This window comes from Channa argus, chromosome 15, assembly GCF_033026475.1.
Source record: "Channa argus isolate prfri chromosome 15, Channa argus male v1.0, whole genome shotgun sequence".
In the NCBI taxonomy this organism is placed as follows: Eukaryota; Metazoa; Chordata; class Actinopteri; order Anabantiformes; family Channidae; genus Channa; species Channa argus.
The window spans coordinates 23,288,991-23,432,637 of record NC_090211.1 but is presented as its reverse complement, the minus strand read 5'-3'; the positions used below and the strand labels follow the sequence as shown (position 1 = coordinate 23,432,637).

Sequence of the window (143,647 nt, the reverse complement as noted above, 5' to 3'; positions counted from 1 at the left end):
AGAAGGTGGTGGGTTACACATGTATGACTAGCTTTACTAGTCAGACTGATTCTAAACAAACCTGGAAGGTGAAGAGCACCAGACTGCCTATGTCTTCCGTCTTCTTCATGGTGGACTCACCGATTACATGCCCACTGAAGAAGGTGAAATGTGGATGGGTGCTGTTAGGGCACAAATAAACCATTAGGGCCATCAGGTCAAAAGTCAGATGTTAGTGTCAAACCTTTAAGCTATGTATACATTTTAACACTAAAACCATAATTATGAGCAGCTGAGTGGGAAAAACCACTAAGGTCAGCCACCTGTGGTTTAGAATAATTGATTTTTTCAGTTCAATTTAACTTTATTTGTACAGCACTAATTCACAACAAAGTCATCTCAAGGCACTTTACAGAATAAAGTCAAGACTATAAAGATATATAGAGAGAATCCAACAATTTCCCTTTGAGCAAGTCCTAGGCAACAGTGGAGAGAAAAAACTCCCTTTAACGGAAGAAACCTCCGGCAGAACCAGGCTTAGGGTGGGCGGCCGTCTGCCTTGACCGGTTGGGGTGAGTGGAGAGTAGAGAGAAAAAAGAAAAGAGCAAAAACAAAACATTGGGCAGGTTGGTAGGATCAGTAGCTGCACACTATCTGACAGTGACTGTACCCCCCACCTAGTGAGATGATCTGCTACCATCAAACTGTTGCCATATTTCAAATCCCCCTCATAAATCGTTTATGCATTGTTACTGGGAAGAACCTGTTCCTTAGATTGCAACCAGATGTTTCAGGAACTGTAGGATGATGTCATTTTTAAACTAACCATTTTGTTACTTATACCTGTACTTTGACATTAATACAGTCCATTAAAATTATTTTATAGGAACTTTACACAGTTTGTACCTGGTTTGACAAACTGATACAAATGTGTAACAACTGGGCGACTGTGGTGCAGGAAGGTAGAGCGGTTGTCCACCAATCTCACAGTTGTTGGTTCAATCCCTGGCTCCTCCAGTCCCATCTCAAAGTGTCCTTGAGCAAGACACTGAACCCCAACTTAGTTGCTCCCAGTGAGTGCTGGCCGGCTGCATAGCAGCTCCGCCATCGGTGTGTGAATGTGTGTGTGATTGTGATTGTGAGTGTGAATGGGTGAATAAGAAGCAGTTTAAAGTGCTTTGAGTGCCAGTGGGTAGAAAAACGCTATATAAGTGCAGACTATTTACCATTTAACTAATGAAGCTGATTTTGTCGGTTTAGCTATTGTTTGTTGTTTACTCACAGAATGAAGGATGTCTGCACTGTATACTCCACCAACATGGAGACAGAGACAGGAGAAAGATCGGACTGTTCACTGAGCCTGAGGACACACAAAAAAACACATCTAATCTTCTGTCCAATAACACATTTAAAGATGTGTGATTAGTGAATATTGCTGTGGGTCCTACGTAAACAACTGCAGCACAGATTGGATCTCTCTGGTGTCCAGACTGATCTCAGAAAGCTGAAAAATGATTAACACCTGAACCTACAATAATAAAAAAAGGAGACCGGTTGAGGTTAAGTCTCTGTATAAGTACTTCAACATAGAAAGCAGCACAGGTAACAAGTACTTCTAATACTACATTGTCAGCAGTTCTGTTTTGTACCTTCCAGTTGCTTTTGAATGGGTTCCCCAGCTCACACAGAAGAACACTGTCCTTCACAGAACACTCCACATTTGCTGTGACATCACCCTGTAACACAAACACACGTGTAACTGTAGAAGTAACTGGTCAAAGTGAAGTCCCTGATCCTTTAAGACAAGTACAAATCCAGTCTCAACTCAAGACGCAGGTCATTTGAGGCAAGTCTCCAATCCATTGTGGCCTTTTAGAGCAACTTAAACAAAGTCTAAAATCAATTCCTTGGTCTTTTAGGCTCAGTAAGAAGTCAAGTCCTATAGGGTCAAGACCAAGCAAAGTCTCAGATTAACACTTGTAGGACTGCTCCAAATCAATTTTATACTTTACACTTTTTTTACGGGAGGGTTCTGTCTAGCAATTTGCAGATGACACTGGGCTCTACATTAACCTGTTTTGTACCTACTAAAAACTGGAAAGCGAACACAGCTTTACTACCTTTGTTCGAACTGCGGAGTATGTCAGGGACGGTGGAATGGTAGCATTCAACACGGCATTGTGAGCATCCTCTGCTAGTCGACCCAGTGATGGCGTGTTGGTGACATTAACCTCCAGAAACATTCGTTCAATACTGTTGTTGTAGTACAACACCTGAAAGTCCTCATGCCTGTAGATAAAAACATACATGTTAGGACAACATAGTGTACATACAATCTATACATTTTTATTTTTTCAATTCAAGTCAAGTAGCCCAGGCTTTTAAGGTTAATGTGACTATAGAAGTCAAGGGGTCCAAATTAGCATCAGTTTAGGAACAATTTAACCAAAACCACAGGTTTCTGGAAGTATGAAGGAGGAAAGATTTCTCTTACATAATGAAGGGTTTCTGGTTCTCATCTGTGAACTGGGCCATCATCTGCAGGTTACTATGGCAACGGTTGTCAGAACCACAGGCCTTTTGGATATGGATCTGACAGATGAAGTTCAAAATCATTAATAAACATTAAGTTAGTGAGTCTGGTTAAAAACCTGAAAAAGATCTGTTGATCTAGATTCAGACCCAAGATCTGATCACTATTGCAGTATGTCTTTATGCAGCTTTCTTTTGATCCAGATTTTGATCAGGTTAACAATTTTTTCTGTTTGGATATTCATGAACTGGGCCCATTCCTGATGTTAATTCTGACCTTGATTCAGGTTGGGGTTCTTATGGCTTCTTACCTGGGTACTGACTGTTCCTTATTTGGATTCTGATAAGGAACAGGTCTGACTCTGTTACTGATGGATTCTCTATTCTGACCAAAGGTTCTTTAGGTTATCTATAACCTGAGTTATCTGTGTTCAAACTTAACTCCTGGTAGGTTCTGTTTTGATGGGTTCTGGGGTGTTCTGTAGGGTCTTACTTGAGTTCGGATGGGTCGTGGTTTCTGGGCCAGCACAGGGAGATGTTTCAGATCCTGAATCGCATTTCTTTTTCTTGGAAACTTCTCATACAAGGAGACATTCAGGGAGAACACCAGAGGTTCCACTTTGTTTCGGATTGAGCTCTGAAAATCAGAAAAAGGAAGAAAAAAACTTCAGCAACACTTTACAGAGAAAGAATTGTTCTACTTTTAGTTGTGATCCACTGGTGAAAAAGCTCATCAGTGCAAAAGACTTAAAGGTTACCAGCAGGTCACCAGTTTTTAGATCAGCTGCACACAACCAGTGAAAGGTTATCTTTGGGCTCTGGTATCTGAAGGCTTATTTAACTGAACTAAATTACGAGGACTGAGGAAACAGGCTCAAAGCAGATTAATGAGTTGGAGAATGATCAGCAGGAGTGAAGTAAAGAGGATTTATAGCCAATGTATGAAATTTGTGAAAACTGCAGAGTGGGGGTGATGGCTGTTATTCATGTCAGTGCCACAGGATGACTGAGTCATGGAACATCTAACTGAACATAACAGATAGCAGAATTGAAAACAAGCAGAGTGAATGTGGGCTGGAATACAAACAAATTCTGAGAAGGGCTTGTCAGGACACGTTCAGATTCTTGAGAACCCTGTTAACTTTCACACTGAATGTTTACTCCTGCATGTAGATCATCTGAGACCCACTGAGGCTTCTTAAACAGCAGCTTGATGTCTAAACCCTCCCTCTCAGTGTGAGGAAATTGTTGCAGAACCTTCACAGTTTTCTCTCTGAAGTTTGGTGGAGCAGTGGAATGTGAGCTTTGTCAGCAGAAGACTGATTAAAGTCCCACAGGACAAAGCCTTATCACATACAACAGAACTTCATTTAATCAAACAGTTTTCTCTCTGCTGAAAGAACCCAACAGCCTCATTAAATTTGACCTGCAAACATTTCTTCTTCACATTAGCTTTGTTAGCGTTAGCATTTTCCAAGTACTGCTCTTAGAAGGACTTTTCTTTGAGAAAGATTCTCCAAACTGGTCCTCAGTTTTATTTTCTGTTTAAAGTGAAATCCACTCCATTTAAATCTCCTGATCTACAGAGGTCGAACCCTTCCTCAGGACAGATGACTGTAGTGTATTCTGCAGCCTTTAGGAGGCACTAAACCACCTGAATGTGTGTGTCTCACCAGCAGCCCAACTCTCAGGGATTCACATTGTGCCTTTGGCATCGACAGGTACCCAGAGTACACGCTCTGCCTGTTGTTGTGGAAATGGAGACGAGATTTGACAGTGGTGACATCGGCAGTTAGGGTGAAGTGGACGGCTGCAAGATGGAGACACGGATCTTAAGGTTAGTATTAGGACACACATACAAGTACATACAAAATTTAGATCTGTACAATCTTCATTCAGTGAAGATTAACTGAGGGAGCAGTACAACCACACAACCAGCAGCCTTCAGGTCAAAGTCAAGTCAAGTCAAGTCCGTTCTTCCACATGTACAGTACATACATACAGGGAACAGATATTGGTTAGGGCAGGTAGTTCTAACAGTGGAGCCTAAGATCTAGATCACATATAAATATAAAAATATAAAATACACTATACAATACAACTATACAATAACGGCATTGAAGAGAATACTAATAAAAATAAAGTAAAATAAAGTAAAAGCAGCGCAAGGCACATGGCAGATGGAGTGCAAACCAGTAAAGTGTTCATCAGTGCAGGAAACAGAATTAGTGCAAAAAAGCTTATTCAGTCTGGTTAAAGTGGCAGAGTGACAGAGGGCTCAATAGCAGTTCTTTAAATTAAATTGATTAAGCTCACTTCTCCAACCTTTAGGACACAACTACCCCAACACCCAATAAAACACAAATATGGGTCTCAAACATTCACCAGGATCATTCTGCTATAAAACCTTTGTTTTATATTTGTGTAAACCGTTTGTCCTGACTGTTGGATAAAGTCATATAATATAAATGGCTATAGATTCTTGTTTCTCATTTTCTTTCCATGTGCTCAGTGTTAGCAGCTGTCAAACATTTTAAATCTGTACCTGTGTCCATGAAGCTTCCCGAGGAACTTTTACAAGTGCTGACTCCAGCTTCTTGTGATTAATATTTTGCAATTTTATGTTTTGTCATGTCTGTGTGTTCTTGTGTGTGGGGGTGGGGGGGAAGTCATAGCAACAGTGTGACCTTGTTTCTGATTGGTCAAATGAAACAGACAGCAGCAGGACACGAAGACAGTTCTTGAAGAATAAGTGTGCGTCTCAGATGTAATATTAGTTTGTGTAACGTGATTTATCGTTGAGAAAAACGCACAGGATGCAAGGACATGAGGACATGAGGACACACAATGATGTAATCTAACATGTCTGTGTCTGTGTTATGTGTCAGTTGATGAACAGCTGCTGGTAATTGACACCTTTGTCCTGTCAATCAATCACATCTACCAATTAGCTGCAATCTGAGAGCATGCACAGGATGCTGGGGGATGGTAATTAATGAATTGTGGCTATAACCAGACTTATTACCATCAGGGCCTCAGTACCACTGTCTGTCGCGTTTCAGATGAGGACACAAAGCTCCCTTCATGTCCTACAGTGTCTTGAACTCTACCCTGTTCTTATATGTCTCTAACTTAACACATTCCCTCCCTCTGTGTCCAATACTGTCTCATCTCATTTCCTCTGTGTCCTCACTAGCATCTGATGAACAGGTCTCAGGGGAAATTCCCATGTCCAACCACACATCTTATTGTGTGGAAGAACAATATTTACTTCTCTTTATTGTCCCAGAGGGAAACTGATATGCACACAACCATGCCACAGTTTATAGTCAGCAGACAAGAGGAGCTAAACTACTTGTACTTATTATGATGCTATTTACATAAAAGAATTTGTCTCTTTCATAGAATGCTTCTTCTTTTTTACTTTGTAAAAAAATATGTTTAATGCTTTTTGGTTTATTTTGTGTGTCCCTATAGAGACAAAATAACACACTTTACTTACTGATATTGTCTCGGTCACTCTTCTCTCCGGTGCTAAAGACATACGAGAAACACACCTCTACCTGGATACTGACAGAGACACAGACAGCTTGTTAGCTCATAGCCTGTTAGCTGTTAGCTCTATATCGGCTCAGAGGTTTGAACCTCACCAGTAGTCACAGTTGTTTGGGTCAACAACTTCTGGAAAAGCTCTGAGGGTTTTATTGAGATGGACGACCGGACGAGTTCTGCAGAATTAGTCAATCAGTTATTAATTAAATCAAACACAGAATCATCATTTATCAGAAACTCCAACATAGGAGCCACATGTAAACACATGAACAACAGGTTTACTTCCACATCTACTCACTGATATAAAAGAATCCACACATCAGATCATTTTTCTCTGCACAGCAGATGGTTGCTTGAAACTAGTTTTTAAAGGTATTTAAACTTAAGCTGCTCTGATGCTTTAATTTATTTGAAATGCATCAAAGAAAGTGGACTTCTTTTAGTTTGCTGTACCTGAGCAGAGCAACAGTGTCATCTAGGGAACCAACCAGCAGGTCTGGATACTGGTTCCCATCAACATCCTGACCTGCAGACAGAGAATACCCAAAAGTCCTGAACCCTGGAGAGACGCTGCTGCCCCGAATCACCTGCAGAGAAAAAGCAGGGCTCTGAATGTTTATAGGTTCAGACGTGGTTTTAGGCTTCAAACTAAAACTGGGTTTAGAAAAGACCTGGCTTGGTTCTGTAGTGATCCCCTGACTGCTCCCGCTCCAGATCATCACGCTTCCTGTTTCATGGAATGGCGCTCCAACTACAAAATCTGAAACAAAACAAGTCCTTACTCTGCCTGATAATTAACAACAAGATGTCATTCTCAGCATAAGGTTGGGTCCTCACCCTGGAATCCATCTTGGTTTAGGTCTCCAGCAGAAGAAACAGCCATACCAAAACCAGATCCGGCCGGTCCCCTCAGGACCACGCTGGGCTGTGGATCAAACCCTCCTCCTAAGTTCACGTAGACATAAACTGCCCCACCTGTCTCCTGCTGACGATGGAAGTAATACGGAGCACCTACCAGCAGATCATTCCACCTGCAGGAGCATGACTGTTTGATTTGAACTATCACTATACCTAATGAACCCAGGATCTCTCTAGGCAACTAAACACATATAAAATGACCTCAAAATAAACAACTCTCTGTGTCTGTTTGTTGCTTTGGATAGGAAACCCACTCCTATCATGGACAGAACCCAATAAAGATGATTTTATGGTTCCCACTAGACACCCCCAGGCTTTACTAAAAGTTATTTTGTGTTTTGTGTCTTTTGACTTTTTAGTATTTGAATCGAACAGGATGAGACCTGAAAATTCATCTTTACCCGTCATTGTTGAGGTCAGTGGTTGCCACGGCATTACCAAAGTACGAGCCCGTCTGATCACCACGCAGAGTTTGGTTAATTATCAGTTTTCTAGATTGTTTCACCAGTAGGAACACGGATCCCCGAACATCTTCTTTACAGTCTTTAGGAGCTCCTGTTCATCAATAAACGAATGAATACATCTATTCGACTGTTAACTGAAAGGATTACTGATAGAGATGTAGAGCTGCTCACCTGTTACAATGGTTTCATCATCCTCAGAGAGAAGACGGCGAGCCTGAGTTACAGAGTATCCTGAAATTACGCTCAATGTTAGTCAAACTGTCCCATCAACAGTACTTAGTCTGTGTTTACAGCGTACACATGGATGTGAAGGCGATTGTCAATGGACTAATGTGGACTACTACTAAAGGATACTTGGAGTAAATATTTATGGACAATGATGTCCTCAGAAGGTGAAAGTCACACTGAATTTATCAACATGAATCTGACAAGCAAGAGTAAAGAGACAGTTCACCCATATAAATGTGTCTGTTCTTCATGTTGAGTAAAGAGCTCTTCTGGATGTCAAAGTTGTCCCCTGGATTTATCCAGGAGAGGTGGACATTTCCTGCAACAAACACCGAAATTAGTTCAAGTTAAACAGATTCAGGAGGAGGTGTGAGTAGAATAAATGAGGAGGGAACAGACTCTAACCTTGCCATTCAAAGCTCCCAGGTGACCCAACAATGATTTCATTCTGGGTGATGGATGCTGAAATCCCCATGTTACACATGGCCTCACCACGGACATCACTCTGGTAACTAAACGCAGACAAACACAGGTTTATTAAAGGGCTTGTGGGAGCTGATATGGTCCCAGCAAGTATGAGGAGAAGAATCAGCTAAAATAAAGTCTATCAAAATCTCCTCAATATGGAGCCCCTGAGGTCCTGATAGGTGGATTAAAACCCACCTTTGAGGACCTCAGGGGCACTGCTGCTTTCTTTTCTGAATACTAACATGTTTAGTCTCAACTTGCTGTTTTCCATCTCAGACGAACTCTGCAGAGCAGCTTCCTGCTGCAGAGAAGACTGAACATTAGAGACAGACTCTGGTTGGTAAAATACATGCATTCACTTAATAGTAACTGTTTGTCCTGATCAAACATTCATTCCGCAGCTTCTCATGATTATTGCTTCAAACTGTGGATCCAGCTTCACTGATGATTATTAATCCTCTCAGGAACTTCTTGTTTAAAGTCTCTGTAGCTGGTGTCTGTGCTCAGACAAAGATTGTTGGTGAGGGAAGATGTTACACTCTGTGGTTTGTTTCTGTAGTGCTAGAAAATTCAACAGAGTAATACATCTTCACTCCAGAGCAGTGGTTCTCAATCCGGGTCCCCAAAGACCCCTGCCCTGTTTGTTTTCCTGCACTACCCCCAACTGATTCCCTGGACCAGGGGTGTAGACGATTCAAAGCTGGACTATACCAATTCACTTTGTCCTCCCCGACTGCTCTCTTATTTGAGATGGTAGCTTCCAGCTTCTAACTGACTAAAACCTCCAGATGCTGGTAATCAGCAGTGGGTAGTCAGAAAACAAGCACAGCAGGGGTCTTTGGGGACCTAAACTTTACGTTTGAACAAGAACTTCCAGGATTTGGATCATGAGCTGCTGACAGACACAGACAGTCAGATTCAGGAAGAAACAGCTAATGTTTTACTGAGTCACAGCTACTGTAGGACATGATGGATCAGATGCAACTCATTGACTTTATTCTGTAAAGTGCCCTGAGATTACTTTGTTGTGAATTGGCGCTATATAAATAAAGTTGAATTGAATTGAATTGAATTATCAGCAGATACCAAAACCTAAAGGAGTCAGATCAGAGTCTGAGAGTCTGCTCAGAACATCCTTAATGTGAATGTAAAAAAACATCTTCTGATGGAGGCGGAACAAATGTGTGACAAGTCATTTTACTGACTGACCTCAGATTTGATGGAAGAAATGTTGCTGGGCTTTGTGTTCATGTGACCAGTGTAGTCATATAATCATGTGACATACTTGCAGGGCTGGTCTGGATTCTGCCAGTTCATGTCCTCTTCATTGTACAGGAAGTCGTTTCCACGAACATAACATCGCCCAATCATACTCCTCAAATGCTGTGGTCCATAGTGTTTAACAAAGCGATGACCACATGCCTGCAGACAGAGAGGACACAGATTGGTTAGTTAGTTAGTTAGTTAGTCAAACCAATAACCACAAAGGTGAGTTAGTCAGATTAATCAGATCAGTTACTTAGAGAATGTTTAGTTAGATGATTGTGAGTTAGTCAATCATTAATATTACCAGTACTGAAATCAGTTGGTTAGTAGGTAAAGTAAATATTTACTTGAATAATTGAGTCTGATACTTTATTACTCTATTAATATTTATTTATTACTATAAAAAAAACAGCTGCCTGAGCTATTTAGTATTTAGTCAGTTATCTGTTAGTTTGGTTAATCTGTTTAGGGATTCAACTGGTTAACTAGTTAATCAGTCAAGCAGTTAGTTAGAAGGTTACTCATTTAAGGACGTAATGCAAGTTGGTTAGTCCTAATATTAGATGAGTTGGTCAGTCATAAAAGCATAGTAATATAGTTCATTCTAGTAAGGAAAGGAATTTGTTGCTGTAGTAAGACAGAGAAAAAGTAAATCAGTCAACTACTGGATAAACTAGTTATCTGTTCATTTTGACCAACTATTTCTGAACTTGACTGATTAACTAGTCAGTTAATATTTTGGGGAGCTAAATTTGTTATTTTTTACCTTAGTTATGAATTTAACCCAAAACCAAAATAAGTTTTAGACATACTCATTCAGTTAGTTGGTTATTTAACCTAATTGACTCAGGACATAGTACAGTTCACCACAGTCTTCTCTGGTCTTGGACTAATGAAGTGTGTGGTCAAAAACCGTTACTCGGGTATATCTGTATATCAGATTATATGATGCTGCCAGGTCAGAACATTAAAATTTTAAAAAGCTTGATTAGCCTATGAGAACACAGACTCACCAAGACCCTCCCCCCAGGTCGGCCCTGACTGGCTACTGTGACGCCCAGCCACATGTCTTCAACCAGTTCCTCAGACAGCTTCACATCTGAAACAGTGACAGACAGTGTTATTCTGTTTCCTACAGCAGCTGCAGACTTTTACGATTTATCAGTTGTTTTTACAGCCTTGCAATAAAAATTAACCCTTCTGATTGGCTGTTGCTGTGGTTACCATTGATTATAGCCCGCTCAGGATGAGGCTTTATCATGTCTGAGTGTTTTGTTTGGCGGCAGCAGCAGATAAAAGCTCAGAAACAGACAGCTGCTGTCACTCCCCACTGCCCATAATGCACCACGAGACAGATAACATCAGGCAGCAACTGAAGCTGCAGGAGGGGGTTATTTCCTCCTGACCCCTAACTCTCAGGTCTTTCTTATTAAGGTAAAAAAAAAAAAAAACAGAAACTGCAGTTTTTAGGATGTCAATAAAAAACCAAGAAAACTAGTTTAAATTCAGCTTTTTAATTAAAAGATTGTTTTCTGATAAACTGTGAAATTGGCTTAAATAGGCTCTAGTTTCATTGCAGGTTAATAAAATAAAGTTTCACCTGGATCTATGAGCTTTATCCTGCTGCAGCCTGACTGGTCGGGGGTGATCGGGCAGCTGTATACTGCTCCTGTCCAATTGGCTGGAATGTTAGGCTCCGCCTTCTCCCTGGGAGCTCCAACCAATAGCCTGACAGAAGGAGATAGGTGAGAAGGTGTAAAGACAACATCTAGAAGGATCTCTTGTATTTTCTTGTAGCATTCTACTTGTAATTCTGGCGGCTGTAGCTCAGTTGGTAAAGAAATAGGGTCAGTGGTTCAATGCCCGGCCCTGGCTATATGTCGAAGTGTCTCTGGGCAAGACACCGAACCCCTAAAAGCCCATTCCCTTCCCCATCTGTGCAGTGCCGGTCCAAATTGGGGAGGGTTGCGTCAGGAAGGGAATCCGGCGTAGAAACTGTGCCAAATCAACATGCGGACAATGATCCACTGTGGTGACCCTGAACTCCGAAAGGATTCTACTTGTAATTCTACTATCTTTTATGTGAAATGTCTTATTTTGTTTTTTGTTGTGAAGTTCTACTGTCAGCTGTAGCAAGTAAAATAAAATATAATAAAGTAAACCAAAACAAAGGTGCAATAAAACAATATCAGTACTTGTATCAGAGACTGAAAGTCACCAGGTCTCCTCCTTCTGACAGTTTATTCACAGAACAACAGATTAATCAAACTAAATTTGTTATTTGTTACCTTAGTTAGGAATTTAATCCAGGATCCTGTTGCCTGGTAAAATAAGTTTTAGATTCATTCAGTTAGTTGGTTAGTTAACCTAATGGACTCAGGATAAACTGCTCATAGCACAGTTCACCACAGTCTTCTCTGGTCCTGGACTAGCGAAGTATGTTGTCACAAACCGTATGTATGGCCCTAAAGTTGGAGGCTGTGATGTGTGAAACTCAGGCAGTTTAATCAGACAAAATTCATGTCTGAAGCCTGGGTACTGAATGGTTACTCTCAGACAGGAGCAGGACTACCGGATGATGTGTTCAAGTGTCTGCAGGGAGTCTCTGTGAGCTCCATGCATGTGTTGAGTAAACGAAGGACAATTGAGAGGAAATTTTTAACACATCACAACAAACCTTTTCTTTTGTTTTCTTTTTCACTGTTTGTATTTTATTGATAAAGTGAAACAGATGTATGACCAGTTGTGTGGGGCGGGATGAGACATCACAGTGAGTCCACTGCTGGAGAATCAGCTGCTGGTCCAAATGCTTCTGCATGAGGGAAACGGAATACAGCCAGTCCAGGTCTAGTTACTGTAAATCCAGTTAATATTTGAGCCGTGTTTAGCGGGAAACCTGCTTCCTGTTTGTGAGACGTCTCTTCGTCTGATCTAACCCATGAATTGCATTAGAACAGATGAGACACGAGCCTCCTGTCCTCTGTCTCTCATTGTCTGTTTCCTGTCTCCCATCACCCAGACTCTGTCTCTGTGCCACACTGTGGGGATTTAGTGACCTACAGAGGACAGAATGTCCCTATAATCATTAATCATTCAATTTTAGAGCAGAGACAGGATTAACTTAATATGGGTGAAGAAGCACAAAACAAAATTTCCTTTCCTGGAATACAGGATTTGACCTGTGAGAATAGAAATGTGTGGGCCTCAGCTGGATTAAAGGAGGGAGAGACAGCGGTTTTTGTACCTGTAGTGATAATGTACAAGTACTCACTGTATTTCTCATTTCATTGAATAAAAAAATTAATAATAATAATAATAATAATAATAATAATAATAATAATAATAATAATAATAATAATAATAATAATAATAATTATTATTATTATTATTATTATTATTATTATTATTATTATTATTAAAAGTACAACTTGTACTGCTGTTGTACCTTTTTTAGGCTTGTTATTAGAAGTGGTTCTACACTGTCTGTCAATCAGTATTGTGTAAAAAATGGTTAACCAACTTCTTCTTTGTTTACAGTTAGTATATGCATGGTCCCAGGGCTTCTTTTTTCTGCTTCTCCAGAATGTGTAAAGCAAAGTTCACCAAATCATCATGCGATGTGTTTCGGCACCACTTGTCGGCCCAGATGCAGCTGATGTTGCGTGATGCAGTAATTGGACTTTGGTGGTCTTAGTTCTATGACCCTAGCTTGGTTTGTTGCAGCCCTTAAAGACAGTAATGATCCATGTTGTGTTTCAGCTCATCCCGTTGAAGGGTTAGGGTTAGGCCACAGCGGATCATCTGGTCGACATTGATTTGACACAAGTTTTTATGGTAAAGAACCCAGATCCTTTCCAATATGCCAGGTTGGGACTGGTGTTCAGAGAGCACAGGCTTGTGTGACATCATGGATTTAATTTGGATGACTCTTGTCCAGTGACACAAAAGTCTAACCCTGTGGACAGTGGACAATGGTTCTACCACTGTCCTCCTTTGTGATTTTGTCAGTCAAGTTCTACTTCCAGACCTGACCCTCACAAACAGCTCAGATATTGTATAAAGTAAAAAATATTGCCAAACAACATACAAAATAGGTTTCAGGAGACAGAACGTAATATAAAAAAGAAAGAAAAATCAGAGCCAGAACAAATTTAAAAAGCAGATGCGTTTCATTCAGAATTAAAAATGTGCAAAACTCTGACTGGTTTAACATGATGTTAGAAAGTGTGGAATAAGAACAAGAATTCACTCTAACATGACTTTGTGTGTTCAGGAAAATGCTGTCTTCCTGTTTGTTGTTTAGAGAATTTCTTTATTTTTGGACCTGTTTTTTTATATATATCAAATAGAAGACAGTGACGTGTGTGTAGGTGATTGCAAATGAGCAGAGTCATAAATGAGCTTTGGCCTCAGTCTGATCCCTCTGAGACATCAATCATCATCTATTAGAGCACTGACACTAAATTGTACAAGATAAAATGAAGTGTATGATTGATGTTTGTCTAATCGAAAATAAATCCTGAAAGAAAGAATGAATGAAAGACGTCTGTATGTTAGACCAGACATAAACTGCTGTGGACTCAGAGACACACTGGCCACCTTTAGTCAGGCAGAAGTGTCCCTCTGTCAGCTGTGTGGGACAAACTCCCAGGATGCATTTCATTCCAGTAGTGATGGTGGGTGGTTTGATAGATTTCCAGATGAGGCAGTCATGGTTTAGATTTCTAATATGTTCAGTATATAGATTCTCAGTGAAACCAGACGCTCCTGGTTCTGATCCAATAAGAAGAAAAGCTCATTCATTTAAAATCCCCCAAAGATTTTTACCATGGAGCGAAGGTAAAAATCATTCACTGCCATTACAACTAATGTTGGGAATTTGCTTCCAGAGCAGCAGGACAGACAACACAAGACAACCACATTAAAAAAAACTACCACATTTTAAATGGAGGAGCTGAAACACTAAAACACAAACACCTTACAAATATTCATACTAAACACAAAATGCATTAAAGACACAGACTTTTCTTTCTGCCTACAACCTAAACCACATTTCCCATCAACCCTGGCCATCGCAGCTCGACTGCAGCATGTTTACCTGTTTACTTATACAGCATGACATGTCTCAAGGTAACTCACCAAACATCCTGAAATATATCTGAAACCTCCTCAAGGACTCTGGGAAGCTATAAAAGTCCACAGAGCATTCCCATTGACTTGTAAAACCAGCTCTATCTTAGTTATTGATGTTCAACTCATGTTAGAGGCTGACCAATCGCAGGATGCTGAGTCAATCATAGTAGACACTGACCTCAAGACCCCGCAATTCCCTCAAGGAAACTGTACGAGTTTGTGTGTGTCCATTAGTACCCAATCTAATTAGAGAACATGAAGAGACAGCTAGGTGACCTTTGAGTGACCTCAGGATCTCAGTCTGATCTGGTTCTGGTTCTACACCCTGTGTTTATCAGTCTGCGCCAACACCAATGATACTACTTGTCTACATCACACGTCTGGAAGGAAATCTACTGTGTCCCACTTTGTGGAAGATGACCCCTTCGCATCTCAATGAACGGGAATCATTGCTTTAGTGTCCCTTTGAGAACATCGTTTACATCTTTAAGTTTCTAAAAGTACACAGTGAGCTCCAGGAAATTCCTCAAAGATGCCTACACCAACTCAAGAACTTCAAAACCACTTCTCAATGACCCAAAACCTTTCTTCAGGACTCCTGAAGACTCTAAAGCCTCTTTGGACGTCCACCACATCTTTCATTAAAGCCTGGAGCCTCTTCTAGCCCTCTTCTCCCCGTGGACCTGCTGCAGAGATGTTTTCTCAGACTCTGGGAGAGTCTGACGTGTTATTAAGGCTGCAGGCTTCACCTGACCTGCAGACATTCCTCGGTGTATGACAGCTCAACTATTTTTCATATACAGAACATGTGCAACACATTATTACGCCACAGCACACAGGTCAGTCTCTCTAATCCAAGACTGGTTCCAATTTAAGCCCTAAACCTGGTCCAAACCCACCAATGCACAGTGATAGTCCTTAAAGTGGATTCCAAGATAGGTTGGACATTTCCAGACATCCAGTGTTTGCCTTTTTATCAGTAACTATGTTCATTTTCTGATTTTAATTTCTGCTGATTTAAATCATTTAACCTAAACTCAGACGTTTCTCTGCTGTGAGTTGTCAAAAAGTGAAAGTTAAACATTGAAACTGACCCTGTGGTAACTACTGACCTTATTTCATACTTAACATTTTTTTTAAATAAATTGAGGAAACAGGAACACTTTCTGAACTGACTGAACTCTGTCTTTTAGGCCTCAGTCTTACAACACTCTTTGTCAAATCTATTTTACTAATGTTTACTTCAGATTTTATAACATGTACAGTATGAAATGTTTTGCATGCTTTTCTCTTTAGATGTTATGGATAATTTACCCTTATGTTAATTTTCCCTATAAATGTTTTACTAATAATTTCTCAGATTTTAATAGTTAGGTTTTTTTAAAGAATGATTGAACATTTAATTTTCAGCTTATATTTGCATGTTATTGACACAGATGTGAACAATTATGTCTTCAGCAATGATTAATTTTAACAAATGTCCAATATAAGTTGAGACAGTCAGATAACAGCAGTTTGTGTCTGTGGTTGATGCTGCAGGAAATCGTGGTTTGACACGTCCCTGTGAACAGTTCCCGAGCTTCGTAAAACAGTTTCGTTTGAAAAGCTTCCTCTGCTCTAAGCAAAGGTGGAGCCATTCAGGTGTGACAGCTGTGAAGCTGTTCACACATTCAGATTGAAATGAGTCATGTTGGAAACAGGATGGTAAGCAGTGCTGGGACAGGGCTGTTTTAGTCCAGTTTTGATTTGAAATAGACTGTGACCCTGTGTTACTGAGTTGTTCCCTTCAGAACCACCATGAGGCAGATAACTGTTAACTGACAGAAACAGTATACAACACGCAGTCAATCATTTACCTAGACACACCTAAGAATTCAGACAGACAAACCTAAAAACCAAGACCTGAACCCAGAACAGTATACCTGAGGTAGGGGGTACAATTCTCCTGGAGATTACCGATTTCTCCACTGAGTAGATGTGTAACCAGATGTGCAAACAGCTTTTCACAACATGTAAGACATAAGTCTGCAGACAGCACTGAGGGTCTGGATCATGGTTTCAGCTTTGAAACGAGTTCACGTCTCTCTTTCTACTCTGATACTAGACATTTAGAATGTTTCAGTTGTAAGTAATCTGATTACTGATGCACACATACAGTACATGGATTCACCACCACCAAGTACATGGCACATATCACATGATAGATAACCAGCAGGTCATCTGGACAGGTTTAGTGCTGCAGCAGCTTCCGCTGAAAACCGTCAGGCTGTTTGACTTTGAAAATAAGACCCTGCTTTCTTTACCACTCTGCGGTGGAGCTTGAAAGCAAACAATGGGTTCTCCAGATAAACCAACAAATCACCTGCTCCTCTGTGATCTGTTAAGTAAGATCTGTGCACATGTTTATGTAAATCAGTTGGTGACGCTTTAACTGTGAACATCCTGGTATTTTCCTGGTTCAGGACTTTTACAAGTGTGTATTTATTGGCACTCATCAATTTACAGTGGAAAACATACAAACCAGTCCAAACCTTTATGTAATAATGACAGGCAGGCAGATGTACAGAGACAGGTGTGTACTCACAGGTAAGCGTCAGTCTTGAGGTCCTGGTGCAGAGCGACGGATAGTCCAAACAGACTCCCCCGTCCGCCTGTCTTCACCAGGGGGAATTTGGTGTCGAGGTTAAGTGCCATGCACACACTGAGAAACACACTCAGCAGCAAAGACGCACCTGTCGCCATGGGGACACACACCTAGGAGGAACCATCAGTGAACAGATAAATGTCAGACAGGAAGTGGCCAGTGCCTGTTTGAGACCAGGTGAGTATCAGTGTGTGAAGGAGCAGCACAGGGCTCGTGACAGGGTCCTCTGATTAACGTCAGTGATCACAGCGAGCCGCTCTGTCCTCTGCAAAGTATGGCCAGATTAGAAACTACCAGTGGAGCCAGAAGTTTGCAGAGTTAAATGTCAGGTTTGGTAAAGTAGCAGAGATTAGTGACACTAAGACTGATCCCAACACAACGTAAAACAGTCTCATTATCTGCTCCAAACTGAAAAATGTCCTGATACTATGTCTGTAAAATGTTTTGTGAATGATGGGTGACTCCATTTTATTTCACCTTTTTGTTTTAGACTCAGCTCATTACAGAAAGATTTTATACAGACAAAGACGTTATAGATGGACATTCTCAGGAGTTTTATTAAAGGTTTTATCCAGGCGAATAATGTGGTCACTCCAAAACAGCACCTAGTGCAGTATTACAATGTCAGAACTGTAAACACTGATACTTGTGAATGTTGTCCAGTCCATGGTTACAGTACATTGTTATCATCACTTAGTTTAGTAACTGAGTTTGAAGGTGTTTAAATCAAACTGGATCCATCGTTAACACCGTGACCTTACTGTGGAGTACAAAACTAAGTTTGAACCCAAACTAGGTCTTTTTTAATCCTGTTTCTTTATTAATAAACACACATTATATCATTACTATCTCTTGAATATTTTCATGTTAGCTGATTAAAACAGAAACAGTTTGCGATGTAAGTACTAATAAACTATACTTTTCTTTAAACAGTTTCATACTTTGAAAACATGTTCATGGCAGTAAACACAGTCTATGTATTTTTGATACTGATTGCAAGAGTTTAGCATTTAAATTATTTTTACACAGCAGTATTGCTACTTCTGCTTCAGTAAGAGGCATGATTCTACCTTCACACTTGTTCTAGTGAAAAGTCTTACTGACACGAGATGAATGGATTGATGTTGTGGTGGAACGATGGTAAATAATGAGCAGAAAGACATTTACTACACAGTTTGTACTGCTGTCTGAGTCTGTTTGACACTTCATATTAGTAGTTGTACTGGATGTGAACTTTGTTCAGAAGCAGAGAAATCAAATGAAAATCTGCAGGTTGAACAGGAAGAAAAGACAAAGTTCAAACCTTCTTTCTGCAGAACAGAAGCAGCATCTGCTCGTCCTCAGCAGATCGTCAGTTCAATTCCCACTGAGCTCCGTCCGACTCCTGCTGCGTCTGCAGACGACTGAAATGCAAGCACTCAGATGCCTCCTCCTCCCTCGCTCTCTCTGCTCCAGCCCTATGTCTCTTACCCTCCCTCTCTCTCATTTTCATTCTCCAGTCGTGCTTTGCCCTGAAATGAAATCATGTCTGTGGGTGGGTGTGTTTTAACCGGCCCACACATACACACATACACAGGCCATAAATGGGTTTGGGCTTGCGAGGGCACCTTGATTCTCTCTCTTTCTGCACAAAATCATTGTCCTTGGAACGTGTGTTAAACTAAATGCTTTTCTAAAATTATGAGGTCTCCTCCAAAACCTAAATCTAACCCTAAAACCAAGACTTAATGAAAAAAAGGGCGTGAGAAAATCTGAGCAATGTTCTCACTTCAGTGGAGGAAAATTCAAATCAGTCCTCACACTGCTGTTCATACAAATTCTCTCTCTCTCACACACACACACACACACACACACACACACACACACACACACACACACAGTCTCGCACTTCTTCTTTGGCTCATTCTGCTTCCTGTCTTTGTTGTCACTTCCTCTCTTTTTAATCATTTTCTGATTTTCACAACAACAGTTAATCAGTTACACACATTCAAACTTCTAAACCTAAGATGTGATCAGGATTTGTTAAAAACATTAAGCAACATTTTTGAAGCTTGCTGAATAGTAGATTTGAATAACATTTGTAGACATTGACAACAAGTGTTTGTTCTCCATAAGAGAACTGAACAAAGTGGGGAAAAGGAAAGTTGGAGGTTTAATAGTGTTAGTTGGCAGATTTGCAAATAAAATTCACTGTGAGGTTTTTCAAACCGTTTCTCAAATGAATCCCAAACCTAAAGAAAGGACCAGAATGTCCTCCCAGAGACACACACTGCAGCAGCATGAGCCTGAACTTGTCTTTGTGAAACAGTTTATCTGTTGTGATCTCGTCTACAAGAACCAACCTTATCAAATGTGTTGTGTGTCCTGGTAACAGCTGCACTCGAACGCACCACAGAGACCTGACCTGCAGATAAGCTCTACACCTGAGCAGGAAACAAAGTTCAAACCAGAACAACAAAAAAGGGCCTTTTCACTGCTTTTCAGCTGAATCACAAACACTTCACTTCCTGAAACTTACACAGGCTCTGTGTGTTTAAATGTTACTGTTCAGTCTGTGGAGTCTTTGTTAATGTGGATGATTTAACAATTAAAAATGTATCAATTGTTGATGCAATAGTTAGTCTGTAAAATCAGCTTCATGTCCAACAGTTAGAAAATATGTGTCAAATGTTACACACCACTTTGCAAATTATGTAGGAGGGAGCCCCCCCCAGAAACTGAACATTTCTGGGTTGTCAAATTTAAATATCCTCTATACTGTCATAATCTTAACATCATACAAGCTCACCCCCATGTGGCCTGAAGTGTCAAATACAAAATCAATACAGTGGACTGTAATATTTTCCCTGTGTAACCTAAGCCACCACAGTCTGTAGTGACTGAGAGGATCATAGACAGAGTGGACAGCACAGCAATCTGACTGATCTGCTGTTAGTATTGTAACAGGAATGATCAGCACCTGCAGCGTTGTTTTGTTCACATCAAGACTCATGAACTATCATATTTTCATGTGTTATTTGGGCCAATTATTGTGCACCGGTCAGACACTGAACACAAAGATCAGTTGCGCTTCTCTCATATCACCACATTAACCTATAGATTTTTTTTTATAAAACCAAATATGAAGCTAGATATTGAGAGTAACAGGTCTTATGTAGCGTTTATTACTCTGCAACATTACTCTTTTATTAATCTCAGCGGTGATACGTTCTCTTTGGATCCATCCACCCATTATCTTATGATCCTGTTCAAAAGTCAAGTACATTTTAAACTTAGTTGAACTAAGTTGGAACACTGAAATTTCCCCCATCAGGGGATCAAAAAAATCTTATCTTATCTTCAGGGTTAGATCTGCAAAAATCCTTGTTAATATTCAGTTGTTGTCATTGTCTGCAGTTAGTCAGTGGAGTCTTTACACTGTGAGACAAGTAAATGGTTAATTGTTAGTGTCCAGACCTGGTTTGCTATTAATGTCAATGTGTGGATGTGAGTCAGAAAGAGTTTGTGTCACTTCCTATTATGCATCAGTCAGGAAGTCACTTGTGCAGATAGCTGATGATGAGCTGAACAGGAAGACGCTGATTGTTGTCTGTCATGTCATACATGAGATTACGAAACAAAGGGAGCAGGATATGAGATAAAAAAAAACACATTTAATAAGTTTTTACATATGTCTAAAAAAACCAAACATCTAAAAAGGTTGTGTACCACTTCAACTCTGGTATATGTTCAACTATTAAACAGCAGTGAAACAAAGTTTATGATAAAGCCAGTGTTACTGTGGTAGTTTGTGGGAGCTTTGGATCACTGGAGCTTATATTATGTCTGCTTCTCAGTGTCAAGTTTGAGTGAATTACAAAATCACAGATTTAAATTTTATATTGCATTTACCAAAAAATTCCAACTTGAGAAATGAGGTTTGTAGAAAAAGATCAATTTACTTTGTGGTTCTAATGTTTGACCTGAGGTGGCCGGGGCCTTGAGGCTTTAAACGTACTTTACAAGAGAAGACTGTGACGCTGATGTCCTTTGGTTTGTAGATGCTGTGGAGCAGAACAGGCTTAAAGGTTCACTCCCAGATGACAAGAACCAACCAGGACGTCCCCGTCACTACTATGACTACTGTTAAAGACATAGTAATCTCATCAACAACAAAATCTCATCAACAGCAACACTGAAGTTAATATGACTACATCAACATATGATGTAGTGTCCTTTTGGCTTATCCCGTGAGTTCAGGGTCGCCACAGCAGATCATTGTCCGCATGTTGATTTGGCACAGTTTTTACGCCGGATGCCCTTCCTGACACAGCCCTCCCTGATTTCTACTGGGCTTGGACCAGCACTGCACAGGGGACTAGGGAGGGGACTGGGCTCTTAGAGGTTCAGTGTCTTGCCCAGGGACACTTCGACATATAGCCAGGGTCGGGGATCAAACCACTCACCCTGTGGTCCGTGGACAACTGCCTTTACCAACTGAGCTACAGCTGCCCCCCTCACTCACCAACATATGATGCTGGACTGTATGGACAGCAGTCTGAAAGACAGACAGCGGCCTCTACAGGCTGCAGAGGTTTTAGCTTTGACATTAACCAACATCATTATGAAGACTTTTCTGTTCTCAAGTGGCACCAGAGGACAGATTATTAATGTCCAAAGGCTGATTTTCATCCACAGCAGCATTATGTTCATAGACAATATGAAACAAACAAAATTAGTCATTTAGCTTTTATCCAGAGCAGCTTACAAGTACAGTAGGTAGAAGACACTAGGGACAACTTTGCCCAGGGACTGGGAATCGAACCACTGACCCAGTGGTTAGTGGTAACTGCTCTACTGACTGAGCTACAGCTGCCCAAATACATTTACATCCAATTACCCCAGAAAAAGACACTTCGAGAGCCATTAAAGGATTCAGCTGGGCTAAGTTTTATTATAGGAAAGGAAAATCAGTGTTTTACATCTTAATATACATGAACTAGAAACATTATTTCCTAATATTGTACACAGGGCTGCAGATAGCAATTGTTTTTGGTTTTTTGATGTATAAGATGTTACAAAAAGCTGTTGGTACTTTGCTTTTCATCATTCAGGAGCCACCAATTCTGACAATATCACCACTGTCAGGAATGGAACCCCCAAAATCATGACAGACCCTCCACAATGTTTCACTGAAGTCTGGAAGCCCTAATTCATCCACCTCTGTCCAACCGATCTCACATATTGCCGATGATAGGACCTGAAAATGATTCATTACTCCATAATACTACTTCTCTACTGATTTTCACTCCAGTATGTGGGAGCTTAAAAAAAAAAGCCTCAGCCTTTTCTCCCCATTTCCCTTGGTCTGAAGACTTTGCCTCAAGATGAAGCTGCCAGATATTGGGCCAGATCCTTTTTGGACTTCTCCTGGTCTAACAAACACAAAACTTAAAGAAACTTCCCTTGACAGTTTTCTTGGTCTTCGACTCCTGTTTTTGGCCCAAGAGAGTTCAAGGCATTCTAGGATTCAGGAATAGTCACATTAAATACTTGTCACTTTCAGCCTGTAAAAACACATTTTTGTGTTTTTTAATACCGTGTAGATATTTCTTATATTTTCTACTCGTATTCTAATAAAGACACTGTAAAATATCATCCTTGCATTTTTAAAATACCTAATCTAATGGTGTTTAGGAGTTTTGCACATGATCGCAGGATGATTACAACAGTAAAGGCACAGGAAACATCTCAAAATTAATTTAAAGAGAGTGATTTTAAAAAAAATTACATTGAATTAAAAATTAAGTTGTACATGCATATGGCTTTCAGATGCCCCCCAACTTGTGACTCTAGGTTCAGTCTTAGCAGTGTATGGATCATGTCCTGGGGTGTGAACCATTTCTAAAGGTGTGTGGAGGTGCAGCTGTGATTTGTTAAACCCTTTTAAACCATAACTGTTGCGGTTTCAGGTCTCACAACTCAGTCTGGACTCTCAGACAGTGGGTCGGATCTCAGCGTAGTTCTTGACGACTCCAGAGAATCTGATGATGTGAACTTCAGGGTTTCTGGATTTTGAGTCCTGCCACAGGTACTCAGGTGAGAGCACCTTACTGGGTTTGTTGATCCACATGTACCTGAACACACAGAACAGGGTTTACAGTCATCAGAAAACACAGCCAGGGATCAACACCTAGGAATCCCCCTACCTGTTTAAGTGACTCTCCTCCTGCCATGCAGCCTCAATGCCTTTCTTGGCATCCTCCTCAAAGTTAGTTCGGCAGGTTTTGGTGAGCTGGTAAACTTCCTGCAGGAGGCCTCCAAATGCTCCTCCACAGTAGTAAAAGTCCCCCTCTCCAGGAGCCATGTACGCTCTGGATTCTGGTCTCTGCTCATAGGGGAACCTGCTACGATCATCTCTGTAGTAACCTGCAGACACACGTGGAAACGAGACAGTTATCTTAACAGAACTGTATGACTGTATTAGTGGTGAAGCAGCCTCTCTGTCTTTCAGTGATCAAACTGATCCAGTTTCCACAAAGCAGAAGAGTTGTTTTTCCCCCTTACCTTTAATCTGCCTATGATGTGCCTCTCTGGTCAGAACAGCAATTTGAATTCTGGAATCAGTTCTGATATCTCCCATCTTCACATTGTTTCACAGGAAACTTCAGGCAAAGCCAAATTTATAAACAGGTGAACAATGGCTGCAGGTTGATTAACAAACCTCTCCTGATTGATCAAATCCACTTTAATGTCACCTGAATGTGACAAGAACCAACCTGAGTTGGTGAGTTTCTACTAACCAGGATGTACGACAGCAACGAGTCCACCTAGTGACTCTGTCCCCCAACGGCTGTGGAACTTTGAGTCGACGTCCAGACAGAAGATGTAGTCAACATGCTTCTGAAGATTCTCCTTTATCAGAGTCTGGATGAACTCCATCCTTCGGGCTGAGATCTCCTGCCAACGCTTGGAGCTGGGCACTGAATGCACCACCAGCTGCAGGAAACATTTTTTTAAAAGGCAATAAGAAAAAAAATGTTGCTAAAGATGGCAGATTACAGATAGTTTTATCGGTACTAACACGGAAACTATTTACCTTTCTGCCAGGAGCCATTTTGACTTTGGGTACCTCTTTGGGACGGTCAGTGAACACGTAAATGTGCACATTAAAACAAACAAAGAAGTGCTGCTCTGCTGTCTCCAGGAAGTCTTTCAAGAACCTGATGTACCTGTAGAGAAGGTCACAGGGGTCAACTATAGGTCACATTACAGTGGTGCATTCAGGGTTATATGAAAACCAGAGTGTTGAGATTTCAGACGTACTTCCCAACTGCAAACACAGTCGCTGCGATGGTGATATTCTTTGGTTTGTAGATGCTGTCGAGTAGATCAGGGTTAAAGGTTCCCTCCCAGACAACAGGAGCCAACCAGGGCGTCACTGTCATCACATCAGTACGACTAAAAGGCACATAGGAGTCTTTATAGAACAACATTGTCTGGACATTCATAAACAACTACAGTGAATGTTACTCACCTACAAATGATGCAAGGCTGTTTGTAAAAGCCACTGAAAAACAGACAGTTAGCATATCAGAAACAACGTATCATCTACAGAATGTTCATGCTCATATGTAAAACTACACAACTACACAGTTTTCCTGTTTGTGCTACACAGAAACGTTTGCATGAATGAAGCCATTTTTATGTATTAACAGCAGTATATATGAAGTGGTCTAATCAGAGGATTTTCATTTTTTTTTCTTTAGTTACTGGGACATCTAGTTACTGGGACATCCCAATAGTAGGAAATTCCATTAGTCCAGTCTAGATGTTACAAATGCATGGACTAGTTTTCAGCATCAGTTTGAAACAGGATGCTGCTCATTTTGGCAATGTTCCGTAGGTGGAAGAAAATAAAGGTAGAAACATGTATAGTATACAAACTGTATAAGATGCATTACCTGTAAGACTGGAAGATGTAGTGGTACAACTGTCTGTGGGTTTAAATAGAAACACAACAAGTAGTCATTCAACCTCTGACTATAACAGGCAAAGACTGCAGAGGCGCATACATCATGTAAATGTATTTAGTAATTTCATGACCAAATCAATTTAAAGTATGTTTAATATTCATGTTTGTCTTTCCTTTATTAAGAAAACTGTTAATTAAAAAAGGCAAACTAAAGAACAAACCATAATATTTCCTGTGCACAAGTCTGTATTCTTTAAGTAACTAACTTCCTTCTTCAGAGTCCAGTTCACATTTCATTTGAAATGTTACATATAGTCAAACAGTTATACAAACAAAAATATTAGCACAAGGCTAGTAAAACAAACCCCAAAACAGGCCATTTTTAACCACAACACAGACCTTGTCTTTGTACTATTTTAGATCAAATACAGGTTTTTGGTGATCATTGTATCCTGTTTACTGAGTGTCCCAACGTTTTTGGAAACAGGGCTGGATTTCAGTTAGCAGTAGTAGCTGGTGGTGATTTATAGTAGTAACAGTAGTAGACTTAGTACTTAAGCAGACGTGGCAGAGTTATTGAATACCCAGTTATATATAAAAGTACTTGCTTAAATAGTACAATTACAATTAGCATCATAGTAGAACCATTTGCAGTGTCTTTGGGTGAGGCACTAAACCCCAACTGTTTCCTGGTGGCTCATGGGTGTGTGAGTGTTGAGAACTGGTAAAGCAAGTTTTTAATTTGCTTTGGACAAACATTACAATCACCACTTAAACTTCCTTACTCAAGTACTAAGTATATGTTCTAAAATTTACTAAAAGTACTCCACCAAGTAAAAGTACAGTAAACACTATTGAACTTGATGCTGTTGAAAAGTTCCATCGGTTTGACACTATGCCAACATTTTGAGACCAAAAACAAAAATTAGAACAAAGGTGAGACTCACTCTGGAGACTTTCTGTGAAAAACAAACAATTGAAGGTGGAGCAGATTCTAACGCCTTATGTACCTTCTTTGTACACCTTTTTACAAACTTTTAATAATCTGTAAAGCACTTTGAAGTGCATTCATATGTATGAAAACAGCTACATAAATAGAGTTTCTTAGTATTTATTTAACAGTCTGACTTTGTGAAGTTATTAAAGCCTCAGATACATGGAGTGGAGGGAAAGGTACAATTAAGATGTAACAGAAATACTCAGGTACAAGTACCTCCTAGATAGTACTTTATTACAGTATACCCATATACTTCATTAACAGCACTAGAATTAGTATTAGTTATTAGTATTATAGTGTACACACCTTAGCAGCAGCAGCAGCAGCAGCAGCAAGACCCCCCCAGTGGTTTTAATGTTCAGATGCATCTCTGCCACTCAGTCAGACCAGGACAGTCCTGACCCCAACATTGAGTGCCCTTAATTCAAACCAGATCCACATCATACGTCAGCTTGAGGTCCAGCCAGAGAAAGTTCGTCTCTAATAGTCCAGGTCAGTTTAGGTTCACACACATTGGAAATCACAAGACACTGTGAACAAGTGTGTCAGGAAGAGGGAGAGGAGGAGGGAGAGAGGTAATGATGTTATGTAATGATCTTTCTCTTCCCGCTGGAGATTCTTTTAAGCAGGGAATGAACTGAAGCACTGAACTGTGGCAGGCAGAAAAAGTCTCAGTCTTGCTGCCACAGTTTTACAGTAAAATTTACACTGTCATAAAAACTGACATGGAACACTGTGTTGCACTGTTGCTTCAACATGCACATGCCACTCACAGTCAGTGTTACTGCCCGTAGAGGGCGAGGCTCAGACGGAAAAAACAGCTGTGCATGACCTGAAAAAACAATTAATGCAATGCAATGAATTTTTAAATCATATACATTTGGCACCCTCATTCATTTTAAATACGGGGGCAAAATCATTAGAACCACCTCTTCTCATAACACACTCCATTACGACTCCACCACCTACTGTGATCTGAATAATAAACAGAGGAGAAATATCACCTTTCTGACGGTTTCAGCTTAAAACCTGAGGCATTCTAAAAGTAAAATTCACTGTAGTGGATTATAGGTATCCATGTTACGCCTGATCGGTGTATAGTATAGTGCCATGAAAGCCACATCCAAGGCTGTTAAATGTGCACTTGCCTGTTTATCTGAGTATTTAACACTTAGTTTAACAGTTTAATACCACCGTACCAGGTTCAGAGTGGAATAAAAACACAGTATAACATTGTATTAAACATGCATGCGATTAATTAATGTTTATTATTTGAGTTTATATTTTTTAATACCACCCAGGTAGAGAGTCATAGAAGATTAGCAGTGTAGAATAGGGGTGGGCGGATCGATCCTTAATATCGATACTTTCGTCATAGGGCTGGTATCGAAAATGATCAACCAAAAACTCAAAATATTGATATTAAGGGCTTTTTAAAACCAGTGATTTTATTTATTTTGCATGAAATCTAATATTTAAAATGAGCTTGTATATAACGCTCTCTTATGCAGCTCCTTTTGCACGTCACGCACATTGCTCACCCCTCCCTGCTCTGTTGCCCTACCATCACGTGACTCAGCAGCGCCAACAGCAAGCAGCTGCAAAGAGAGTGAGAGCTAGGTGGTGTGTGCCTTCCTTGGTATCATGGAGCTGGCAGATACAAAACGGAGCGCCGTGTGGAAGTATTTTACTGCTGTGAATGAAAAAACAGCGAATTGCGACGTCTGTAAAAAGGTCATTCGCTACTGTGGTATAACCACAAACACATATAAAACGACTTGACAAAGAGAGCTCGGAACTACGAAAAGAAAGAGGAGGGAAATCTTTTAGACAGAGCCCCGCCGGCAGCGAGACAGAAGTCACTGGCAGAGTCTTTTCAGCTTCAGAAACATTATCCTGGTAATATTTGAAAATGTCCTCTTTTTTGTTAACCTCACTCATGACTAATACAGGCACACTAAGAGCAAATCACATCACAAATCACAGATGTATTCAGATTTAGCATAATTATGCAATCACTTCATAAATTGTGATACAGGGACAGCCCCTATGCAAGAAAGTAATTGTAATTTATATTGCTACAAATAAAAAAATATCGGTATCTGCGATATTTTCCCTGTATTTACTTGGTATCGGATCGATACAAAATTTTGCAGTATCGCCCACCTCTGGTGTAGAGGCGATCTTATTCGAATCAATTACTTCAATCCGGAGATCGTTGTGTGACGAACACTGAACGTTTATTGTGCTTTCTTCTGAACTTACCCGATGACGGGTAAATGATCTGCAGTTATATAGCACTTTTGTACCTATGGGCACTGATAGCGCTTTAAACTGATTCTTATTCACCCATTCACACACATACACAGACAGATGGGGGAGCTGCTATGCAGCTGGCCAACGCTCACCGGGAGCAACTAAGTTGGGGTTCAGTGTCTTGCTCAATTGACCAGAGGCACTTGGGGGATTGAACCGAGATTGATGGACAACTGCTCTACCTTCCTGCACTGGGTCAGAGTCAATTGTACATACAGGTTTAAGAACAGTAACCTCACAAGCACGTTCGCAAACAGCTTCATCAAACAAGTTTCTCAAAGTATGGCCGAACCCACAGAAATCTAAAACTGTGTGCCTCCACAGTTACACAATGACCTATTTCTTGTACCTTGTTTGTGGTCCACACCACCTTGTACTCAGTTCCTCTGCTCCAGCTACTGTGTGATGTCTTCACCCTTCAGTAGCTGAGCTGAACTGCACTCTTGTGACAAACTCATTGCTATCCTTCATTTCCTTGACAACAAACTTAAAAAGGTAAACTACAAAGACAACCATCAACTCAGCTTTTTTTATATAGCGCCAATTAACAACAAAGTCATCTCAGGGCACTTTACAGATTAAAGTCAAGATTATAAAGATGTATAGAGAGAATCCAACAATTCCCCCTGGAGGAAGCCATAGGCAACAGTGGAGAGGAAAAACTCCCCTTAACGGAAGAAACCTCCAGCAGAACCAGGCTCCGAGTGGGCGGCCATCTGCCTTGACCGGTTGGAGTGAGTGGAAAGTTAAGACAGAAATGAACAGGGCAACAAAAAGCAAAAACAAAACATCGGGCAAATTGGTAGGACCAGTAGCTGCACACTGGAAGACACACAGCTTCAAAGCCGGGGACACCTGCAGAAAGGGACAGAGAGAGGGGGACAGAAAAGGACAAAGACAACTATGGGAGAACACACACAGTGAATGACATACAGTGGTGACGATTGCGGGGTGAGAGGAGAGATGGTCAAGAGGAGGAAAGGTGCTCACTGCATCGGGGGGTGGGTCCCCCAGCAGTCTAAGCCTATAGCAGCATAACTATAACTAACTATATGCTTTATTAAAGAGGAAGGTTTAAATACGGGGAGTAGAGAGGGTCAAAGCCATGATGTCACCAATGACATCAGTACACAGAAACATAACACCACAATACATACTACCTTCTTGGTTCGCTCATACAAACAGAATTACCAAAAAGGGTTTAAAATTTTTGTATAACTTTGTAAATATACTGATATAGTCAAATATTTTAATACCCAGCATTACAATACTCTGGTAGGACCTACTTAATATTCAAAACTCCCAAGAAAATATTCAAATATGACAAGTTAAAGCACATGACACTGGTAAAGGACAGATTGCAAATAAGCTGGAAAATTATTTTTTGCATTTTTCCTTTCAGGTTGTGAAATAAAATGATTTTTCTATAACTTTTATAGAAAAGTTATGCATATCGATTATAATGCGTAGAATGATGGTAAAAGGTAATTCTCAAATTAAATTAATTCAAGAGGTCTGAATACACATTACACTAGTTATTGTATATTATACTACAGTTAACAGATGGTTTTATAACCTCTTATTCATAACAATTCAGTCATCTGTTTGTTTCCTATCAGATGTTTGGGTTGAAAATTATGAATTTTAAATAAAGAATTGAATTTCAGCCTGTACACACAGTTTTCTACGTTTGCAAACTCACATTTCAATATCAACCACAACTAAATGTTTAATGGAATACACACATTTCATGCAGATGAAGTTTGAAAGCACAAAAGCAGGAGAACTCATATTATGCAACAATTTATTATTTAACCTAGAGACAGCTGAGAGGAATAAAGGATAAAGACAGTCACCAGTCAATTAGTGGACGCTTCAAGTGGACAGTGACAGTTTATCAGAACCTGAACCAACATCTTGTCTGTTTCGCCTGAGATTCTGCAAAGAAAATAAATCAAGAGAAAAAAAAATAGAATACACAACAACCAGCCATAACATCGTGAGCACTAACAGGTGGAGGGATTAACATTGATCATCATTGTCCTAATGTTATGACTGATTGGTGTATACTGTACAAGTGGCCAGTAAAGACAATGAGCAACAAAACATTAGTACCTGGTGGCCTAACACATCTGTTATCAACTTCTAATATGAACAATTTAATGAAACATTTTTTTCTAGCAGATCTAGTAGATTCAACAGGTTTATAGAATCCATTGTCCTGGTCAGTGTGAAGGATACACTGAAAAACTGGAGATCAACTGTAACTGTGTTAAGCTAGTTAGTACGAGATGAACATCAAGCTGGATTTAGCCAAAGTTAATTGCTATGGAGTAAACTGAATTAGTTTCTGTTGATTCAAAATAATTTTTTTTCATTAGTTGAACCAGGGGGAAAAAAAAGTACAGCTGTAACGCTGTAAGCAGCAGCAGCAGAGATGAAGATAGTTTGAGGGATGAGGTAAACTTGCCGCAGCTGATGTAACATAAGTTAAAAGTCCTGAGTCCTTAAAGGTGGGGGGGTTGTGAAACAGTGTCTTTAAATGTGTCTAATTTTAGCTTTGAAGCGGGAGACAGACAGGCTTACCAACAGTCTATGTCTGTACTTCACTTCAGCTAAAACAGGTGTGATCCAATCCCAAACACGTACAGAGATGCAACTGGGTTTTTAAAACCCTCATAACTGAGGGTCCCACCTCTTCCCATTCAGTGTAGTCTGGACATCAGGCATTGGGTCGGATATCAGCGTAGTTCTTGACAACTCCAGAGAATCTGATGATGCCAACTTCAGGGTTTCTGGGTTTAAAGTCCTGCCACAGGTACTCAGGTGACAGCACCTTACTGGGTTTGTTGATCCACATGTACCTGAACACAAAGAACAGGATTTACAGTCATTGAAAACACAGTCGGGGATCAACACCTGATACTCCCCCTACCTATTCAGGTGACTCTCCTCCTGCCACGCAGCCTCGATGCCATTCTTTGCATCCTCCTCAAAGTTGGTCCGGCAGGTTTTCGCAAGTTGGTACACTTCCTGCAGGAGGCCTCCAAATGCCCCTCCACAGTAGTAGAAGTCCCCATGGCCAAGAGCCACGTAAGCCTTGGATTGTGGTCTCCGCTCATAGGGGAACCTGCGACGGTCATCTCTGTAGTAACCTGCAGACACACAGGTGGGAATAGTGTTACCCAACCAGCACCTAAACAGGTGTGTTTCTGCTGGACTTAACTGAATGTTTCAGAAACTAGACTTACACCCCCCCCCCCCCCCCCCCCCAGTGATTATTATGCCATAGGACAAAGTCCCAGCAAAGACAATTGGCTCAAACATCCATTTTACCCTCAGATCTCCCTGGTGAATCTACCACGACTCTGATAGATGACACATGCCAATTCACAACCAATTCACCTCATTTTTAAAGTTTATGTGGTGTTGAGAGTACTCTAAAATCTGAAACCAAGTACTTCTAAGACAACTACTACAAAGCAGAACATTTAGTGATCAGAGTCTCTAAACCTCAGTGATGAATCAGTAAACATTTAAATGTCTTCTTCTTTTCCTTTCGTCTTTTCCCTTTCAGGGATTGCCACAGTGAATCATGTGCTTCCGTTTAACCCTGTCCTCTGCATCCTCTTCTCTCACACCAACTAACTAACAACTCACTAAATCCATAAATCTCCTTTTTGGTCTTCTTCGAGACCTCGTTCCCGGCAGTTCCAACCTCAGCATCCGTCTACCGATATAGTGACAGTTTCTCCTCATAACATGTCCAAACCAACTCAATCTGGCCTCTCTGACTTCATCTCAGAAATATCTAACATGAGCTGTCCCTCTAATGTCCTCAATCCTGATCCTGTCCATCCTCATCACTCCCAAAGAGAACCTCAACATCTTAAGCTCTGCTATCTCCAGCTCTGCCTAATGTCTTTTCTTCAGTGCCACTGTCTCTAAGCTGAGCAACATTGCTGGTCTCACCACCATCTTGAACACCTTTTCTTTCATTCTCGCTGATACTCTTATCACACAAAACACCTGACACTTTTGTCCACCCATTCCAACCTGCTTTCACTCGCCTCTTCACCTCTTTTCCACACTCTCCATTGCTCTGAACCGTTGACCCTAAGTACTTAAATTCCTGCACCTTCTTAACCTCTGCTCCATGTAACTTCACTGTTCAACTTGGGTCCTTCTCATTGACACACATGTATTCTGTCTTACTGCGGCTAAGCTTCATCCTCTGTTTTCCAGAGCAGACCTCCGCCTCTCTAGATTTTCCTCTTCCTGCTCCCTGCTCTCACTACAAATCACAATGTCATCCGCAAACATCATCGTCCGTGGAGATTCCTGTCTAACCTCATCTGCTAGCCTGTCCACAGCTCCTCTCTCTGCACCCTGTCATACGCTTTCTCTAAATCTATGAAGACACAATGCAACTCCCTATGACCTTCTCTGTACTTCTCCATCAGCATCCTCCAAGCAAATACTGCATCTGTTGTACTCTTTATAGGCATGAAACCCTATTGCTGCTCACAAATGCTCACCTCTGCCCTTAGCCTAGCTTCCACTACTCTTTCCCACAACTTCATTGTTTGGCTCATCAGCTTTATTCCTCTGTAGTTGCCACAGCTCTGCACATCTTCCTTGTTCTTAAAAATTGGCACCAGTACACTTTTCCTCCATTCCTTGGGAATCCTCTCACTCGCCAAGATCTTGCTAAACAAATTTGTCAGAAACTCTACTGGCTCCTCTCCTAGACTCTTCCATACCTCCACAGGTATGTCATCAGGACCAACTGCCTTTCCACTCTTCATCCTCTTCAACGTCCTCCTCACTTCACTCTTACTAATCTTTGCTACTTCCTGCTGCACAACAGTCACCTCTTCTACTCTTTGTTCCCCTTTCATTTTCTTCATTCATCAACTCTTCAAAGTTCTCCTTCAATCTTCCCATCACACTCCTGGCACCTGTCAAAACATTTCCATCCTTATCTTTAATCAGCCTAACCTGCTGCACATCCTTCCCATCTCTATCTCTTTGTCTGGCCAAACTGTACAAATCCACCTCTCCCTTTTTAGTGTCCAACCTACACTCTTCAGTCCTCTCAGTATCCCACTTCTTCTTAGCTAACCTCTTTCTCTGTATACACTTCTGGACTTCCTCGTTCCACCACCAAGTCTCCTTGTCCACTTTCCTCTTTCCAGATGACACACCGAGTACCCTCCTACCTGTCTCCCTGATCACATTAGCTGTAGTGGTCCAGTCATCTGGGAGCACTGTCTCAGTGACTCTGTCTCAGCTCCTCCCTGAAAACTACATGACATTCTTCCTTTTTCAACTTCCACCACTTCGTCCTCGTCATCTTCCTCTACACCACAGTCATTTTACAAACCACCATCCTGTGTTGTCTGGCTAGACTCTCCTTTACCAATACTTTACAATCACTGGTCTCTTTCAGATTACGTCTACACAAGATGTAGTCTACCTGAGTGCTTCTACCTCCGCTCTTATATGTCACCCTATGTTCCTGCCTCTTCTCGAAGAAAGTGTTCACTACAGTCATTTCCATCCTCTTTGCAAAGTCTACCCCCATCTGTCCTTCTGCATTCCTGTCCTGAAGACCAAACCTGCCCATCACATTCTCATCATCTCTGTTTCCTTCACCTGCATACCGATTGAAATCTGCACCAATCACCACTCTCTTACCTCTGGGGATGCTCTGCATCAATTCATCTAACTCATTCCAGAATTTCTCCTTCTCTTCTAACCTACATCCTGTGGGGCATAACCACTCCCTTCACCCCTTCAATTTTCAGCTTCAGATTCATCAACCTGTCTGATACTCTTTTCACCTCTAGAACATTGCTCACAAACTCCTCTTTCAGGATAACTCCTACTCCATTTCTCTTCCTATCTGACCCATGGTAGAACAACCTGAACCCTGCTCCTAAGCTTCTAGTCTTGCTACCTTTCCACCTGGTCTCCTGGACACACAGTATATCCTCCTTCCTTCTCTGCATTATGTCAATCCACTCTATAGCCTTCCCTGTCATAGTCCCAACATTCAGAGTCCCTACTGTCAGTCCTACATTCTTAGCTTTCCTCTTCTCTCTCTGCCTACGAACACACCTTCCTCCTCTCCTTCTTCGACTTCGAATGACAGTAGTCCAAAGTGTCTTATTGCCCTAATTTAATGTGTTTTGTCAATTTCTCTCATTTTTTAAAAATAATTTATTGTGTGCATTATTATTACCTTTTTGTAAGTTTCTCTCTTATCATGATTACTTGACTTGTCTTTTCATCCACTTTTTACAGAAGGTACAATGTTAATAAAGTTTGATTGAAATTAATGAAGAATGAAAAGGGGCAGCATGGTGGTTAATCTGTGACCTAGAAATTGAACGGAATTTAAACAATTTCCACTAAATTTTACATTGTACAACTTCTTGTCTCTCTTTAAATCTTAAAACTAACTTTGACATCAAGCTTCTACTTTAATAAGAAATTGTGGAAGAAAATTGACATTAAGAAGCACATGACTGTTGGTTCTCCAGTATCATTATGGAGAGTTTTTACTAACCAGGATGTACGACAGCAACTAGTCCGCCCAGTGACTCCGTCCCCCAGCGGCCGTGGAACTTTGAGTCGACGTCCAGACAGAAGATGTAGTCAACGTGGTCCTGAAGTTTCTCCTTTATCAGAGTCTGGATGAGCTCCATCCTGCGGGCTGAGATCTCCTGCCAACGTTTCGAGCTGGGCACTGAACGCACCTCGAGCTGTTCAGACACATACTCATAATTATAATAGTAATCAATCATCGGTGGTGAGTGGCATAATAATGGTAAGCTAATGCTGCTTTGCTTACAGTTTTTATATTACTCCCATGATGCACTGAGCTCCTCTCCTCACATCCTCATTTTTATGTCATATTGTCTAAATATAGTTGTCTTTCTCCCTCTCTCTGTTCCCTTCTGCAGGTGTCCCTGGCTTTGGAGCTGTGTTTTTTGCTTCTTGTTGCCCTTTTCTTTTCCGTCTCCACTTTCCACTCCCCCAACCGTTAAACAGTTGTGAGAAAAAGTAACAGCATTGCTTGCAATTTCCTTATTTTCTTTATAAATTGTCATAATGTTACCTGATCAAAAGTCACAAATAAATATCGACAAACACAACATCTCCAAGTTGATAAAACATAAACAGTCGTACAAAGGTTTTGTATGTATGTAAATTGTTTACCTTTCTGCCAGGAGCCATTTTGACTTTGGGCACCTCTTTGGGACGGTCAGTGAACACGTAAATGTGCACGGTAAAATCAACGAAGAAGTGCTGCTCCGCTGTCTCTAGGAAGTCTTTCAGGAACCTGATGTACCTAGACAGAAGGTCACAGGGGTCACACCTGCAGGTCAAAGGTCAGACTATAAATGGTTATGCGGTAACCAGATTTCAGACGTACTTCCCAACTGCAAACACAGTTGCTGCGATGGTGATATTCTTTGGTTTGTAGATGCTGTCGAGTAGATCAGGGTTAAAGGTTCCCTCCCAGACAACAGGAGCCAACCAGGGCGTGATAGTCATCACATCGGTACGACTAAATGTAAAGGCACACGGGAGTTATTGTCATCGTCACATCACAGTCATCATCAGTAGTTAATGTTACTCACCCATAAACGATGCTGGGCTGCGTATACTCCAAACTAAAACACAAACAGTTTTCATGTGAGAAAACAAGTGTAAAATAGCTTCGATAAGAACAAACTTGCTCATGACTTCTGTTCCTACCACAGGAAAGAACATGGCATCATTACAAGATGTGGAAGTAGGTGAATGAAAGGCACTTTGGTGAAATAGAAAAGTGCTAAATGACTGCAATCCATTTATCATTCTAACTAACTTACTGCTACTGTTTTTCCAAGTATGATCACAAGATCCATGTTCTTTGTACATCACTGAGAGATCCTGTATGTTGCTTTTGTGTTGTCTATGAGTTGTCTTTGAGTTGTCTTTTTTCCTCAGTCGATATATCTAATAACTTACTCGTTGCACCAACCCAAGAAAAATTTGCCTGCGTCAAACATTGTCTCTATCTTTATGTGTAGGTCATTTTAATGAAAGAGGCCAAACTAAACTGCAGCAAATGCAGAAAAATGGACTCGTGCAGGAGAGGCGCTGACACTGGACAGTGGATGTGCTACTATCCACCATGTTTTATTCTTGAAATGTCTCAAATTGCTGTGTCACATGTGGTAATGAGATGTTAAAACATGAGTTCCAATATATAATCTATGATTAGAGACTCCCTCCCTAATGATGTAAATGCAAGTTCATGTCCGTCTTCAAGGACTTTGTTACCTGATCATTCTTTGGTTGCACAACTCTTTGCACAAACCAAGCAATGGGGCCAAATCTTTATTTGAAGCCGTGATAAGACTTGAAATGTTGGGAAGCACTGACTTATATGATGCTTATAAATGGTTGTCATGTTTAGTTTTCAGGTGAAAATCTTAACAGGTGACACCCATAATTGTCTTCACAGATTACCTGTTTGAATGACGGGTGAAGGACTTTATCTACGTTCAACTGGAACGAGCATCACCCAGAGGAGGTGGTCTACGAAGTATCAGACGAGTATCAGACACTTACAGCCTGGACATAGGCAGTTCACTGCTCGTTCAAACTTTGACTCATAATCCTAGAGACATATGATGGTTGGGTGAGACAATGACCCACAAGGTGGGAGAAATAAACCCTTTAGGGTATCAGCAAGTCCAGCATTAAATGCCTGGAACTCCAGCCAAAACTGATGAAGCCTGTGAGATGAGGTGAAATATCTTCAAGAGTAGCCACTGAACTGAACCTTTGGGACTGTGAAGTCTGAGACATGTCACATGTCTTTGAGCCATTTTTACATCACTTTTCACACCCACAAAGTCTGAAAACCTGTTGCTAGATAAAGTATTTATTGTTTCTGATGAGTATTGATGGCCATCATCACTTTAGCCAGTGTTAGCATTAGCCCAGAATGACAACATAACCATGGTTAGAGAAGACAGACAAGTTAACTAAACTGCATACACTTAAGTTGGGGGGGGGGGCTCCACCCATCAAGAAAGAGACTGACAGGTGTGTTACAAAAAAGGACCATGGTAATGATGATACTTACTTTTCAGAAGCCACAAGGTGAAACTCATTAGGTATAACTTTTGATTCAGGTCTACAGAACAAAACAAACAAAATAACGAGTTAAACATTAACAATTTTACAGCACAACTCAAGGGCATTATATTAGGGTTGATTACCAGGGCAACGAAACCATTAGGACCATGGTTCTATTCATGGTTCATGAAGTACTTGTGAATGAGAGTAAAGTTTGGTTCACATTGACATTACCAGCTGCTCTGTGTGAAGGTTGGGGATCAGGGTGGAGCTGATAAGCTTATCAGACTACACCCAGGGAAAAACCAGTGAGGTGATGGTTTGTGTTCCTCACCTGCCTGGTGTCTGCACTGGGCACTGAAACCTGCAACACAGACACACATAGAGCTGATGACGGTGTAAGGACTGAAAAAAATACTTCATTCCCTTATTCATCATCAGCAAATCACATTATTCTGAAACATTTACAAGCAAACTGGTCCCTCGGACAAATTGTGAATTCCTAAATCAACAAGCTGCATTCAGAATTATCACACAGCTCTGTGAAACATTTTTAATTTCTCCAGGCTGAGTTACATGTGGGCCAGCTTAAAACATAAAAACAAGATCCAGTCTGTAGAGCAAGGTCCAAGGATCAGTTCTTGATTGTAAGTTTAGTTATTTTTAACTATTACAATTTTGATAGAAGAGACCTTGACAAATATAAAAAAGTGAGGTACTTTTGTGAAATACTACTGGACCTCATCCTGTATGCCCATCATAAACAAAACATAAGCAGCTTCTGTGCAGTTGACTAAACTGCTTTGTTTTGTTCCTTTTTATATTCAAAAGTAAAGAATAACTAACTGAATAAATATGTGTTTGTTACAGCTATTGTGAGCTGCTGCTTTCAGAAGTTAAATGGCTGGTGATACCAGGCTTGTGATCAGCCACTGGTGAAAGTGTCTCCTAATAGATGAATCATTTACAATTTCATCCATCATCCAACCACTAAGAGCTGATGTATTATTTTAAAAAACATGCTGTGTGACTGTGTGCTCGTGTGTTACCAGGGGGGCTGGCCGAGGTACAGGTAGTAGTACACGAGTCTGTGGGTACAAACAGAAACACAATGGTTATTTTTTACCGAACAGGAGAAAATCGCAAAACGGAAACCGTTTCATTCAAATGTCAAAACGTTCATAAACTGTTTACTTTAAACAGAAGAGCTCTAACCAAATAAAGTTAAACCCTGTATAATGAAGAAGCCATAATCTCCCCTATGAATGGTGACCGATCTGTTTGAGCCGCTGGACTGAATAGTTTCCACTGACAATCAGACAAAGCCACAAACAGCTGAGACAAAGTACAAAAACAAAGAAATAAAAAAAGTTAAGACAATTCTCATGAAAACAGATTGTTTTGTGCAGTTGGATGAAGCGATTTGATGTGTGCTGCAGGATAAATGGAAGGTTTCAGGGTTGAAAGAGACTCAGTAGTTTATCTCCTAACATGTTAATATCATGAAGTGTAAAAGTACAGCAATACAGATGTCCAGTTTTACACTTTAAAAACAGTTTATGCTGTACAAATACTGTGGTATCATCTACTGATTCCTGCTCCTTAAGGTCAGTTTTTCTGTTGAAGCTGCACCTGATTTGTTCATTGAGCAGCTATTGTCCCAGAGATGAGGATCAGGTAGACAGAGGCTCAGCCTGTGAACTCTTTAAAACCCAGCCAGAAACAATAGGTCCACTTTCACCAAGACAGGAAACATCCATCCACCTGCAGTTACACACGCAGGTCAGAGCTGGTTCAGGTTTAATCTGTCTACAGTCAGAGGGCTGACAACGACAATACAGACAAAGCTTCAAACCTGACTGGACTAAAGGAGGACAACAGGAGGACAACAAACAGGGACCGACTACAACACAGTGCTACACGTTTATTAGTATAACTTCATGTTGATCGATGTGTTTAATGTTTAGAGTGTGTATTTTAATAAAGATGTATGCAGACTAAATGCTAATGAGCTGGGGGCTCTCTGGTAATTAGCCATGTGGAGCTCCTCTGAGGCAGTTGTGCAGCAAAGCTGTTAAGCTCAACTCTGCACACTAGGCAGCCTCACTGCCAATATTCAAAAAACTGCTAGAGACAGAACTGGTCTACAACTTCCTCTGCAAAATTAAAAAAAAAAAAAAAAATGTTGTGTTGATGTTTCATCCCTTAATGTTTAAACCCGACTTTATTGTACTTTGAAACAGTGCCACAGTTCAGCAGGGTGTCCTGGACAAACCTCTTGAGACACGTAGTGGTCTGTGATTTAGAAATGTGTCGTTTGGTAATTCTTCCCTCATGTTGTAACAGTACGGTTTGATCAGAGGTGATCAGCTTGTTCTTGCGCGAAGTGTCTTCCTGTCTGTGTTAGTGTGCAGAACCCCCGTGATCAACAGAAGCAGAAAACAGAAACTTCACAGGTTTGAATAAAAACATCAGAGTAACAGCATCTCAGCTGTAATCAGAACCTGAAATAGAAACTCACAAGAGCATCCTGACCTACACAGCCTTCAGGTGCTTTATTCCCACCTGAAAACAGCAACACAAGCAGAAAAACTACAGTTTCACGCATGCTAAAATCTAACCATGTTTCAGTTCTGAAAAACTGCAGCTGGTTTGTTTTTATCTAGCAATGTTAAAAACTCTTCCAAATATTCCTGTGCACTTATCTAAGCAAGTTTTTATTCCCTTGACATGAAAATAAACTAGGAACCTATTAGAAATTAATCAACTAAAAAATTTAGATCTGTAGATATTCAGACAGTCAATTAATCCCAAGTCATTATTGTACTGTTTGATTTGCAGCAAGAGTGCTGACTGGAAGTAGCAAGAGAGATCATATTTCACCTTCACTAGCTTCTCTCCATTGGCTTCATACTAAATTTAGAATAGAATTTAAAACCCTGCTTCTTACATATAAAGCTCTGAATGGTCAGGCTCCATCATATATAGAAGACCTCATAGCACCATATCATCCCAGTAGACCACTTAGCTCTCAGAATGCAGGCCTACTTGTGGTTCCCAGAATTTCCAAAGGTAGAATGGAAGGTACAGCCTTTAGCTATCAAGCTCCTCTCTTGTGGAACCAGCTCCCAGTTCAAATTTGGGAAGCAGACACCCTCTCTACTTTTAAGTCTGGGCTTAAAACCTTCCTCTTTAATAAAGCATATAGTTAGTTACAGTTATGCTGCTATAGGCTTAGACTGCTGGGGGACCCACCCCCCGATGCACTTAGCTCCTTTCCTCCTCTTGACCATCTCTCCTCTCCTCTCACCCCGCAATTGTCACCACTGTATGTCATTAACTCTGCATGTTCACTCCCGTAGTTGTCTTTGTCCTTCTCTGTCCCCCTCTCTCTGTCCCTTTCTGCAGGTGTCCCCCGGCTTTGAAGCTGTGTGTCTTCCAGCGTGCAGCTACTGGTCCTACCAATCTGCCCGATGTTTTGTTGTTGCTTTTTGTTGCTCTGTTCTTTTCTCTCTCCCCTGTCCACTCACCCCAACCGGTCGAGGCAGATGGCCGTCCACCCTGAGCCTGGTTCTGCTGGAGGTGTCTTCCGTTAAAGGGAGTTTTTCCTCTCCACTGTTGCCTATGGCTTGCTCCAGGGGGAATTGCTGGGTTCTCTTTATAATCTTGACTTTATTCTGTAAAGTTCCCTGAGATGACTTTGTTGTGAATTGGCGCTATATAAATAAAGTTGAATTGAATTGAATTTTATTTCTGTTTTAACAGACGTTTCAGCCTCAAAGGTGAAACCGCGTTGTAATGATGAAGAAGTACTGAGGAAATTTAACTCTTTACAACTTTACAACAGTGATCTACTGTTACTACTACTACTACTATACATTCTGGAAGATAAATAACATTGGACAAAAGTTTTTATGGTGGTTAAGGTAACCATTAGAACACAGTGTTGAGGTGGAGGCAGCCTGTATGCTTTAACACTCCTCATGGACCAACAAGTGTGGTTCAGTGTGTGTAATCTAAGAATAAACCTCTAGGTCAGCATTGATTCAGCTTGCATTTGTTTGCCCACTTCTTTCAAGTGAAATGTGCTGATGCCAAAAACAATACTGCAGCTTCTTGTCCAAGTCCCACTGGCACACTCACACTTGTGTGTGATAAAGTAGCCATTGTGTTCACGTCATCCTGAATATCTCCAAACTTTTGTTTTCAAGTGTGTGTTCTTACAGCTCTAATTTTAAAAAAAAAAAGAATGTTTGTTCAGTAATTAAAGACCTTATATCTTAAAGTGGTCAGTCACAAATATTGTTTTTACAGGTAGGATGTGTAACCACAGCACAGAAACGGCTCTTAGTGAAATAAAATTATTTCTGGACCAGTAGAGATTAAAAAAAGAAAAAGAAAAATACTTATGGAGACTTTTCGGGAGCCATAAACCACACAGAAAGTCCACGGAGTTGCTGCTAATTAAATTCTAAGACAACTTAGAAATTATGGGGGGTTTTCCATATAACTTTTCTTTGTCTAGTTGTACTCTAAAGAGAAAAGTCCATCACAGAACATTATGGTTCCCAAGAGAATGGGTGAGAGTTTAAGAGTTTAAGCAGAAAGACAAAACAGTAGAGGAAATGCAGCAATAAATATCAAGCAAGACTGAAATGAGACTGCTCTTTGTTAGGATATGCACAACTTTACCTAAAGTTACACCAGAGCCTTAGTGTGAGTGTTTGTCAGAAACTGGTGCAGATAGTTAACAAAGAAAAACTCCAAAACAGTTTAGTCCAGTATCAGAGAGGAGACGTTTAGAAAGAGACAATAATAGTAACGTCCTATAAAGTTAAAAACAAGTTGTGCGAACAGAGCTTTTACTTTTCAGATGACTGTTGGTTTTAGACAAACTGAAGAGGATGTCAGCACTGTGCAAACACTTATCAATTCAAATAAGGCACAAAAACGGGCGATTAAAAAAAATTTTCACTTGTAAATATTTGGGAGGTGCTACTCTGTGACGGAGATGACATATCGTCTCTCAGAAGACGGATGTCATTTTTGTCTTACCATTGTCAGTAACAGAGAGTTTGGCATCTGTTCATGGAACAGCTGACTCAGAAACCAGTGGGCCAGGTGTCGGAGTTGGGTTTCAAACAGAACATATTAGAAAGATGTTGGCTTTGGCACCAAATATCAGAACACTCCCTTCTTGTATTCAATGTGAGGAAAACCAGCTGCTCTCCCCCATATAAGTTGTCACACATTAAAGCCTCCTTCACTCCTCAGTCTGTCCAACTGCTGGGGACAAGTTTTGGTTCTCAGCGGACCTCAATGGTTACACATTTATCAGCTCACTTTTTCTGATTGAACATTTAACTTGTAATACTAAAAAGGTATGTAGTGAAATGTGCCCACTTAGACTTCAGGAGGAGTTTCGCCTAAACTTGGTTCCTGTTTCCACAGAAAATAAATAATTAATTTTCACCCTTTTCATTCATCAGATTTGACTGTGATGCAGTGTGTTGATTGAACAGACAGATTTCCCTGTTTTCATGTTGTCCAGGTGTTAACCTATTTTCATTTGAAATGAAAACACATAATGGAAGGTTGGACACATCCACAGACATCTTTGCAGTGCAAACACCGGTCATATGGGACAATGTGACAGGCGACACCCCCCTACATTACCTAACCTGTTCAGGCGTTAAACCTGATCTACTTTGTCACAATAAAGAAAATACAGAAGTCACTGAGGCGTAAGACTCAAACACAAACCAGTTTCACAGGAACCACAATGTCCACAAAGAACTTCTGAGTTCTTTTTCAGCACTAAGAATGCCACTACATAGAAAGCATAAGCACACCTGGCTCTTCACCTGTAAGGCCTTCCTGTCCAAGCCGCATGTCCAATCTTTACTCCACTTATGGACTTTAAACACTAACAACACATCACAGAAGAGACCGGCCTTCTTCATGCCAACTCTGGGACAGATTGGTTTCCATAAACACACTGCAGCATATTTTGACGATAGAGACACTCCATACTCAGTCCTGGCAGTGCCAAAACCTGACAAGTGGTGCTGGACAAGAGCTGGGCAGCATATGTAGCGCTCCATGTTCTGGGTTAACAACAAAGAGAAAGAGAAAGATGTGCAACCATAGACCTGCAAGCCATAAAGAAATTTGCCAAACCACAGATGGTTCAGAACCAGCTCTACTTGATAATGTCTCCCATAAGTTACACACTGTCCTGATGTCATCTCTTCTCACACACTCCTTTACTAAACGTTGGCACAAACAGTTGTTTGAGTTTAATAAAATGTGTGTTGGCTTAATGAGTTGTACCAGATCCTAAAAAAACAAAAAAACATTATCCTGTTTCAGGTCTCTTTATAACAAGGATCCACCTATGGCTGTGTGCTGCTGGACAGTGAATCACATTTGGACTTTGCAACAGACCAATAAAATTGCTACACATTCAAATACTTGTCTAACATTTTCACAGCTGAAACATTATTTTAGTCAGTTTGAGATTATTGAGCTAATGTTCTATGAGGCTCATCACGTCAATGATGTCTCCCAGTTATTTCTTTTAAAACATGCTGCTGTGAAACCATCTGCAGCAGCCAACTGTTACCGAGTTAAAGAGACAAAGACTGGAATTACTGACAAACACCAGATGCTTTTAGCCTGAACATGACCGATCGTTGCAGGTGAACTGATTAAACCACCAGGTGTGCACCAGGTTTCTCTGGAGCCTCTATCAGGACCACATCTGAAAGTTTTTATAACCTTTGTATAAATGTTAAGCTTTTTGACCTGTGGAAGATAATTCATCTACTAACCTGTCAACAGTCAAAATCTCAGGGAAATGCACCTTAGCGGAGCTGATCCTGGTCAGAACCATAAGTGGGCCTAAATAATCCTGCAGTGTGTTCATGTTGCCATTAAGTTTCACTTGAGTGGGTTAAAACAATCGCTAGAGTTAGTCAACATTCATCCACATCAGACTGAAACGTTTGACTGACATGCAGGACTACATTCGCCGAGCATAGTAACATCTGCATGTAAACATTCGTTAAGTCTGTTTGATTTCTGTTTGAAGTCGGTTTGATGGAAATAAAAAGCGGATCGGTACATGGCGAGATGACGGACAACAGACAGGATTAGAACCACGTCCCTGACTGATCTGAATACAGACCACAAACCTCCCGACAAGCTGTTTCGGGCTCTTGAGATATCTCAAACCCTGTGTGGGCCGTACGTTTGTTTAGTTCTAGTATTAGTACTACAGTAACAGTAGTAGTATGTGTACAGACTTACCCAATCACCAGCACCACCAGCAGAACCACTGTTAAGGTTTTATTGTTCTGAGACATCTCACAGGACAATCCTGGTCCACACCGTTAAAGTCCTTTATCTAAATGAGTCAGCTGAAAAACCAGATCCAATTAAGCTCCGCTTTATATCCAGCAGGAAGGTGGCAGTTTTTGGTTGCAGTGGTTTAGAACTTGCGCACATGAACACACACCAACCCAGGGGGAGTGTTCCAGGAAATAACACAACCCAGTTAGTGAGCAGCAATGCCTACAGAGAGAAAGAGGGGAGTGGGGGTGGGGGTTAATGATAAAGTGGAGTTCTGCTGGTCAAACTGTTTTCACAGACAAACTACATTTAACCAAACCCAAAGGAAACAGCGAAAATAAAAAGGTTTAATTTCCTGCTTACTGTGTGAGTCCGATGAGAGACAAAACATTCTCCAGATAATGGAGGTGAAAAATCAGAGTTTCTGCAGATGTCAAACATACATCACCATCTACACAACTGACTGAGGGATGACGTGAAAAAACAAACAAACAAACAAAACAAAAAACACGGTTTCTAAAAGCTTCTGCACATTTAAAAGCAATCAACCTGTCAATAACAATAAGTATTTGACGGTTTTGCTGCCTTGTACCTCACTTGTAAGTCGCTTTAGATAAAAGCGTCTGCTAAATGACTAAATGTAAATGTGGCTTCAGATTGTCCACCTGCAGCAAAATGGTCACACTATTCTCATTTAGACCAAAAGTCCATGGAACTCTGTAGACCTAAAGCGTCCTGAATTTTCCGCAATTGACGTTTAAGATTTTAAAGAAATATTTTCACTTTTTACTGAGTTAATGTCTAAATTACTAAGGAAATTTTTATTTAATTAAAATCTTCATACACATAATTTTATGAAACTTGTAATTTACCTCCTTGTCCTAAAGGTGCTGGTCAGTGGCAGTGAAAACCTGTTCCTTATCTACATTTATGTGACTGATGCTGCTGCCACTCAAATTACATATGGAGTGTTCACAATAGGAACAAACATACTGATCTTATGGTTTACTGCTGTTAAAGGAATTCTTACAGTTGCGTACTAAGATATCAGGTAACCTGTCGATTCCAGTGCTCAGTTTACCTTCTCAAATCTTAATCTTAGTCCAACTGGCTGAAACAAAAAGCTATTTGGGTGACTGATGCATACGTAGTGGCCACCTCCCTCTTCACAGAGGTGTGCCCTGTCTGGATACTTTCTCTGGAATCTAACACCTGTCAAAATACAGTGTAATAATATCTCAGTGTACCTAAATAACGCAGCACAAACCCACACACCTTTGTGAACACTATGCTAGAAGATAAAAGCAGCAGACCCTGAGTGGCAGCATTCTTGGGAGTGGAGGACTGTGCCCCTCCCTTCAGGCTCATTCTGAGACAGTCAAACTACAAGATCAAGACACATTTTTTAACCAAATGCTCATGTAAAGGTGTTTGGGTTGGACGTCAGATAAACACTGAGTGCAGATGGAGCTGCTGAATTCTGACTTGTGGATAGCAGCTCAGAATCACTGCAGGTCTCATCTCAGGTCCCAAAGAAACTGTTTTACACAGGGCTGGATAGTTTTATCTGCAGGGTTACAGTTACGCATTACTTCACTGTGTGATTCTAATCTGCAAAGTAACAGATTAGAATCATATTCCCCCCGTCCGTCATCTGTACCCACTTATCCTGTGGGGGGGCTGCAGCCTATACCAGCTGTCACAGCGTGAGAGACAGGGTCCACCCTGGGGGGAGAAACTCCCTTAAAGTGATTAACAAATGGTCTAAGTATTTACTGCAGTAGGAGCTTCTATCGTCCTCTAGTCACTGTGACTAGAAGCTGCTGTGAAACTTCAGGACAGAGCAGCTGTGTTTTCTTATCAGCTACAGTCCAAACAGCGTGTCGTTGATTTCTGACCTGTGTCAGAAACTCGTCAAATGACTCTCCTGACATGTGAGCTCCAGCCTGCTTCAGTGGAGTATTTGGCTCTGATGAAACATCTGAATGAATCCAGAGCAGAGAAGTAGATGGAGCAAAAGTAAAGGACTGTCTTTATCCGCTACACAGACTCCTGGGGGGGTTAAAGTCGTTTCCGGGTTTGAGACGAGCTCTGAGCTGGCCCGAGCAGTCCACCAACAAACCGACCACCGGGAAGAACACAGTCCGGAACCCGGTACCGAAGGAGAGAAACGGACAAAAACAAGTTCGATCAGAAACTCACCGTATTCGCGTGCCACGCCCTACGCGTACTGTACTCTCTAAAACAGGAAGTGTCTCCGTGCTCTTTAAATATACAAACAGAACTGTGCTCGCTTCCTGTGCTTATTTCCCGCCCCCACCCTTACCCCTACCCTACCCTACCCTACCCCACCCCACCCCACCCCTACCCCTGTCCGTCAGACAGGTAACAGGAGATACGTCACAGAAGAGACTCTGTCACAGTTAAATAAATACAGGATGAAGTAACAGTGACTGATTAGTTCACTAAAGGTACGAAATTACAGTAGTGATTTGTTTACTCTAAATATACAAAGTACTACTACTCAAGTACTGTACAGGTTAGAGGTAGGCTGTTATCAACAGAATCAGGTTCTATAGTGTTTAAATACTCTGTTTCTATCAGTTTTGGTTTAATGCAGTGCCACCTGAGGGCCTTAAGATTACATGCATCCAGTTTTGACCTTCGGCCCTGTCCCTTGCATTTTCCTCCTTATTCTCCAAATCTTTTGGTAATATTATATACTGTAGATGGTGGGATCTTCAAAGTCTTCACAATTTAACGTTGAGGAAAGTTTCTCTGAAACTTCTTTGTACCACAATTTTTTGGAACAGATTAGTGGACCTCTGGCTATCTTCATATGTGAGAGGCTCTGCCTCTCTGAAATGCTCCTTTCATAATACCAGAAATGCTCCCAGTCATGTTACTGACCTGCTGCCAATTACCCTAATTAGTTGTCAAATGCTCCTCCATTTGTTTTTGATTTGCAGCAATTACTTTTCCAGCCTTTTCTTGCTCCTTTTACACCTTTTTTGAACTGTGTTGCTGCCATCAAATTCAAAATGAGCTAATATTTTCCATGAAATGGTAAAATATCTTAGTTTTAATATCTGATATTTTGTTTATGTTCTAATGTAAATTAATAATAGGTTTTACACATCCTCCCAACTTTTTTTTTGTATTACTGTATATATTATTATTGTGTTTTTAAATCTTTGAAGAAAGAAACTTTCTAGAGTTTTATTGTATCCTTTCTATAATTGCAAAAAAAATAATTCATTCATTCATTCAATCTTGAGCAGACATCTGAGAGAATTAATGTTCCTGGATAAAATGAAAACTGTGAGGTTTCATTCCAGAGCTATTTGAAAGTTGTATGATGAATGAGGGGAAATCCTGGAGACAGAGACCAGTAAGTCCTGGACAAGTTTTGTCAGCAGTCACTCATCAATTGCTTCCACAGGATTGGACCAGCTGGGCCTACAAGCTTCTTGTGCCCCAGATGGCAGCAGCCTCTCTCCAACCAGACCAGCATTGTGTTACTGAATGTGTGAGACTGTGAGTAGCTTAGAGAGTGTGTGTAAAGATAGTCATTCTGCTAAGTGTCTAAACATTCCACTAAAATTATTCACATGATGTTTACAAAGTAGGAAGGACAAGCCCACTTACTTTCTGTGTTTTTTCCTCTTTTGGTTGAGGAGGTGACAACCTTTCATTTGTTTTGCAGTTTGGTTGCACTTCCCACTTCCTGCTGCATACTCTTCTGTATATAGCTTTTTTCAATTTTTTTGTGATATTATATTTCATTCTCTGTTTTCTGTTATTTACAGATTTCATTTTAGATTTTAGATTCTGTGCACCTGTCACCAAGACAATAGTACTGATAAGTGTTCTTAACTGTACCTGGCAATAAACAGTTTTCTAATTCTAATTTAGTTTTTTTTTTTCTAGGTAAAGGTGGGTTTGTTAGAGCTTTTTGTTTCTAGTTTTGCTCATTGCTGAAGTTAATAAACATCTACCCTTTGTTTTTTTATGCTGAATACTCTTTCTTGTTGGTTTGCTTGGGATAGGAAGAGTGGGGGACACATCATGACCAGGGGCACAACCTGCAGGTTAAGTTATGTCTTTGTATTAGTACATAATGTCACAGCATGTCATCATCACACAAAGGTTCCATAGCAACTGGAAAGTGAATATGAGACCTGAAAGAGAAAACTGTCAATGAAGAGGTATAACCTTCAAAATAAAAGTTAAAAAGTTTTACCTTTAACTATAGAATGTAGTTTATGATGAAGAATCATTTTGTTCTTGAGACAGAATGTATTTCTGTTAATAATAAGCTCATATTTGTATTTAAATTGTTTATCAACAAGTCAGAGACAAAGTCTCTGCTTTTATTGTGAAGAGTCCTGTGTGACTTCCTGTGATGTGTGCGTTTGGAAAATGAAAGTGAAGGGACTTCCAGACAGAGGTCATACGTCACACCAATACTAACACAGTTTGTTCATGTTTTTTTGTGAAACCACTCACAGATTTAAAGATAATTAAAGACAAAAGATTAAAGTTGATCTGATTTATTTTTATAATTTTTTCAAACAGATTCAAATTAAAATCACTGAATTAAATCTAAATACCTCCTGACAAAGTCACGAAATCTTTAAACCACCAAAGGACATTATTTAGTACTGCAGTCTTGTGCAGTTTAGGGGTACTTTTACTGTATGTAATAATAAAGGCAATTAGGATTTTACAAACAAAATCATGACATTAAATAAATTAGTTAAAAGTTAAAGTCTGCTGCTCCAACAGTAAAACACTCGTAATGATTCACAGTAATTTCGTAATGCCACACTACAGTGAGTTACTTCTGACGCCTCAAATACATTTTTCATTTCGAATCAATTCTTAATTTAAATGGCGCACTTTTATTTGTAATAAAGTGTTTTGATGCCTCTCTGTAGTAAATTTATCAGGATGTGTGGAAAGTGAAAACACAGGGACTTTTGGTATCTGTGTTTTCTCTTTCCTGTCTTGGAATAAAAGTGTGCAGTCAGAGCAGCAGCATGTTGAACACAGTGGCGCACAGCACTGCTCACATCTTCATCTTCATGTTCATCATGACCACCTGGACCGGCCTGCTCTTCTTCCTCTGCAGCATCCTCAGTCCTGCTCTCTGCTGTGATTGGTTCTCACGATACAGTCACCAGAGCAACATCTCTCTGACCCTCATCCGCCTCATGGTGAGTACATCACTGACTGCAGGAATTTCAACTGGAGAGGAATTTAAGTCTACAGGATCACAAACTGTGGAATATATGTAAACTTTACTTTCAGAAATAACTGCCTGGCAAGTCTCTGGCACTCTACTGATCAGTTTTTACATAAATATAAGTCTGGATGGTCTTTGATCATTTATGTCTATCCCAGGTATTATCACATCTTTAAATAAGTTTATGTCCAGTAAAAGAATAATATGAGTTTTTATTTTGGCCTTTTCTATATCTATAGTGGCCTGTCATTTTCAGTGTAGCTTGGTGGAAGGTTCTTTTCTACGACATATACCCAGAAAGTGTAGGTGTAGTCTCTGCTCTGTAGTCTCCAGAGGTTTGCAGCAATTGGATCCAATCAAACCAGAAGACACAGTGGAATATGCCCAAGAAGACAAGTACTACCTAAAAAACTAACTACTAGGATTAGCAAATCACAAGAAAAAGATCCAGTGGATGAACAAACGGTGGATTTTATGACTGGAACAAGGTCTTGTGGACTGATGAGTCAAAATCTGAGGTGATTGGATCCAAGTGAAGAACATGTGTCAGACACATAGCTCATAAAAAGATGATGATGAAGAGTGTTTAACACCACATGTGATTTTCTGGGGATGTTTGTGCAGTGGGAGAGTGGCTGATCTACATCATGTCCAAAGCCACCTAAATGAGCATGAATACCACTCCACAATGAAGAGAAAGGCCATTCCCTCTAGGCAATGTCTGAGCGGGGAGAACTTTTTCAGCAATACAATAGCCCCAAGCCTTTGTCCTGGTTGTGTAAGAATTATATAGAGAAGAAATTATCTGCTTGAAAACTCTTAGTGATGGTAGTTCAGTCACCAGATCTGAACCATATCGAGCTGGTGTGGGAGAAACTGGACGTCTAAGTTCAGTAACACTTTCCAACCAAAAGAGCAGAGCTTTGGGAAGTTCTGCAGAAGACCTGGGTGGAAATGACAACTGAGTATCTGCAAAAATCAGTAGAATAATTGCTGCATAGGGCAGATTTTTTGATGAAAGAATTTAACGTGCACATTTTATTTGACCATTATTCTGTGCTCAAATATGCTTAAAAGTTATTTTTTGACTTTTCTGAAGGAACCAGTGAAGGAAAATAAACTTTTATTGACATCTGGTGGAATTTAAAGAAACTACATCACTTAACATTTGTAGTCTTGGTGGTATCTTACGTGTGTTGTTCAAAGGAGAGGGTGGCGTCACACATTCAATTCAACCTATATTCATATAGCGCCAATTCACAACAAAGTCATCTCAGGGCACTTTAGGAATAAAGTTAAGATTATACAGATGTATAGAGAGAACCCAACAATTCCCCCTGGAGCAAGCCATAGTCAACAGTGGAGAGGAAAAACTCCCTTTAACGGAAGAAACCTCCAGCAGAACCAGGCTCAGGGTGGACTGCCCTCTGCCTTGACCGGTTGGGGTGAGTGGAAAGGGAGAGAGAAAAGAACAGAGCAACAAAAAACAACAACAAAACATCAGGCAGATTGTTAGGATCAGTAGCTTCACGCTGGAAGACACACAGCTTCAAAGCCGGGGGACACCTGCAGAAAGGGACAGAGAGAGGAGGACAGAGAAGGACAAAGACAACTACGGGAGAACACACACAGTGAATGACATACAGTGGTGACAATTGTGAGGAGAGGAGAGGAGAGAGGGTCAAGTGGAGGAAAGGAGATCAAAGTGGGCTACTGGAATGATATGGTGCTATGAGATCTTCTATATATGATGGAGCCTGACCATTCAGAGCTTTATATGTAAGAAGCAGGGTTTTAAATTCTATTCTAGATTTAATGGGAAGCCAATGGAGAGAAGCTAGTGAAGGTGAAATATGATCTCTCTTGCTAATTCCAGTCAGCACTCTTGCTGCAGCATTTTAGATTAATTGCAGGCTCTTTAGGGAGTTACTGGGGCATCCTGAAAATAGCGAATTACAGTAGTCCAACCTAGAGGTAACAAATGCATGGACCAGATTTTCGGCCTCACTTTGAGACAGGATGCTCCTAATTTTGGTAATATTCCGTAAGTGGAAGAAGGCTGTTCTAGAGATTTGTTTTATATGTGAGGTAAAGGACAAATCCTGATCAAAAATAACTCCAAGGTTCCTTCCAGTAGTGCTGGAGTCCAGACTTATGCCATCTAGAGTAACAATATGGTTGGACATCATATTTCTGAGATTTTTGGGCTCAAATACTATGACTTCAGTTTTGTCTGAGTTCAGAAGTAAAAAATTGTGGGACATCCAGGCCTTTATTTCTTGTAGACATGCTTGGAGCTTTATTAACTGATTATTTTCATCTGGTTCCATAGATAAATATAGCTGGGTATCATCAGCATAGCAGTGGAAATTTATGGAGGGGTTTCTAATAATGTTGCCTAAAGGAGACATACATAAAGTAAAAAGTATTGGTCCTAACACAGAGCCTTGTGGAACTCCAAACCTTTCCAAACTCCTGCATGGTGGATTCATCATTAACAGGAACAAATTGAAGTCTATTAGATAGATAAGATTTAAACCAACCTAGTGCGGTTCCTTTAATCCCAATTTCATGTTCTAGTTTCTGTAATAAAATAAGTATAGAGATGAGCCCAGAGTTAAGGGAATAGTAGGCTCAACAGAACTATGGCTCTTAGTGAACCAAAATCCTCATATGTCAAGCTCTGAGAAATCACAGTTATTGAGAGTTATGATTAATTGTTCAAACTGGTGTCGGATTCGAGCTGGGGCAATAACCATCAATTTAGGAGCTGGAAGTTGTTTGAAATTCAGCTTTTCAAGATACAAGTTTAAAAGTTTTATTTTTAATTGTATAATCTAGTTTATGAAATAAATATGATTCATAATAATTTTGTTTTCTGAAACTGAATATTTGTCTGTTAAAATTAACTTTGTATTTGCATTTAAATCGTTTATTTACAAACAATTCACAATGTCACTACTTTTCTTACGAAAGAGTAAGGGTAATAATTAAAAATCATTATGATAAAATAAGACATACATTGCAAATATTTTTTATTGTGTGTCTACATATTTAAGGCTAAATGCTTTTACATATTTCAGTACAAACTAATATAGAGTATATTTAAATATATAGATGATATAAATTCATAAAACGGTTTAAATACACATACAAAGGTAATTTTAACAGAAATACTTTCAGTTTCAGGAACAAAATGATTATAAAGAATGTTTATTTCACAAAGTATAGTTTATATTTAAAAATGAAACTTTTCAACTTTTATTTTTAAGGTTTAACTATGGAAGTAAGTTTTGTGTACGTTATGTAACTTTTTGTGCTCTTGTGAAATATTCTTATTAATGTGTGGTGCAATAATTAAATTTAATGGGAGGTTCAATATCTGGTGCTTGTTTCTTCGCTGCTGGAACAGTGGAATTTCCCTATTGTTGGCTCAATAAAGTCTTATCTTATCTTATATAACTTTAAGTACTTAAATCAGTATTAATAATTTTTTAGGTTTTTAATCATTGTTTATTTGAATCACTGATACACACATACTATTTAGTTCTGTAGAGTATACACCAATCATCCATAACAGTAACATTTTAAAATTTAATGGAGGACAAATATAAACACAAAAGTTTTTACAATACTGATTATGGGAATTATGGTCAAACATATACAGTAATTAGTAAAAGCTAAATGTCAAAGATCACTGTATTTAAAGGTAGAGCTGATTGTAACCAGGTCCTGTGCTGACAGGTGGTTAACCCATAATAATACATGAGCAGTTATTAATTCATCATACTTTTATAAAAATTACATAATTTTTTCTAAAAAATCCACCATCTGGTATTATTGTTGTGGCTGATCAGTGTGTACAAATGTACATACACTGTATAATGTTTACCTTCCAGTGGTCTGTAACATGTGATGTGGAATAATGAAGTGTGGCATCTTGATGTTTCAGGGTGGTCCAATGACAGATGAGGAGAGTCCAGTTTCCTTTCCATACAAACTCTACAGGCGCATACGGCGTGCTGAGGTAACCAATCAATTAATCAGATAATTTTTGCTTTTTCAGTCAATGTTATTGTTATCCTGTTATTTGTATGTTATTATTTACAAACTTTATGACATGTTTACGTAAGAAGATAAACCGACATCAATTCTCAAACCTTTCTCTCTCTCCAGGTGGAAACTCAGCTGGTTTTTATCAGAGAGAGTCTGAAGCAGATCTTTGAACTCTATCACTATGGCAACCTCTCCTCTGTTAACTGGGACACCAGCAAGACTCATCATTTCCTGCAGAGCATCCACAGACAGAAAGATGACGTTAGCACATGTGTGAGTAAAAGCAGGTGTAGGTGCTTTTACTATTAAAACACTGCCAATGAACTTCTTAGAGTGTTTACTCTTTCACCACTTCTTTAACTTGTTTTTGCTGGAACACTATAAAAACACAACTACACACTACTCTTAACCATCTTCCGACTTACACTCAGTGCATACTTGAAGTATTATTAACTTACACAGAAAATCAATTTTAAGTCTGTTTTTGTATCCAGATGTTAAGTACCAAGACTGCAAATTGCAGACTGAAAAATTACTACAGGAGGCTGGCCAAAAAAACTCTGTACCGCACTGTAAGTACAAGTCCTGCCGTAACACTAAATGCATTATTGTGTGTACAGAGTGGTAGTACTAACTGCAGTACTTTTTGTACAGGGTTTCAGCACTGCATCCTGGGAGCTGATCAGGAAGGTGACAGAGCAGCACCTGGACCAGTTGGATCTGCTGGCGAACTCCATCAGAGCTTTAGCTGCTGCCAGCAGGAGGCGCTCTGGACCACGTCCACAGAAGGACTGAATTAGCATCTCAGCATAAGCACTTTCCACTATTACTCTGATTATATCACATTTCTATTTATAAACAAACTGTTTTATTTATTACACCTATATTTTGTATATTATATTTTTGTATATATATTTATTTACTCAATTGTTTAGCCAATTTTGTCTTTACTGGTTTTACTTGAAAACATGAAGCTGGAAACACTTGCTGCACTAAAAAATAAACTTAAAGTAAACTACTTGCACTTTGAGTGAATGTTTACATCTGATGTTTAATACTATGTTTAAAATTACCTAAACTTTGTTATTTTAGTTCTAAAAGTACTGAGCAGAAAACAAGTTCTGTAAACTTCTGATATTATAAATGTCATGTCCAGAAAATTTGGGAAACTGTTTGTTATGTAAATAAAAAGAGAAAACAATGATTTGCATATCACTTGAAACCTATTTTTGATTGTAAACAGCATAAAATTTAAAACTATTTCTTAATTAATGATTTACAATAATGAGAAAGGTTGAGCTGATTCCACTAGATTTTCTTAGCTTTTTTCTTCTTGATAAAATGTGAATATTGTATTTGTGATACTGCAGTTAAAAAGTAGAGAGTACTTCTACTCCACTACTTCTTAGAGAAATATGTTATGTTTTTCTCCATTTATCTGTGAGCTGATAAATGCAGGTTTATGGTTTCAAAACATCATGTAATTATTTTATAAAATCAAACACATTAAAGTTGAAACCAGTTCCAGCATAGCGTAATTTCAATAGTTTAAACCAGATTTTTTTCCTCTCCCACTGATCATGTGACAACATTTACCTGATGATCAGCTGTTGGGAGCCATCGAACAAAACTGAATCCTGAATTTATCACATTACTCAAAAGGTCTTTAAAGGTTAGGGTTAGTATGTTTTTATGAGGCAGACTCCAAGACTCCATATATGTACAGACATGTATCATTTATTGTGACTACAGGGTTCAGTGGTGGAGCATTGGGTTGGGATGCAGAAGGCCGTGGGTTTGAATTCCACCTCACCAGGTGTGGCCCCGCCTGAGCTTAGATAAAATGGGAGGTTTGTGGCACGATGGTCATCTGAAGTAAAAACTCATGCCAAATCAACGTGTTGAACACATTCTGCTGTGGCGACCCCTGAAGGGACAAGCCAAAAGCCGTTGATCTTTTGTATCTTTCATTGTGTCCAAGAATGATATCTAATCATGAAGCTTCATGATGAAAATACTTCTATGTAGCTGAATGTTGGCTAGATAAAAGCTCTCTACAATCATTTATGCTTTAAAGTACTAAAAATTTAAATAAAGTTCTGATAATTGTGTGTTATTGTGCAAAATTGTGTTAATCCACAGCATTTGGGGTGGTTGATTGAGTAAAAAAAGATTAATCACAGTACTGGCAGGATTCAAATCTGGAATTTTGTGACTTGTATTTTTTGACTTATTAAGCTTTGGTGTAGTCTTTGGGTTCACAAATGTGTACACTGCCAACGATTGTGTTGGTGGATGCGAATTGTTCACCAAAATAAATTTTTAGTTAACGTAACTGATTTGTGTGCCGTTTGTAGGTAGTTCCTTCATGGGAAAGCTGATGCAGAAACTTGCTCACCCTGACATCATCATCATAGAGGATATATTGCTGATGCTGTGCACAACTGCACCTTATAAACTGTTGATAACCAACCAGGATAAAACTGGAAACAGGTTAGAAGACAGATCGTACATTACAGCCTATACCTGGTCCAGTCACACATTTTTATTGTTTGCCTGTGTGGCTTATCGTATTTAACATGAAAGGAGATTGAAGCACTGGCTTTAGGCTCTTTTCTTCAATTTCACATCCACGCTGGTTCATACACACAGCTAAGGCTGCCAGGGAGTTTGTTAGGGCCCACCAGTGCGACAACCTTCGCTTCGCTTGTCACCTGACCTCAGTCCAGCTGTATAGGTGTATACCCTCCGATGGCTAAAGTTGCTAAATAACTTCTAATCTATATGGCTCAGACAGTCCATCAATGAAGGTCTATGGCCCCAAAGTTTAAATATCAAGACCAAATTGTATCATAACAGGTGAAAGGATCTTTGCTCTACTAAAGCTAGAAGTATCATCACTAGTCAAATCTATAGCTACAGTCCACTGTTCATATTTGAATACAAACCTTCAGTCTAGACAGGTAAGATTAACCTCAGAGCTTTGGTTGTGGACCACTTTTATTTATTAGTCTGGCCTTATTAAAGCTTTACTCATGAAAAGTTATTATTTCTTGTTTAGTAGAGCCTTTATTACAATGCTACTGCTGGAGGAGATGATGTTGGAATTCTTTAGGGAACGTCGCCTTTGTGTTTCACAGGTGTTTTTGCTATTTGCACTTTAATTGAGTCCGACCTTGTTCACCTGTTCACGCTTGCAACACGTACGAAAATCTGAGATAAATTTACTAGACACTTTGTGCAACAGGTCCACACTGAACTCTTGATCACCATCTATTTAAAATATTTTATCTCACTGCAGAGTTTCAGAAGAACAGAGCAGAGTTTGGAGAACTCAAGGATCAAGGATCAGTGCTTTGGGTGTAGTGCCATTTACCTCTTTTTGTTGATGGTGCCAAAGAAAATACCAAATGTCCAGAACGTAAACAAACATAATGTGCTAAATCTTGATAGAATGGAAATATTTTATTTCTGCTTCAGTCACTTGGTTTCCTCCTTAGTTTGTCTGTGTTTCTGGCATGTTTCTGTTTATTACAAGTCACCTATGAACACAATTAAAATAAAGACCTGCTCACAAACGCATTTAGATACACATCTCTAAGCAGACATTAATATCCAATTTAAAATCTCAAACTTTCCAGTGAAGTTTAATACTGCTCTTTGATTGCACTGTTGTATTTTTGTGGTCATTTATGCTTCTATGAAACATTGAAATAAATAGATTTAATTTAATATGTACACTAGGTTTTAGAGAATGCCATCATTCATGTAGTGAATTGGGATTGCAGCAGCTAACAGCCTCTTCCTATCACTTATTCTAATACATTTAAAGGTGACCGAGTTGCATTGATTATTGATTTGTCCTTTACCTCACATATAAAACAAATCTCTATAACAGCCTTCTTCCACCTATGGAACATTGCCAAAATTAAGCGCATCCTGTCTCAAAGTGATGCTGAAAAACTAGTTCATGCATTTGTTATCTTTGATAAAGTTTATAGTTATTTATAGTCATCCTGCTATAGGCTTAGACTGCTGGGGGACCCACGCCCCGATGCATTGAGCTCCTTTCCTCCTTTTGATCTCTCTCTTCTCCTCTCACCCCACAATTGTCATCACTGTATGTCATTAACTCTGTGTGTTTTCTCCAGTAGTTGTCTTTGTCCTTCTCTGTCTCCCTCTCTCTGTCCCTTTCTGCAGGTGTCCCTGGCTTTGGAGCTGTGTGTTTTCCAGTGTGCACCTACTGTTCCTACCAACCTGCCCAGTGTTTTGTTGTTGCTTTTTGTTGCTCTGTTCTTTTCTCTCTCCACTTTCCACTCAGGCAGGCAGATGGCTGCCCACCCTGAGCCTGGTTCTGCTGGAGGTTTCTTCCGTTAAAGGGAGTTTTTCCTCTCCACTGGGGCTTGCTGAGGGCAAAGAAAACCATCCAACACAGACAAATCGCTGTACACACAGACAGCAGGACGGTAGCAAAAACCACGTGTAAAAAGTGGTGAGGCTTTCCAGCACTCCAGAGTTTTCTTAAATAATTAAAGACATTTACATTAAGTGAATACATTTCCATATTATTTTACATGTTTAAAAATATTATTTACAATTAGAGATTTGTGTACAGACACATAAGTCTGAGTACACACGCACAAATACCTGTACATATTATCAAATTGAGACAATTCAATACAATTCAACTCAACTTTATATAGTGCCAATTCAAGACAAAGTCATCTCAAGGCACTTTACAGAATAAAGTATAGACTTTAAAGATGTATAGAGAAAACCCAACAAATCCCCCTTGAGTTACACAACTTTCCACATCTGTATACAAATAATTAGGGTACTATTGTACTCCCATACATTTCTCCTTGAGGATACAATATTATGTGAGGCAAATGAGCATATCCTCAAAACTTTCCAAGATGGCGCCACTGTATACGGCTTGCTGTCTGTCTCTGATAATTTTCTTTGTGTTTGTGCTTTTGACAACTGTCACTCAAAATATCAATGCTCTACTGGTCGCCATATGCTCCTGGATCTTCAAGAAATTTTGTTGAGTTTAAACATGATGGTCAAAAAACTTTGCTCTCCTTCCTGTCGGAGATACCTTCTCACCTTTGTCGTACCTCGGTGCTACCTCCACGGTGGAAATGCCACTGTCGCAGGGGTTAATGCACCGGCAGGCTGGTGAAGCTGAAGACATGTCTAGCGCGCTTTCTGGTGGACTCATTGGATGAGTTTGGAGTGGTTCATCCCCTTTTCCTCTCCATGCACTCATTGGAGCCTGTCAATTCCTGGCTGGTACCTGTTGTTGGCCCGGAGGACCTGGTTCAACACACAGGGTAAATCTGGGGAACCTGCGGCCTCTCTGCCAGGCCCGCCGCACCATCAGCACTCTGGTGCTGAGGTGAATAATGTGGGGGCGCTCATATTACCACCTGCGTCTGACCCTTCAGTGTCTGTGTTGTGCATCTTTTCACCAGTTTGAGCCTGTGACTTTGTCTATTTTATATGAGACTGTTGGACATCTGAAGCCCTCAGGTTCCCCCCATGATGTGGTTCCACCACACTTTTTTAAAGAGGTTATCACTACTCTGGGGCTTTCTGTTCGTGGTGTTATTAAAAGCAGTCTTGCCTCTGGTGTCTTCCCAAGACACCATAAACATGCTACATTGCAGCCACTGATTAAAAAGCCAGGCCTGGATTTCTCTGTGTTGTCCAATTTTAGGCCCATTTCTAAACTTCCCTTTCTGTCAAAAATTCTAGAGAAAATTTTATGTCCAAAGAGAAATAAATTTCCAATTGAAGGATTTTTTAGAGGAAAACAGCATTCTTGAGGTTTTCGAGTCTGGCTTTAAATCGCTTCACAGCGCTGAATCAGCACCGTTGAGGCTTTTTTTTACATCCTCTTAGCTACAGATGCTGGGGACTCTGTGGTCTTGGTGCTACTGGATCTTACTGCTGCCTTTGACACAGTAGATCATAACATTTTGATTTCTCATTTAGACCAACAGATAGGCATCCAGAGAAAAGTTTTTGCATACAAATTGATAATGTCCAGTCCTCTTGTGTTCCTTTCTTATATGGGGTTCTGCAGGGTTCAGTTCTTGGGCTTCTGCTTTTTTCCCTCTAACTGCTCACCGACTGCTTGGTTCCATTCTTAGAAAGCATAATTGTCCTTTCCACTGTTAATCAGATGACACCCAGATATATGTATCACTGAGACAGAAGGATGGCTATTCCATAAGTTCACTGAAAAAGAAAAAAAGGTTATTGTCTTTGGTCCAAGCATCAGCAGTGGGCCCCCTCATGTAGACCTAGGCCCTTTGACACAATTTGTTAAACCTAGTGTCATAAATTTGGGTGTTAAGGTCGACAGTGGTTTAAGCTTGGACGGGCAGGTTAGTGCAGTGAAATTTAAATCTTTCATTTAAGACAATTGGTTAAGTTAATTCATATTTGTCAAAAAGCACTTTGAGACAGTAATCCATGCTTTTGTCACAACTCGGCTGGATTACTGTAATTCTCTGTATTTCTCAATTGTCCCTGTTCCGTCTTCAGATGGTACAAAATGCAGCTGCATGTTTGTTAACTGGAACACAAAAGAGAGAGCACATCACTCTGGTTTTACCATCGCTGCACTGGCTGCGTGTCCATCTTAGAGTTAATTTTAAAATTATTTTATTTGTTTTTAAGTCCTTAAATGGTCTTGCTCCACCCTCCCTCTCTGAGTTGCTATATGTGCACTGCCCCTCCAGGTTGCTAAGGTCAGCTGAGTAGCTGCTCCTGGACGTGCCAAGGACATGGCAAAAGCTCAGGGGAAACAGATCATTTGCTGTTGCAGCCCCCAATTTGTGGAATACATTGCCTTTGCAAGTTAGACAGGTCTCCAAACTGTCTATTTTTAAATCAAAGCTTTTTCTCCCTGGCTTTTAAACCAATATGAGTAGGTGACTGTACTATTTTATTTTATTTTTAAAATAGTACTTCGTTGATTTTTTTTGTCCTTAATTACTTTATATGTATTTACTTTGGCTTCAGCATTTTAAATTGTTAAGCACTTTGGTCAGTTTTTGCTGTTTCTGCTTTATAAATAACGTTGGCTTGGCTATCAAAACCGTTCTGAAGCTGGACACTTCAAAGGGAAGTATCAGAAATAAATAACTAATCTGTACGACCAACACAGATGTTCAGCTGAACAAAAAGTAAATTCTTCAACAGACACAACAATAATTAAAACTGAATAATTTAATGAGATTTAGAGGACCCAATGAATTGATCAATTAATTCAAAATAAATACATTTTTGCATTTTAAAGTTGACAATCATAATGGTTTGCATGTTTCTAACTTTTCCTGGAGTAAAAATCTTTTTAAATTCAAATAATCATGTTCATGAACTGTAGAGTCAACATGAATGTTGTATTCACAGAATGACACCTCACAGTGAACCTCTCTGCATTGCTGAAGGAGTGAAAAGGGATAAATGAAGTCTGACAAGCACATTATGGTGAAAAAACTCAATGACCCTTCCTGCAGCTTGAACTTTTCCCTTTTTATTTCTGTCTCAGCTGCTCCAATTATTATGTATATAATTGACTGAGATGGACTGGAGACCTGCCCCCCTCATGACCCTGACCAGGATAAGCATGTTCAGGTGATGGATGGATGGAGGATTTTATGATCAAATTGTGCAGAAAAGCAACTCATTATCAGAGTGATGACTTCAGTTGTGAACTGAACAATGATGAATCAGCTGCTGCAGCATTTCATTATTTTTTCCCTTTAAAATGGAAACTGAGTGAGCAAAGATTGAGGAGGACTTTCCTTTTTCTGTGTTTGCCTTATCATTCAAAAAACAACCAGAGTAGTAGAGAAAACCCTAAGGTGACGTTACATGGTTTCCTTCCTGTTTCAAGTCTTCATTTCTCCTTTGTTTCTCTTTTCTGTCTAAACGTAAACTAAGCATGAACTTCCTGTTGTCACTCATCTTTGAGCGTCTTTCATTGTAAATGCAAACTAAACATTTCAGAGGCAAACCGCATCCTGAGCTTCTCTGATGACAGAGACGGATCGATTCATGAAGTAAAATAAACATGCAATGTGGAATCTAATGCATTGTGGTCGATAGTAAACGGACATCTCTGTCCACATACTTATTGGGGGAAATGTTTACGCTGCAGCATAGAATGACATTTAGTTTCCAACCGGCTTAGCTGTTAACCCTTTATTATTCATGAGGTACATTCAGCCTCACAGTTCTCCAATTCTTGTCTCATTACCTCAAACATTTCATTAATAAACAAGAAAAAAGACAATCAATCATACATTTGTGTTTTTTATGTTCCACTAATTTCCAATTTCATCACAAAAGTCTTCAACAGACACAACAAAAACTATAATTCACTAACTTAAAGAGATTTAGAGGACCCAATAAATTGATCAATTATTCCACAATAAATATATTTTGGTATTTAAAAGTTGATTATTATCATGGTTTAATTTTTTTTATGAAATTAAACTCTTTTTACATAGATTCAAACATTAATGGGTTTTCATAATTATCTATTATTTAATTTCCCTCATAATCTATAAATTTCTCCAACTTTGGTGGATTAATCAATGAAGGAACCTGTGATGTTCTTATACAAGAGTTTTAGGACTTTATATGTCGATCTCCGAAGAAAAAAGGTCAACAAACCAAGTCTGAATATATAGAGTATGTGGCTCCATGCAATAGAATGAAGTTGAAGCATTTCTCTATCAATATACTTTTGGACACAGGTAAGTTTTCCTTACTCCTGAACTATGAAATATGTATATTTTTTGTACTTACATTTTATTTATGAATCATCACATTCACAGCAGCCTGGCTTTCTACTAATGTGAGATGGTGAGGGGGGGTAAAAGGGAAATTTTCTTTTTATATTCTTAGGAAACATAAGAGCTTTAGTTTCACAATTTCCAGGATGAAGCCTTATTTAAACACAACATGACAGGGGCTCATCAGAACCACGACAATCACAAGCCAGGGAGACAACCAAACCAACACATACCAGCATCTCCAGGACCTCCACCAGCTGCAGATCCTCCAACCAGTGAGTTGATTTTGTCTTTTCATAGTTCACAGTGGTAATGAAGAATGTGGGACGAAAAACTAAAGTTCTTGATGTTAGCAACTGGACCTGCTTGTTGTTCTTCAAGACTTTTCACCTCTCATCTGAGAGATTTCATGTGGGGGTTTCATGTGTGTTGTTGGAGTTGCATCAGTTAAAGTGTGAATGAAACTTGTAGCATCTGATAATTGCTGCTGTAGATATAAACATGTAAAACGTAATTTCTGTGTTTTTACAGTTTCAATTTGAAAAAATCTGCAACGACTACAAGTATGATCTGCTTCATCTAGTACTAGTAAAACTTGCACTTTTAATCCTGAGTCATCAAGGCCTCAGCAGCATTTTACAACAACAAAATATATTAATGATAATAGTAAGATTACTAATAATAAGCCTAATAATGCTGTTGTTATTTTTACAATAGTTCTTTATAGACTTAAACAGTGCAGAGTAGTGTCATAAATTCACTACTCAAATAGTACTCTACTACAATCAGAAGTGCCACTATAAATTGTTACACAAGTTGAAGAACTGAGTTCTCTATGACTCTATGATGTACTCTATGATTCTAGGATGAAAGTACAAAAGTACAAGTACTTCACAAAGAAAACAAAGTAATTAAGTGCTATTGAACTGCTGCTGCTGATAACATGAACAAACATGAACATGAACATGAAGTCCCGTCCACATTTGCTCCACATGTGCCTCACAAATAAAGTTTCTGCAGAAATTTTAAATATCCAGGATAAATTAACATACAGCTTCAAGGAGAGAAGCACTTCAAAAACCAGACTTATGAAAAATCAACATTCACTATCTGAGGCTTTTGCATTGTTATAAAACAAGTGATACATGTTTAAGTCTTCACTAATCCACAGTAAAACAGGATCTTCAGTCAAAAAGCAATTAAACCTGAAGCTCGCTCATGACAAAACTATTTCCACGTAGCCACTTTTTCAGATCGGTGCAACTCAGAAGCGTCTAAAATTGCAGCAAAGGTGGAAATGTGAAAATAGTGAGTCTGCTGGCAGAAAAACTAATAGTTAGGTTTCATTTCAGGGTCGGCTGACAGCTCAGAGCAGGAGCTTCTGAAAACACAGTCCTGGTCTCAAACAGTCTGGGAATCGCTGATCAATGTGACTCAACAGCTTTTTCACTTTCAGTGCACTTACTTCAAACTTCAAATGTTCAAGCTGAAGTTTCCAGTGTTTAATAAGTTTTCAGCCAAAGTCATGGTTTACGTGGAGATGGTTGGTGCTGAAACTTCCATCTCTGAGTTCATGGTGACAAATCGCCATTTTTCCATGTGACGTTTAGCGTTTGTGAGCACTGCGAACAGGGGAAACCTGCCGAAGGAACATCTGCTACGTTATTATGACGAACGGCAACTGTCACGTCACCGCCACTCCGATAAATATTAACGCATTTGCAATTCAGCTGCGAACGAAGCCCGAAGTTTCAGTCTGATCTGCAGCCACTGCTACAGACTCAGGTCAGAGTTCGTCTTTAATTTCACTGCAGAAAATCTCCGTGCTGCTCATTAGAGCGACTTTACACTGTGTTTAGCCTCAATTTTGCTTGTGTGTAAAAGCTTTAAGTGAATGTTAGTTTGCAGTCGGATATTGCTGAAACTTCACTCGTACATTGAAGACGCTGGAAACCAACTTTAATTAGTTTGTGGTCTTGATCATTAGTAAGGATGGAGGCTACAAATCCTTCGACTGCTGAAGCTGTTTGCATATATTTCACATGTTGCCCGTCACTCAGAGTTTGTGTTTCACTACAGAAACTCGCTTTGTTTTAGGACGTTGGACACACTGTAGCAGTGGTGCAAAGTACATTTACTTAAGAGATACTTCTACTTTACTTGAGTTATTTTATTTTCTGCTACTTCAACTTCACTGCATTTCACTTTGTGGAGTTCAACATTTAATTCGGTCCTTGTTCAAACACAGGGCCGTAAGCGAAGAAAGACGTGGAAACTGAATCCTGATGAATATTAATCTGTTGCTGAAGCAGTTGTTTTCATGTTGATCTTCATTGACTTTTCTTGATATTTACCTGTCAAAGTTCAGACAAAGAGCCTGGTATTAATTCACCTTTTATAGGATTTGGAACTGCAGTGAATCATTTGGTCCATGTCCAGGTCTCAGTTTGGATCAGACTCTGTGTGGTTGGATGATTCACACAGCATCTGATTGGCTGATTGATCCTCCTGCTTCTCTCTATTCGACATTACCTGAACTCACCTGAGACTGTCTCCTCACACGGTGTGTTCCGTGTGAGGAGAAGGTTACTGAAGCTCAGAATGTCTGTTTATCTGTGTGTAAAACTTCAACTGAATCTGAGATCTCTGAATATTAGGACCCAAAGAACCAGGACCAGAACCTGCCAAAGACCACCTGAATCCAAAACCATCAGACCCAGAACCACGATGTTTTCTTCAGTGCTCCTCGTTGTCCTGCAGCTCTGCAGCCTTCAGCTGATGGTGCTGACTAAACCGACATGTCCAGTGAAGGGATCTGTGGTCCAGAGTGCCCACCATCTCCTCAGAGACGTGGTACACCCCTGAACTTTAGTCTCTTTCACATTGTGCTTCTGCTTTAAAATTAACTTTCACTAGTTTCAAGATCTGTTGCAAAGTTCTCCTTTCAATGTTACTGAGCTAACCCACAGTTTGCCGCTGTTACCAGGTCAGATGGTGATTGTTGTACTCTTTCCTGTCTGTCCTGTAGGGGGTGCCATTTCCAGTTCACTGTGTGCAGTACAACGTCAACATCTCCTTCCCAGACTCAGCCTTCCCTGCTTCTGCAGCCAAACATTCTGAGGTGATCACTTGACCTCACTGAGCCTCTTCCTCTTCCTGAGCCAATCATGGCGCTAGGTTTTATGTTTCTGAACAAACCTTTTGAATCATTGTTTCAAATTAATGATGGCTGATTGGTTCCTGCAGTGCCGCCAGGCTCTATGTGTGGTGTATAAGTTCCTGAATGGGACAGGCAAAGTGTTTGCGGAGCATGACCTACCTGTCGGAGAGGGTGGACTCAACTGGGACGAAAAGAAGTTGGATGATTTCCAGAACCTGCAGGACCGCCTGCTGACGGAGGGGGAATGTGTGAGTGTCACATCATCATTCATTCATTCATTCATTTATTCATTCACTCATTCGTTGATTTAACAGTTAATCCATTCGCCTGTCTCCAGTTGTCCAATGTTGACAGTTCAGAGGTTTTCTCTTCGTACTTCAGTAACGTGACAGCCATTCTGCAGCAGCAGGTAAGCTCACATTAACACACATTAATTCATCAAACATAAACATCTGAGGCTTTAAGCCAGTTAAACATGCCCGATGTGATTGGAGTACAAGTGTGTCACTCAGAGTGTGGACAGAACTGACGATGTGGGTCTCTTGTGTCATTTAGGACAGCGCAACATGTGGTTGGATGGTTGTGAGGAGGGATATGCTCTGGGTCCTAAAGTCTGCCCTACAGAAATACCACAGATGTTTCATATGGTAAAAAGCCCACTGATCCCCCAAAGAGATAATCAATCATCATTATTTTATTTGAATTATTTATTGACTAATTTATTTATTTAATAAAACTGTATTTATTTTTGACACTGTATTTTTCTATTTATATTTTCTATTTTTGTATTATTTATTAAGATATTTTACATTTTTGTGTTTCTCTTGTTTATTTCCTATTAAAGCATTGTTAAAAACTATAAATGACTCAATTTTACTATAACACACACACAGTTTGCTGGCCTCTGATTTTTTTTATTAGTAATTCATATAACACTTCAAATTTGAAAAAAACTTTGTTTCACATTTAACATGTAGACTAGTCACTGTTAGCAGCTGTTATTAACCTGAACATGTTTGTCAGACTTCAAGCATCCCCCCAGACACAGGATCAGTGTGAGTGTCAGGATTCCACCTGAGCAGTGTCGACAAACTAACAGCAGCTCTGTAGTTGTGCCTTCACTGAAACCGATGCAGAACAAACCAGAAAAAGCTAATTTTTGAATCACTGACACCATTTCCTAAGCAGCAGTTCCCATTCAGCTGGTGGAGCCCCAGGCGATCACTAAGGCTACAGACATGCATAAAATGTTGAGTTGGCACACGCAGCATGATGATAGTGGAAACTGAGATTCAGTTCTGCAGTTACTCACTGGGATCATGACTTGGTTCTATTTTTAGTCAAATCATCTGCAGCTGCATCAGAAACATCTGATAAAGAAAATCACACTGACAGCTTCCTCGTTAAAAACACTGATATGATGTTCATTCATCTAAAAACTGAAATATGAGCTGGACTGAAACCTGTGGATTGAGGTTTTTGGTTTTGTCCTGACTCGCTCAGCACAACAGCAGTTAATGTGACTAAAGTGTGGATCCATTCAGTCACTGCATCTTTCAAAAGCCAGTATCAGTTTCCTGACTCAATCAAACCTCTGCAGTTAAAATTACTTTCAAACAAAAGTGTTTTACTGGCTGTAAACCGCAGTGCCGGTCAGACTCACAGCCTGAGTCTAATTCTTCAACCAGCCAACCCTGCAATGGAAACTTCCTCGAACATAAGCCCCTGCACCTACAGAATCTGAAAACCAGGCCACCAACAAAACTAACCACAAGCATATAAAGATGTGCAGCTCATCGCTGTGCATTTCCCCAAAGAATGTACTGTTCACCAAGTCCGGCCCCCAGAGGCTTTATTTACATGAGTTTTTTATCCAAGACGTGCCTGTAAAGTTTATTCAACCTGCTAGGAAATTATCAGAAAATGTAAACGTAAAAAAAGTAAACGCTCCTGGGGCTTCATTTCTTCATGTTCATTCAGGCTGAATTCATTTGCAAATGATCTGTTGATGTAGAGTTTTACACTACTTTCTGGGTTCAATGCCTTGCCCCCTTTACCATGTAGCATGAAAAAACTGGGAGTCAACCCACTGACCAGGTGGTTCATGGACAACTGTTCTACTAAAATGGCATAGCTTCCTCAGATTTAATTAATTAGTCCATACCAGAGAAGATCTTAGCATCATCTGAGTGGATTTTTGTCCTGTAAAGCTTTGGAGGAACAAAACATCCTCTACAAACAGTGAAGACGCTTTTCAGACTTCTGACAGGTGCAGCTCCCAAGAAAAAGCACAATAACCTGCATTGACCCTATATCCAGATAAAGTCACTCAGCTGAATCAGATGCTCAACCCTATCCCAGCTGTCACTAGGTGAGAGCTTGTTTGTTCTTTTCCTTTCGGCTGTTCCCTTTCAGGGGTCGCCATAGCGAATCATGTGCCTCCATCTAACCCTGTCCTCTGCATCCTCTTCAGTCACACCAACTAACTTCATGTCCTCCCTCATTACATCCATAAATCTCCTCTTTGGCCTTCCTCTAGACCTCCTGCCTGGCAGCTCCAACCTCAGCATCTTTCTACCGATATATTCACAATTTCTTCTCTGAACATGTCCAAACCACCTCAATCTGGCTGTCTGACTTTATCTCCGAAACATCTAACATGAGCTGTCTCTCTGATGTACTCATTCCTGATCCTGTCCATCCTCGTCACTCCCAAAGAGAACCTCAACATCTTAAGCTCTGCTACCTCCAGCTCTGCCTCCTGTCTTTTCTTCAGTGCCACTGTCTCTAAGCCGAACAACATTACTGGTCTCACCACCATCTTGAAAACCTTTTTCTTTCATTCTTGCCGATACTCTTTTGTCACACAACACACCTGACACTTTTCTCCACCCGTTCACACCTGCCTGCACTCGCCTCTTCCCCTCTTTTCCACACTCTCGGTTGCTCTGATACCATTGACCCTAAGTACTCAAAGTCCTGCACCTTCTACATCTCTGCTCCCTGTAACCTCACCGTTCCACTTGAGTCCCTCTCATTGACACACATGTATTCTGTCTTGCTGCGGCTAAGCTTCATTCCTCTGTTTTCCAGAGCAGACCTCGACTTCTCTAGATTTTCCTCCACCTGCTCCCTGCTCTCACTACAAATCACAATGTCATCTGCAAACATCATAGTCCATGGAGATTCCTGTCTAACCTCATCTGTCAGCCTGTCCATCACCAGGGCAAACAAGAAGGGGCTGAGAGCCGATCCTGGATGGAGACCCACCTCCACCTTGAACTCCTCTGTCACACCTACAGCACACCTCACCACGGTCTTACAGCTCTCATACATGTCCTGCACCACTCTAACATACTTCTCTGCCACTCCAGACTTCCTCATACAATAGGCGAGAGCTTGTTTAACAAGTAAATAACAACCAGATTTAACCACTTTAGCCACTTGTTAGCGACCTCAACCTGAGTGCGGACATTTACTGATCAATGATCAATTGTATGTTGAACTTGTCTTAATAACACACTTTATTGCAAACATTTAACCAAAACTCTGTCAAAACACCCACAGACTTCAGGATGAGGGAGCAGAAGTAAAAAATGCTGACTGATTTCTGAGTTTCAGGAGTCCCGTTAAAGGGCCTAAAGCAGACCCCTGAGGTTTTCCAAAAGGTGTATGTGGTGATATTATATAAAACACACTGTCTTCTTTCACTATCCACCAAAGGCACTGAGTTTCTTTTCCAGACAATCTAAAAGTAACAAATAAGGTAAGAGAAACATCAAGGTGGATCAGATTCCACGTTACAGAAATAATAATCTACCCCCTTAATACGAACCTGAAAACTGAATGGAAGGCCTGAAGAATGTAATTATTAGATAAATAAAAAACAAAATAAGAACACATTGTTATTGAAGAGAACCTCATACAATTTAAAAAAAAATCGTCAAACTCAATTTGAATAAGCTGCTTGTTGGGATGAAAATAAACTGGATTAACTGAGATAGTGTGGATTAGCACAAACAAAAGGAGCCAGTTTCTGTGAGTGTAGGTGAAAGGCGATATCTGAATGATGGCTATATCACATACAGTCAGCAGTGATTATTTAATTGTCAGTGTGTTACTTTCACTTTCACAAAGTGAGTCAGCTGAATCACAGGACAAATCCAAACACTCGCTGTGAAGCTTTCAGGGTTTGAAACAGTCAGACAAACACATGCAGTGAGTCACTATGAACATGGATCCAGAAATACATCATAGTTCAGATATTTACTGATTCATCCTTTCTTTAATGAATCCAGGTGAGCATTTGAAAAGAAAAGATGAGTAAACAGACAGATCTGTCACTCTGTCTGAAACACTCATCTTCATTATTTTCTTGACTTTACTGACTGGTAGTGAAATTATTTGCTGATTATACTCAAGTGTCCTGTTTAATGTGTTGCTCACTTTATCTGCTGCTGTTGACTCCACCAACCACTTTGACCACAATAATATAATATAGTTTCTAACAGTTTTAACTAAAGAAAGAAAATATAGTGTAAATACAGTATGCAAATACAACTCCCACATACCTATAAAGACTGTGTCTGTTCACCGACCAACTAAATTACATAAACCAAAGACGACCATAAGGAGTTAATCATAATAACCTAATAAAAGTTAAGACTACCACTCTTACAGAACAAACCCCCAAAACTATTAAATGTGGATTATTAAATATCAGATCTCTCTCTTCTAAATCTCTGTTAGTAAATGACTTGATAAGCGATCATCAATTCAATTTTTATTGTCAAAAACCACTATTTGTTATCGTGTACCTTCCTCCAGTCCCTTATTCAGAGTTTTTGATTGAATTGTAAGATTTTCTATCTAATTTACTGCTTAGTACAGATAAAGTCATTAAAGTGGGTGACTTTAATATTCATGTAGATGCTAACAGCCTCAACACTGCATTTAATTCATTATTAGATTCAATTGTTTTTTCCCAAAATGTAAATAAACCCACTCACTGTTTTAGTCACACCCTAGACCTTGTCCTTACGTATGGCATTGTAACTGATAATTTAACAGTATTTCTTCACAAGTCTCTTCTGTCTGACCATTTTCTAATAACATTTGAATTAACAATAACGGACTATATAGCAGTTAGGGAAAAATTCCACTATAGCAGCACTTAAGTGAAAAAGCTGTAAACAAATTTAAGGAAATGATTGTTTCATCATTTGCTTCACCATATGTCAAGACAATGGAAAGTAGCCACTTTAATGTTACTCCTGCACAAGTTTAGATTATCTTGTTGATAATTCTGCAGCCCACTACCTACCATACTCGATAGTGCTGCCCCTGTAGAAAAAGAAGGCAGTAAACTAGAAGACGCGATCTCCATGGTACAGTTCACAAACACGCAACTTCAAACAGGCAACATTTAGAGGAATTTAGAGGAATCTCATTTAGCTTGGAAAAACAGTTTAAAAATGTACAAAAAAGTGATGCCAGAACAGCATATTATTCATCTTTAATAGAAGAAAACAAGAACAACCCCCCGTTTCTGTTCAGCACTGTAGCCAGGCTGACTAAGAGCCATAGTTCTGTTGAACCTAGTTTTCCCTTAACTCTGAGCAGCAATGACTTCATGATTTCCTTTATGAATAAAATTGTAGCTATTAGAGAAAGAATTCACCAGATCCTCCCCTCAAATATTGCAGATAGATCTTCATGTACAACAGTGCTAGAATCATCAATAAGGTCCCAAACTGTCTTAGACTGCTTTTTACCCATAGATCTCACTGAGCTAACTTCAATTATTACCTCATCTAAACCAACAACATGTCTGCTAGACCCTATTCCAACTAGAATACTCAAGGAAGCTTTACCCTTAATACATACGCTAATATTAGATATCGTCAATCTATCTTTATAAACAAGCTATGTAGGCCTATAAGGAAGCTATAATTAACCACTACTTAAAAAGCCCTTTCTTGACCCAGCCAATTACACACCAATATCTAATCTCTCCTTTATTTCTAAAGGCCTACAGAATTTCCAAAGTTAGAATGGGAGGCAGAGCCTTTAGCTATCAAGCTCCTCTCCTGTGGAACCAGCTCCCCGTTCAGATTCAGGAAATAGATATCTTCTCTACTTTTAAGTCTAGGCTTAAAACCTTCCTCTTTGATAAAGGTTATAGTTAGTTATAGTCATGCTGCTATAGTTTAGACTGCTGGGAGCCCACCCCCCGAAACACTGAGCTCCTATCCTCTTGTTGTCCCTCTCTCCTCTCCTCTCACACCACAATTGTCACCACTGTATGACATTAGCGATGTATTTTCTCCCATAGTTGTCTTCGTCCTTCTATGTGTCCCTCTCTTTGTCCCTTTCTGCAGGTGTCTCTAGCTTTGGAGCTGTGTGTTTTCCAGTGTGCAGATACTGGTCCTACCAACCTGCCCGATCTTTTGTTGTTGCTTTTTGTTGCTTTTTTCTTTTCTCTCTGCACTTTCCACTCACCCCAACCGGTCAAGGCAGATGGCCGTCCACCCTGAGCCTGGTTCTGCTGGAGGTTTCTTCCGTTAAAGGGAGTTTTTCCTCTCCACTGTTGCCTAGGGCTTGTTCAAGGGGGAATTGTTGGATTCTCTCTGTACATCTTTATAGTCTTGACCTTATTCTGTAAAGTGCCTTGATATGACTTTGTTGTTGTTGAACTGGCTCTATATAAATAAAGTTGAATTGAATTGAATTGAATTGAAATATTGTGGTTCCTAAAGTCAGTTTGGTTTATTAAAAATAGGAGATAAGTTCATTTTTTTTTCCAACTGTAACTTGGGGCAACCTGCTGAGAATTAAGATAACTCAGCTGATGGGTCAACATTCCAGGAAAGCCCTTTTTCAAATCACCTTTGGTGCTCAAAGGACGAATTTGAAACCAGTTAAACCAGCTCTGAACAGCTCTCGAAGTTGGTGCTTGGTCACCAAGATGTCATAATATTGCTATTATGTCATTGTTGTATGTTGTTTTAATATTATGCTATTATTTTTACCCTTACACACCGAGTGCACAAATGGCAGGTACATCCTTAATTTCTTTCTACTCTGATTTGCTCTTTGTTTAAATTATGTTTATTATGGAACATTTAGCCTGATGGTATAAGAAATCCCAGGATGAATAAAGTTTTTATTTTTCCTTGTCAGATGCAGAGTTGGTAACAATCATACGACAGTCCCGGTTTGTCCTCGTGTGAAGACACATCCTGTAACCCTGTCATCTCTCCAGTCCCTCTTGTCCACAGTTTAAGCTACAGGAACAGTTTTCTCTTTTTATTTTTCAAACTTTGTTTTTCCTTCAGTTCAGCTAATACATTTACATTTACATTTTGTTATTTAGCATTGTAATAGTGCAATGTTACAACATAAAACTACAGCAAATGTCCCAAATCACCATTTTCTCTACATTTGAACCATTTCCACAATGTGTAATGGTTAAAAAAAATATTGCGGAAAGGAGACTGTTTACTTTGTTACCAGACAAAACACTGTACCAACCTGACTTTATTTTCAGCACCATTTAATCAAAGGATTGTAGAATAACTTGGTCAGTCCTTCACCTTTGGTCTTTTATCACACTGTGACTGAAACTTCATACCTGCAAATTTCTGATGTGAAAAAATTAATTAATAAATCAACAGTGCAGCCTATCACAAGCTGATTTTTAGCAAGAGTCATAACATCGAAGCTCTTAGCATTAATATTAACCATTAACATAAGGTGTTACCATTAGCTGCAGCTAATGCTACTTTTTTATTGATTGTAGTTTGTCAAGTTTTTAAAAAAGTCAAACAACTTCATTAACATTTGATTGGGAAGATGAGGAAAGTGGTAAAAAGAGGTTTCCATTTCATGTCCAGTTGAACCTTTATACGGTAGCAGTCTAACTACCAGCTCAATAAATCTTGTTAAAATCTTAGTGAGAATGATCATAAGCCATTTGTCTAACTTATGCTAACCTAATTTGACCAAAGCTGTTTATGAAACTGACATCTTAAAAGCTAATGTTAGCCATCTATCTTTTAAATCCATGTATTTAAAAAGCTAATTCTGTTTCAGCTCACTAGTGAATCTCACTTTCTATCAACTTAACATACTTGGGATAAAGTGGTGCTTGGCCACTTCTGGACCGTGACTGCAGCTGCTGGCAGATAATAATTTTAAAATGTCCCTGAATGCACCTTGATGATTACGTTTCCTTTTTATAACACAAACATAAAGTACCCACAGTGCACCTGTGGTTTAAGTCCCACCTCTGCATATTAAGGTTGGGCAGAGCTTCTACTCATGTGTAGGCAGGTCCTCGGGAGATTCCTGTTGGTTGGGTTCGACATATTCCTGGTTGAAAGTGACAGAGTCAGCGCCCAGTTTGAACCTGTGGACTCCCAGTAAACACTGGACCATCTGTAGACAGACAGACACACAACGATTACACTTCATCTAGAGCCTCTGAACATGTTGTTTACAGAAAGAAAGGGGAAAACCTGCAGAGATCCACCAAGAACTGCAGGAGACAATGGTATAAATACTTTAGTGATATAATTAAATATTTATTGTGGTGAAATGTATACAGTAGTCTAACATCTTATAGTGACAGAAAGCTCTACCTCTGGCAGATAGTGTGGTGAAGGCACAAGAGGCACTGATGGCTCCTCTCAAAAGATCCTGTGCTTACAAAGATACTGTTGTTTAATAATATTTTTCTTTTTGCAGCCTTGAATCTCACCTTCACAAGTGGACAGCAGCTTCTACTGTAGCCTTAGAGGCAAAACCCGGGGCAAATACAAGCTTCGGGTTACTCCCTGCTGGTTGGAAAGTTAATTACTTTAAGCACAAACACATTAGCAGGTTCAGACACATTTTAAACAAAGAGGAATGATGTGAAACCCTCAGCAGGGATTTTACCACCAGTTAGCTTTAATCTCATGTCTCACTGTTGGACTTGTAGCCTGCAAACACCTTCTACAGAGGGGAAGAAGAAAGTCTGACACATGGACTTGGGTGTAAACGTGAACTGATAACATGATTGATTCAACGAACTTTCTCTGACGTTATTTTCAGATGTTTGAAATGCGATAAATGTTGGTACAGTGGTTTTTCACAGTGGTTCAAACTGTGACTGTGTCACTGTGAGATTTAGTCAAACTCCTCAGCCTGGACACTTTCAGTCCTAGTTTTACTTCTTTGTTCGCTTATCATCAAACACTGGATTCTTTTGTCTTCGGCCTGTTTTTCACTACATATTATTTTCCTCACTGGCTTCTCTGTATTATGTATGAAAACAATATGTACCATGTGTTTATAGACAGTTTTAGTTATAAACATGATGGAACTGGGACCTCTGCTGGTTGTAAATGGTAAATGGTCTGCATTTATATAATGCTTTTCTACCTATTGGCACTCAAAGCGCTTTACACTGCTTTGCATTCACCCATTCACACTCACAATCTCACACACACACACACACACACACACACTCATTGCTCAAGTCTTGCTCAAGGACACTTTGACATGTAACTGGAAGAGCTGGGGATTGAACCAACAACTGCTAGATTGGTGGACAACCGCTTTACCTTTCTGTGCCACAGTTGCCCACACTCCTTGTAGTTGTTAAAGCCTGTTTAATTTGGTGCCTGTGATGAAGGACTGTACTTGAAGTGGCAGATCGTCATTTTTTATCCATTTCTGACAAACCTCTGAACCTTTGCATTGTCACAGTCCTTTCTTTCCCTCTGAACTCACTGCATACACCTCCTTCAATCACGTTTGACATGTCCAGCTCCAAACATACCGTTGAAGAAAAACCTCTTATAAACTATGGTGCTGGTGAAATCAGCATGACAGTGGTGAACTCAGTTAATTCAAAGATTTTTAGTAACCTGCACTAAGAGACAGACCTGCTCTTATTTTGAACAGATTTACAATCTTATTGTCATGGTGATGGTGTGTTGTTTTTTTGACATCATCCCTTTATTGTTAGACATTATGAAGGTTAGAGGAGTGAGTCTGTGATTAAAGATAAGCAGGATTAAATCTGGGTCACCACTGTGGATCCCTTTAGCAGAACATTAATCCAGAACCAATCGCGCTGCTCAGACACCAGCAGGTCAGACTGCAGTGGTAGCTTCCAGGTGTGAATGTGATTGTTCCCCCCCAAAAAAGAAAACACATGGCCCATCTCAGAAACTGTTCTGAATTAAAATCACTGTGTGCTCTATAAATCTATAAATTCTCTCTGTGGGTTTAAGGAAGGCTTTCTGGGACCAATACACTGGTTTATGTCAGGTTAGGTCACCATGGTAACAGATGCTGCAGGTTAAACATGCTCAGATGAACTTCTGACCATCATCATTCCTACAGGATCTGACAAAGAGTTTACAATAAAGTAATTAATAATATTTTTCATGTGGCTTTAGTAAAAGCTTGACACTGTCAGATCCTGGACTTTAGTTACAGATCACTCAGCACCATTTTATGTTCTTACTGTTTCATTTTAGAAGGAACTGCAGTAAGTACTTCAACAGCATATCCAGGTTATAAGACACATTATGGTACCATACTGAACCATTTCTGTGATTCAGTATGATAGACTTAGTGAAACCAGAGAGAACCAGGCTCCAGATAAACCAAATAAAGTCACTGTGTAGCTTATTTGAACTCTTGTACACTATTTATCAATAAAGATTTTGTTCTGCTCGGATGATATCTTGTTGACATCACAATGACATCAGTGACATCAGAGAGTCAGTGCCACAGTTTTTTTTACTTCTTTAATGTTGATCACAGGCCATCATCATCAGAACAACACTAAAACAGTTTAATGGATGTGAAGAGGAAAGCAGCATCACCATGGTAACAGGAAGGCACTTAGGATGACAGGCACTTAGAATGATCAAGTCCAGCTACAGAATAAGCTGAAGGAGAGAGGTGAGGTTAGGTGTGGCAGTGTTTCAGGCCAGTGGGGGGGTGAACAGTTTGTTGTATTCTTCTTCAAACGAGACTCTCTTCAGACGCTCCAATGACAGCAAAGTGAGACCTCCCTGCACACAACATATCACACACAAACATGTTACACTCGTCATAAAAAAAACCCTGATGTTAGAAAGACATTCAGAGACACCAAAGATTAACCCATTCGCCCCCTTCAAATTTACTACCCTCCGGTCATGTTCTTGGCAAAATTGTAAATTCACAAAAAAAACAAATATGTGGGTTCCTAGAGACACAATGAAAGCTCTCCTGAATCCTCCTCAGTAACAACCTGGCCTCCACTGAGGATTATTTTAATTCCTTACCAGCAGTTAAAGAACATTTTACTTCTTTTTGAAAATTGTAACAATTAAACATTATTTTAACATTTTTGATTTAAAAGTTCAAGAACATTTTCACAGTTTGCGAAGCTTTTTTGCAGTTTAACATTTAGCAGCTGTGGAACCTTTTCTGGAGCAAAGGAACCTCGTCAGTAAGTCAGCACACTGTGTCCTAGGCTGTCACTATTTTAATGGTGGAAACCAATTGGAAAATTGTACCAGTTCTTGCTACTGTCAAATAGATGTGAACAATAATAATGATAATAATATATAAAAGTGGCTACATCCTGTCAACCTTCAAACAAAAACACAAACTTAGAACCAACTGTACACCACACTTCATCCCCCTTGAGAAACTATCCTCTCCCATGTCCGGGCCCTAGTTCAGGTACGTACCCAGGTGAAGACTGAGAAGAAGGAGAAGATGATGGCAGATCGAGCGGCATCGGCTCCTTCATTCAGAGGATTGTCTTCCTCTTTAGAAACCTGCCACTGATTGGCCAGAAAACAGAAACCGATGAACCAGACCATAGACCAGAGAGCTGTAGAGAATATGGAGTATTCATGTTAGTACAGTGTTTCTGTAACTTTAGGCACGCTCACACAATGGGAATGAGGTTTGCACAAAAGCAAAAAAGTTTTGGTTATTTCTCTCTTCTGCAGCCCATTTGGCTGTTAATTTCCCTGTAAATGTCCAGTAAACAAGGTGATTATTAATAAGATGTAATTAGTGCACACAAATCTTTCTTGGCTGTTTATGCTGACCAAATCAACATTTTTTCAATTATCAAAGACAACGCATAATGGTGCTATTTTCACAAATGTTGCCAATAAAGTATGAATCTCTGAGGTCTGCAAATTGGAGCTCACCATAGGTAGTCTAGTTGATTCTAACCTCAAAATACCATCAACATCAGTTAATTTTGCATATACGTGGACTACATGTTTAACAGCACAAAATTATATTGTGAGACCTAATGTCACTGCTCTGCATTGTTAAAATTAACCTGCATCCATGTTTTACGTCTGTGCATGTGTCACAGTCACAGTCAAAATGTAATATAACTTTTAAATTAATATTACTACTTTAATTGTTACTCCCCATCAAAAATAACTCTTTGTATTACTTACATTACTTTTCCAAAAGGTTTGGGTCTGAAAGACAGAGTCAATAGTGTAAATGGGCAACACAAGCTTCATTATGTCTTTGTTACGTGTCGTAGTTGATGATTGAAATTCAGTTTTAGCTGTTTAACCACTGAAGGGCTGGTGTCATCCTTCACAGCTGCAGAGCAACCTCTTTGTTGGGGTGTATCTCCATGAGATTTACATTTTTGTTCTGACTTAATAGGTGTTTTATTTTTGACAATTTATGTGTTACATGAATGCTGTTATAACCTTTAGTGACTACAAAATAAAAGTAATTAAAATATTTTCTGGGCACTGAATGTAGGTGCCTCCATCTTACACTCCAGTTTACTGCTTATGGTACTGCTGGTGGTGACGTGCAATTTCCAAAACAACAAATGATAAATGCTGGATTCAATGCAGTCTTTATCCTGATGACAACAACAATAAAGTTGTAACGAGATGTTTTCAGAGGGAGTAACTAATATTGTTACTGAAATTTTATTTTTTACTTTTACACATTAGTAGTAATGCATTGTGGCCCAACACTGTTAGTGAGTGCCTGATTTTCATACTTCATGTATAAAGGGAAGTGGAGTTGATGCAGGGAAAGTCAGGCACAACACGAACAACTCTTAAGTAGGACTTGGATCCCTTTGTTCCTACCCACAAAATGTTAAAATTAACCATTATTTATAAGCCTAACGCCACTAGACAGTATTAGGTTTAAAAAATATATAAAAAATTGGCCAGTCGTGTAGGCGTGGAGGGGTGTCTCGTTGGCATGGTGGCCCGCCATGCCTTTACTAACACAGGGGACACACTGGAGTAAACACAGAGAATGTGGCTACATGAGGATTTTTAAACCAGTAAAGATAACCACAGGGTCTCACCTGACACTCCAATGTCCGCCACAACAGCCTTCTTCCTGTCCTTTACACCGCTGATCTGAGGAAAGTAAATGTCCAGCGCCAGGAATGCAGTGCTGCACAGGAAACACAGCGTTCCCGTGGTGACAGCATAGGTGCAAGCACTCTGATTGCGGTTGAAGATGCAGTACTCCTCCAACTCATCAGACCGGTTAATGTAGCCCTCGTTAGCAACACAGCCCAGGATCACAATGGAGAAGAGCTAAGAACACAAAGGTTGAGGTAGCTAAAGGCTAGCAGGCGCAATGATTCTCAATAGAACACGCTAATTTTCCCATTTTGTGTGCCCACATGTAAGAGTAGAGTTATATACTGATTCTGCTACATGACCCTCTAAACTGAGAGCAGACATCTTTATAATTACTGGAAGATTGAGAAGAAACCCTAAGCTAAGTATTTTCATCATAAACCCATGTAAACACAACTAAAAATTAAAGTAGTGCAATCAGAAGCATGAAATTTAGAGATACACAGTTGATTTATCATTTCATCTTGAATGAAACAAGATGAAATGGGAATAATGAGCTGCAGACTTCAACAGGTGTCAGAGTATTTTCACAAACTATAATCTCAAAACGATCTATCTGGTTAATGTTTAAATAAAAGCAAATTTTAGTGAGCTGTTATAGAAATGGGGCATGGCCAAGTCAGCAGCATTACATGATTACACAAAACAACGCAAACAGTACAACAAGCTAAGTTATTAACAAAAGTTTGTAAAAGCCTGGATGTGCTAAAAGGGGAGGTAATAAAAAAGCAGAAATTAGTGTGAACAAGATTGAGAGACACAGGGACACAGGGTCTGATGGATGATGGACCCACACTTTCTACTGAGGCTGGGAGCAGGTCAAGAGGAGTCATGGAAACATTTCTGCATTTTGTATTAATAAATACTTCATTACTGTTGCACATATCCTCTTTGAATGAAATTGTGTCCACTAAAGTACCATCAGTTGATTATTTGCTGCTTCCTCCCACGTAGCCAAAAGGCTAGTGGGTAAAGTCAGTTACAAAGTCAGAAAAAACAAACTATTTCTGTGGAATCTGGTGACAAAATATGAAAAAGAACAACAGCATTTTTGTGTCATTAAGTTGGAATGCATGTGATGCACCACACCATCTAATAAGAACAGCAGCAGAGCTCCACACTGAGTCTTGTGTTAAAGCTCAGGAATGTGACCAGTCTCATGACTGAAACACAGACCACAATACACCAACCTGCACTAGGCTAGGATCAGAGAAAGGCAAAGCACCAGAACATTAACTAATCTAAACCAACATCAACTAAAAGCAGAACTAACACACATTAATAACTATCAACCAACCTAACACCACCAAAAAAAGGAAAGAAAAAAAATCCTGAATAAATTAAACTAAACTACAACCACAACTAACAAAGAATTAATGTACTAGTTGGCAGAACAAATCCCTGCACCACAGCATGGCCCAAACCTGGCTCTTATCGTTTTCAGAAACCGGTCTAAGCACTACCCACAGTGACAATCATCTCACCGTTGTTCAATCTGAGGTGGCTGCTGCTCAGTTGGTAAGGCTGTCCCCCAGAGCAAGATACAGAATTTGCTCCAGGTGAGCAGTTTGTATGGCTTATTTTAGAAATATTACATTGTTTTCCACTCTTCAATTTGATTTTCACTGCACTTGACTTTCACTTAAAGGCCATTGAAAGATTCTAAGTTTGCTTGTCTGCTGACACATTTGAAGTTCCTATAATATTGAAACTGAGTTTTTTCTTTTAGACGCATTAAAGTAATGTGCTCTTAGTGTAACGGTGTCTCATGTTTGTCTTGTCAGAAAAAAAAGATTACTATTCTCGACGGGATATTACCTGGTTAAGTAAATTCATGTGTACATTATAAATTTGTAAAACAAAGTCGTTCTGAAATGCACCCTGGGAGTTGTAGTCGACTTTACTGGCTCTCATTTGATCAACATTTCTACAGCCTCATGTTTTTCTGACTCTTACAGAAACTGTATTTTGTACCAGAGTCTTCAACATTGCATCAGAACAAATCACTGTGATGTCATCATTACATCACCAATCCATCATCTGACTCACCCAGCAGAGGATCCTGACCACAGTCTGAGGTTGTCTGATGAAGGTCAGAGGGTCAAATGCTCCCCCCGCCTTCCCCGCCCCATATGCCTGGAACCCATCCATCATAGCACTTTCAGTTTCCAAGACCAGATCCCACCAGAAAGGACCAGATTACACCAGTGAGGACCACTACCGGCCCGCAAAAATCAGAAAGGACCAGTTTAGCCGAAGTCGGTCCCCTTTAATCCCACTTGATTCTGTTAAAGGAAGTCAAACTTGGTCCCAGTTCACTGCTTGCTCCAGTCCAGTTTGGTTAAGTTAGACCAGTGAGTCCAGTAAGTCTCTGCAGTGGTGTATGTCCTCTTCTTCTCTGTAAGAAACTGTAATCTGCTGTAATCCTCCTCATCCATCTACTGGGCTCTTTTTCACCCTGAACTCAGTCTTACAGGCTGTGAACCAACCTCCAAGCTGCTCCACCAGTCACAGCCAATTATTTGGGTTCAGAATTTGTTATGTCATCAATTAGGGAGTACTGTCATCCAATCACAGTGGAGGATGCGGGAATATGATGTCTGAGAGGCTACACGAGTATGCCATGTCTTTCTTTAAATCTGTAAGAAAAAAAGATTCAAAGATTCAAAGAAGTGTTTATTGTCATATGCACAGATAGAACGCATGTTTCACTGTACAATGAAATTGTTACTTTGCCCTCCACTCTAAATGTCATACAGTAAGTAAAATGAGAATTAACAAAAAATAGAAATAAAATAAAATAAAAATAAAATAAAAATAAGAGCACACAAAATAAGAGCAATAGGGCAATAAAGGTGAAGTAGTGCAGTTCTTAAAAAGGCAATAAAGGGAGGTAGTGCAGTTCTGAGTAAGGAAGAAAAGTGAGGTAATGCCGTTCTCAGTGCGATAGTGCAGTTCTGAAAAAAATTAGTGTGCAAATACAGAATGTGATTCTAAGCAGTTGTGTCCATGTAAACAGTTGTGTCGGTGTAACAGTTATGTTATGTTAACAGGGCAGCTGTAGCTCAGTTGGTAAGGCAGTTGACCATGGACCACAGGGTCAGTGGTTCAATCCCTGCTCCTGGCTACAAGTCAAAGTGTCCTTGGGCAAGACACTGAACCCCAAGTTGCTCCCGGTGGGTCAGGTGTGGGTCAGCTCATCTGAGATGATGACGAGTTTGTCCTTTGGAGCAGCCACTAAACAGGACAATAACAGACTACAGTGGAAAGTGAGAACTGCAAAAAGAATCACTGGTGGTCCACAGCCTGCTCTCCAGAACCTGTACATATTGAGAGCCAGAAAGCAGGCAAAGAAAATTACCACTGACACCTGTCATCCTGGACAAATTTTCTTTCCTCAGACCACTACACTTATTAACAGCTCACCTGTACGGATACAGCATGTGTGTTAGAGATTTCTCAATAAACACAAAGTGCTTTATAAATAAAATGAATTATTATTATTATTATTATTATTATTATTATTATTATTATTATTTTTATTATTATTATTGTTATTATTATTATTATTATTATTATTATTATTATTATTATCATAATTATTATAGCATGTTATTCATGCTGTACTGTACACACTAATACAACATAGTAATACCCAACCACTACATCCTCACACAATGACTCCATGGATGCACACACACACACGCAATGAATGCACAGAATTTCCACCCATAGCTTATATTTAAAAATAACAAAATTAAATTTTAACTAACTTAATTTATGCATTGTTTATATAGCCCAAAATATGCATTTTGAAATTGTAATTTTTATTTGTGTAAGTCCACGGGTGTTTTTAATATCCAATCCAATGTGTACATTTTCCCCTCATACAAACTGCAGCACCATAAATTAACTTTAAGACGCTTTTATCTAACAAAAAAACCCCAAAACCTTTATTGAAATGCTATGAACAACAAAACTACCACACAGCTTACGGAGAGAATTTTCCACCATCAGCACAAGGGACCTTAAAACTGTATATGGTTGTCTTAGGGAGATGCTCCAGAGATTACATGTATTTTATCCTGCAAGCCTCCTAGCACAAAGTGTGGACTATGTCTGTGGATAGAGCTCAGTGCTCTGTCCCAAATTGTTTGGCCACTGCCACACAGTTTACACAGTAAACAAAACACTGCTTCCCTCAGCATATTTTTCTACCATGGACTACTCTGGACTCAGGAGGTAAAGCAGTTGAACAAACCCATGTACTGTTGGCTCAATTCCCAGCTCCTCCTGTCACATGTCAAAGTGTCCTTGAGTAAGACACTAAACTTCTACTTAGTTAGTTAGAAGGGACTGTAGGCCAGTCTGTGTGTGTGTGAATGGCTGAATGAGAGCAGTGTGAATTGAAAAGGCGGAAAAGTGCTATGTAAGTGCAGACTTACATCTGAGATAGTGGAAGAGAGGACATTGAATCTGCAGTTATTCATCTTTCCCATATGAGGAAGGTTGTTGTAAGGAGTACTAATAAGGTCATGGACAGATCATTAGTCAATGGACCCTGGAAACGACCGGGAGAAGGCTGCTTTGTGTACTACAGACCCAGATGGTGTTTGTACTTGTTTTGCATTGTGTTGTGGTCTTTTGAATGTCTTTGTGATTTTGCATCTTTTACGTGACATATTAGCTAGTAAACTTTGCAAATTGAATCTAAGTAGCTTTACTGCCAAGATTTCAGGTTTCTGATTGGAACAGGAACCAATTGGTCTCCTCAAACATTTCATATGATTTGTGATGTAGGTAGGGCTATCCATTTAATGATTCCCTCACAGCTTTGATCTAACCCACCCTGGAGTAACACCCCAAAAGAATCACTACATAGTGATTCTGACGGATGTGTGTGTGTTGTGGCTGGAGAAGATGGTGTGGTGTGGTAACTAAACTACATCCATCCCCATTATAATTTCAGAGAGATTTACTTCTTAGTAAATTGAATTTATTTATATGTGAGGGAGCAAGCTCTCCACTGAATTTGAAGGAGAAAGTTTCAAAGCCTCAAAAGACTAGAAGAAGAATGTAGTATAGACTTAAATGCTGACAGTTAAAGTACCCGCGATGGTGATTGACGATCGTAATTTTTGAATGTAGTAGACACCTGAATTGCCCTGAGATGACTTTGTTGTAAATTGGCGCTATATAAATAAAGTTGAATTGAATAAAGTTGAATTGAATTGATGGCGTAAAATATTAAGACAAAAAATGTGATGAAAGGTAGATGGCACAACAAGACACACGACTTTTCCACGGTAGACTGGGGTTCAACTCTTACTATAGTAAGGAAGTACGTGTGCCCTTGTCAGTATTTGTAGGATTTCATTTTTATGTATTTTTTCTTCCAACTTAACCTTACCCTTCAGTTTTTGTGCCTAACCTTTCTTAACATATTAAGCTTGAAGTTGTTTTTCCTAACCCTTTTTTGTGTATGTAAAGTCGTTCCAGTGGCATCAAAAGGTAATGCTCCTGGAGCGTCCATTACTGATGCCAAAGGGTACCCGTGCCATCAATATGATATGCCAAAGGACATACAAAGAACTGTGAGCCATTGTCCATTGATTCTGGATGTCTGAAGATTCTCATTCATGCCATGGTTCTCAGAAGTGCTGTTCAGGGGCAGGCTGGAGAAAACTGTCCTAGAGAAAAAAGGATCAAACCAGCTACTACAAGTGGTTGACTATGACGCAACTAAACACTTACAATGCAGTTCTTTCTCACCAGTCTTAAAGAGGTTCCACAGTTGTTCAGAGCCTCACAGCCTTCAACAACACACATAAAAGTAGGGCAGGACAACAACCCAAGCCTGGAACTACAGACAGGAGAAGGTCAGTGTGTGTGTGGCAGGCCTTAAAAGCTGAGTGGAAACAGTGGAGTATGACTGGGAGGTAAAATGAGCTGGGGAGAGAGTGGGTGTATTAAAAGTGTGTGTGAGCAGACTTATTTCTGTGAACCAGATTGGGGGGCAAAGGAGCACAAGTAACAAAACCCAAATAAAGTCCAGAAAAGGACCATGACGTCTTTTTGGCGCAGGACTGTATGTGGCAAGTGTCAACAATAACTGATTAAACAGACATGTTCACTGGCCTCCCAATTGTAGCATGTATGTAGGTCCCCCACACGTCTATGTGGTTTTTCCATCAGCATCTCAGTGAATTGAGCAATGATCCAACTTAGAACAAATCTTTTTTTTCTACTCAGACATCCATCTCATCCTAACATTAAGAATAGAGTCTCTTAGTCTTTAAAAGTCTTTTACACTGTTTTGCAAACACCAGTGTAAAACCAAGTGGTGCAGAAATGGGAAGAGTACAGGCTGTAAATGATGGATATGATATGCAGTAACACTCAAATGTCAGTAGAATAGAAACCTACCTTTGGTAAATCAATATTACCAATATACACAACTTGCTTTGATGTTTTCTACTTGACTTAGATTGTTTGCTGCCTCACTTTTAAGTTGTTTTGGAAAACAGCATCTGCCAAATGACTAAATCTAAATGACAGTAGCGCTTGTTAACAGTAGAAAGGCAGCTGGATTTTTTAGCCATTATCTGTTACTTTTTTATGCTGTGTCTAAAACAAGTATTGTAGTTAGTAACAAGTAGCTTGCTAATTAGGTGACGTGGATAATCACAAGCTACAAATGTAAAATAAAAACTTACATGTACTCTGGTCAGAGATCATCAACTCAGAGCAAATCGAGAGCTTCGCCAGGGTGCTTGAGCTAGTAGTCATATCCATGCTCTCTACTAAAGACATGGGGTCCACAGCGTGACCCATATGTTTGTGTTCTTCAGATTCTGCACCATTATAATAGACACAAATTAATTCACCCATTCACCTAAAGTAAGTTATCTGTTGTCTTATATGATTGACTCTATTGTAAATCCTGGTCCTTCTTCACTAACGGAGGCCACCACCGCGACTTGAGAGCTCTTCCTGCATTACTTTACTGACAAAGTTGCATCCTTAAGACCAATATTATCTGGTTCTTCCATTCACCAGCCTATGCAGCCTCTGGGCTCTGTTGCACTCATTGAGTTTATCCTGGTCTCTATCATGTTTACAGGACTTGAAACTGACTTGTTGCCCTCTGGATGTGCTCCGTACCACACTCTTCATGTGCTTTTAGTGCTATGGACCTTTGGCTAAAGATAACAATTACTCTTGCCTCAGCTGGGGATAGGTCCGGCTTCTCAAGAAACCTAATCTCAACCCCAAGAAAATGTAAAATTTTAGACTTGTGTCTAATTTGTAATTTCTGTCCAAGGTTGTACTCAATCAGGCACAATGTTAAAAAACTGATGTTAGTGATCATTCACTTTTATATTAACACATGTAAAAGCAACAAAAATCAGGTGGTGTTTGTAGTCAGATAGAAAGGACTCTAGTGCAGTAATAACAGCAGAAAGTAATAAAAAATTTAATTAAAGTTTTAAATCAGCCAATAATGTAATAGAAATGTTTAATGGATCACATAACTAGTTACTCATGATGTACTAAGTTAATATTTTCTGTTTAGTGGCAAGCTGCCACTAAACAGAAAGTTTAAAGTTATTACAGCTTTTAACAAGTTGTTAAAAGCTGTAATAACTTTAAACAGTAATAACATGTGACAACACGTACAAATGTAAAGTTTAAGGTCCTGTATGCAGCACTGATTCCATCCGCACATAGCTCACTTTAGAAAAAGGCCAAAAGCACTAATATAACCAGGATATTAACATAAGGTCCGGTTACAACCTAGAAATTGATGCCCACATCAAGTCCAAGAAGACTGAACAGTACCTGATGTTTGATTTAATATAAACTAACATTCATTATCAAATCATTTACAGTGAAGAGAGAAAATAAAGTCTGTCTGATTTGTTTTATACTTTACTCTTAAGGGCAAATTGTTAAAAGGTTGTAGGTTCCAGATGTAGCTGTACAGTCCAGTCATTGTGTTTTGGGGCTCAAGTGTTTTTGGTAACAACATCCAAAAAACTATTTCAAAAGCAGAAATCAGCTGATGTTGGACCCCTCATCCTTCCCGGTGGAATTCCATTACTGATTATCAGGAGGCCAAACATGTTATAGAGGCGATCTTACTCAAATCTGACATTCCAGCAAATGCCTCCACAGCTACACACTGAACCTCCCTTTTACCTTGTTGCGGTCCACACCACCTTGTAGTAAGTTCCTCTGCTCCAGCTACCGTGTCAAGTCTGAACCCCTTAGTAGCTGAGCTGAAATGCACTCTCATGACAAACTTATTGCTAGCTGTTATTTCCTTGACAACAAATTTAAAAAGGTAAACTACAAAGGCATGCAAGGTATTAGGATTGGACCCAATAAAGTGCTTGACACAACTGCTCAGTTTAAATAAGGTTTATTATAAAATATAATAGTTGTGTGCAAAAGCAGGATAGAGATGTGGCAAGTCCTCTGACTCGCTAGATGGTGCTGAACTCCAGTCTATGAAAGAGGACACGAAGACGACAATCTTGACAGTGACTTGACTTGACAGTGAGGGATTGGTGTCTGAACATGAAAACAAAAAACTTACTAGAGTCTAGAGGAGAAGCAAAGTTCTTATAGGGAAGAGTGGAGTATGGTCCTGGTAGAATTGACAAATCTTTAGATGTGGAGGGGTTGAGTAACTTGCAATTGAACTCCAAATTCAAAATTAGTGATAAAAGGAAAACTCCAAAATCCCTTTTGTGACTCAGTGCCCTAGTGCAACAGTCTCATAGCTCTGGATATACAGATAAATTGAACACATGGTGGCTACCTATATGAGTGATAGTAAATAATCGCATAGCTTGGTAAAAACGTAACATAGCATGATTTAAAAAAAACAAAACAAAAAAACAAAATGTAAACTTGACGTGGTAAATCTTCACCTTATAATTACATTGTTACAAGTGCTTGTGAAAAACTTGATCCCTCATGGGCAGATAACAGTACTCATAATCCTGGTAATTCATTAGGTCGGCAACAGAGAGACAATAGGGAGCAGGTACTCACATAACCAAAGTAGCAGGAAGAGTCAGGTCAAAAATGTAGCGTGGTCCGAAACGTAGATGGCAAAGATGATATAGATGAAAGCAGATGATCTGGCAGCTTGGTGAGGGAACTGAGGAGGCATTTAAAGAGATTGGTGAGAGTAGGTGAAACTAATTGCCGGCGATAAGTAAAGCGGAGACAAATGTGACGAGAACAGGAAGTGGCTGCAAAATAAAAGTCTTGAAGGGGTAAGTGATGTTGGTGATCCTGACAAGCAACGATCAAAGCTATATGATGTCACTTATGACATCATCAGTACACAGTAAACATCACACAACACAGTACAGTTCACAATACACAATACATACCATATAAAACTAAAACTGAGGAAACCCTTGGTTGGCTCATACAGTGTGTTTGGAACTCCTCAGGTTTTCAGTGGTGCTGTGGTAAGCTCGATGGAGCAGTCATCTATTAAAGTTTAGTTTGACATGTAGAATATCTCACCTACGGGAAGGTGAGTGCTGGTGTAGACCTTAAGCGAGATACTTGCTACAGCTTGCACCCAGGAGAAGCCACCACATGCAGATGGGAAGGTGAGCTCACTTTAGATAGCACTTAATTGTATGTTCCCAAAAGTACTTGAATACTAGTTATAGTCTCTAATGATGGAGATAGAAAACAGCATTAGTAGCCTCATTCATTAGGTGAAACACAGCTGCAAAGGTGGTCAGGACTAGCTGGAGCCATATTATCTAATACAGAAGGCTGCCTGTTTTAATGCCACCACAGGGGGCTGCAATCAAGGGTTTTGTTATACCAGTCCCAAGTCTAGATAAATGCAGAGGGGGTTGTGTCAGGAAGGGCATCCGACATAAAACACATGCCAAATTCATCCCAGTAGACCACTTCGCTCTCAGAATGCAGGCCTACTTGTGGTTCCCAGAATTTCCAAAAGTAGAATGGGAGGTAGAGCCTTTAGCTATCAAGCTCCTCTCTTGTGGAACCAGCTCCCAGATCAGATTCGGGAAGCAGACACCCTCTCTACTTTTAAGTCTAGGCTTAAAACCTTCCTTTTTAATAAAGCATATAGTTAGTTATAGTTATGCTGCCATAGGCTTAGACTGCTGGGGGACCCACCCCCCAATGCACTGAGCTCCTTTCCTCCTCTTGACCATCTCTCCTCTCCTCTCATCCAGCAATTGTCACCACTGTATGTCATTAACTCTGTGTGTTCTCTCCCGTAGTTGTCTTTGTCCTCCTCTGTCCCCCTCTCTCTGTCCCTTTCTGCAGGTGTCCCCCAGCTTTGAAGCTGTGTGTCTTCCAGCGTGAACCAACCTCCAAGCTGCTCCACCAGTCACAGCCAATTATTTGGGTTCAGAATTTGTTATGTCATCAATTAGGGAGTACTGTCATCCAATCACAGTGGAGGAGGCGGGAATATGATGTCTGAGAGGCTACACGAGTATGCCATGTCTTTCTTTAAATCTGTAAGAAAAAAAGATTCAAAGATTCAAAGAAGTGTTTATTGTCATATGCACAGATAGAACGCATGTTTCACTGTACAATGAAATTGTTACTTTGCCCTCCACTCTAAATGTCATACAGTAAGTAAAATGAGAATTAACAAAAAATAGAAATAAAATAAAATAAAAATAAAATAAAAATAAGAGCACACAAAATAAGAGCAATAGGGCAATAAAGGTGAAGTAGTGCAGTTCTTAAAAAGGCAATAAAGGGAGGTAGTGCAGTTCTGAGTAAGGAAGAAAAGTGAGGTAATGCCGTTCTCAGTGCGATAGTGCAGTTCTGAAAAAAATTAGTGTGCAAATACAGAATGTGATTCTAAGCAGTTGTGTCCATGTAAACAGTTGTGTCGGTGTAACAGTTATGTTATGTTAACAGGGCAGCTGTAGCTCAGTTGGTAAGGCAGTTGACCATGGACCACAGGGTCAGTGGTTCAATCCCTGCTCCTGGCTACAAGTCAAAGTGTCCTTGGGCAAGACACTGAACCCCAAGTTGCTCCCGGTGGGTCAGGTGTGGGTCAGCTCATCTGAGATGATGACGAGTTTGTCCTTTGGAGCAGCCACTAAACAGGACAATAACAGACTACAGTGGAAAGTGAGAACTGCAAAAAGAATCACTGGTGGTCCACAGCCTGCTCTCCAGAACCCGTACATATTACCATTATATGGCATCATATGACCATCTCTCCTCTCCTCTCATCCAGCAATTGTCACCACTGTATGTCATTAACTCTGTGTGTTCTCTCCCGTAGTTGTCATTGTCCTCCTCTGTCCCCCTCTCTCTGTCCCTTTCTGCAGGTGTCCCCCAGCTTTGAAGCTGTGTGTCTTCCAGCGTGAAGCTACTGATCCAACCAATCTGCCAGATGTTTTGTTGTTGCTTTTGTTGCTCTGTTCTTTTCTCTCTCCCCTTTCCACTCACCCCAACCGGTCGAGGCAGATGGCCGTCCACCCTGAGCCTGGTTCTGCTGGAGGTTTCTTCCGTTAAAGGGAGTTTTTCCTCTCCACTGTTGCCTATGGCTTGCTCCAGGGGGAATTGTTGGGTTCTCTTTATATATCTTTATAATCTTGACTTTATTCTGTAAAGTGCCCTGAGATGACTTTGTTGTGAATTGGCGCTATATAAATAAAGTTGAATTGAATTGAATGCTCAGGTTAACAACGACCACCAGTGCAGTTGACCTACAGGGAGTCGCTGGAAATTGGGCTACTGTTGGTCAAAGAAGGACATGAGGAAAGCATGTTAACAGGCAGAGAGAAAGGATTAAAGACAATGGAGGACATGAGATTTGATAGTGGAACAAAGAAGTTCAGAAGTGTATACAGGGAAAGAGGTTAGATAAGAGGAAGTGGGCCACTGAGAGGACTGAAGAGAGTAGACAGGAATACAGGGAGATGCAGCGTAGGACTTGTATGCTAGGTTGTACGCTAAGACGGGAGAGGTGGATTTGTACAGGAGTGTGATGGGAAAATGGAAGGAGAACTTTAAAGAGTTGATGAATGAGGAAAATTAAACAGAACAGAAGAGTAGAAGAGGTGACTGGTGTGGAACAGGAAGTAGCAGAGATTAGTAAGAGTGAGGTGAGGAGGGCGATGAAGAGTGGAAAGGCAGTTGGTCCTGATGACACACCTGTTGTGGTATGGAAGTGTCTAGGCAGCGAATTGCACTACGGCTCTAAAGATTACTTAATGAAAATCAATATTTTCTACAACAGAAAGGAGCTGGTTACAGACATCACACCATAAGTTCCATGAATCTTTTTGTCATGATTTTGGTTTAAGAGTGGACCCAAGTGAAGAAACGGCAAGGGGGAGGGAACTGATTAACAGGTTTTATTGAAAAAGGCTAAAGGGTGAACATAAACTCGCTCCTGAGAGGAGAGCACAAAAGAAAACAAGCCAAGTATCAAACATGAAACACGAGGATAACTAAACTGAATCACGAACTGAGCGAACCAAAACCTCGGACAGGGATCTGAAGCCTATAATAAATCTGAATGGATAGACAGGGAAAACTTAAACTAACAAACCGGTAAATGCCAAACAAATTACACAGATGAGAAACATAAACCACTAAAATAGAATGAAAACATGGATATGACAAAGAAAACTTATAAACGGGAGCACAGAAACTGATACAGGAACTCAGGGGAGGCAGACATGAACAAATTGAACACAAAGCACTGGCAAATAGAAAAACACAGAAGCATACGTAATACCTGAAATAACCAAGGCCAAACAAGTGGAAATTAACAAGAGGCTAGATCAAATCACTGAATGAAACAGAAGGCAAACCTCAAACACAAAACCCGGGAGCAACAGGCAGAGAAAATGTCCAAGCAACAAGAGTCCCGCAAGCAAGAGTCCATGAAACATACATACAGATGTGGGGTTGGTGAGGGTAATAACGACGAAGACGACGACAGTAACCACGATGGCAGAGACCACATTAACAGCGACGAGGAACTGGCAGGGGAGTGAAGGGAAGACTGAACTTAAATAGAGGGGGGAAACAGGTGCAAACAATAAGGGAATCCGGTATTTCCTCTGTTCTTGGATTGATTGGTGATTGGTGTTCTGTTCTTGATTCTAGGATTTCATGGCCCAAACAGAGCAAAAGGCAAAGTTTCAGAAGAGCTTAGAGTTATTATCTGCTCAAATGCAGGACAGTCAAACTAAATACAGACCTGAAATTTATTTGGCCAATACCAATCCATTAAAAATTATCTGTGATCTGTACTTAATACAGGGTAGGAACACCTATACATTTTAATGTTTTGATAGTGGAAATGAAAACTGTACTTGATGTTGTTCCTTTTGTGTGACAGTAACACACCACACATTGGCATATTCAGGTTTTCTGCTTACTACATGCTAAAAATGCTTCCCGTGTGTTACCAACAAACCAACAATTCAAATACAGTTTCCCACACCATTTACATGAATGTTTCGGGTGTCTGCACTTCAGAAACTGAGGTACCTGCTTCCTTTGAATATTGTAGCTTTGTGAGTAAAGAGTGACGGAGTGATGAGGGTGTTACGCACTGATCCACCTTCTTTACTAGACCCTACAGAGTCAGAGCTGTTCCTCATTAGGTGAAGAGAAGAAGAGGTAAGGACACATGACTTGTGGTTTTTAATAGCTTAATACACATGTATTAAAATGTAATGCAGTTGTCAGCCATTCTGGTGGTAAATCATCATCTATTAACAATCTCAGCTCAATTGCATTTTCTCAATCTGAAACCATTTCCAAATCTGCTTCCTGAATCCTAATTATTTCAAATGCAATCAGTTCTTTTAACGGTCCCTTGTAAATTAGAAGAGTTTACTGTTGTCATTATACTGCGTGACCAACCAACCAAACTCAGTTTTGTGCATCATCAGTGAGAATTAAGCTTTGTCAAAAAGGTTGGTTTTGGTTACACAATTGGTCATATTATTTATGAATAATTGAAATACAGGCCTGACAGTGATTGATAGAAATTATCACAACTTGCTTTGCCAGTGTCAGAGAGGAAATGCAATCAACTGAAACGTAATAAGTAATTAGTTTACTGTGGAGCTCAGAATAACTTAACTAAGCGACTGGAACCACCACTAACCATGCCTGGGTTTTCACCTCAACATGTGTTCAAATGGCATTGTATTATTAAAATAACACTAATTCTTCTACTGAAGGTGCAAGTGGTCTGTGCAACAGTGCATCATGAATGGGACTATGGTTTTAATGATGATCTTATCAGGTCAGTACAAGTATGTCTGAAGTTATTATTATTATTATTATTATTATTATTGTTGTTGTTGTTATTAAAATATTATTATTCTGCCATGACTTCTGCCATGGATAAACACATGATCAAACTGACAGCACAAGTCATTCCTCGTATTGAAAGTAAACCTCTTTCTCATTACTACAGGACTGTGCTGTCTCCCTTCCTGTTTTCCACATTCCTACTTCTACATTAAAAGTGGAGTACCCTGGGCCGATGCTCAAAAGTACTGCAGGTCCAAGCATACTGACCTGGCCACCATACAAAATAAGAAAGAAGTGGACAAACTCAATCCAACGTTAAACAGTCAACAGTATGTGTGGATTGGGCTGCATGCTGACACTGAAGCTTGGAGGTGGTCACTGGAAAACCAGGACTACTATGGTAAAGGAGGAGGTGGCTTCAGGAACTGGGCTACTGGTGAACCCAATGATGGAGGAAATTATCAAGTTTGTGTGCTGATGACTACTATTGGTGAATGGGCAGATGAACTGTGTACTTCTAAATTAGCCTTTATTTGCTACAATGGTAAGAAAAGTTTGACACTTTGAGATAAAATTCTGCTTTGAGCATCAAATCCAGGACGCTGATAAAAATCTGTGCATTTAAAAAGCTAGTGCTGCACAGTGCATCAATACATAAATCAAAATATTTTAACATGTTCCTCTGTCACCGACTGCAGACTGATTACGGTCATCACAAAAAAAAATCAATTAACAGGCATCAACATATTTCCTGCTTGTGCCTTAGTGATTCACACATAGGAGAGTGTCATGATCAAGGTCTCTTGAATACAATGACTAGATTATACAAATGATTCAGCGTCTGTGGACATGCTATCATTGTGCCAGTAAGGATTCATGTTTCATTTGACACTTTTTGCCTTCTTCTTCTGACATTTTTGCTGCATCTTAAATTCTTCATAGTTTCTCATCCAGGGGGGTGAAAATGAGCTCTCCCCCTGTCACTCTATTTTGTTTTTTTTCAAAGAAAAGTTGGAACTCATGAATGTACACAGAGGTTTATAAATACAGCTTCAAAAGTTTAAAGATAGTGACACAGAATAAAGAGCCACACGTCACTCTTTTCTGGTCGCTTTAGCAGAGCCAGAATGTGACAACATCCTGTGTAGAGTGGCATTTAGCTTAGCATGCTAACAGGCACAAAATAGTGCTGAATAGAAATTACCAATGATTCTGATGGGAATGCCAGTAGCAACATCTTGAATTTAAAGTATGTTGCTCTGAGATTGTTAAGCAACTGTTGGACAGATATCAGGGAAATTTACTGCAGAAGTTTATGGTCCCCAGAGGATACGTTTTTAATAACTCTCTTTATATAGTCAGCAGAGTCAGTTGGCTACAAAGCAGTGTTGGATCAGTTTGCCGTTGTGTGCTTTCATTGAAAGGTCAGTTTAGTGTGTCAGCCCTGAGGCTAAGGCCCTTTGTTTGAGTCTTGGCTCAGATAGCACCACTTTGACAAGTGTAAACACGCTCCCTATATCTGGCTCTTTGCATCTCTCTGTGTAATACAGTTTACCCCAATATCAGCACATGCACATATAGAGTGCACCCCCCAACTCAATACAACTTTTGATTTCAAGCTTCATGTTTTTCAAGCTTAGCATGCTAACAGGCACTAAATATTGCTGAATGGAAATTACAAATGATTCTGATGGGAATGCCAGTAGTTTTGCTAAAACCACCTCATCATAAACCAAAAATACTATAATGATGAGCTGAGGCAGGCATTTTGAGGAAAGTTAAAATCTAAAATCAATATTTCCGACTATACCACTGAGCCATGCTATTAGCATGAATAATAAGTCATTTATGAATATAGGCAGTAATTGTAGTGATATCTGTATGTGGTTGGTACTGGGTGGGTGATCTGATAATTCATCTCTGAAAAAGGAAATGAACTACATTATCAGTTCAGCAACAACTAGGATTGTTCAGACACTGTTTCATTCAGGTTTACTGATTATAATGTGATATTTTCAGGCATGGCAGGATCACAGATCACTTCATCAGACTTCGTACTTGTAAAAGACTTAAAGACCTGGACAGAGGCCCAGCTCTACTGCAGGGACAACTACACTGACCTGGCCAGTGTGAGGAACCAGGTGGAGAATGATGAGATGAAGATGTTGTTAACCCAAAAAGCCTGGATTGGCCTCTACAGAAACTCTTGGAAGTGGTCTGATGGGAGCATAAACTCATTCAGTTACTGGTATCCTGGAGCACCAGTTTCTACAACCGCAGCCAGTTGTATATGCGCATTCTACGGCAAATGGTACAACATCAACTGTAATAGCCATTTCTACTTCTTATGTTTTGAGGGTGAGTGTACATTACACATCTTTACATTTTAGAAAATGCTGTTTAACGCTAACAGGACTTCCTTTGTTCACAAATTCATATGTCAAAGTTATAACACCGCAGCAGTTAAACATAAAAAAAACTCTGATCCCTGGTGGATGTTTTACAGTTTAGTTTGTAAAAGTATAACAATTCACTCTGTTTAAAATAAAACAGCTCAGATCATGAGACAGGTGGTGCAGGTGAAACTGAAGAAAACTGACATCTCTGTGGACATGGAGGATCTGAAAGAAGACATCTTACAGAAGGTAAGAGATGGTAAAAATCTTTTAACTTATTAAATGTTAAACTGAACAGTACCACAAAGGAAGATTTACTGGATGATTAGACTGAGTTTTAGCTCAGAGTTCCTAATAAACTGAAGACTGAGTGAAAACTCAGTAATTCGTTTCTACATAGACTGAATATCTCCCCTAAGCTAAATGTCACATGAACATAAAAAAAACAACATTAATCCCTGGGTGAAGTTAACTCTGTCACTATCACACTCATGCACTGTACTTCTCTACTGCTGATAAAGACTCACTGAAGGGGGGAGGTAAGGGGCTGTGGTCTCAGGCAGAAACTCCACCAGAACATGCTAAGATACTAACTAAGATACCATGAGGTAAACTACACTGAACAGTTAGAATTTTTTGCTTTAGCATATTCACAAAAATTAGCAATTAGCAAAAAGCTCAGTATTGTTGATATTCCGGCTACAGACAGCAGATGGGATAGGGCACAGACACCAATGAGTGTCTTTACATTGAGTAATAAGGTTACAGTTGGTCCTCCCTGGAAAGCTGATTTTTTTCATATAAACAGGAAAGCTGGTTTCTGAAATCGGGATAGGGGATTAGGGAAGCCTGGTTTGGTGGAGAACACAGATTTCTCTGCAATGTGTGTAACCATAGGCTGCAGACAGGAACACACAGTTAAGTAAAAGATAATTGAAGTTAGAGATCATTAACAGAGAGATGTCAGCTCATTTTTAAAACAAAGTTCTACAGAAAATGTAACTATCACAAAGTGTGTCATACACGTCTAAATAAGTCACTTTCGTCTGCTGATTTTTAGAATTTCAAATGTTGTGGATCAGCAACATTTCCCTTTCTCTCCCCCTGTGCTGTCACTCTGCCAAACACACACACACAAAGAAGAATCAGAAAGCAGGGTTTTCTGTCACTGTACAGTTAAAATCTGTGAGCCAGCCTTTAAAATAAGTCAGAGGTGGAGGAGAAATCAGGTTACCTTGCTGCATGTGCACGTGGATTTCCAGCAACCATGTTTCTAAAGTGCATGTAAACACCATTTCTTAACTTTCAGTGAAAGTTGATTTCCTTGAGGACCCTGGTTATTTAAGTGCATGAAAATGACAACAGAGACTTTGCATCATAAACATTACAGCCATAATTTTAGATTCTTTGACTGTTCCCACACATTTGAACTGAAATATGAATTCTTTTTGATGAAGGAATAAAAAGGGGGCTCAGTGTTTAGATTCGTTCGAAACTAACTCACTGCTCCCTTCAAATTTTAACAAAAAAGCCTTATAAATGCTGAGAATGAAAAAGCATGGGTATGAGCCACAAAATAGTTTTTTTATATTAGCATGCTTTTTTTAAAATTTGCATTTTTAGGTATAATGCTTGCGATGCTGGGCCCTGCTTGATAATGGACAGCTGTTTCTCTGTATTTTATGGGTTTGCGCCGGAATCAATCACAAGAAAGTCCTCTCATCATGGTTTTAAATTCACTTAAATTTATTTGTACAAAATAGTTATTTTCGATAATACTCACATACAAAAACAATTATCAGCAATTATGCTTTCACCAGTGTTGTTGTCAAGACCAACTTAACAGGGACCAAGTCATGCCCAAGACGAGATGTGTGTATCGAGACCAAGACAAGACCCCAGGACTAGAAAAATCATATCTATAGATATGACCAATTATATAGCGCTTTTATCCAAAGCACTTTATAATGTTGCTTTTCACCCAGCCATTCACACAAGGATACTTTGACACATAGCCAGGACAGGGATTGAACCGCTGAGCCTGTGGTCTGCCTTATCAACTGAGCTACAACAACTTTTTCTTTGTTTTCTCAGAGGAAACAGGCAAACACTAATGCATTACAATTTTGTAATGCACTTTTGTAGACAGTGAAAAGCTTGTAGATTTTCTGTCACACTTGTGCTGCTTTGAATGTTTCACACATTCAATACTTTCAATACTTAGGTATTCACTTTTTTCAGCTTTTTGTTTTTGAAGCAACAAGCCCTGAGTACATGTGTTCAATTTGCTAACCACATAGCTAAATGTAGAATATAGTACAAAGTGTGCCACATTTTCAACATTTAAAGGGCAGCTGCAAACACTCAACATACATTATATTAAAGCTTGTGAATTTTTTCAAAATTTACAAAACTATTTCAGAAGTATTACAGTAATTATGTGTAAAACATTGATGCTCAGGAAAATCTTCAGGAACTACAGACTATCTTAAACCAATTTAAATGTCAGCTTCAAAACATGTCCAACCATCCTCACTTATGTTTTAAACTAACATAAGTTTCCAAAGGAGTCAAACATTAAACAGTCATTTCATTACAAAACCTTTCATAGGGAGCAGTTTAAAAAGTTTATCTTATTATGCTCTGAACTATACTGCACACAGTATGTAGTTCATGTCGGAGCTCACATTAGCACGTGCTAATGTAGTGTACATTTATATTGTCTCTACATAGTTGTTTGTGGCCTTTCTTGTCATTGTTTTACTTATAATAAATTTGTCACCTCATGTCTTGTCCCCCCAAACTCATGAAAATGAACACTGCATTAGTTTCATCCCTCCTCACTAATAACTAATGCTACATCAAAGGTCACTCGTACGTCAACATAGGTAACACATAGCTGACAAACAACAGAAACCTAAAAAGAATGCGATATAAACACAGTTGGCTAAGATGTATAGTTAATATTGGCAATATATCTTTGGGTAGGGAATTTTTAAGAGTAATTGTTTAGATAGTCTAATGGTATTAAATTTTATTTAACATCTTTTCCTTGAACTATTTGTAAAGGGGGGTGGGGAGGAGTGACAGCTAATAATTTCCAATCAGAAATAAGTGAAGTAACTGGCTGCATTGAAGCAAGATATTTTACATCAAATAGCAATAAAATTGCACAGGCAATTTAGTGACCGTGCCACAGAAGTGGTCTTGACCGCTCTTGTAAAACTTCTGAGGCTGCACTGTCTAACACCTACACAAGACAGGGTGAAAATGTATCAGAGAATGAGACAAGACCTTAAGAAAGTTATCTCAAGAGCAAGACCAATCTCGAATACTACAACACTGCTTCTCACAAGAGGAGGGATTTAGAGGAAATACTAGTTAAATAAGATCATGACACATTGGCCCCTAAACAGATTGACAAAACATTGTCAAAATCTTTTCAATGTGTTTGTGGCTCAGACCCATGCTTTCTCATTCTCAGCATTAATAAGACTTTTTTGTTAAAATTTGAAGAGAGCAGTGAGGTAGTTTAGAAACCGGATTAGTGGATCTAAAATTATGGCTGTAGTGTTTATTATGCAGATTCTCTCTTGTCATTTTCATACACTTAAATAACCAGGGTCCTCAAGGAAATCAACTTTCATTGAAAATTAAGAAATGGAGAGACTAGTTAATAAGCTTCACTGAGTGACTGATCTGGATTTAGCAGTTGTTTTGCATTTCTTTGTGATCTTTTGCATGTCCTTTTGTTTTGCATCTCTTTGGGAGGATTTAGCAAATCATCTGCTTCTAAACATGCTTATTGGAATGTAGTGCGACTAGTTAATAAGCTTCTTTCCATCTTTAATCCATAGTAAAGTCAGCACAAGTCTATTCATATGTTTATCATTGGAGAAGGATTCACCACATAAATCTCTAACAGCAGATAACTAATGCCCCATAGACTAGAATATGGGATAATTTATTATTATTTTTTGATATTCGTATTCTCAAGTCAGTTTTGCAATGTTATTAAAAGCTTGTCAGAACCAATCCCACAGGAAACCCTGGCACAAGGGGGCATGTGATATCATTCAACTTATGATATCATTAAGTTTATATTTTCATCCATCCATTATTCAAACTGATGATCCTGTTTAGGGTCTTAGGGGTGTTGGAGCCCATTGCAATTGCCATTGGTCAAAAGGTGTAGTAGTAGAGCCTGGACAGGTCACAGCGCCACATATAACACACATAAACTCTGGACAATATAAAGAAAAACCAGGGCGATTGTCTGGAGTTACTATTCACACATGTCTGAGTCAAAAGCGTTCTCGTAGGAGAAACTCTGCTTTCATTGCAGGGTCAGCGCACAGGATGCCACAGCATGACAGAAAACCCAGGCTATGGGAAAAAGTGTTCTTTCAGCACATCTGAGCTGTGCATCAAAAAAACCTTTGTCAACACGCCCATCTGCTGGCTTTAAATTCTCTCAAAAATTCAGAACAGAGCAGCATGCTCCACCTAGTCACATGACAGTACACCATGAAAACACAAGGGGGGGAAGAGAAACAAAGTGTTTCCTGCTCTGCATTGTGACAGGAGCCTGACACTTACGCAGACACAGACAACCGCCTCTTTGATCAAAACGCAGCAGTGGATGTATTTATCATCAGAATACTGTAAAACAAAACCAGCCAAAGGCATTAAATACATTTTAACCAGTAAAACCACTAAATTCACCAAAGATTATTGTTAATGTGCATATTTTTCAACTGGAAGATTTTGGAAACCTATAATCTATGCAAATAAGGTGATGGACAATGAGAAATTGGCCGCAGGGTAAAATATGTGAGATGTCCTCACCCACCTCAGGAAGACACCCAGACTCAACACAGGTTGTTGCTAGTTTTGCATTGCTTAGTGTTTTGCATCCTTTATGTTTTGAATGCATTTGCCACCAATTTGTTTTTGTGGATCTATTTGCTCCTCATTATGGTTGATTGTGTATCTTATTGAGTGTAGCTGTTTTGTTTGTTAATACTTTTTTGACTTTTCACAAAGCATTTGAAAGAATTCCTAACAGGGCCTTCAGAAGAACCAAGAGTTCATGGATCACATGTACTGTTCCCAGTAGTCTCCTTCACTTGTCATTTTATTGAGGCTGATGTTTGTACTTCAACAAAAACATCTGTGATCAATTTAAATGAGAAGCTATGAGAGGTTTATTGTTCAGCATTTTAATGTCATAATGAGATTTTTATACAACTGACCACTATTTTCCTGTCATATTTCCCTCTAAATAGGGAAGTATGAATTGAATGCTAATGTTGCCTTCACAGAAATTCAGTGAAACTTTAAACAGCATCTGATACTGGGCTAACTGTTCAGCCTCAGGGGTAGCGTCTATAGCTAACTGCGTAGGAAAATATATATGAGGCAATCTGTTGGCTAAACTCATAACGCTGTCATATCATTCCACCTTTCAGGATGTCCATGTTTGTGAGATCCACTCCAAACAAATAGGAATTTCCATCTATTATCCTTATTTGAATTATAGTAAAAGTTGGTGCCACATGCTGTACACTGTAAACAAACTATTCCAAATATTCACTTTGCTTTCAGAACTATTACAAAGTCTTCACCTGTGTTTTTTGTTTCCCAGTTTGATCAGACACTAAAGGACCGAAGACTGGATGATTATGTCAGACTGACCTGGGTGAAACAGCTTGATGGAAAGATCTTCCACAAGAAAAACAACAAAAAGCTGAATGAGACCTGCCCCTTCACATAAGACTCATTTTGTAATAGGACTGACCATAGGAAAGGGCTGCTAGTCAAATGTGTTAAGATTCAATTTTGGAAGTTGTTCATTATTATTAAGATAATTATTCAGATAACAACAACAACAACAAAACAAAAACGCCCACCTTCTGACGCCCTGGTTTTCCCGGTTGTCCATCTTTGGTAGGTACTGATCCAGTCATCACAGTTTGGTGGAAGTCACTCAGAGCCACACATTGTCCATGTCTCCTCCCTCCAACAAATCAACTTACCGTAGTAGTGTAAACCTACATAAATTAAAGAATGAAAGAAAAGAGACTTTACAAAGTTGAATTTCATATTTAATGTGGTGAATCTCTGAGTTTGAAAAATAAAAATGTGGAATAGTTCTTAAGCTTATGGTCTAGGCTCTATATGTACATATATATACTGTGTGTATTTATAGTATAATGGAACATGAAGTAATTTCTTCACACAAGAATTAATACTTAGTCGTAACATACGCTTGTATTACACAAGCACCTGCTTTTGCAAAACATAACCAGCTAAAGTTTACAAATTCCAGATTTCACTTATATTCTTCATTAGCTTAGCAGTTATCCATTAGCAATGGCTTCTCTGTCTCCCTCTGTTTTTCCTTCTCTCACTTGCTCAGTGTGTCTCATGTTCAGTTTTTCCTCTGCCTCCTTCAGTGATAATGGTATATGTAATAAGTGTAAGGTTTTTGCAGCGTTGGAGACGAGGCTCACGGAATTGGAAGCGCAGCTCCGCACCATGGAAAACAACTCAGCTAGTCAGGCCCCGGTAGCTGGTGCGGGCCGACCTAGCGTAGCCCCTGCTAGCTGTCCCCCGGCAGTTCACGAGCAGCCGGGAAGCCAGTCCGGCTGGGTGATGGGTCGTAAGAGATCTAATGCTAAACAGACGCCCGAGGTTCACCCCCAGTCGGTTCACGTTTCTAATCGATTTTCCCCACTCAGCGACACACCCGCTGAGAAACCAACTTTGGTAATTGGCAGCTCTATAGTCAGAAACGTGAAGTTAGAGACCGTAGTCAAATGTCTTCCTGGGGCCAGAGCGGGCGACGTTGAATCATATTTGAAACTCCTGGCTAAAGATAAACGTACATACAGTAAGATTATTATTCACGTGGGAGTTAATGGCGCCCGATTACCCAAATCGGAGGTCACTTAAATGAATGTTGAATCGGTGTGTAACTTTGCAAAAACAATGTCGGACTCCGTAATTTTCTCTGTTCCCCTGCCAAATCTGACCAGTGACGACATGTACAACCGCATGTCGTCATTCAACCGCTGGCTGTCTAGGTGGTGTCCAGCAAACGATGTGGGCTACATAGACAATTGGAAACGTTTTTGGGAGAAACCTAGGCTGATTAGGAGAGATGGCATCCATCCTACTTTAGATGGTGCAGCTTTCTTATCCAGAAATATGGCTGGTTTTATTAGACAACCAAAAGAATGACAATCCAGAGTTGAGCCTAGGATGCAGAGATCCAGTCCTACACGCCTCTCTGCAGTGTCCTTACAACCGTCACCCCCCCACAACTCCCACATACCTATAGAGACTGTGTCTGTTCCCCGACCTAAATTACATAAACTAAATATGACAACAAGAGGAGATGATCATGATAATCTAATAAAAGTTAAGACTACTCCTCTTACAGAACAAAACCCCAAAACTATTAAATGTGGACTATTAAATATCAGAGCTCTCTCTTCTAAATCTCTGTTAGTAAATGACTTAATAAGCGATCATCAATTCGATTTATTTTGTCTTACTAAAACTTGGTTGCAGCAGGAAGAATATGTCAGTTTAAATGAGTCAACCCCCCTAAGTCATATTAATTATCATGTTCCTAGAAGCACAGGCCGAGGTGGAGGAGTTGCAGCAATCTTCCATTCTAGCTTATCAATAATTCCTAGACCTAAACATAGTTATAACTCATTTGAGAGCCTTACTCTTAGCCTTTCACACCCAAACTGTAAAACTCAAAAACCACTATTATTTGTTATCGTGTACCGTCCTCCAGTCCCTTATTCAGAGTTTTTGATTGAATTTTCTGATTTTCTATCTGATTTAGTGCTTAGTACAGATAAAGTCTTTATAATGGGTGACTTTAACATTCACGTAGATGCTGACAGTAACTGCCTGAGCACTGCGTATAATTCATTATTAGATTCAATTGCTTTTTCCCAAAATGTAAATAAACCCACTCAATGTTTTTGTCACACGTTAGACCTTGTCCTTAGGTATGGAATTGAAGCGGATAATTTAAACATATTTCGTCACAACTCTCTTCTGTCTGACCATTTTTTAATAACATTTGAATTTACAATAACAGACTATATAGCAGTTAGGGAAAAATTCCACTATAGCAGATGCTTAAGTGAAAAAGCTGTCAACAAATTTAAAGAAATTATTTCTTCATCATTTGCTTCACCATATGTTAATACAATGGAAAGTAGTCTCCTTAATGTTACTTCTGCACAAGTAGATTATCTTGTTGACAATTCTGCAGCCTCACTACATACAATACTCGATAGTGTTGCCCCTCTGAAAAAGAAGGCAGTAAACCAGAAGAGGCAATCTCCATGGTATAGTTCACAAACACGCACCTTAAAACAGGCAACACAAAAGTTAGAAAGGAACTGGCGTTCCAGAAATTTAGAAGAATCTCATTTAGCCTGGAAAAAAAGTTTCAAAATGTACAAAAAAGCTCTCCGTGATGCCAGAACAGCATATTATTCATCATTAATAGAAGAAAAAACAAGAACAACCCCCGGTTTCTGTTCAGCACAGTAGCCAGGCTGACTAAGAGCCATAGTTCTGTTGAGCCTACTATTCCCTTAACTTTGAGCAGCAATGACTTCATGACCTTCTTTATGAATAAAATTGTAGCTATTAGAGAAAGAATTCACCAGATCCTCCCCCCAAAAATTACAGATAGATCTTCATGTACAGCAGTGCTACAGTCATCGATAAAGCCCCACTCCCTGTTAGACTGCTTTTTACCCATAGATCTCTCTGAGCTAACTTCAATTATTACCTCATCTAAACCAACAACCTGTCTGCTAGACCCTATTCCAACTAAGCTGCTCAAGGAAGCTTTACCCTTAATAGATACGTTCATATTAGATATCATCAGTCTATCTTTAGAAACAGGCTATGTACCACAGGCCTATAAGGTAGGTGTAATAATAATATCTAATTTCCCCTTTATTTCTAAAATAATTGAAAAAGTAGTTGCAAAACAATTATGTAATCACCTTCATAGGAATAATTTGCATGAAGACTTTCAGTCAGGATTTAGAGTTCATCATAGTACAGAAACAGCACTGGTAAAAGTCACCAACGATCTTCTCATGGCCTCAGATAATGGGCTAATCTCTATACTTGTTCTGTTAGATCTTAGTGCAGCATTTGATACCATTGATCATAAAATTTTATTACAGAGACTGGAACATGAAATTGGGATTAAAGGAACTGCACTACGTTGGTTTAAATCTTATCTGTCTGATAGATTTCAATTTGTTCATGTGAATGATGAATCCTCCATGCACACAAAGGTTAGCTATGGAGTTCCACAAGGCTCTGTGTTAGGACCAATACTTTTTACTTTATATATGTCTCCTTTAGGCAACATAATTAGAAAACACTTCATAAATTTCCACTGTTATGCTGATGATACCCAGCTATATTTATCTATGGAACCAGATGAAAATAATCAGTTAATAAAGCTTCAAGCATGCCTACAAGACATAAAGGCCTGGATGTTTTTACTTTTAAACTCAGACAAAACTGATATGATGTCCAACCATATTGTTACTCTAGATGGCATAAGTCTGGCCTCCAGTACTACTGCAAGGAACCTTGGAGTTATTTTTGATCAGGATCTGTCTTTTAACTCACATATAAAACAAATCTCTAGAACAGCCTTCTTCCACCTACGGAACATTGCCAAAATTAGGAGCATCCTGTCTCAAAGTGATGCTGAAAAACTGGTCCATGCATTTGTTACTTCTAGATTGGACTACTGTTGGACTACTGTAATTGCCCCAGTAACTCCCTAAAGAGCCTGCAATTAATCCAAAATTCTGCAGCAAGAGTGCTGACTGGAACTAGCAAGAGAGATCATATTTCACCTTCACTAGCTTCTCTCCATTGACTTCCCATTACATTTAGAATAGAATTTAAAACCCTGCTTCTTACATATAAAGCTGTGAATGGTCAGACTCCATCATATATAGAAGATCTCATAGCACCATATCATCCCAGTAGACCACTTCGCTCTCAGAATGCAGGCCTACTTGTGGTTCCCAGAATTTCCAAAGGTAGAATGGGAGGTAGAGCCTTTAGCTATCAAGCTCCTCCCTTGTGGAACCAGCTTCCAGTTCAGATTCGGGAAGCAGACACCCTCTCTACTTTTAAGTCTAGGCTTAAAACCTTCCTTTTTAATAAAGCATTCTTCTTTTCCTTTCGGCTGCTCCCTTTCAGGGGTCGCCACAGCGAATCATGTGCCTCCATCTAACTCTATCCTCTGCATCCTCTTCAGTCACACCAACTAACTTCATGTCCTCCCTCATTACATCCATAAATCTCCTCTTTGGCCTTCCTCTAGACCTCCTGCCCGGCAGCTCCAACCTCAGCATCCTTCTACCGATATATTCACAGTTTCTCCTCTGAACATGTCCAAACCACCTCAATCTGGCCTCTCTGACTTTATCTCCAAAACATCTAACATGAGCTGTCCCTCTGATGTACTCATTCCTGATCCTGTCCATCCTCGTCACTCCCAAAGAGAACCTCAACATCTTAAGCTCTGCTACCTCCAGCTCTGCCTCCTGTCTTTTCTTCAGTGCCACTGTCTCTAAGCCGAACAACATTGCTGGTCTCACCACCGTCTTGAACACCTTTCCTTTCATTCTCGCTGATACTCTTTTATCACACAACACACCTGACACTTTTCTCCACCCGTTCCAACCTGCCTGCACTCGCCTCTTCACCTCTTTTCCACACTCACCGTTGCTCTGAACCGTTGACCCTAAATACTTAAAGTCCTGCACCTTCTTCACCTCTGCTCCCTGTAACCTCACCATTCCACCTGGGTCCCTCTCATTGACACACATGTATTCTGTCTTGCTGCGGCTAAGCTTCATTCCTCTGTTTTCCAGAGCAGACCTCCACCTCTCTAGATTTTCCTCCACCTGCTCCCTGCTCTCACTACAAATAACAATGTCATCTGCAAACATCACAGTCCAGGGAGATTCTTGTCTAACCTCATCTGTCAGTCTGTCCATCACCAGAGCAAACAAGAAGGGGCTCAAAGCCGATCCTTGATGCAGACCCACCTCCACCTTGAACTCCTCTGTCACACCTACAGCACACCTCACCACTGTCTTACAGCTCTCATACATGTCCTGCACCACTCTAACATACTTCTCTGCCACTCCAGACGTCCTCATACAATACCACAGCTCCTCTCTCGGCACCCTGTCATACGCTTTTTCTAAATCTACGAAGACACAATGCAACTCCCTATGACCCTCTCTGTACTTTTCCATCAGCGTCCTCAAAGCAAATACTGCATCTGTTGTACTCTTTCTAGGCATGAAACCTTATTGCTGCTCACAAATACTCACCTCTGCCCTTAGCCGAGCTTCCACTACTCTTTCCCACAACTTCATTGTGTGACTCATCAGCTTTATTCCTCTGTAGTTGCCACAGCTCTGCACATCTCCCTTGTTCTTAAAAATTGGTACCAGTACACTTTTCCTCCAGTCCTCTGGCATTCTCTCACTCTCCAAGATCTTGTTAAACAAACTAGTCAAAAACCCTACTGCCACCTCTCCTAGACACTTCCATACCTCCACAGGTATGTCATCAGGACCAACTGCCTTTCCGCTCTTCATCCTCTTCAATGTCCTCCTCACTTCACTCTTACTAATCTTTGCTACTTCCTGCTCCATAACAGTCACCTCTTCTACTCTTCGTTCCCTTTCATTTTCCTCGTTCATCAACTCTTCAAAGTACTCCTTCCATCTTCCCATCACACTCCTGGCACCTGTCAATACATTTCCATCCTTATCTTTAATCACCCTAACCTGCTGCACATCCTTTCCATCTCTATCTCTTTGTCTGGCCAACCTGTACAAATCCACCTCTCCCTCTTTAGTGTCCAACCTAGCATACAAGTCCTCATATGCTCTTTGTTTGGCCTTTGCCACCTCTATCTTCACCTTACGCTGTATCTCCCTGTACTCCTGTCTACTCTCTTCAGTCCTCTCAGTGTCCCACTTCTTCTTAGCTAACCTCTTTCTCTGTATACACTCCTGAACTTCCTCGTTCCACCACCAAGTCTCCTTGTCCGCTTTCCTCTTTCCAGATGACACACCGAGTACCCTCCTACCTGTCTCCCTGATCAAATTAGCTGTAGTAGTCCAGTCATCTGGAAGCACCTCCAAACCACCCAGAGTCTGTCTCAGCTCCTCCCTGAAAACTAAACGACATTCTTCCTTTTTCAACTTCCACCACTTCGTCCTCTGCTCTGCCTTAGTCCTCCTTATCTTCCTCACCACCAGCCTCATTTTACACACCACCATCCTGTGTTGTCTGGCTACACTCTCCCCTACCAATGCTTTACAGTGACTGACCTCTTTCAGATTACAACGTCTACACAAGATGTAGTCTACCTGAGTGCTTCACCCTTCGCTCTTGTACGTCACCCTATGTTCCTGCCTCTTCTGAAAGAAAGTGTTTACTACAGCCATTTCCATCCTCTTTGCAAAGTCAACCACCATCTGACCTTCTGCGTTCCTGTCCTGAACACCAAACCTGCCCATAACAGTCTCATCACCTCTGTTCCCTTCACCTACATGCCCATTGAAATCTGCACCAATGACAACTCTCTCACCTCTGGGGATGCTCTGCATCACTTCATCTAACTCACTCCAGAATTTCTCCTTCTCTTCTAACTCACATCCTACCTGTGGGGCATAACCACTCACAACATTGAACATCACCCCTTCAACTTCCAGCTTCAGACTCATCAACCTGTCTGATACTCTTTTCACCTCTAAAACATTCCTCACAAAATCCTCTTTCAATATAAATCCTACTCCATTTCTCTTCCTATCTGACCCATGGTAAAACAACTTAAACCCTGCTCCTAAGCTTTTAGCCTTGCTGCCTTTCCACCTGGTCTCCTGGACACACAGTATGTCCACCTTCCTTCTCTGCATCATGTCGATCAACTCCCTAGCCTTCCCTGTCATAGTACCAACATTCAAAGTCCCTACTGTCAGTCCTACATTCTTAGCTTTCCTCTTCTCTCTCTGCCTACGAACACACCTTCCTCCTCTTCTTCTTCGTCTTCGACCAACAGTAGTCCAATTTCCACCGGTACCCTGTAGGTCAACAGCACCGGTGGCGGTCGTTGTTAACCCGGGCCCCGACCAATCCGGTATGGAAGTCTTTTTCACGATTCGCATGTTTGATTTGGCATGTGTTTTACATCGGATGCCCTTCCTGCCACAACCCTCTGCATTTATCCAGACTTGGGACTGGCACAAGAAGACACTGGCTTGTGCCCCCTTGCGGTTGCATTCCTTTTTAATAAAGCATATAGTTCGTTATAGTTATGCTGCCATAGGCTTAGACTGCTGGGGGACCCACCCCCGATGCACTGAGCTCCTTTCCTCCTCTTGACCATCTCTCCTCTCCTCTCACCCCACAATTGTCACCACTGTATGTCATTAACTCTGTGTGTTCTCTCCCGTAGTTGTCTCTGTCCTCCTCTGTCCCCCTCTCTCTGTCCCTTTCTGCAGGTGTCCCCCGGCTTTGAAGCTGTGTGTCTTCCAGCGTGCAGCTACTGGTCCTACCAATCTGCCCGATGTTTTGTTGTTGCTTTTTGTTGCTCTGTTCTTTTCTCTCCCCCCTTTCCACTCACCCCAACTGGTCGAGGCAGATGGCCGTCCACCCTGAGCCTGGTTCTGCTGGAGGTTTCTTCCGTTAAAGGGAGTTTTTCCTCTCCACTGTTGCCTATGGCTTGCTCCAGGGGGAATTGCTGGGTTCTCTTTATACATCTTTATAATCTTGACTTTATTCTGTAAAGTGCCCTAAGATGACTTTGTTGTGATTTGGCGCTATATGAATAAAGTTGAATTGAATTGAATTGAAGTGAGAAAAAAAACTGATTATGTTCAGGTGTCTGTGTTAGTGATGAACCAATAAAGTTTTCATTTCAGTCCACAGCAGGAAGCTGCTGTTTTCCATGGCAAACTCTAATAACCACTGTACATTATCTGCTTGCAGAGTGAAAATATTCTGTTTTTAAGATTTCATCTTTGTCAGTTTTTTCTTCTTTCCTGTTATTGAATTGTTATTTAACTTGTATTGTCATAGTTTTCCTCAGATTATCTTTAAACCTTGAAGCTGGTCTTCAATTCAGGTTTGCTTTGCTTTGGTTTGTTTTGCTTTGAATTAATTTCAAACACTTTTCTGAAGGATGTGTCATATATATTAAAAAAAAATCTAAAAGTAGAAATAAATTATTCTGTTTATATATGTGTTTCAAAATTATTCATTAAAAGTCCATAACTTTATTTTTTATCTTTGGCCTTTTTGTCCTATGGTTTAGTAATGTGAGGAAGGAGTGACCTGGGATCAGTGTTTCCTAAAGGTTCAGCAGCTTATCCCTGTCCCTCTGTGTCAGTCTTTGTTGTACACCATGTTTTTTACTATGTACTGGGTTAGAGAGATGCAGTGATTTTAATCTGCAGGACAACATTGACTGACACATATATTATAAATACTGAATTCAACTTTATTTATATAGCACCAATTCACAATAAAGTCATCTCAAGGCACTTTACAGAATGAGGTCTATAAATATATATAACAGTGGAGAAGAAAAACTCCCTTTAACTGTCAGAGATCTGGAAGTGACCAATAGATGGCAGCAGATCATCATGCAGACTAAGACACACAAGCTCATTTATATTTTTACGTTTCCTTTTATTTTTCTGATCTTCAATAAAAGACTTTTTTTTTCAAATAAAAATACCAGTCCTGCTTTAGAAATATTACATAGATCATCTGGACACAAGTTATCCAGTTCATTAGAAGACCACAATTTAAATGTGTATTTAAAAGCACAAAACTTAATAACAAATATAAAGTACACGAATTGTAAAAGTAAGTATTAGGTAAGTATCTCCCTGTGCTGGTTTGCCTCATATAAACTGTCTAGGTGAGAATGTGACTGTGAAGCAGTTTTTCCACTGTATTTCAATAATCAAATAGGAACAGCAGGAAAAATGCTGAAGAGCTGGAAAGCACACACAGAATGTTTTTTTATTATAGAGATACATAAAATCCAATGTCTCCTAAAAGAGCCTACCATGACTATCTTGACCTAGATTGCTGTGTCCTGCCAAGCAATGTCCATTATGTACAGTTTGTCACTTTCTTTTATACCTTTAATAATGCAGAATTGTAAACATGTTGCATCCCAACCCTTGTCCTGAAGGATCCTGTGGCGGAATAAGAAAAGTAAACCATTTGTAAATCAATCAAAGGTACCACTGTCCTTCGTGTCTTCCTTCATGTTTATCTTATGGAAGACTTTTCCATCAGGCTGCTCCACCCATCTCAGCTTGACTTCTCCAACCAGGCCTTGGCTCTTAAAGTTCTCCATAAGCTGAGAAACACACAGAAGATGGGACATCACTGGCAACTACTTCTGAAGACCAACTTCAAAGTTTTTTGACAGCAGTGTAGTAAACAGCTAATTGAGTTTATTCCAGAGGTTCACTGATTCAAAGCTCCTATTTATTGCATTAAACACCAGTGATCCCAGTAAATTATATCTAAATACTTTAGTTGCTGGATATTTTATCTTTTTACAACAGTAAATCTACAGGTTAATTAAAATACTTTTATATCAATAATTGATTTCTGTAAAGCTAAAGATATATACAGGTGATGTATCCCTGAACAGAATATAATGTCAGTGCATTAACAGTAGGTTTGGGATTGTTACTATGCTGGAATCAGTATTCAGGTTCCCATCAGTTTTGACAATATCACATCTGCCAAAAGTGCAGCCCCAAACCCTGACAGACCCTCCAGCATGTTTTACTGGGAGCTGCAAACAGTTATCCTCTCACCTCTGTACAACTGTTCTTCTCACATATTGCCAAATATTGTGTTGCCTCATCATACCTAGGTCTGTCTTCTTTATGCTATTCCTATATTGTGTGTCTCTTTTTAACTGGTCCTTGACAGCTACTAATTCCCAAGACATTTCCTAGTATGTGTTAGCGTACATGGCCAATAAAGGTGACTCTACCTTACTGTGTTATGTTCATGGACTGTTGAAAGATCTGGCCTCTTGTCAGTTTGATATGTACCGCCTGCTCTTCTGGGCTAAAGATGCTCCTGTATCTCCCTGCATTTTGTTTAAGCCTGGTTGTACCCAGTAAGTACAATATTAGTGGCCCTAGATTTTCCTAAATGACCACAAACATGCTGGTGTGCAAAACAAAATAGAAACAAAATGTAACAAGTAGTTGATTTGCTTATTGCTCTTACCAGCTTAGTTAAATATCATATCAGCAGAGTCACATAATTTTCTGTGCCGTCCAAGTCACTTTAGCAAAAAGTCCATTTGTCAGTTGCACCACAACTGGGAGGACCCTCTTGTCTTACTGGGCCAACTGTAGGTTCATGACCTGTGTATCTGTATCAGTTAACAAGTGTTTTGTCATCCATCTACAACTCCTTGTTAGGCTTCTCCATAACCCTCTCGATGAACAGGGTCCTCTTGTTGACATTTAGTTCTTTGTAAAGAGCAACCACAGCCTTTAGATTTCACAGTGTGACACTAGAAAGTTTCTGTAATACAGCCACTAGAGAACACTGCTCTAATTTGAGTTCCCAAAAATCTTTAGACATCAGGATCATCATTACCTGCTGTAGGATGTCTTCTTTCAGCTCCTCTATGTCCACAGAGGAGTCCTTTTTCTCCACCACCATCTTTACCACCTGCTTCCTCGTCTCAGCTGTTTGTTTTAAAGTGAGTAAATCTTTAATCTTTTCATGTTGCACAAATGAAAATGTGAAACATTAGAAGGGTCATAGCTTTAGGTAATGTGACTAACACCTGAATGTCCAAAAAACTGTGGCTTAAACCTATTTGTTTCCATCTCTTCTAAGCAACAAATACTCAGATCAAAAGAACATAAGCTAATTAGCTTGCTGCTTAATGTTGATTCACAGTCGTTACTTTCGGGGCCACTAGATATTTCTCGTTTAGCCTGAACCTTTGTTGGAAATGTGGATCACAGATTTTAACTGTAACAGACAGAAAATGCTGCTTTCAGAATTTTCTTTAAATAGTGCATAGTGCTCCAGGGTTGTGATTGACCTGTAATGGCTAAGACCTGGTAAATTTACCTGGGTGATATGGTTCTGAGATGGAGTAATAAATTAAATAAATCATATTGAGGTTTGAAGCAGTTATCTCTGAGATACAAGTGCTCTGCTTTAACCACAAGACCATCATGGTGCTTCAACAGAGACACTTTTTTTTTTTTTTTGTTCTTTCGGCTTATCCCGTGAGTTCAGGGTCGCCACAGCGGATCATTGTCTGCATGTTGATTTGGCACAGTTTTTAAGCCGGATGCCCTTCCTGACATAACCCTCCTCAATTTCTACTGGGCTTGGACCAGCACTGCACTGCTGGGGAGGGGAATGGGCTGTTAGGGGTTCATTGTCTTGCCCAGGGACAGTCTAAATATGTTACTGCGTCATATTCAGTCTTTTATAAATTATTGCCTCTGTACCTGTGTCTGGAACAAAATTATATTAGAAAGTAGAAAAGCTTCAAAAAAGCACCCGCTTTCGCTGTTCAGATGGGGGGTAATCGGGTAACCAATCACATAGTTATTGATGCATGTTGAACTGCTAAATAACAAGCTGTAATGTACAGATCAGAACTCACCTAGGAAACATGCAATGTCGTGTTTAGTATTACAGTCAAGGTTTTTCCATTTGCCAAAGTATGAAACCACACAGATGTTTGTTGCTGTAGCACTAGGTGCACCTCCAGAGTACCAGTTATTGACTGAGTATGAGCTCCCATCTGACCACTTCCACAAGTCTCTGTAGAGCCCAATCCATGTGGTTTGGTTGTGGATCATCAACTTCATCTGATCGTTCTCAGCCTGGTTCCTCACACTGGCCAGGTCAGTGTGGTGTTGCCTGCAGTATTTCTGAGCCTCAGTCCAGCTTTTAGGCTCATTCACAAAGATGAGGCTCAATGAATGGTTCAGTGTTCCTGCAGTGCCTGAAAATGTTTAAAGAGGATGCATTCAGTCATCCTGAACTTGATTACGATGAGATATACAAACAATTTCTGATTCCTAAAGAATATATCTTCTTAATTTTGCATCATTTCTCTTTAGTCTGCTGATTAATCTTTTTTTTTTTTAAATAACTCTAGGTAGATAGTTTGGGATGTTTGTTCTGTTGTTTTTATTTTCAGGCTTGTAATTACCGAGAATTTTACTGAGCACACAAATTAGTTTTGTTTCTAAGTGAGGGTGCTTCCAAGTGTAGCCAATGGAAACCATATTCAAGGCACTGGTTGGGATGAATTGTCATTACGACCAACTAAGCTTTACTGAGCACATCTCCTCCATCCCTTAACAGTAGATGGAATGAGCTAAAAATTTTGCACACTCAGCAGCCTCACTGTCAAAGTTCAAAATTTTCCAACACATTCCTATGAAGTTAAACTAGCAAATGCCTATATGTTGCTCACTGCATTATTTGTGGATAACCAGAGACTTACCATTGTAGCAGATGAAGGGCAATGTGTTACTGCAGTCTGCATCTTCCCATTTACCACTTGTTCTGATTAACACACAGACTTTGTTGTAAATCTGATTTAGAAAGGGAGCACCAGCAGTCCACATCCTGAAATCAGCCTCTCCTCCAACATAGTAATTCTTGTTTTCCAGGGACCATCTCCAAGTTTCACTTTCAGAATGGAGTCCAATCCAGCTATAGTAATCACTGCCTATAAACTGATTGAGCTCAGCCAGTTGTTGGTCATTCTGCACAGTGGCCAGGTCAGTGTACTTGGACCTGCAGTAGCTCTGAGCTTCAGTCCAGGTTTTCCCATCAGATAAAAGATAGTATAAATGAAGAAAACAGGAAGGTATAAAGCACAGTCCTGAGGAAATGACAATGAGAATTATTTTAATGCACCCAGTAATATGTAGTATGTGTAGTGTTTGTTTTTGGACAAAATGTGCTTCTCCGTGACGGAAATAATGGCACAATAATAAAGTTTGATTTGATGATCATGCATTTAATCTATGCCAGATCTCATTTAGGTTGTATGTAGCCAATTGTGCACCCCTCCAGAAATGTAACTAAAACGAGTGGACACACTTCAGCTCGGTCTTTCAACATCAGTCGGTCCAGTGGACTGTCTCATCCATCATCTTTAGTGCCTTGCAGTCATTTTTTTAAAGGACCTGCTGTTCAACATCTGTTATCTCCAGCTCAACATTGTCCACTTACTTTCAGTTACTATTGTTTGTAGAACACACACACCAAAAAACTCCATACGCAGAAACCCCATAGCTAACTGCAGGTTTTGCAGTGTGACTGCAGGGTGACACAAACACACACACACACACTTGTGTAGGCAGCTCTGACAGGCTGAAGTGTGTCGTTTGCATAGGTTGAATGCAGGACCACAAATAAAACTTAAGTCCTGAGAATGTTTAATGTAAGACAGACTCACACTGACCTGATAAGACCATCATTATCACCACGGTCCCATTCATGATGAACTGTTCACAGATCACGGTTTAGTTCTGATTTGTCTCCCACACTACAAACATCAGGAAAGAAGAGTGATGACAAACATTTTTTAATAATCCATAAACACAAAATGCACAACATGTAGTTTCCATCCATCCATGATCTTACAGTAAGTGCCATTGTATTTTTAATGCACTGCATTTTCACTTTGGCTTATGTTTCCACCAACATGCATCATGTTTCGAAGTAGCTGTACTTTGTGTTGGAAGAACTAGATTTGTTGCTGTCATCTTCTTACGACTTCTTGATTATGATGTTGTTACAAAATAGAACATTGTTTTCAGACACTAAACCCTGTTTATCACTGTTCATTAAGATCAGTTAAAAACCTGACACCACTAGCTAAACATTAGTCTCTGTACTCTACAGCGGTGTGGCCTTTTCTGGGTATTTGCCAGTGGTATACCTTCACTAATGAAACCACTTTTCTTCATCTATCCTTCACAGTCCCAAAATTTCTTCTATCTGTGCCTGGCAGTGACGGCTGCAGACATTTGAAATAACCCGCAGAGGGAAAAAATCACCATGTCTCTCTGCTCTTTGTAAATTTGAGGCACATCTCTCTCTTTGTCTGACTGTCTCTTCACTCTGGGTTTAGCTCTCTAACCCTCTGGTCCTATCTGAAATCTGATTTTGCTGTTTTTGTTGCAGTAGCTAATACACACAACATAAAATGTAAGACATGCAAATATACACGAGACAATGTGGTACATGGGAAAAGGCACTCTGAGAATAAAGGCTAATAATAATAGACTATTCAAAATAGAATAAAGAATAATACACAAGTCAGGCAAACACCCATAGCCACAACCTCCCAAAACACAGACCAGTGGGGACAGTTTCCAGACCAGTGATGTTGTGGAGTCTCCAGGCTCCGACTGTGCAGAAAAGTGACAGTCTGGTGTGCGATGCTGGTGGACTCAAACACTGCCCACCCCAATCAACTCTGTTGCTATTTCTGAGGTTTCTTCCTAGAAAAAAGTTTGTTCCTTAGACGATTCGAGGCTCAAACAACAGAGGTTGTTGTGGAGCAGATTGAACTCAGTCATTTTTATTTAAATGCCACCGAACAACAGAAATATTCTCACCTTAGTACGGTTAATACCACAGTTTACCTTTGACATCAAGTGATGTTAATTTAATTAGATTTGACTTTCTAATGCTTCTTCTTCTTTTCCTTTCGGCTGCTCCCTTTCAGGGGTCGCCACAGCGAATCATGTGCCTCCATCTAACTCTATCCTCTGCATCCTCTTCACTCACACCAACTAACTTCATGTCCTCCCTCACTACATCCATAAATCTCCTCTTTGGTCTTCCTCTAGACCTCCTGCCTGGCAGATCCAACCTCAGCATCCTTCTACCGATATATTCACAGTTTCTCCTCTGAACATGTCCAAACCACCTCAATCTGGCCTCTCTGACTTTATCTCCAAAACATCTAACATGAGCTGTCCCTCTGATACTCATTCCTGATCCTGTCCATCCTCGTCACTCCCAAAGAGAACCTCAACATCTTAAGCTCTGCTACCTCCAGCTCTGCCTCCTGTCTTTTCTTCAGTGCAACAGTCTCTAAGCCGAACAACATTGCTGGTCTCACCACCGTCTTGAACACCTTTCCTTTCATTCTCGCTGATACTCTTTTATCACACAACACACCTGACACTTTTCTCCACCCGTTCCAACCTGCCTGCACTCGCCTCTTCACCTCTTTTCCACACTCACCGTTGCTCTGAACCGTTGACACTAAGTACTTAAAGTCCTGCACCTTCTTCACCTCTGCTCCCTGTAACCTCACCATTCCACCTGGGTCCCTCTCATTGACACACATGTATTCTGTCTTGCTGCGGCTTAGCTTCATTCCTCTGTTTTCCAGAGCAGACCTCCACCTCTCTAGATTTTCCTCCACCTGCTCCCTGCTCTCACTACAAATAACAATGTCATCTGCAAACATCATAGTCCAGGGAGATTCTTGTCTAACCTCATCTGTCAGTCTGTCCATCACCAGAGCAAACAAGAAGGGGCTCAAAGCCGATCCTTGATGCAGACCCACCTCCACCTTGAACTCCTTTGTCACACCTACAGCACACCTCACCACTGTCTTAAAGCTCTCATACATGTCCTGCACCACTCTAACATACTTCTCTGCCACTCCAGACGTCCTCATACAATACCACAGCTCCTCTCTCGGCACCCTGTCATACGCTTCTTCTAAATCTACGAAGACACAATTCAACTCCCTATGACCCTCTCTGTACTTCTCCATCAGTGTCCTCAAAGCAAATACTGCATCTGTTGTACTCTTTCTAGGCATGAAACCATATTGCTGCTCACAAATGTTCACCTCTGCCCTTAGCCGAGCTTCCACTACTCTTTCCCACAACTTCATTGTGTGACTCATCAGCTTTATTCCTCTGTAGTTGCCACAGCTCTGCACATCTCCCTTGTTCTTAAAAATTGGTACCAGTACACTTTTCCTCCAGTCCTCTGGCATCCTCTCACTCTCCAAGATCTTGTTAAACAAACTAGTCAAAAACTCTACTGCCACCTCTCCTAGACACTTCCATACCTCCACAGGTATGTCATCAGGACCAACTGCCTTTCTGCTCTTCATCCTCTTCAATGTCCTCCTCACTTCACTTTTACTAATCTTTGCTACTTCCTGCTCCACACCAGTCACTTCTTCTACTCTTCGTTCCCTTTCATTTTCCTCATTCATCAACTCTTCAAAGTACTCCTTCCATCTTCCCATCACACTCCTGGCACCTGTCAATACATTCCATCCTTATCTTTAATCACCCTAACCTGCTGCACATCCTTTCCATCTCTATCTCTTTGTCTGGCCAACCTGTACAAATCCACCTCTCCCTCTTTAGTGTCCAACCTAGCATACAAGTCCTCATATGCTCTTTGTTTGGCCTTTGCCACCTCTATCTTCACCTTACGCTGTATCTCCCTGTACTCCTGTCTACTCTCTTCAGTCCTCTCAGTGTCCCACTTCTTCTTAGCTAACCTCTTTCTCTGTATACACTCCTGAACTTCCTCGTTCCACCACCAAGTCTCCTTGTCCGCTTTCCTCTTTCCAGATGACACACCGAGTACCCTCCTACCTGTCTCCCTGATCAAATTAGCTGTAGTAGTCCAGTCATCTGGAAGCACCTCCAAACCACCCAGAGTCTGTCTCAGCTCCTCCCTGAAAACTAAACGACATTCTTCCTTTTTCAACTTCCACCACTTCGTCCTCTGCTCTGCCTTAGTCCTCCTTATCTTCCTCACCACCAGCCTCATTTTACACACCACCATCCTGTGTTGTCTGGCTACACTCTCCCCTACCAATGCTTTACAGTGACTGACCTCTTTCAGATTACAACGTCTACACAAGATGTAGTCTACCTGAGTGCTTCTCCCTTCGCTCTTGTACGTCACCCTATGTTCCTGCCTCTTCTGAAAGAAAGTGTTTACTACAGCCATTTCCATCCTCTTTGCAAAGTCAACCACCATCTGACCTTCTGCGTTCCTGTCCTGAACACCAAACCTGCCCATAACAGTCTCATCACCTCTGTTCCCTTCACCTACATGCCCATTGAAATCTGCACCAATGACAACTCTCTCACCTCTGGGGATGCTCTGCATCACTTCATCTAACTCACTCCAGAATTTCTCCTTCTCTTCTAACTCACATCCTACCTGTGGGGCATAACCACTCACAACATTGAACATCACCCCTTCAACTTCCAGCTTCAGACTCATCAACCTGTCTGATACTCTTTTCACCTCTAAAACATTCCTCACAAAATCCTCTTTCAATATAAATCCTACTCCATTTCTCTTCCTATCTGACCCATGGTAAAACAACTTGAACCCTGCTCCTAAGCTTCTAGCCTTGCTACCTTTCCACCTGGTCTCCTGGACACACAGTATGTCCACCTTCCTTCTCTGCATCATGTCGATCAACTCCCTAGCCTTCCCTGTCATAGTACCAACATTCAAAGTCCCTACTGTCAGTCCTACATTCTTAGCTTTCCTCTTCTCTCTCTGCCTACGAACACTCCTTCCTCCTCTTCTTCTTCGTCTTCGACCAACAGTAGTCCAATTTCCACCGGTACCCTGTAGGTCAACAGCACCGGTGGCGGTCGTTGTTAACCCGGGCCCCGACCGATCCGGTATGGAAGTCTTTGTCACGATTCGCATGTTTGATTTGGCATGTGTTTTACGTCGGATGCCCTTCCTGCCACAACCCTCTGCATTTATCCAGACTTGGGACTGGCACAAGAAGACACTGGCTTGTGCCCCCTTGCGGTTGCATTATTTGACTTTCTAATGCTATATATAATAATAGTTGTTTTATGCTGATAGGAAGCACGGTGAATTGTCAACATGTATGAAAAGTCCAAAACTGTGTAAATAAAAGCTGACTAATAAAATACTCTGAACCTCTTATTCTAAACATGAGATATGTCAGATATTACTATTTTAAAAAGCTCAAACTTTAAAGATGCTCCTTACCTTTTTCTGTCTTCACCAGGTGATGGGCACCTCTGATTCTCAGTGCAGTAACAGTCTGTGTATTTAGATCTGCACATTTTAATTTATTTGCATGGTTCATGTGTTTTGGCAAATGGAAACTTATAGCTATTTTATCATAACAGACAAATACTGATAACTAAATGAAGATGAAATTGTCTACTTTGGCATCGTTGTTTGTGAGCATTGGTGCTTGAAAGTCAGAAATTCTTACACATTAGATTTTCACAGTGAAGTGGTGGAAACAGTTAATTGTACATGGCATAATTTCTTGGAGAGTCACTGATCCCTGGTAGTATGACTTCCTGTTCCTTCTGCTGCTGGTTGTCTTCAATAGTAACTGATACTCTTTACCCCTCTCACCTTTACTATGTCTCTCAGTCTGGTTCAGGGACTTCTTCACAATGAGGAGACGTGTTATATTTAACATATACACTGTGTGCAGCTGTGACTTGGGAGTTCGAGTGGTCTTCAGCCAATGCTACTACCAGCAGTTCGACCCCTAGCTCCTCTTGTGCATATGTAGAAGTCCTTCAGCAAGACACTTCAAGTTGTTCCGAGTAATATCATTACAGTTATTTAACCATAAAACTCATGAGAAAACATTCAAGAAGTACAGTACAGATTTCTGGGTTATGAGAATTTGAAGAAACTTTTCTACTATTATATGTTTTTTTTTACAGTGGAGTCAAGCACACACCAACACACACACACACACACACACACACACACACACACACACACACTCTCGTAACACATTCAAATCAGGCCTGACATTTTCTTGCTGAAATATCCACTGAGTTCCTCAGAAGAACATGTAGCCTTGAAGGCAGCTATGTCTCTCTAACAGAGAACAAAGACTTGCCACTGAGAACCTAGGGATTGTTTTTCCTGAAAACAATCTAAAATGTGGACACACAACACACTTTAACAGAACACAGGTAAAAATAAGGTCATGTTGCGTGGATAAGAAGAAAATTATACATTTGCACAAGAGCTGTAGTTGTACATTTTTTTTTCAGCAAAATTGAAGGTGTCCCAGCAAGGCAAATTGTGACCAGCAAATAAGTCACAAATACGTGCAAAACACAAAGACATGCAAAAGAGCCGAGTGCAATGCAAATCAATAAAACAAAGACGACCTTAATCTGGGTATCTGATTCTATGTAGGAAATATGAAGGACATTGTTCATGTTTGCATCCAGGGGCCATAGTTTGTTTATCTCATTTACATTTCGTCATTTGTCAGATGCTTTTATTAAAAGCAACTTAAAAGTGATGGAAGATGCAGCAAAAATCTAAGTAAAGTGCTATGGGAAGGGTTTCCGTTTCCGTTAAGATGCAAGTGCAAGAAAGAAGAGATGTTTTTTTTTTATAAATAAGCACATAGGAAATTACGAGTTAAGAGTTTTCATCAGTATTTTTTAATATTGGGAGTGAGGCTTCTGAGTCTGTAGAGTTTGATAGCTCATTCCACTATCTGGGATCACTGAGCTGAAGAGGGGGATGGGACCACCAGATGCCATTCATTGGCAGAGCACAGTGAGCAGGAAGGACCACCCTGTAGACAAGACTTAGAGCTTTGAATCTGATGATACAGTGATGTGACATGTCCTTTTTGGCTGATTGAAAATGGGACGTGTGCTGCTGCATTTTGGATTATCAGGAGGGGTTTGATTGTGCTCCTGGTAGTTGAGATGAGATAGGACCATGTAGGATCTGATGTTTCTGATGTTGTAGAGAGTAAATCTGCTGCCAAAGAGACAGAGGAGATGTGGTCAGTAAAGCTCAGTTGATAATCGATGATGATCCCCTAATTTCGGGCAAACTTAGCGGACTGAAAGTAGAAAGGACAGAAAGTATTGTCAATTTGATAGCAAAAGCCATGTGAGTGGATGATAGAACTCAGGGATGTAGTATAGATGGAAAAAAGATGAAGAACTGGGCCCTGCTCCACACAAGAAGGCGCAGAGTTAGAAACTTGCCCTTGCCAGGATACCTTAAAGGTTCATCTACTGACGATCCAGAGATACCCAAGTCAGAGAGTTCAGACGAGAGCATCTGGCTGTTCATCATGTCGAAAGCTGCAGATAGATTAAGTAGGATTAAGACAGAAGACCGAGCTGCAGCTTTTGCAGCCTGCAGGGTCTGCACAACCAGCAGGACTGTTTTCTGTGGAGTGACCACTCTTAAAGCAAGACTGGTTGATATCAAGGAGGTGTTCTAAGAATTCAAATCTGAGAGTTGATCAAGGGTCTTAGCAATAAATGGAAGAGGAGAGACAGGTGTGTAATTCTTAACAAGGGAGGGGTTAAGAGAAGGTTACTTAAGGGTTGGGGTGTTAGTGTGGATGCAGTTGCTTGAAGGAGAGTAAAGGGGATAGGATGCACAGAACAGGTGCTAGGATGGTTAGAGAGCATCTAGAAGACAGGGGTTGGGACAATCGAGACAGGTTGAAAGCGTAATGGAGAAGCTGTCAGTGGCTGTGTCTGTATCAAGTATGAAGAGGACCTGATCTGGGGGCAGGGCTTCAGAAACCAGGGAAGAAAACTGTTCAGGATTCAGAGACCTGTAGTTGCAGTGGAAAGGTTAGTGGGGTAGGAGTATGTGAAGGTCTAGGGAAAAGGACAAGGAGCTGAATGAAGAAGTGATCTGATAAAATGCAGAGGAGTGACTTAGATGTTTGGTGATGTCATCACCAAACATCTAACATCAGATGTCATTGGTGCAGTCCTCGGTGAGAATGAAGTCCAGGTGGATGCAGGCTTTAGGGTGGTTGGGGGAGTGGAGACCAGTTTAAGGTCAAACATGATTGGAAGTGCGCGGAAGTCAGCAGCCTGAGGTTTGGTCAGGTGGAGGTTCAGGTCTCCCAAGATTATGAGGAGTGTAGTATTTAGTGAAGTGGGACAACAGCATGTCGAGCACATTACAAAAGTTACTCAGCTGGCCCAGTGGTTAATAAATCCTAATCACATGAACCGTAAATGGTGCAATGACCCTGATGGCAACGTGAGAATGTCGAGAGGTGCTTTACGGGAAGACTTTCAGGTCTCAGCAATGAGAAGACAAGCCCTAGTATTTCCCTATCAGTATTTAACAATATTTCTTTCCAACAACTTTCTCATGTAGGACCAGCAATTTTATTTTTTGTCTTCTAGTAAATTTACAAAAATAAGCCATTTATCCAGTTAAAACATCATGCAAATCCCAGGACTTTCAGGTGAGCTCATTTCCAAACCAATAAAGTACCAAACTAATTCCTAACGATTCCTAAAGAGCAGTGGGTTTACTAGTCTACTTTGTTTATGTCCCCGGCCGATATACAGTATTCTGCTGAATCTAGCATTTTCCTGTCTCCAACTTGGGTTGCAGGACTTGTGTCAGTGGGTGAGATCAGGCCTGTCAACTAAGATTTGCACATTTTGTTGTTGCTCATAACAAGAGTTCACAGCATTAGCTAGCAAACATTAGCACATTTTTCTTTAAAGCAAACTTTTGTATTTTACAATCTCAATCATTAGGCTCAGTCATCAGTACATTCTGAAAGATGTATTCATTCAGCTCTTCCATGTCCAGAGAGAAGTCCATTGTCCTCAGCACCACTGAGGACAACCATCTGAACCATCTGCTTCCTCACTGCAGGTTCTTTTTAATTTTAAACATAGTGAATTCTTATATTTTTCATTTAGAAAAACTGTAATCACAGACATGTTTATATTTAATATTTTGAACTTGAAATTATTTCTATTAAATCAACAGTGTACAAAGCAGCAGGTAACCATAAATTAGTACTTTAAAATGTAGAATAGTAAATTATATCTAAAAAAGAATGATAATTAGATAACTGTATTATAAACACATGAGAGCACCCACAAGCTACCATATTGACATCAGTTATTTAACAGATCATGTCGTCTGTTCTCCTTTTGATCTTTCCAGTATCTTAATATCATTTATCATTTTGTGCAGCTTCTATAGGAGCTTGTTATGTAAAGAACAAAAATAACTCACCCACAAAACATGTAAATGTGTGTTGGGAGATAAAGGCAATGTTTGTCCATTTGCCTAAATTTGAAGCCAAACAAGCGTCTGTAAAAGTAGCAGATGAGAAAGTTATAAGAAATATCAATAATTCAAAATGCCTACAGGGATTTGGGAAAATGTTCGGTTCCACACAGGACAGAGTTTGTGGGGCTGTTATAAGCTTGAGGAAACACAACTAAATGAATTACATTTTTTAAAAACAGATGTTTCTAATCAAAGTCAGATCACAGAATATATTGCCTTCTTTAAAAACATCACCTCTAAATAACCTGTGACTCAATTTTATTATTATTTGTATATAAGCAATAATGGTGAACATACAATTTGCATTTGTAAGTGAACTGTGTATGTATTTCTTTATTTGGTAAGAATATAAGACTAACTCTAGCTAAATGAGAACTAGATCTGATGTTTAAAATAAGAGTTACACCTTCCTAATACAAGTGTGACATAATAAAGTTTTTATGCCAGATGCCCTTCCTGCCACAACCATCCTATTTTTATCCGGGCTACAGTTGCACAGAAGCACAGTTGGGTCAGGTGAGCACTTTGCATGGTGTGTGTTAGTGTGAATGAGAAGCAGCATTATAAAGCTCGTTTAAAAAAAGCGCTATAAGCGGCCATTTATCAAGAATAAGTGATTACCCTGAAAAAAAGGTGGAAATCTGGAACCAAAACCAGCGATCAGTGAACTACAGAAACAAAACATCAACGGTTAGGCCATCACGTTGTGATTAGGAAGGCCACCATATTGCATCCCACCCCAGCAGGTGTGGTCCTTGATGGTTTAAATAGACGCTTATATAGTGTTTTTGTCAAACAACCTTTACAATGTTGCTTATAATTCACAATCACAGACACGGTGGCTGCCACGCAAGGTGCTCACCTGACCCAACAGGCAACTTGTTGGCAACTTGTATCAACATCTTTGCTCTTGGATCCACTGTTATAGTTATAGTTATAGTTAGTGTTATACAACCGCAATCCCAAAAAAGTTGGGACAATGTGTAAAAAAATGTGTAAAAATAGATAATATTAGATAGATAATATTAAAGGAATCAGAGAATTAGGAGGAATCTCTGAGACATTCAATACTAGACCAACAATTTTGTATCAACCTCACTTTTTGGCAGACTAAAGAAAAATCACACTCTTAGGTCAGCAGATCACTCACGTTTAGTCATCCCTAAGGTAAAGAGGAAGTTTGGAGGTGGCTGCACTTTTTCAGTACCCGCCCCAAAACTTTTTGTTTTTAAAACCTCTCTTAAAACACATCATTTCTCTTTGGTGTATAACCAAAAGTGTTTTTATATATTTTTTATCTTTGTTTTGTATTCATTTTTGTCTGTTCCTTAAAAATATTTTTGATCAATAATTCTTTCATGTATTTTATTTCTCCTTATGTTTGTGTACATAACTTTGGCCAACTGTGTTGTATTTAAGGTGCTTTATAAATAAAGTTAGATTGGATTGGATTTAGCAGATGCCTTTTTCTGTAGACACTTACAAATAAGTAGCACACACTACTGTAACATTCCAAAACACAAGGGGATGCAAGAGCCAATATGATAAGACAATAAGACATGCAGAACAGGATTTCTTAACAAGATAATATAGAAAATGAAAAATGAAACCCAACCTAAAACGCTCACTGCCAAAGGCAGGAGGAATAACTATAATCTAGAAAGTGAAAACTTCCACCACAGAAAGTAGGAACTAACAACCGATTTCAGAAAACAAACTAACCAAATGCCGAGACTATGCACTCCGATAACTAACAAAACAAACTTTCTAGACTGACTGAGACAGTTCAAGCTGGTGGTTGGGGAAAAAATAAACAAGGATAGGGGACAACAGGATACATGGGCAGCCACACTAGCAACAAACAATGGAAAGGAGAATCCTTATAAATCAAAATACAGATGGGTGATGTGAATCAGGTATGTTGACCAGTGCCAGCTGAGGAACGGAAAGCCAAGAGGGACTAGAGACAGACTGGGGTGGAACTGAGTGGTGGGAAGCCTCAGCTGGCGGGGAGGAGAACTGCGGGGACACATACAGACAGAACATGAAAAAACAAAAGGCACAGGAACAAGTAAAATCTAACCAAAGAGACAAAAAACCTAATTTCACATACCGATTCTTGTCCAGGGACAGATGGAATGGTAGCCAGGCCTATAAGAAGATATTTAAGCCCATAAAGGGATTCAGTCCAATCTTTTAGACAGATGACCAACATCCTTGGATGAGCAGAATGATTGTGAAAGGGAACCTCTATTATTACAACTTGGATAAAACTAAACACATTTGTAGTGCAACATAATTAAACATGGTTTATTGTTTTTTGTCTTTTCCACTTATCCCGTAAGTTCAGGGTCACCACAGCAGATATAGCTGCCCCAAACATGGTAAAATATAAAATATAAATATATACTTAAATCAGCAGTATTGCTTTTTCATGGTATGAAAAATGTGTCTAATGTGTAAACCCAATTGTGAGAAACAAAGCGAGTGAAAATATTAGCAAACAAAAATATGGAACCATAGAAATGTCATGTTACCCATTTCTACTTCAGGAGTTTATACTATCTATATTTACATGTAAATTTAAACAGGATTTTTTAGATTAGAGTTCTTTTGTCACTTACAGTCATTGCAGTAACTGCAGGTCGCTCTGACAACACACACAAAAGTCTTTATGACTTAATAAAAGAATCAATAAAAACTGATGCATTTTTTTCTATAATGAAAATTATGCATGTTCCAAACAGTTTAACCCCACTGTAACTGTGCCTCTACATTAGCATATAATCAGGCTTATTTAACCAAATTCCTCTTGACTCTAATACCCAGGTTTTATGTTTGGCTTTGGCCTTTTAAAGTGAACTCTGTAATTCTTTATTTAATACATAAACTCCTAAAAGGCACATCAAGGAAATATCTACATTTGTTTGTGCATTTAAATATTAATATAAGTATTTGCATAATATCCCTAAACTGGAAAATACACAATGTGAAACATGACTCATGCAGGCGCTGATAGTGGGAGTGGAAACAAGACCTCAGAACTTTACATTTGTATTTGTTGTCACATGTTATCACTATATGTGTCAAGCTATTACATCTTTAATAAGTTGCCACTAAACACAGAAAATAAAAACTTAGTACATCATGAACAACTAGTTATGTGATCCATTAAAAGGTCAGGTCTTCAAGGGACAGGTCTCTTTATCTTCTGAAAGATTTTTCCATCAGGACCTTCCACCCAACTCAGTCTGACATCTTCTTCTAATCCCTGGTCCTTCAGTGTTTGACTAAACTGTAAAATACAAATGGAGGTGGGGATGGTTACTGGTACTACAGATACTGCTGAAGATGTTGGTCTATGTTCTGTAGCAGTTCAGACTGCAAATATATTTAAATATAACTTATAGCACCAGTCCACTGTACTAGAGTCCTGTCTATTATCTGATTATAAACACCACCTGGGTCTGTGCTTCATGTTCCTGTGTGTCACAGGAGAAGGATGTTTTACATGTGTCCACATGTCTCATGATCTGTCTACATCCTGATTTAAATATTTTATTAATATTTAAGTAGCAATTCCTTATTCAAATATTGTGAGGGAACAAACAATTACAGTTTATATCATCTCTGTTATCTGAATGTAGCAACACACAACAAACTTTATTTAGTGACACTGGGCTCACTGACATCTGTGAACAGAGAGACCACAGTTCAAAGCTCTAATTTGTTTTGTTTTTACAATAGTCACAGAGAATCTTACATCAGTGGATCAGAGCAGTTAAATAAGCTTCTTTTTGTTATTAACATGAAAGTGAAAGTTTAGTAACATCATTTCTTGAACATATTTGTTTTACCGACATGTAAACTTCAGCTCAGTGCAGGGTGTTTCCCATGGTACAGGCCGATATGTATTTATTTGTATCAACTTTATTTGCACTTAATTATTTTACACTTAATGAAAGTTTATGCATTTGTTTTTACAGCAGCAGTCAGCGCAGTCGTGTCTTTATTGTAGATAAAATAAATATTAAAATACATATTTAAAAAGTCATGATACTAATTTACGATTTTAATTTTAAAATTATTATTCAATTACTAAATATTTAAAATTATAGAAATCAGTTACCACCACACTGATTTAGTTTTTTCTTTATCTGAAGTTCACAGCTGACAGAGGGAGGGGGGTGGGGGCTGCTAATAGCTTTATCTGAAATTGCTTAGTTCTTAAGTTATGTGACAAATTAGACTAAACGGTTAACATGATGTATAGGCAGTTATCACCATGGCTAACACGTAGATGCAGTCACTGTAGACTGAGCTGACAATACGGTCTCACATTTATGCTTGTTTCACAGGTGTTTCAATTAACTATTTTTTTGGCTTTTGACTCCCTGATTTGTATTTGCTCCATTGTGTGTGTGTGTGTGTCTGTGAGTTTGTCTGTGAGTATGTGTGTGTGTGTGTTTGGGTAGGAGCTGCCCTGCCCTCTGTTAGAGAAACAGTCATTGGAGAAACTGCACATTCAGCACCTCAACTATTCAATCTATTCCTCTTACTCAGTGCACTCTTTGATAAAATGCTGGGAATTGGTCTATTTTCCTGTTCAGTCCCTCAAACTGTGGAGCTCTGCACAGGTGAGGCAACAGGTCATCATAACAGAAGCAGTGTTAGTAAACTAATAAAGCAGAAATATGATTTGTCTTGCTAAGTCCAGCTCCTACTGAACACTGAAAACTGATACTGTGTTTTTCTCTTATTTAACACAGTTACCATATGTTTGTTGTGCTTTTTATACAACAGGAAATAACTGGGGTGCAGTTTTCGGTTTCTGATCCAGTTGGAATTAGATTGTAGTTGGTGAACTGGTTGATCAGTGACTAATATACAGACATCAGGATTTATTCACTGACAGTCATCGTTGAGCTCTTTATATGTACAGAGAATTCAAACTCTGCAGTCGTTTTCTACTTCCTCTTATGTTTTGGTAGCGTTGGTAAATTATACACAAACTACTGTTCTGCCAAAACCAACATGAACCGGTCATGTAACACTATTCTGAACCCTGTTACCTTCTGTAAGACCTCTTCTTTCAGCTCCTCCATGTCCACAGAGGAGTCACTTTTCTCCAGCACCACCTGCACCACCTGCTTCCTCGCTGCAGGTTCTGTTTTATTACAAACTAAGTTAGTTATTCTCTAAACTCTTCATGAAGCACAAATAAAAGTGTAAACAGCATGAATTATTGCTGTAGTTTCTTAACCTGTAATTTTCCAGTCACAACTCAACTCACCCACAAAACATGTAAACTTGTTTTGGAAGCTGCAGCCAGTGTTTGTCCATCTGCCTAAATTTGAAGCCACACAAGCGTCTGTAAAAGTACCGGTTGGTGCTGCAGGACCCCAGTTACTGACTGAAACTGGGCTCCCATCAGACCACTTCCAGGAGTCTCTGTAGAGGCCGATCCATGTGTTTGTGAACACAGTCATCTTCCTCATCTGTTCGTTCTCAGTTGGATTCCTCACACTGGCTAGGTCAGTGTAGGTCTGTCTGCAGTACCTTTGAGCATTCACCCAGGTCATAGGCTTACTCACAAAGATGAAGCTTGATGACGTGCTCTTTGCTGCTGGTGTGAGTGAAAATATTTATTAGTTTTGGAATCAGTCAGAGAACATAAATATCTGAACAATAGTGTTTTGGTGTACTAGATCTGCCTGATTACCCTAAAAGAAGAAAAGTGGGAGATTCAGACCATTAAACCTGTGTTCAGTCTACTCCTGCTCTCTGTGTTCATAAATACTGATTTTACATGATAGATTTTCTGATTGGTATAATTGTCTGAAATGTGAGGCGGTTTATAAATACATGCTGCAAATTGGCCCTTATTGAGTTTCTGTGCACCAAATAATTTTTCATCTCAACATCCACAAAGTAAAATAGATTTGTATTTATGCTAAAAATTGGCAATTAAATTAAATACAAACTTTTATTATACAATATAATATTACAAGTAGAAAATACAGGAATACAGGAAATCTGTATTAAAAGCATATAATTGTAACCTCTTCTTGCATTTAACATGTCTTAAACTCCTTTGGGCTGAAAATAAGAGAAAACCAACAAAACTAAAAAAAAATTAAAATTTGTTTTACTCTTACTCTCCAAGTAGTGGTGGGGATCACGGTCATTTGGTAAGGGTGTTTCTCAATGGCATCACCCAAATTCCCTTTTTTTATACTGGAGAGTATTATAAGAAGAGGTGGGGCTAATGTTTTGGCCCCAATCATTCATTGTTAATTGGGTGGCCAAAACACTATTGAATATCACTTCTGTATGTACGGTGCAGTTATTTGGAAATCGTTGTGGTATAGAGGGCATTCTTAACAGAACTGATCTTCCTTTACTATACTCCACCAAAATCTAGGGATGCCAGGGGACTAAAATGAAAGATCATGTTCTGTATTGCAACATGCTTTTGCAGTTTGGGACCCCTTGTCTTGAAGGTGTCATGGAGTTCTCTTTTGTCTCCTTTGAAATTTGTCGACAGGTCAGATAGCAGCTCTGCAGGAATTTCTCTACTGGCAATAAGTCGCTCGGTCATAAGGAGGTCCAACTGCACTGCTCTCGTGATGGGACACACGACTTTATTCCCCATTGCTTTTCCTATAACGGACCAACATTAACATCAAATGGACGGAAACAATACATCACTGTGGAGTACCAGCTTTGAGGCCCCCAGCTACACTGCAGAGAGGGGGCTCACACACACCTCAACCAGTGCACCGTTTGTGCTTTAAGACCACGACCATCGTCCCCCTGCCTAAGAAGAGCCCACCCACCTGACTGAATGACTACAGGCCAGTGGCACTCATTCCAATCATTATCAAGTGTTTCGAGAGAGTGGTGCTGGCCCACATTCAGAGCAGCATACCTGACACTATTGACCTTCTGCAGTATGCCTACCGGCCCAACAGGTCCACCTTGGATGCCATTGCTGCTGCCATCCACTACTCCCTCTCTCACCTGGAAAATAAGGACTCATACCTAAGGATACTCTTCATAGACTAAAGCTCCGCCTTCAACACGGTCATCCCCCACAAACTCACCCACAAACTGTCCACACTTGGTCTGCACCCACCCTCTGTGACTGGGTCCTAGACTTCCTGACTGGCAGGCCTCAGTCTGTCAGGATTGGTGACAGGACTTCAGCCAGCATCATCACAAACATTGACACTCCACAGGGTTGTGTACTCAGCTCCATCCTCTACACCCTGTTCATCTATGACTGTGTCGCCTCCCACAAGGACAACATCATCCTGGAGTTTCCCGGATGACACCGCAGTGATAGGACGCATTGCTGGCGGTGACGAGGCAGCCTACAGGAAGAAGGTGGCCAGTCTGGTGTCATGGTATGGAGACAACAACCTCACCCTCAACACGGACAAGATGAAGGAAATGAAAGTGGACATGAGAAAGGAGAAGAGAAAGCATCAGCCACTGTTCATCTGGGAGCTTGAAGTGGAGAGGGTGAGCAACTTTAAATACCTGGGTGTCAGTGAGGACCTCACTTGGACACCTCACCTCACGCAACTGGTCAAGAAGGCCCAACAGTGGCTGTATTTTCTGAGGAGGCTGAGGAAGTTTGGCATGTCGCCTAAGATCCTCAGCAACTTCTACAGCTGCATCATCGAGAGTGTCTTGACCAACTGCATCACTGTGTGGTACAGCAGCACTACTGCTATAGTCCGCAAACGCCTGCAGAGAGTGGTGAAGACTGCGCAGAAAATCACCAGGACTCCACTGCCCTCTTTGCAGAGCATCTACCACCGCAGAGTACATTAGAGAGCTGTTTCCATCCTCAAAGACCCCTCCCACCCCCAGCACAGACTGTTCACACTTCTACCCTCAAAACAGAGGTACAGAAGTGTGAAATGCAGGACCTCATGACTGAAGAACTATTTCTTCCCCTCTGCCATCAGACTCCTAAACAACTGACAGGAGTTTGGAACCATGGACATAACATAACTGTTTACATGGACATAACTGTTTACATTGAATCACATTTTGCATTTGCACATTCATTTTTTCAGAACTGCACTACCTTACTGAAAACGGCACTACCTCACTTTATTGCCGTAGTCTATCACTCTGTCTTCCAAAGTCAGTACACCTGAGCTGGTTGCAGCAATAGAAGGATTCTCTGGCCATAATTCTGGACTTAGCAGAAGATAGGAGGGTCTTTGGCTTTATTTGATATGAAAACCTTTCTCAGTCTTTTGCAACAAGTTATGTTGTCAGCTGTTTCACTTGGGTTAATTCAGCATCATTGTAGAATCAAACCACAGGATTGATCAACTTTGAGCATAAGCCTTCTTCAGCAGCCGTGAATGTGTGAATTGCAGCTGGCCCTGAAGGTTTACCTGTAAACCCAGTATGTACAGTATAATTCCTGTAAACCCTAGCAATAAGGGAAATTTACTAGACATTACTGAAAATCACTGCATCTTCTAAGCACATAATAGTCTATGCTGTGTGTCCCTGTCTCTATCCTTTTCCTTGGTGGCCCAGGCAAAAACTGGTGGTGGCATTTCAAGTTACTCTTTGCCTTCTGGATTATCTTTCTTTGTTTCTTCCTGTCACTACTTTTCAAAGCAGATGGGTGCCCTAGTTTTAGGGTTGAACCCAATAAGGTGGTTGACACAACTTCTCAGTGTTATTCAAGAATTCATTAAAGAATGTTATTTTTGGCAAAGCAGGATGTTGATGTGGTAAGCCCTCCGACTTCCTAGGTGGCGCTGATCTCCAGTCTATGAGGGAGAACACAACAGATGGTACTTGATGACTTGTGGGAAATGGAGTCTGAACAAAAGGCAAGACTTACTGGAGCGTGAGAGGAGACGAGCTGAGACTGGAGGGAGGTAGGGTTCTTATGGGGAAGAGTGGAGTATGGTCCTGTCAGTGTGTACGTGGAATATAGCCGTGGTGGATCTTCAATTCCTGACGTGAACAGAACTCCAAATTCCTCTTGGTGACTGTGTTCAAAATTCCAAATCCCCTTGGTGATAAAAGATTCAATAATTCCAAAATCCCTTTCAGGGAACATAAACACTTGATAACGATGAGGGAGTCCGTGACGCTTGGCTTGGTAATCGGTGTTTCTCATGAGCGCGTAGTCAAACACCAATCTGAGTTTCACAGGTAGGAAGTCACATGGAGTGATAAACACTTATGCATGGCATGAATCAAACATGAGCATGGCATGGAAAACATTCTCTTCGAGAAGGCATGGTTACAGGGCTCCGTGATGAAAACTGGATTTCTTTATGGGCATTTAGAAATACTCATAGTCCTTAGCGTAATTAACTAATTCGGCAACAGAGAGAGTCAATAGGGAGCTGTTACTCACTAAACCAGATTAGCTGGCAGAGTCAGGTCAATAAACGTGCCGTGGTCCGAACAGTGGATAGCAATTATGAAGTCACGGTGATAAAGCAGACAATCTGGCAGCTTAATGAGGGAACTGAGGAGGTATATAAGCAAGTAATGAGAGCAGGTGAAACAAATTACCGGTGATTAGTAAATTGGGAAGAATGTGATAGGACCTGGAAACAGGAAGTGGCTGCAAAATAAAAGTCCTGATGGAGGAAGTAAAGTCGGGGATGCTGACAGTTGGGGATCCTTACATTGTAAAGTGCCTTGACATGACTCTGTTATGATTTAGTGAAATATAGAAGAAACTGATACAAACTGAGGTCTAAGTGTGACCAGTCCAATGGATCTGGAGAGATAGCAGTGGTCGCTCCCAGTGAGAAGCAAGGGATAAATGCTGGTAAAGGTCTGTATGGGAAAGCCAATGGGGTCCTTGTCATGGAACTGCTTCATGAAGTAGGTGTGGTCCTCTAGCCCTATGTGAGCAGTGGTGAATGCACCTGTAATCTTGTACTTGGTTTGAAGCCTCACAAGAAAGGAAATAGAACAACACTGATGGGTCTGCACATCTTCCCTAATTATTCTCAGTGGTAGATCCTCTGCAATCCCTCTTAAGCCTAAATTCTCCTAAATTGTTGCCTCTGGCAAAAACATAGTCCTCTCTGATCCATCATCCAGTATAGCTTAAGTGTTGATTGTTCAGTCACCAGGGTGAATGTAATCTTTGACAACCCTGCTGCTATTCATAGTTCTGTCTAAATACAGGACCACTGTGTTTCCACTGAGTAATGGCTCACCTCTGTTGCTAGTCTTTGTGTGACATAATGTTCGTGTCATGCTGCACCTGTAAGTGTTTCTCCTTTTAGAGTCTACAGGTCTTTTTCTCAAATTGCACTGGGCTCTGGTGTGTTTGTGCGCAATGCCAAACTCTCTTTTTATTCTTTATTAATTCTGTCAACTGCTCATTGGTCAGCCTGGCTACAGTTATACACTGACTAATCTTCTAGTAATCTTTCTCATGATTACAGAATGGGAAGTGTGGCTTGTATACCTGCCATTAATCTACCTTCTACTGGTTGCAAGTGATTGACCAGCACTAACTCAACAGCTCAGTTGCATTATCTGGAAAGAGGTTCTCCATTGAGACTATTGAGACCACTTGACACCCTTGAAGTCACTTGGGCCACAAATTGAGACGTTGGAAAATGTTGGGTGTCGCCCAGGTGAGCTGCCTCTGAGATGATGAAACTCTTGCCCTGAAGTGGTCTGTAGGACAGTGACTGTGACCCGTCTCTGTCCCTTTCTGCAGGTGTCCCCGGATTTGAAGCTATGTGTTTTCCAGCGTGCAGCTACTGGTCCTACCAACCTGCCCGATGTTTTGTTGTTGCTTTTGTTGCTCTTTTCTTTTGTCTCTTCACTTTTAACTCACCCAAACTGGTCAAGGCAGATGGCCGTCCACCCTGAGCCTGGTTCTGCTGGAGGTTTCTTCCGTTAAAGGGAGTTTTTCCTCTCCATTGTTGCCTAAAGCTTGCTCCAGGGGGAACTGATGGGTTCTCTCTATACATCTTTATAGTCTTGACTTTATTCTGTAAAGTGCCTTGAGATGACTTTGTTGTGAATTGGTGCTATATAAATAAAGTTGAATTGAATTGGATTACAGCACGTTCGCTTTTGATACCGTGAGTTCCAGAGGGATACTTAGAAGCAAGTGGAGAAACCCTGTTAGATTTTGGTGGGGGAAGAACAAGCTTGAACCAAAGGTGTTAATGGTGGTTTCATCACATAGTGACATGGCAGGGGGAGGCTTATATGCTGTGAGGCTGGCCCATAAATAGCTTAGTAGTCAGGGATGTCCCAGCATCATTCCCATTGTTTCAAAGTACATGTGCAACTTGACAATTGACAGGCTTAAGCCTGTCAAGGCTTAAGCTGGGACATAGCAGGCTTAAGACTGTCAAGACAGAAATTTCTTAGAAGTTTCCCAGATGTCCAACAAGGACCAAGCTCAGCAACTGGCAGCTTCATCTGAATGCCAAGTTGATCCTTCCACAGTCCATAGAAGCTTGATCAGGAATGGCCTTTGTAGAAGGACAGCAGCCAAAAAGAAAAACACCTTTTCAGTAGGGGAACAGGGCAAAAAGGCTGAGATGAGTAAAAGCTCACAAAGACTGGAGTGAAGGTCAGTGAAACACTATTATGGGGTGATAAATCATTAACAATATGTGGAATTGGAATATGTTGGACAGAGGTGGAGGAATGAATGATTGCAGCTTTTTCTGAAACATGGTGTGGGTCTGATTTGGTGCTGGTGATACTGGCTGAAAAGCCCACACTGGTATTAATTCATCATGTAATTCCTTCTAGAATGTTCCTGATTGGGAAACATTGTATTTTTCAGTGTGACAATGATCCACAGCAGATAAACCCCTGACAATCATGGACTGACTTCCACAGAGTCCTAACTTGAATAGGGAGTATAGGATCAGCTGACCAGAGAAACACATATACGACTTTTTTGTAATAGTTTTTTGTGAAAGTTAAGCATTTTGTGTGCTGCCTTTGTTTTGCGGTGGGTCTTGTGTTTGTCCACGCTAAACTCCTCACGTTTCTTTGCAGCTTTTCTCCGAATGTCTTCAGTTGAAAATAGTATAACTCTAAATAGAGAAGCACCTGATTTCAAAGCCCATTTTTTCATTGTCCATTTGAATTTAGAGACCTGATGATTTATAGCAGTTTATGAAACTGGTCCGACTCATCCTAAAATAAGCCACGAAGCATCGTCCACTCTAATCCCTTGGACGAGCAGACCTTCTCTTCTGTCTTTTCCTTCAACTTTCTGTGTATGTTTTGAGAAATGATAAATGTTTACATAAATGTTTAGCTAGTTAACAATCTTTACTTTAGTGGTTTGGCTGAGGACCATAATTCAGTGGTCACCCAGTATCTGTAAAAAAATTTAAAGATGCTTCAAGCAGCTCAAAACATTCTGATTCAGCACTTGTCAGCATTAAAAAGGCAGTGCAATGTGCTTTGAGTTTATACACTTAAATTACATCCTTTCCAATTAGGCCCCTAAAGAACTATAGGAAGTCTGCAGGAAGTCTCCCTAAAAGAATTTAAGAAATGTGCGCACATTTCCTTGTATTTTCAGGTTAAGGAGACCTACAAGTAAATATGGATTGTAAGTGCAACCTGGCCAAAACAGTAAAGCTGATGGTGGTCTGAGACTCTTTCACAGTACTGTAAGCTGTAGTAAATTTGGCTGCTGAACAATGGAAACTCGGGTAATAAGGGGTTTCCGGCAGAGGTTAGAGCGCTGACTGACGAGGGAGTTGCAGTGCATTAATTCAGCATAAGAAGGTAAACATGACAAACAATGGACCTGCCTAAAATCAGCATGTTCATATTGTCAATGTGATCCTGTAAAGCTCCTAACATTAGCATTTACAGCACTTCAAAGCATTTGTATGAAGTACAGAGTGGTAGTGTGATTTATTCTTACCGTTATAGCATATGAAGTAATATTGGTTAATGCATGGCTTGTTAACCCATCCACCAGTTTTCAACAATGCCACACAAGCTTTGTAGTAGCTTAGACCAGCACTGGGTTCACCAGAAGCCCAGTTTCTGAACCTAGCTCCTCCTGCAGTATAGTAATCCTGGTTTTCCAGAGACCACCTCCATGATCCAATGTCAGGATACAGGCCAATCCAGACATATTGATCACTGCCTATCAGCTGATTGAGCCCAGCCAGTTGTTTCACATTCTGTACAATGGCCAGGTCACTGTACTTTGACCTGCAATAGGTCTGAGCATCAGTCCAGGTCTTTTGGGTATTAACAAGGATGTAGAGACGATAAGAACAGGAAGGCAGAAAGCTAAGTCCTGTGTTAATGATAAAGTTAATTCATGTTAAAACTCACTCATAAACTTATTGTACTCACAGAGTCACCCTCCATTTGTGCTGAATTGTATTCTGACTATCCACTCGACCATGACTAAAGATACAAAAAACAAATGTGTGACATTTGAATTTCACACAGACTCATACTGACCTGATAAGATCATCATTAGAATCACAGTCATATTCATGATGTATCAGTGGACAGAGCACTTTGGACCTTATACTGAAGAACAGAAGTTATGTCATACATGCTAACAATCAACTCAACATTCAAAACGTATTTGCAACAAAGAATATTAACATTTTTCCCAAAAATAAAGTACAGCAGAGAAATACTTTAAAAGAAAATGTAATGTCTGCAGGAACTTTATTGGTAGAGTTGAACAAACCAGATTCACCATATGTCCTACACCAAGTAATACATGTGGTTGTAGTAGAAAACTAATTTAGTTGATAATTGATTGTAGATTTGCTTTGCTTAAGGCTAATGAAGAACTGCTTGGTTGAATATCTCAAGCTTCAAGCCACTTTTTTTAACCAAGTGATTAACCTTTTCATGACTTTCACCAAGTGTGAGTTATGCTTTTGCAAATAAGTAAATAGATTAAAGGTTTATAAACTGAAGAATTTAACCATTTAAAAAACTAAAACCAGTAAAAATCCTGCGTTAGTCATGTGTCAGTTGTCCTTACCTTTTCCTATCTTCACCTGCTGTTTGACACATCTGTGCAGTGAGTCTCAGTACATTTTACTATATTAGCAAGTAAAGAAGATGGATCGGAAAGGACAGCCCCTTCACTGTGTCTCTGGTTATCACATCATCTTTGTTTTGAATGTTTATTTGAATAAATGAATACATAAATACAGATAAAGGAAATATGAAAAACTTTTGTTGCATAGAGGCCTTACAATATCATGGGCTAAAATGTAATGCAATTTGTGTGATGATGATGCTTTAGTTTAAAGTATTGGGTTGTCAAAATACATACAGGTTTATTGCCAGAACAACAAAAGATCGCTACTCAAAGGAGGACAGACATAATACACTAATAGTGATTCAACACACTAAACAAAAGAGTACTGATGACAAAAGTTACCAAAACTTGATCTCAAGGTAATTTATATAATATAGGGCTGAATAACCTAGAGGATAAAGGGAAGTAGATAAAACAGAAAATGAAGCGGAAAGTGAAGAGGCTACATGAGGAATTACAAAAAATAAGCTGGAAAACAGGAAACAGGGCTGGGGAAAACAGGGCGAGTGAGAAGATGAGAGTGAAGGGCAGAGACTGATGGGAATAGAGGAAGAGACAGAGAAGGAGGGGCAGAGAGGGGGAGTGCACGTCTAAGAATTTACAGAGGATAGAATGTGTGGGGGGGTAGATAGGTGCAGGGCCAAAAGGTGAAGGTGAGTAGAGTCCGTGTCAGATCCATGAAAATTATAGCATCATTTATATTATTGTTTAGCTTATTGTCAATGACATGTGGTAGACAAAGGGACTGAAGCAGCAAATAGCAGCAATAACTGGATTTGCTTCTAGCGCTTGAAGTTTTAAAAAGGGCTTTATCAATTCCAACTGGCTCAGAGGCAAACAAAATGTGACTCTGTGGAGTCATTAAGTTGACAGAAGGTCGTCTGGGGCTTGTTGTTCGTTCCTGCTCACATGTTTGTTATTGGAGCCACAAAGTGTGAAAAACTGCAGAAGCTCCTCAGGAGTGGCACCTCCACAGTTTTCCACACTCTGTGGAAGCCTTTCCGATGAGCGGTGAAACTTCTTTAAGTACCACAGATAAGTCCAGCTTATGCTTATCAGTGTATTACAGCACTTTGGAGGTTTGTACTTTGCCTGCTTTGTTGTTTGTGTGTGTTTTAGGTATTTATCAAAATTATCAACCAAAATTTTATTTTATTATTACACCTGCCATTTTCTGCAAACACAAATGCTGATTTTTGAGATGCAAAAAGGACTCAGCAAATCACAAGATTGTCTTTTCACTCAAGCCATACAGATTTTTGGAAAAGACACACTGGCTAGACCCCCACTCACCCCAAAGTCTGGAAGATCAGTGTGCTCATACTGTATGGTTCCTACAATATACATCATCACATCCGGCCTGTGCAAATCAAGCATTCAGTCCAACTATAATAAGCAAATGTGAGATAAATGTACTAAAAGAACAGATCTGCATGTAAGAATTTATTTTCTACAAGAGCAATAGGTTATAGGGTGGCTGTAGTTCTGCTGGTAGAGCAGTCGTCCATGAACCAAAGGGTCAGTGGTTCAACTTCTGCTCCTTATACCTACAAGATGAAGTGTCCCTGGGCAAGACAATGAACCCCCAAGTTGTCCCTAGTGTCTGCTGCTTGTAAGTCTTTTGGGATAACCGCGTTTACTAAATGACTGACTGCAATTGTGAATTCAGGTTATTCGAGATGATACAGATGTCACGAGTTTGTATAAGGACCCAAAAGCAATGCAGTGAGAGGAATGTAAATTCTAAGTAATTTTATTTAAACGGAACAACAAGAGATGAACAATGAATGAAAGAAAGGCTAAGTTGGGTAGCCAGAGAATGCAGAATACGACTTATTACATGAACCAAGGACTAAGACTTAAATTATGGAATATGGGATAACAGAAAAGGAAGAACTAAAAATCACTCCAACAAGGAGGACAAAACTATCTGAGGGATATTTACAGATTATAAAAGATATTATAAAGAGGACAAAAATCAGGAGATAGCTAATCACAGGACAGAGTCAAAATAACAGGGGCCACTAAATGGAAACCAGACCAGGACAACTAAGGAAAAACACACCAGGAGAACTAAATAGTTCCATGAACAAAAACCAAACTTAGGTGGCGTCAAGAGGACAGACTGGAAAACGAACGTGTGCACTAACAAAGCAGGTGTGGAATCGATATAAAAAACAAACTGGGTGACATTTGGCTAACAACAAAAACAGTGTGACAGAGTTACAATAAAAAAGACAAAACAACAGCCAAACATCACACCAAAATGCAGGTCACAGAAGTGCACAGAACCAAAACCATGAGACAGGTAAACTGCAAGACCAGGTGTTGCATGGATAACTAAGACGATGATCTGACAGGGAAAAGAGGGTGGCAGGGGAACAGATGAAAACAATTGTGACCAATGATGAATGGTAAAGCTGGATGACATGAACAGGAAGTGGAGAAAAAGGGCTACAAAGCAAAAGTCTAGAACAGGAAGTAGGTCAGATCATGTCAGCATGTTCAAACCGACTGTTAAGAGGTGCTAAAAGATTTAATCATAGCAGTTCTTTGCTCTAACCTACTTTAGCATTTCATCTTAAATACACCCAGAAAATAAATGTACACTAATGACATATTTATTTTACAAAATACTTTTTTTTCACTCTTTTAGAAAAGAGTGAAAAATGAGAAAATATGGCTGTTTAAAAACAGTCATCTTGAAAAGCAACATTGACTTATTGAGACATGATTATTCACTTCGTGGCAGAGACGTAGATAAGACTAATACCACTCTGATTTGGTTTCTTGGTTTTGGTTTCTGGTTTGAATAAGCAGGGTGAAAAGCAATCAGGTGAAACCAAAGAGACTAAGAACCTTTCCCATTTAAATGTATATTGAATTTATATTGAAAAGGCTTCTATATTGAAGGTGTTTCCTGTACAGTGGTGCTTCCCCTCTGATTACCTGTTCCACCAGGAGAAGTCACATGACCAAAATTAGCTGTGTTTGTTACTATGGCAATAAGCCTTCAATATGCTGATTTAGGGCCTAGTCATTTTTTTTAATACGATTGCTAGGCAACCAGTAGGTTACTGTCAGTAGGTTAAAGACAAAAAAGCTGACGATAACGCCCTGAAAACTGTTGCAAGGAAAGAGAAAGTGGGTAGACAGTCAGAGAAGTAGGAAGAACTGGGATAACAATAGGATGTGTTATGACATGAAGAATCTTTTGCAAAAGAGTATAAGTCTCTGTTTTTGCTTTTTGCCTTTTTTCTTCTTCTTTGCTCTTCTGTTTTTTGCTTTTCTGACTGATGCTTCTTTTGACTAAATGAGTTTTTCATCCTGTCTAAATTAAATTGGAAACCTGGAATGTGTTATTGTACAATACATTTATTTTCTTAATATATTGACTTATTCTGGTCTGAGTTTATCGAAAACATTTTAATCATCACATATTGTGACGACTGAACCAGATGGTTCTGAGTCAGTGTCTACTTTAGAACCAGTCTTTGTGTTTTGAAAGAGAAAGAACTGGCCCTGAAATGCTGGTTTCAGAGAAACACCAACCCTTTTCTGGTCTAGAACAAAATGCCACTTTTGTTGGGGGCTGGGGCTATTGTAACCCATATAACCTAAGTTAACCTTTATTGCAAAGGTGACAATTGATAAATCGTTTATTTGATTGAAGTAACTACAATGTGATCCACACAAACTAAGACTAATAAGAGGCAGAGAAAAAGGAGGTGCAAGTCATTAACTTGACGATTTTATGACTTTGAACTTTGAACCCAATGACATCGCCAATCCCAGGCTGCCCCATGATTCCACTTTTTGCTCCACCCCCCTCACTGTGTTACATATGCATGACATTACTTCCTGTTGGTGTCTTTACCAAAAGTGGAACTTCAGATTCATACCTATTTTGTTTTTGCTCATGATATTTCATCTAACATTCTAAAAAATGAAAAGATTAAAAATACACACTCATCATGTGCTTCTTTTACAGGTGTCCACACAATCCATGGTTTCTTTTAGTTAGGATTCTTAAGTTTGTTCCATGCCCCCATACACTGTGCCCTGCATGATGTCATCTTAGGTCCTTATTAATTAAGTAGATTAAAAAATACTAATTTGAGATAGTTACCATAACAAAAAGGTATCACTTGACTATGACAGTCCAGTTTTAGTTACAAAACCTTGCTTTGATACACTAGTTTTAAAGACATTAAGTAAAATTTTACACATTTAAATGTTATTTTACGGTGAAGCATGACAGCAAACAATGTCAATATTTACAAAAAAAAAACAAGCTTTTCATCTTTTTTAGTTTCTTGCCATGTTTTTACTGACAAAACATTGAAAATATATGTTTATGTAGTAAAGTCATAATCATTGACAATATTCTTTAAATTCAGCCTTGCATAGTTTTTACAACTCAATTGTACTGTATCATGTACTGTAATCGCAGGAATTGGCCATTTTTTATAAAATACAGCCTTTTAGCTTTTGTAAAAATTATAGATTTTAGTTGAAAATGTATCATTCTAAAAAAAACTATAATAATACATATAAGTAGTGCAATCACAATTTTTATAAAATACATTTTGTAGTATTTGTTTTGAATATATATATAATATCTTGATGAGGTTTTACTAACAAAAACACATTTTGATAATTTGTCTTGAAAAAAGTGCTTATAAGTTTTGGTAATTTGTAAAACATTTTTGACCCTTATAAAAATAGATAGAAAAACACTGTGTGTGATAGAGTGATAGCAGTGATTATGATTATTCATGATATCTCAGATTTACATGGATGGAGGACCTGTGATTCATGAGCATATCCAAAAATCGTTTGACTGTGAGTAGAAACTATTATGTCAGGTCTAAGTGGGAGATAAAAAACAGCCCAGTACACCAGCTGTTCAATGA

The 143,647-nt window shown here is 39.9% G+C and overlaps 8 protein-coding genes across 12 annotated transcripts in view; 3 read left to right on the top strand and 5 right to left on the bottom strand.

Annotated features, from left to right (window-relative positions):
* The window catches only part of LOC137099491 (integrin alpha-3-like), a 25,576-nt gene extending 6,918 nt beyond the window's left edge, over positions 1-18,658 (bottom strand). Inside the window, exons 1-22 of one of the 2 annotated variants that reach the window (XM_067476394.1) lie at positions 18,488-18,658; positions 17,125-17,294; positions 11,008-11,135; positions 10,421-10,506; positions 9,427-9,563; positions 8,079-8,185; positions 7,900-7,992; positions 7,617-7,676; positions 7,383-7,536; positions 6,901-7,094; positions 6,735-6,823; positions 6,517-6,650; positions 6,162-6,239; positions 6,014-6,081; positions 4,185-4,321; positions 3,005-3,148; positions 2,474-2,571; positions 2,100-2,268; positions 1,629-1,715; positions 1,428-1,507; positions 1,262-1,339; positions 62-161 (exon numbers count right to left, since the gene is read on the bottom strand). In XM_067476394.1, coding sequence (XP_067332495.1) covers positions 62-161; positions 1,262-1,339; positions 1,428-1,507; positions 1,629-1,715; positions 2,100-2,268; positions 2,474-2,571; positions 3,005-3,148; positions 4,185-4,321; positions 6,014-6,081; positions 6,162-6,239; positions 6,517-6,650; positions 6,735-6,823; positions 6,901-7,094; positions 7,383-7,536; positions 7,617-7,676; positions 7,900-7,992; positions 8,079-8,185; positions 9,427-9,563; positions 10,421-10,506; positions 11,008-11,135; positions 17,125-17,294; positions 18,488-18,514 — 2,418 coding nt within the window. In that variant the 5' untranslated portion in view covers positions 18,515-18,658. The remainder of the gene's footprint in view (positions 1-61; positions 162-1,261; positions 1,340-1,427; positions 1,508-1,628; positions 1,716-2,099; positions 2,269-2,473; positions 2,572-3,004; positions 3,149-4,184; positions 4,322-6,013; positions 6,082-6,161; positions 6,240-6,516; positions 6,651-6,734; positions 6,824-6,900; positions 7,095-7,382; positions 7,537-7,616; positions 7,677-7,899; positions 7,993-8,078; positions 8,186-9,426; positions 9,564-10,420; positions 10,507-11,007; positions 11,136-17,124; positions 17,295-18,487) is intronic. The other variant, XM_067476395.1, reaches the window with a different exon arrangement.
* Positions 18,659-22,089: 3,431 nt separating this feature from the next.
* LOC137099820 (globoside alpha-1,3-N-acetylgalactosaminyltransferase 1-like) lies at positions 22,090-26,864 on the bottom strand. Its single transcript, XM_067477114.1, has 8 exons — positions 26,442-26,864; positions 25,128-25,160; positions 24,701-24,733; positions 24,490-24,624; positions 24,263-24,395; positions 23,967-24,162; positions 23,373-23,592; positions 22,090-23,300 (listed from the first exon to the last, which is right to left on the bottom strand). The coding sequence occupies exons 1-8, from the start codon at positions 26,501-26,503 to the stop codon at positions 23,159-23,161; spliced, it is 954 nt and encodes a 317-aa protein (XP_067333215.1). The 5' UTR covers positions 26,504-26,864; the 3' UTR covers positions 22,090-23,158.
* Positions 26,865-30,241: 3,377 nt separating this feature from the next.
* LOC137099819 (globoside alpha-1,3-N-acetylgalactosaminyltransferase 1-like) lies at positions 30,242-47,281 on the bottom strand. 3 transcript variants are annotated; one of them, XM_067477111.1, is made up of 11 exons: positions 47,151-47,281; positions 44,907-45,170; positions 38,645-38,683; positions 37,930-37,959; positions 37,603-37,653; positions 36,104-36,136; positions 35,896-36,030; positions 35,679-35,811; positions 35,026-35,221; positions 31,387-31,606; positions 30,242-31,315 (listed from the first exon to the last, which is right to left on the bottom strand). In XM_067477111.1, the coding sequence occupies exons 2-11, from the start codon at positions 44,960-44,962 to the stop codon at positions 31,174-31,176; spliced, it is 1,035 nt and encodes a 344-aa protein (XP_067333212.1). In that variant the 5' UTR covers positions 44,963-45,170; positions 47,151-47,281; the 3' UTR covers positions 30,242-31,173. The 3 variants fall into 3 exon arrangements, with proteins under 3 accessions (XP_067333212.1, XP_067333213.1, XP_067333214.1); XM_067477112.1 differs by lacking the exon at positions 47,151-47,281 and adding an exon at positions 46,847-47,144; XM_067477113.1 differs by lacking the exon at positions 47,151-47,281 and adding an exon at positions 45,312-45,729.
* Positions 47,282-50,008: 2,727 nt separating this feature from the next.
* ifnphi1 (interferon phi 1) lies at positions 50,009-55,359 on the top strand. Its single transcript, XM_067477780.1, has 5 exons — positions 50,009-50,167; positions 54,149-54,223; positions 54,373-54,525; positions 54,747-54,824; positions 54,907-55,359. The coding sequence occupies exons 1-5, from the start codon at positions 50,036-50,038 to the stop codon at positions 55,045-55,047; spliced, it is 579 nt and encodes a 192-aa protein (XP_067333881.1). The 5' UTR covers positions 50,009-50,035; the 3' UTR covers positions 55,048-55,359.
* A 7,876-nt stretch (positions 55,360-63,235) lies between these two features.
* On the top strand, positions 63,236-67,000 carry LOC137099924 (interferon alpha-G-like). Its single transcript, XM_067477359.1, has 6 exons — positions 63,236-63,343; positions 65,726-65,921; positions 66,097-66,189; positions 66,315-66,476; positions 66,566-66,637; positions 66,784-67,000. Exons 2-6 carry the CDS (start codon positions 65,796-65,798, stop codon positions 66,877-66,879), a joined length of 549 nt encoding a protein of 182 aa, XP_067333460.1. The 5' UTR covers positions 63,236-63,343; positions 65,726-65,795; the 3' UTR covers positions 66,880-67,000.
* Positions 67,001-73,565: 6,565 nt separating this feature from the next.
* Positions 73,566-82,176, bottom strand: syngr1a (synaptogyrin 1a). Of its 2 annotated transcripts, none has more exons than XM_067478491.1 (4): positions 81,708-82,176; positions 79,595-79,832; positions 77,970-78,115; positions 73,566-74,667 (listed from the first exon to the last, which is right to left on the bottom strand). In XM_067478491.1, the coding sequence occupies exons 1-4, from the start codon at positions 81,810-81,812 to the stop codon at positions 74,545-74,547; spliced, it is 612 nt and encodes a 203-aa protein (XP_067334592.1). In that variant the 5' UTR covers positions 81,813-82,176; the 3' UTR covers positions 73,566-74,544. The 2 variants fall into 2 exon arrangements, with proteins under 2 accessions (XP_067334592.1, XP_067334591.1); XM_067478490.1 differs by lacking the exon at positions 73,566-74,667 and adding an exon at positions 77,019-77,303 and having other exon boundaries at positions 81,708-82,138.
* Positions 82,177-92,497: 10,321 nt separating this feature from the next.
* Positions 92,498-102,149, top strand: LOC137100165 (putative C-type lectin domain family 20 member A). Its single transcript, XM_067477802.1, has 5 exons — positions 92,498-92,645; positions 94,141-94,521; positions 95,997-96,335; positions 96,531-96,622; positions 102,021-102,149. Exons 1-5 carry the CDS (start codon positions 92,498-92,500, stop codon positions 102,147-102,149), a joined length of 1,089 nt encoding a protein of 362 aa, XP_067333903.1.
* An 8,896-nt stretch (positions 102,150-111,045) lies between these two features.
* On the bottom strand, positions 111,046-116,065 carry LOC137100473 (lymphocyte antigen 75-like). Its single transcript, XM_067478313.1, has 5 exons — positions 115,980-116,065; positions 115,011-115,394; positions 114,159-114,503; positions 113,126-113,217; positions 111,046-111,854 (listed from the first exon to the last, which is right to left on the bottom strand). Exons 1-5 carry the CDS (start codon positions 116,014-116,016, stop codon positions 111,723-111,725), a joined length of 990 nt encoding a protein of 329 aa, XP_067334414.1. The 5' UTR covers positions 116,017-116,065; the 3' UTR covers positions 111,046-111,722.
* Positions 116,066-143,647: the final 27,582 nt, after the last annotated feature.

Bases quoted from the DNA above. Each gene is read 5' to 3' on its own strand.
- LOC137099820 (XM_067477114.1), bottom strand. From the start codon at position 26,503: ATGCATCTGAACATTAAAACCACTGGGGGGGTCTTGCTGCTGCTGCTG. The intron at 23,593-23,966 runs GTTAGTAGAAAC...GTGTGTCTGCAG, and splicing joins CGTTGCTGTCGTACATCCTG to GTTACTACAGAGATGATCGT. The intron at 23,301-23,372 runs GTAGGGGGATTC...CTGTGTGTTCAG, and splicing joins GAGGAGAGTCACTTAAACAG to GTACATGTGGATCAACAAAC.
- LOC137099819 (XM_067477111.1), bottom strand. From the start codon at position 44,962: ATGTCTCAGAACAATAAAACCTTAACAGTGGTTCTGCTGGTGGTGCTG. The intron at 36,137-37,602 runs GTAAGTATCATC...TTTGTGTTTTAG, and splicing joins CACCTTGTGGCTTCTGAAAA to TTTGGAGTATACGCAGCCCA. The intron at 31,607-35,025 runs GTTAGTAAAAAC...GTGTGTCTGCAG, and splicing joins AGTTGCTGTCGTACATCCTG to GTTACTACAGAGATGACCGT.
- ifnphi1 (XM_067477780.1), top strand. From the start codon at position 50,036: ATGTTCATCATGACCACCTGGACCGGCCTGCTCTTCTTCCTCTGCAGC. The intron at 54,224-54,372 runs GTAACCAATCAA...CTCTCTCTCCAG, and splicing joins GGCGCATACGGCGTGCTGAG to GTGGAAACTCAGCTGGTTTT. The intron at 54,825-54,906 runs GTAAGTACAAGT...CTTTTTGTACAG, and splicing joins AAAAAACTCTGTACCGCACT to GGTTTCAGCACTGCATCCTG.
- LOC137099924 (XM_067477359.1), top strand. From the start codon at position 65,796: ATGTTTTCTTCAGTGCTCCTCGTTGTCCTGCAGCTCTGCAGCCTTCAG. The intron at 65,922-66,096 runs GTACACCCCTGA...TCTGTCCTGTAG, and splicing joins ACCATCTCCTCAGAGACGTG to GGGGTGCCATTTCCAGTTCA. The intron at 66,638-66,783 runs GTAAGCTCACAT...TGTGTCATTTAG, and splicing joins CAGCCATTCTGCAGCAGCAG to GACAGCGCAACATGTGGTTG.
- syngr1a (XM_067478491.1), bottom strand. From the start codon at position 81,812: ATGATGGATGGGTTCCAGGCATATGGGGCGGGGAAGGCGGGGGGAGCA. The intron at 79,833-81,707 runs GTGAGTCAGATG...TTGTGTTCTTAG, and splicing joins TGGTCAGGATCCTCTGCTGG to CTCTTCTCCATTGTGATCCT. The intron at 74,668-77,969 runs GTACGTACCTGA...GTCTGTCTACAG, and splicing joins TCTTCTCAGTCTTCACCTGG to ATGGTCCAGTGTTTACTGGG.
- LOC137100165 (XM_067477802.1), top strand. From the start codon at position 92,498: ATGAAACAGAAGGCAAACCTCAAACACAAAACCCGGGAGCAACAGGCA. The intron at 92,646-94,140 runs GTAACCACGATG...TCATTACTACAG, and splicing joins TAACGACGAAGACGACGACA to GACTGTGCTGTCTCCCTTCC. The intron at 94,522-95,996 runs GTAAGAAAAGTT...TGATATTTTCAG, and splicing joins AGCCTTTATTTGCTACAATG to GCATGGCAGGATCACAGATC.
- LOC137100473 (XM_067478313.1), bottom strand. From the start codon at position 116,016: ATGAATGGGACCGTGGTGATAATGATGGTCTTATCAG. The intron at 114,504-115,010 runs GTAAGTCTCTGG...AAACATTTTCAG, and splicing joins GCCCTTCATCTGCTACAATG to GCACTGCAGGAACACTGAAC. The intron at 113,218-114,158 runs GTGAGTTCTGAT...TAAAACAAACAG, and splicing joins CGACATTGCATGTTTCCTAG to CTGAGACGAGGAAGCAGGTG.